The following is a 144,179-nucleotide window of genomic DNA, read 5'->3' on the forward strand; positions in this document are numbered from 1 at the left end:
AATACATGTCTATATTACATTGATGAATTGGAGCTAGTTATGTGTCGCCCTAGGTTATGACTGTTACATGATGAATGTCATCCAACATAATTATCCATCACTGATCCAATGCGTACACTTTCGCATATTGATCTTTGTTAAGTTACATTCGCTGTTGCTGCTGTTACAATCACTATAAAACGGCTACCGTTATTGCTACCGTTGCTATTGCTACTGTTATCACTGCTATAAAACTATCATATTATTGTGCTACTGATCACTCTGTTGTAGATATTTAGTTTTCCAGGTGTAGTTGAATTGACAACTCAACTGCTACTACTTGCAAATATTATTTGGCTTCCCTTGTGTCGAATCAATAAATTAGGGTTGAATACTCTACCCTCGAAAACTATTGCGATCTCTTATACTTGTGGGCTATCACCACCAGCAGCGTGCTTTGTCGTGGTAGGGGACCGAGATGGCCTTGGTCTTTGGTGGCGTGGAGGAGCAGCGAAGGGGCGGGTATCTTTTTGTGGAGTCTTGCAAAACGACGGATCTTGTTTAACACAGAAATATGTCCACCTAGGTCACCTACGTTTTATGCAGAGCAGAGGATTCTTAGAGACATGCTTTGATGGATTGCTCAATGGCAAGAAGCGTTTGGAATTTATTTGAGAACGGGCTGGTAGAACAAATATGCCAAAACCAGGCTGCTAATATAAAGAGCTTGGTTTTTACTATGCATGAAACATTGTCCCACAACGATTTTATTCGCATGGTGCTTACTCTATGGGCAGTCCGGGGAGCAAGGAGGAAAGCCATCTATAGGGACATTTTTCATAGCCTCCTCTGGACACATTATTTTATAGTAGCTTTTCAAACAAATCTTCAGATTCTCGACACTTCGAGGGTGATCATCACATGTATGCCATCCTCAAGACCGACACAATGGCTCTCTTCGCCTGATGCATATGTAGCGAGAAGTTCGGATTTTGGTGTTGTTGCAGCGGTGTGACGTGACCATAATGGTGGCTACTTTGGGAGCTGTGGTGATTATTTTTATGGGCATTAAGCATCCTGGAACACTAGAAGTGTTGGCCATTCCAGAGGCCTTAGCTCTCGTCAAAGACCTAAATTTACAAAAGATTCATATTGCATCCGGCTACAAGATGGTGGTTGATGATATCAAGCAACAAAGCTCAGCCAATTATGGAGCTATTATACATGAGCACTCTAGGGTTTTTATCATGTGTAATTTTGTTCACGAGCTTAGGAGCTTGAATTTCGAGGCTCACAATCCAGCGACACATGCTTTACATTTAAGGGTTGACCATTATATTTGGTTAGGTCAACCCGGTGATTTTCTCTTCATCTTTGTAAACATTGTGACGACTTAATAGAAGCAGATTTGTCTAAAAAAGAAAAAAAAAGAAAAGAAAAGACAACACTAGTTATTTGGCTTCCATTTCTAGTTTTCTACCGGTGCTGCTACAGGGGAATTCGCTCGCCTTCCATTTCTAGTTTTCTACCCTCTTGGTCGCACGCGTCGTCCTCCCGGCCTCCACTCCACTCCCTCCTTTCCCGCCCACGCCGTCTTCCTCCTCTCTTCCCCCGTTTCCAGCTCCGGTCTAGCTAAAACCCTACCTACCACCAACCCAGTCGCCATGGCGCCGCAGACGCCTATCATACCCCCTGCCGCCTTGGACGGCGACGGCCTTCCTTCTGGAAACCCAACCCATTCTCCGCCGACCCTACCTTCGACATGGGCTTCCTCAAGGCAGCCTTCGACGGCGACCTCCGCCTCGTCAAGAGTAGGCACCTCCATACGCCGGCGATTCTTTTTCTCCATTTTCCGGTTCTTGTCTGTTTCCGTGCTGATTTTGGCGCCGATCCGTTTTACTACGTAGGCGGCGAGGGTGCTGGGAGGGGGGCGGAAGGCCGTCGCCTCGCCGAGAAGCTGGGGGCAGTGAGGGACGGCATATGCATAGGCTTACTGCACATGGCGGCCCTAGGCGGGAGCCTGCCCGTGTGCCGCTACCTGGTCGAGGACATCCGGCTGGATGTCGATGATGTAGGCCCGATGGGTGCGTCGCCTTCCTTCAAGCCCTTTCCTTTCCTTTCCTTTCCTTTCCGTAATAAGTAGGGAGTAGCTTTCGTCGATTAGAGAGTAGCTCTCGTTCATCCAGGTAGGTGTTTCCTTGGATGGGCTGATTTTGTTTCTGCTAAGCTTCTCTGCTCTGTTGTCCCTGACAGGCGAAACACCTTTGACCTGTGCGATTAGCCGTCAGAATGCGTACTTGGTGTGTTACTTTCTCGACCATGGTGCTGATACAGAGAAGCTCAACAGCGAGGGCTATACGCCTCTCCATTTTGCCACCAATCAAGGTAGCATGGATCTCTACGCATAAGTATCTACTACACATACTCATCTTTCCTAACTCTTCTTCATCTCCATGTGTACTGCGTTTGTGTGAGGAGCCATATATCAGTGAGACATCCAGTAATTTTTTCTGATTGGGTATTCTTTATAGTTGAAGGGCGTATAGGTATACACTATATGTAAAAAGTCCTTCCTTTCCCCCCTATACACATCACATTATGCAGAACAGAACTAGCTGGCCTTTTATGTTTCAATGCTATTGTCAATTTAGTTTAGCCAAGTCTCAAAAGTTTAAACTTGCAGTTGCGTCTGAATTCTGTGCACTCCATCAATTCCAGCTATTGACTATGTATTTCGTGGCCTTGATTTATGCCTTCTAAATTACAACCAAGGAGTTACAACAAAGTATCTATAGTTGAATAGTGATATACAATATCTTGCATTTTTCTACTTTGTATCCAGGATACGTTGACATAGTAGAGCTCTTACTCTCAAAAGGAGCTAACCCTGATGGACTAAGTCATGGTGGGACAGCACTGCATGTTGCTGCTAATAATGGGCATGATGATATTATTGTGAAGGTTTTGTTGGATCACCATGCAGATGTAAGCGCCACTCTCATATTTTCCTTTTTTACAAACTAGTTTCCTTAGAATGGTTAAGTCCACAGTAATAGTTATTTCATTTGTTTCCCTATCCAGCAACTTTTTCCTATCTGTATTTATTTCATGTCACTGGCTCTTGTGTGTTACACCTGTATTTTTCAGTTTTCATTCCTTCTAATTTAATCTCACCTGCTCCAGTTTTCAAACATAGTCTCAATATATAGTATCTTGTCTTGGTAACATGAGTGAAATTGCTGCTCTTTGTCCAATTCAGTTTCTCGAATATACACATCGACCTGTAGTCTCCTTTTCAGTGCTGAATTGTCTTGTTTTATTGCAATGGTCCCACCAGTGTCCAGGTGGAGTCCAGAGACTTGAGTGTAACATGCTCTCTGTTTCTCCAGCATACACATAATCCAACTATAAAATGTACACAGTGCTTTTAGTTTCTACTGTTCTTGCTTGACATAGCCTGGCAAGTTGAAGTTTAACATGCTTGACTTTTAAGTTCGACCTTTGTCGTTTGTCTGGCCATTGACTTTACTGAGCTGGAGACTCATTCTTTTGATCTTCCTTTCTTTCGTTTGAATTTTTGGGGAATGGTCAGAGGTACTTCTCCCAGACGGATTAATAGGATTAATATCACCTTTTCATAAATAACTTAGAATATTGTCTCCTCTGAGGATCATGTGCTTGGAGTAATCAAGCAGGACATGCTGTTGGCTCACTCGCGTATCTCCTGGAGCACATTTGGGGAAAACGAGCCTGATCCAGAGTCTGATTAGCTGTAATTTTAAGTTTGTTTTGAGGGCCACTGGGAGCCATGATCCCTTTCTCTGTAACTCAACTATACTTGCTTCTCTTCTGAAATGCATCGGCAATACAACTTCCATTTTCCTCAAAAAATAGATAACATGAGAGGCTAATTCATTTAATTTGCGATGTTTGTACATGCTAATTATGTTAATTTACTCACAATGACATTTTTTTAATATATATACAGATTCAGCTGCAGTTCTTCAGCCCTTATTTAAATTTTATGCTGACTGTAGTTATATGGAATTTCTAATTTCTGCATCTCCCAACAGCATAAGATAGCTTTGAGTGGTACTGATTCTACAGCTCTTGTTATTGCTACTGCCGCGTGCTCACTAAAATGTGTGAAGCTCCTGCTTGAGGTATGTCATCTTCTCACATCAACTTACAGGTTACTGTGCTAATGTGAAAAGAAAGGGTTATATTACTTAGTTTCTGTAATTTTCCTAAAATGGTTATGACAATGATGAATTGCAATTTGTATGTTTGTTCTTGTGAAGTATATAACCTGTCATCTTTTGTTAGGCTGGTGCTGATGTGGATGGTATTGGTAAAGATACACCCTTAATAATTGCTGCCCTTGCTGGCTCGACTGACATCATTAAGTGCTTAGTTCTGGCTGGTGCAGATGCTAATGATATTGACAGTGTAAGCTCTTTTTTTTACCTTACTGCTACATGGATGCTCTCGTCCAAACTTAGCAGGACATATTCTAATACACGGTTCGTTTAGCAGGTCATTGCTAAACATATTACTGGTTTTTCATCTTCAGTTTGTAAACTTTAAAACAAATGTCTTGATGAATTCTATTTTGTGCATTTTTGGTCCATTTAGATTTACCATAACAGCGAAGCTACATTTTAAATTCAAGACTTTATTCTGTTTGATTATTTGGAGAAGCATGTAATGGCTCTAGGCTATCTACTACTCCCTCCGTCCCATAATGTAAGATGTTTTTCAACACTACACTAGCGTCAAAAAGCGTCTTACATTATGGGACGGAGGGAGTAAGTAGGAAGAACTTACCTTGGAGTTCCAACTTTGACCAATTTCGAACTTACAAAGAACATTGGATTGTTGGATGAAATATATAAGTTACCGTCATCAGTTTGAGAAAAAAATGAAGGTGCGATTGCAAAATCAGCAGGAGTTACTTCTTATCTTATTCATCCTGGAAATTGTTGGGAACTTGGGATAGTATATAATGTAACAATTCGGTATTAGTATAAATGTTGTTCTTGACAGATCATGTTAACTAAGCGCCAGATTTATCCTAATCTCTAGAATGTATTTAAGTTTATACCATGTCTGCTCAATGGTTGTCTACATACCTTGCATGCTCTCGGCCGCTTCGGCAGTTTATTTTGTCAAATATCAAGTGAAGTTAATCTTGCTTGTTGTCTTGGCAGTATGGGCACACTCCTATAGAAATTGCTGCACGTTCTGGTATGCGTGAACATGTCAAAATTCTATTTCCCGTCACTTCTCGTATTCCTAAAGTACGTGACTGGAGTGTTGATGGAATCATTGGTAATGTAAAATCAGTGCCCTCATCAAAGGTATAATTATAAAACATCACTACCATATTTATATTAATGGTTTGAGTGTGCATGCTTGATTGCTGGCTGTGAGATTTCCTGAATTTGGGGTTTCTTCAATTCATTGTCTTAACTTGAAAAAACAGCTTGAAACCGTGCACTTGACTGGCCCTTCTGTATGTAATGAATTATGATTAGTGGCTGAGAATTAGATTGATCGTGAATTTCAAGTATGCCAGTTGTCTTGCTGCAATGGGTTAGCTATGAGCCGGTAAGCAAAAATGTGTCACATGTATTGCATGCCAACTCATTTCGGAGCAATAAGATTTAGTTGAAATGATTCTAAATGTATTTAACTTACCTGTTCTGTTAAACTGGTCAACTCGATATTCCTTATCATGTGACTTTTTGATGGCACATCACACTTTAATCTTTTACGTGTTAATTCTGTGGCATGCAACATGGATTGTGGTTTATTATCATGCCTAGGTGTTTTGAACTCTTGTGAAGTTTAAATTTTTGTAAGTATGAACCTAGCCAGGATTAACCCCAGTGTTGATTTTGGCCCAATTTGGGTCGAGATGTGCATTTAAGATTCTAAATTATAATAAAGTACAGGGAATTGGCCAAGTGAAAATATTAGTTTTTAATGATGAGATTGTGGTCTTGTGGGATTTCTGTAGCGGTAGCCTTAGCATATCCCAACTTGCTTTGGAGTAAAGGCTTCATTGTTTTTGTTGTGGATTCTGTAGTGGATGGAAGATGCGGTAATCAGTAATGTTGTTTAATACCTCACTCCAAAGACCACAATCAGTATATGTATATCTGAAACAAAAGAGACTACCGAGTTCTATCAGTGATATTGATAGTTAGGCCAGTAGAAACATGTGGAAATGAAATGAATCAAACAATTCTTCAACTGCTGACACTGACTTTTAATATTATTTTATCTGGGAGACAGGAGGTTCAACATTTGAGTAAAAATATTCATGGCCATTTCGCAAGAGATAGAACTATTGAGTATGAGGAGATTATTATTTTTTCTACTGAGCATGTGGGAAGGGATTACATGTGATACTGCATTCGAGTAAAAATATTCATGGCCATTTCGCAAGTGATAGAACTATTGAGTATATTCAGGAGATTTTTTTTTCTACTGAGCATGTGGGAAGGGATTACATGTGATACTGAATCTTTATTTCATTTGACTGCTCTCAATGTTTCAGAAAACTATGCTTGCTAGTGCAAAATCTAAAGCACATGAGGCATTCAAGAATGGGAAACATCTTATTGCAGCAAGAATTTATGGAGAGGTACATTCTTGCATCTTGCTTGTTCTAGTTTATGGACTCATTGACTGCTTAGGACAAGTTGAAAGACTATAGTGCATTTTAGTTTTGTTTTTCTGTTCCTTCCATGGAATGGCATGTGTGATGGAAACTATGCTCTCTGTGCGCTTTGCAGATGTGCTAATGCTGTGAACTAGTTAGAGATTGCTCCTCTAAGCCCTTCCTGTCACGTTGTTATTTTTGTAATCTCTTAGGATGCATTTTTTTTATTGATGACGCAGTTGGATCAGTGGTAGAACAGATCATACATTGCATGTAAATTCAATTCATCATTGTGGACATAGGCCACACAGCAGCACATACGTGTAGGGGAAATAGAATTTGACACTGGACACATGAGACCAATACTAGCGGCTGGGCATGAAGGAAGAAGTTGATACCACAATGAAGTCCAGGAAGAATAATAGAATTGTTTCGGAGTTGGTTTATGTTAAGATATATACCTATCAACCAACTATCCCAAAAGACCGATCTGATAGGGAGAGGAGATATATAATACTCCCTCCGTTCCCAAATATAAGTCTTTCTAGAGATTCCAACAAGTGACTACATACGGAGCAAAATGAATGAATCTACACTCTAAAATATGTCTACATACATCCGTATGTTGTTGTCCATTTGAAATGTTTAAAAAGACTTATATTTACGAACGGAGGGAGTATACCTAACGTATGCATGGCATGGGTGAGCGGATATCCTTTTTGACGGAAAACAGCTAGATGCTGATTCTCATTGATGAAGAAAGAGGTTTTTTTTTGCAAGGAAAAAGAGAATTCATTCATCAAACGACGGCCAAGTCTGCATTACATAGGTTAGGTACCTCGTCCGGTCCTGACCGAAGCCACACTGCAGTGCGCTTCTGTATTCTACCATAGTTTGCTAAAAAGTGGCTAACAACATTTTGTTCCCGCCTAACATGCTTGAATATGAACTCCCTATTATCCTGACGAAGTAACGATTTAATCTCCTGGACCATCATCATATATGTTGATCTGTTGTCTCTCTGATCAGTGGTCATCTTAATAAGCTCTGAGCAATCTGATTGGATAACGATTGGCAAAGATGACCACTGGATGGCTAAGGAGACGCCTTCCACACAAGCTGCTAATTCAGATTGCAACGGCATTGCACAGTGTTGTAACTCATGGCAGGAGGAGTATATAATTGCACCACGTTCATCTCTAAGCACCATGCCAGCTCCTGTTGTGTTGTCCACTTCCGAAAAAGAACCATCAATGCTCAACGCCACCCAGCCCGCTGGCGGAGGCTCCCACGCAAGCTTCTTCCGCTCCCAGCGCACATGTAATAACGGGCTGTTCTTACTTAGTTGACCGGCTCCCATTTTACCTTTGACATGATCAGCATAAGGGCTGGCTTGTACGACTAGCAGTGAGGTAATATAACTGGAGAGAAACCGGATCGACACCTTGATGGGTGGCGGACGTTTGTTGTGGACGATCTCGTTGTGCACATGCCAGCATCTCCATAGTGTCATCAGCGTACACAAGCGCCCTTCCTCTGACAGCTCCGCCAACACCTGGAGGAGCCAATCCGTCCCTGTGTTCACTAGCCTCCGGACGTCTGGAATATCCCATTGTTTTGCCATTGCTCGCCACAGCTCGACTGCTAGTGGGCACCTACATAGGCATGAAATATGTCCTCCGGTTCGGTAGCACACAATGGGCACAGATTAGAGACTTCAAGTTTACGACGGTGCTTATTAGTCCAAGTGGGTAAACAATCAGTAGCCACATGCCAAGCAAACACACGCACCTTCGGAGAAGCAGGGCACCTCCATAATAAAGCCCAGACGGCTCGTCGCCCGTCCGGTGCCCTGCTCGCCGCAACTGAAGATTGACGAAGACGATCATCGAGAGCCAACCGATACGCGCTCCGGACAGAGAAAATACCATTCCGTTCGGGTTCCCATGCCAGGACATCCGCACCAAGCCGAGGCGAAGTGTGAATTTTGATTATCTGATTAATATCCGCAGGTAAAAAATATTGATGGAGGAGGTCAAGGTGCCAACCACCCCTCTCATCCAGAAGCTCAGAAACTCGCCTCAACCTGCAGCGTCCCTGTTTCGTGATTGGTTTACCATAAATTGGTATCCATCGATCTCTCCATATACGTATGGACTGTCCGTTGCCAACTCTCCAGATGACACCACACTTTATAAGTTCCAGTCCATGCACTATCGATTGCCACGTTGGTGAAGTACTACTAGGGAACACCGTGTCCTCAAGATTACCTGATGGAAAGTACTTGGCCTTCAATACTTGAGAGCATAGACTGTCCGGGAAATTCAGAATACGCCATGCCTGACGTGCTAGCAAAGCTTGATTGAACAGACGGAACTCCCTGAATCCCATTCCACCGTGTGACTTGGGTTGAATCAATTTCTCCCATGCTCGCCAGTGCGTTTTCCGTCTTCCCTTTTCTGCTCCCCACCAAAAATTCCGAACCATCCGCATGAGGTCATCGCATGTTGATACTGGAAGCCTGAATACACTCATCAAATAAGTTGGCAGGGCTTGAGCAATGGATTTGATAAGAACTTCTTTTCCACTCTGCGCCATTGACTCGCACCATGTAACAAATCTCTTAGTAAACTTCTGTTGGATGTTCTGGAACCGTCCCTTGGACATGCGCCCCATAAGTGTGGGGAGGCCTAAATATTTCTCCTCGAAGCTAACATTCTGAACATCAAGGACACGGATCACATCTTCTTTATCTCCATGTCGGCAGTGTTCCCCAAACAAAATTGAGCACTTCTGTGGATTAATAAGTTGCCCTGTTGCACTAGCAAACATATCCAGAACCCCTTTAACCTGCAATGCTTTTCGTTCTGTAGCACGAAAAAATAGGAGAGTATCGTCCGCAAAAAGGAGATGGGAAATCCCTGGTGCCCGCGGGCACACTTTCAGAGGCGTAATATGAGACTCCCTCGCCTTCTCCTTAAGCAGTGCTGCTAGGCCGTCCGCAATAAACAAAAATAAGAATGGTGATAAAGTATCTCCCTGCCGTAGCCCTCGCGACGGTGCAAATGAATCCGAGCAGGCTCCATTAATTTTGATAGTGTATCTCACCGAGGTGACACATGACATTATCCATTTCACCCATCGATGATCGAAACCCAACTGTTGCATCACTCGCTCCAGGAAAATCCAATCCACCCGGTCATACGCCTTGGACAAGTCCAGCTTATAGGCACAAAAAAATTTGTCCGGGTTTTTCTCATGCCGAATAAAATGAGTACACTCGAAAGTAATGAACGCATTATCTATAATGAGTCTACCCGGGACAAACGCACTCTGCTCTGGTGAAATTAGCTCACCAAGCAGGGGCCTCAACCTGTTGACCAGACACTTTGCAATCACCTTATAAATCACGTTGCATAGGCTTATGGGACGGAAATCTGACAACTTACTTGGTTCATCAATCTTTGGAATCAGCACTATGGTTGTCATATTCACCCCCTCTGGCATGTGTCCCGACTCAAAAAATAACCGCACAACTGAGATAACATCCTCCTTCATAATAGCCCAGTGTTTCTGGAAAAATCGAGCTGGAAAACCGTCCGGACCCGGTGCCTTTAGAGGCCCAATCTGAAACATAGCATCACCTATCTCCTTATCAGTGAAGGTAGAGCAAAGTCGTTCATTCATCTCATCAGTGATAGCTCGAGCAAACAAGGGCACCACATTATCTGCATTTAGAGAGGCATCAGCTGTAAAGAGGTTTTGAAAATAGTCCAGGGCCATACCTTCCATAACATTCTGATCTGTATGCACCACCCCGGAGCTATCCACAAGCCTTTTTGTTTTATTTTTTCTAGCTCTCCACACAGCTCGCCTATGAAAAAATTGGGTATTGCTGTCTCCCTCTTTAAGCCAATCAATGCGAGATCTCTGTCTCCATAACATCTCCTCTCTGTACAACAATTCCTCTAGATGATCAGACTCCTTGCGTATCTCGCCGCGGTCTGCATTCATATGCATAAGCTCCTCAAGCCTGGACCTTGATTTTTCAATCTCTTTACTCACATTTCCAAACTTCTTATGACTCCACTTGATGAAGAAAGAGGTTGAAAACCCATACAGATGGTTACAGACGTAAGCTCTACACCTAGTTCACACGTACTGCCAGTGCATGGCGCCGGCCACCATGTCTAGTTACAACCGGCTGGTGAGGCAATTCATGGCGGCTCGAAAAATTTGCTCATCGGCGTCAGTCCAGCGAACAGCCAACACCTCGCCTCGTCAGATATCCTGTTAACCAGTTGGTTCACATCGCAGGCTTTCCCTTCGAAGACTCGTGCGTTGCGCTCTTTCCAGAGGCACCAGGAGACGAGGAGGCAAGTGGCATGCCATGTTGGTCTGTTGCGTCTCGGGAGGGAGCTGATCTGTCTCCTGAACCTGTCTCTGAGGCGTACATTCGTGTTCATGTCAATTGCAGCAAAAGGAGGGCCAAGCAAGGCTGCCGTTGATGCCCAAACCTGCTTCGAGAAGGTGCAGCCCGAGATCAGGTGCCGTGCTGTTTCCGGCTCGTTATGGCAGAGTGGGCATAGCGGGTCGTGTGGAATCTGTCTCTTCGCCAGGTTATCTGCCGTGAGGCACTTCCCTCTCAGGAGGAGCCAAGAAAACGCCTTTGCTCTTGGGCCAGCCTTTGCGCTCCAGATCAGCGACTTGTCATTGGTTGGGATTGATCCCTGGAACTGCATCCTGTACGCAGACGCCGCCGAGTACTCTCCCGAGGTCGTCCACTTCCATCTAATGTTGTCTGGCAGGCCGTCGGTGAAATTTATGTTCCTTGTCACTTCCCACAGCTCACAGAGCTTGTGCAGCACCACCGGAGGTGGGTTGGCCTTGACATAATTTAGCCACTTGCCGTTGCTGATTGCGTCTCTGAGTGAAAGACGGCGGCCATTGCAGTGTCCAAAGAGGTTTGGCCATCTGTCTGCTGGCCGGCAGCCCTGAGCCCAGTGTGATCTCCAGAAATTTGTCTTGCGCCCGTCTCCGATTGTGATCTCCGTGGCAGCCCGGAAGACGCCCTCCGCCGGTGGGTCACTGGCCATGATCAAATCCTGCAAGGGGCGCGTGTCGTCAGTCCATTTGCTCCATTGCCATCTTGCCCTCAGTGCAGCACCTTGCATCTTGAGGTCGTGGACCCCGAGGCCCCAAACTCCCATGGCCGGCAAACCTCCTTCCACCGCACTAAGCACCTGCCTGCCGGTGCCATCTCATCTGCTGCCCAGAGGAATCCGCGCCGCAGCCGGTCTACCAATCTTATGAACCGAGCCGGTGGTGCAATCGCCATCAACCTGTAGATGGCCATGGCGGTGAGTGTAGTTCGGACAAGCTCGATCCGGCCCGGCAACGCGATAAGCTTGGCCTTCCATCCTTTGAGTCGCTTGGCCAGACTGTCCAGGACTGGCTGCAGGTCTTCTCTTCGTAGGCGACCGTCCGAGAGGGGCAGCCCAAGGTAGGTAATTGGGAACACCTTGGAGGAGCAGTTGGTACCTTCGATGGCGGCCTCCACGGCGATCGCCTCGCAGCGAATGGGCGTGGCCGCGCTCTTGTCCCAATTCGCCTTCAGGCCCGAGACCTCTTGAAACGCTTCGAGGAGGCGTACTGTCGCGTGCATCTCAGAGTTAGATGGGTTGATGAAGGCAATGACGTCGTCGGCATAGATCGACACTCGGAAAGGCATGTTTATCCGACCAATGCTGGCAAACACTCTGTATCTGCAAGCGGTCTTAAAGAGGGATTCCAGAGTATCCATTGCGATCACGAAGAGTAGCGGGGAGAGGGGGTCTCCCTGTTGAAGCCCGCAGCGGTGTTTGATCATCTCCGATAGATCGCCATTAATGTTCAGCCTGGTGGATGATGTTGCGAGCAACCCTGAAATCCAGTTCGTCCATCTGATGCCAAAACCCCTAGCAGAAAGTAGCTCGAAGAGAAATTCCCAAGAGAGGCTGTCGAAGGCTTTTGCGATGTCAATCTTCAGAAGCAGTGCAAGAGTTCTTCTAGCCTTCAGGGTTCTAATCATTGCATGGACATACATAAAATTGTCAAGTATCGATCTCTTCCGGATGAAAGCACTTTGGCAAGGCGAGACAAGCTGATTCATCACCGGTTGCAGCCTGCGAGACAGAATTTTTGCAATTAGTTTTGCGATGCTGTGGATCAAGCTTATTGGTCTAAAATCAGTTAGGCTAGTGGCCCCCTCCTTCTTCGGGATCAAGATCATGACCGCCGTGTTTAATGCCTGTAGATTTGACATGTTCTGATTCCAAAATTTGTTAAGTGCCCGCATCAGGTCATCTTTGATTACTTGCCAGCAACTTTGGAAAAAAAGCCCCGTGAAGCCGTCAGGTCCTGGGGCTCTGTCAGTTTTTGTGTCATCGATCGCTGCGAGTACCTCTTCTTCAGAGAACGGATCATCCAGTTGTGCAAGCAGCTGCGTGTCCGGGGTGTATCCTAGTGCCTCAAAGTTCAGTTGCTTCCTAGTAGGAGCCGGCTGTCCGAGCAGTTTCGAGAAGAACTCCCAAGCAATATCCATCTTATCTTCCTGTCCCGAGAAGAACTGGGCGTGATGCTGAATTGAGGGGATGGCATTTTTCCTCCTTCTTGTTGTGGCCTTCATCTGAAAAAAATTTGTGCAGGCGTCTCCTTCTTTCATTCCTCTGACAGTGGATCTCTGTCTCCAAATTGATCGCTGCAGAGCACTGTGTCCCAGCAGTCTCATCTTCAGATTGTTCCGCAACATGTGCTCTAGTGGTGTTAGTTCTCTTGAATCTCTCGCCTTGTCCAATCGAAAAATGATCTCGTTGGCAACATCCATTGCGCGGTTCATCTGGTCTGTAGACCGATCATGCCAGCTCTTTAGGGCTCCGGCCACTCTGCTCAGTTTTGTGTGCAGGACAACAAACGCATCGGGCGATGCAACTGGCTACTGCCAAGCTGTGGCCACCACTTCCTCAAACCCGTCCATCCGCGTCCAGAAGTTTTCAAATCTGAATCGTCTGCAATGCTTGAAATCGGTGGCGCAAGTGAGCAGTAGCGGGCAATGGTCACTGACGGCGGATGACATCCCTTGTAGCAAGCAGGAGGGGAAAAGATCGTGCCACGTGTCATTGAACAGCACCCTATCCAATTTAACTAGCGTTGCCCTTTGCTGCTCATTTGTCCAAGTATAGGTGCGGCGGTGGAGGTACAGGTCTTTGAGTTCCATGTCCGAGATGAAACTCCGGAAGGCGTTCATTAGTCTTTTGTTAATCCTGTTGTTTGATTTGTCTGCCGCCGAGCAGATAAGATTGAAGTCACCTGCACATATCAGCGGACACTGGTTGCTCGAGATGCAAGTGTGCAAGTCTGTGAGGAAATTCATCTTCTCCTCGTCCGCCTGCAGTCCCTAGACCCCAATGATCTGCCAGCTCTTCCCCGTCTTTGTGTGTGTGCATCGGGCGGTCACGAAGTTGGTGCTGCAGGTCGTTGATGTGACCTGAATCTCCCCATCCTTCCAGGCCATTATTATTCCCCCACGTGCCGTCAGCAGGTTGAAAACAGAAATTTGTGAAGGCGTCACCACAACACTCCATGACGATTGCACTAGTGACAACAGAGAGCTTCGATTCTTGCAAGCAAATGAAAGATACATTGAATTGTTGCACTAGTCTCCTAACTACTCCTCTTCTCATAGCCGAATTCAGTCCTCGTACATTCCAAATCAACATTGGGCAGCTATCCATGGGAAACTAATCTGTCGATGCGGCAATACACAATCCAGCGCCTAGGCGGAGCCGCGCGCGGTCCCACTGCCGTGCAGTGCCGTGGTCTTGATCCCGGGAGCAGCTTCAAGTGCTGACAGCGCCTCAACCTGCATCTGAGTGAGAGGCCTCTCGAATGCGATCTCGTAGCGCAGAATGGCCTCCCGGCCATTGTGGTCGATCCCAAGCTTCTGCAGGATCAGCTGTTGGGCCCGAGCTACAGCGTCGAGGGTTGACATCGTCTTGGAGGCGAGCCGGCCGCTACAACGCGGGTTCGCGACAGGGGAGCGACGTCGGCGGGGGGCCCTGGCCGTGCTTGCTAGCGGCCTTGGAAGGATGGCAGGGGTAGCGTCAGCCGTGACGTCCGCGATGAGCTGATCCACCACGGTCAATGGCCCCACTAGCTCAGGTCTTGGAGGCGAGGCGTTGGTCTGTCGTGGCTGGCCCATCGCCAGAGGGGAGGGCAGGCTGGGGGCTTGGAGGGGGATCCTCATTGGCCCACCGATGGGCCTTGGCGAAGCAGCTGAAGGAAATATGCCCTAGAGGCAATAATAAAATTATTATTTATTTCCTTATATCATGATAAATGTTTATTATTCATGCTAGAATTGTATTAACCGGAAACATAATAAATGTGTGAATACATAGACAAATAGAGTGTCACTAGTATGCCTCTACTTGACTAGCTCGTTAATCGAAGATGGTTATGTTTCCTAACCATGAACAAAAGAGTTGTTATTTGATTAACGGGATCACATCATTAGAAGAATGATGTGATTGACATGACCCATTCCATTAGCTTAGCACCCGATCGTTTAGTATGTTGCTATTGCTTTCTTCATGACTTATACATGTTCCTATAACTATGAGATTATGCAACTCCTGTTTGCCGGAGGAACACTTTGTGTGCTACCAAACGTCACAACGTAACTGGGTGATTATAAAGGAGCTCTACAGGTGTCTCCAAAGGTACATGTTGGGTTGGCGTATTTCGAGATTAGGATTTGTCACTCCGTTTGTCGGAGAGGTATCTCTGGGCCCTCTCGGTAATGCACATCACATAAGCCTTGCAAGCATTGCAACTAATGAGTTAGTTGCGAGATGATGTATTACGAAACGAGTAAAGAGACTTGCCGGTAACGAGATTGAACTAGGTATTGAGATACCGACGATCGAATCTCGAGCAAGTAATATACCGATGACAAAGGGAACAGCGTATGTTGTTATGCGGTCTGACCGATAAAGATCTTCGTAGAATATGTAGGAGCCATATATGAGCATCCAGGTTCCGCTATTGGTTATTGACCGGAGACGTGTCTCGGTCATGTCTACATTGTTCTTGAACCCGTAGGGTCCGCACGCTTAAGGTTTCGATGAAAGTTATATTATGAGTTTATGGTTTTTGATGTACCGAAGTTAGTTCGGAGTCCCGGATGCGATCACGGACATGACGAGGAGTCTCGAAATGGTCGAGACATAAAGATTGATATATTAGACGGCTATATTCAGACACCGGAAGTGTTCCAGGTGATTTCGGAGAAAACCGGAGAGCCGGAGGGTTACCGGAACCCCCCCCGGGAGAAGTAATGGGCCATATGGGCCTTAGTGGAGAGAGAGAAGGGCAGCCAGGGTGGGCCGCGTGCCTCCTCCCCCTGGTCCGAATTGGACTAGGAGAGGGGGGCGGCGCCCCCCTTTCCTTCTCCCTCCCCACTTCCTTCCCCCTCCTAGTAGGAGTCCTACTCCTACTAGGAGGAGGACTCCTCCTTGGCGCGCCATAGGGCCGGCCGGCCTCCTCCCCTTGCTCCTTTATATACGGGGGCAGGGGGCACCCCTAGACACACAAGTTGATCCACGTGATCATTTTCTTAGCCGTGTGCGGTGCCCCCTTCCACCATAATCCTTGATAATATTGTAGTGGTGCTTAGGCGAAGCCCTGCGACAGTTAAGCATCAAGATCGTCACCACGCCGTCGTGCTGACGGAACTCTTCCCCGACACTTTGCTGGATCGGAGTTCGGGGACCGTCATCGAGCTGAACGTGTGCTAGAACTCGGAGGTGTCGTAGTTTCGGTGCTTGATCGGTCGGGCCGTGAAGACGTATGACTACATCAACCGCGTTGTCATAACGCTTCCGCTGTCGGTCTACGAGGGTACGTAGATCACACTCTCCCCTCTCGTTGCTATGCATCACCATGATCTTGCGTGTGCGTAGGAATTTTTTTGAAATTACTACGTTCCCCAACAGCAGCTACATGGGTCAACTCACCCAAAGCAATGGGCGGCAGGGTGGTCCTAGTCACCAACACCGGCTCTGGCTCCATCTCTGCGATGGCCATCTCCTCGCTGGCCAGGTCCGTCTATCCTGTGGCAGCCCTGGTTTGCGTCCCCCCAGGCGAAGCACGAGGAGGGGATGTTTCTCCCTGCGCCCCAACGGAAGGCGCTTCTGCATTGCCCCGAACGATTGAGGGAGGGCCCAGTGCCGCGGTTGCGACAGTGCCCGTGAGCGCGTCCACCAGCGACTGGCCCGCTGCCGCATGCACATGCACGTCGGGTTCCGCGGCATGATTGGCATCCGTGGATCTGATGCACACATCAGCGTTAGGGTTCGGTGGCTCGGCTCCGGCCGACGCCGGCAAGGACGGCATGCGCTCCACGCCCTGGAGGAAGCCACAGACCTGGTTGTCGTTGATGAGGGCGACACGTCGCCGTGGTATGGCGCAACTTGGCTGGACATGCGGTGGAACACTGAGGGGCGGCCTGATGGCACCGACGCCTAGCGGGAGCCGTCGATGTAGTTCGTGCCCAGGACAGCGGCCGAATGTCGATGCGGTCCCCCTCCCTTCTCGTGCCAGGTCCCTGCGGCCCTCCGGTGACGGCGAACTCCTCCAGCTCATCGAGGTGCTCGAGGACGAGGCCGGCCTGAACGCGTGGGCATAGCGGGAGCGGCGAGGAGGCGTCGGACGTCTGGACGAAGCCCGATGGGAGGGCGAGGTGGTCCAGCGGGTCGATGTTGTGGCGGGGCTCGTGGGTGCCCAGCTCCACTAGGAGGAGGACTCCTCCTTGGCGCGCCATAGGGCCGGCCGGCCTCCTCCCCTTGCTCCTTTATATACGGGGGCAGGGGGCACCCCTAGACACACAAGTTGATCCACGTGATCGTTTTCTTAGCCGTGTGCGGTGCCCCCTTCCACCATAATCCTCGATAATATTGTAGTGGTGCTTAGGCGAAGCCCTGCGACAGTTAAGCATCAAGATCGTCACCACACCGTCGTGCTGACGGAACTCTTCCCCGACACTTTGCTGGATCGGAGTCCGGGGACCGTCATCGAGCTGAACGTGTGCTAGAACTCGGAGGTGCCGTAGTTTCGGTGCTTGATCGGTCGGGCCGTGAAGACGTACGACTACATCAACCGTGTTGTCATAACGCTTCCGCTGTTGGTCTACGAGGGTACGTAGATCACACTCTCCCCTCTCGTTGCTATGCATCACCATGATCTTGCGTGTGCGTAGGAAATTTTTTTAAATTACTACGTTCCCCAACAGTGGTATCAGAGCCTAGGTTTTATGTGTTGATGTTATATGCACGAGTAGAACACAAGTGAGTTGTGGGCGATATAAGTCATACTGCTTACCAGCATGTCATGCTTTGGTTCGGCGCGGTATTGTTGGACGAAGTGGCCCGGACCGACATTACGCGTACGCTTACGCGAGACCGGTTCTCCCGACGTGCTTTGCACAAAGGTGGCTAGCGGGTGACAGTTTCTTCAACTTTAGTTGAACCGAGTGTGGCTACGCCCGGTCCTTGCGAAGGTTAAAACAGCACCAACTTGACAAACTATCATTGTGGTTTTGATGCGTAGGTAAGATTGGTTCTTACTTAAGCCCGTAGCAGCCACGTAAAACTTGCAACAACAAAGTAGAGGACGTCTAACTTGCTTTTGCAGAGCATGTTGTGATGTGATATGGTCAAGACATGATGCTAAATTTTACTGTATGAGATGATCATGTTTTGTAACCAAGTTATCGGCAACTGGCAGTAGCCATATGGTTGTCGCTTTATTGTATGCAATGCAATCGCGCTGTAATGCTTTACTTTATCACTAAGCGGTAGCGATAGTCGTGGAAGCATAAGATTGGCGAGATGAGAACAATGCTACGATGGTGATCAAGGTGTCGCGCCGGTGACAATGGTGATCACGACGGTGCTTCGAAGATGGAGATCACAAGCACAAGATGATAATGGCCATATCATATCACTTATATTGATTGCATGTGATGTTTATCTTTTATGCATCTTATCTTGCTTTGATTGACGGTAGCATTTTAAGATGATCTCTCACTAATTATCAAGAAGTGTTCTCCCTGAGTATGCACCGTTGCGAAAGTTCTTCGTGCTGAGACACCGTGTGATGATCGGGTGTGATAGGCTCTACGTTCAAATACAACGGGTGCAAAACAGTTGCACATGCGAAATACTCAGGTTATACTTGACGAGCCAAGCATATACAGATATGGCCTCGGAACACGGAGACCGAAAGGTCGAGCGTGAATCATATAGTAGATATGATCAACATAGTGATGTTTACCATTGAAACTACTCCATCTCACGTGATGATCGGACATGGTTTAGTTGATTTGGATCACGTGATCACTTAGAAGATTAGAGGGATGTCTTTCTAAGTGGGAGTTCTTAAGTAATATGATTAATTGAACTTTAAATTTATCATGAACTTAGTCCTGGTAGTATTTTGCAAATTATGTTGTAGATCAATAGCTCGCGTTGTTGCTTCCCTGTGTTTATTTTGATATGTTCTTAGAGAAAATTGTGTTGAAATATGTTAGTAGCAATGATGTGGATTGGATCCGTGATCTGAGGTTTATCCTCATTGCTGCACAGAAGAATTATGTCCTTGATGCACCGCTAGGTGACAGACCTATTGCAGGAGCAGATGCAGACGTTATGAATGTTTGGCTAGCTCAATATGATGACTACTTGATAGTTTAGTGCACCATACTTAACAGCTTAGAATTGGGACTTCAAAGACATTTTGAACGTCATGGAACATATGAGATGTTTCAGGAGTTGAAGTTAATATTTCAAGCAAATACCCGAGTTGAGAGATATGAAGTTTCCAACAAGTTCTATAGCTAAAAGATGGAGGAGAATCACTCAACTAGTGAGCATGTGCTCAGATTGTCTGGATACTACAATTGCTTGAATCAAGTGGGAGTTAATCTTCCAGATAAAATAGTGATTAACAGAATTCCTCTAGTCATCATCACCAAGTTAGTAGAACTTCGTGATGAACTATGATATGCAAGGGATAACGGAAACGATTCCCAAGCTATTCGTAATGCTGAAATTGACGAAGGTAGAAATCGAGAAAAACATCAAGTGTTGATGGTAGACAAGACCACTAGTTTCAAGAAAAGGGCAGAGGGAAGAAGGGGAACTTCAAGAAGACCAGCAAGCAAGTTGCTGCTCAAGTGAAGAAGCCCAAGTCTGGTCCTAAGCCTGAGACTAAGTGCTTCTACTGCAAAGGGACTGGTCACTGGAAGCGGAACTACCCCAAGTGATTGGCGGATAAGAAGGATGGCAAAGTGAACATAAGTATATTTGATATACATGTTATTGATGTGTACTTTACTAGTGTTTATAGCAACCCCTCAGTATTTGATACTAGTTCAGTTGCTAAGATTAGTAACTCGAAACGGGAGTTGCAGAATAAACAGAGACTAGTTAAGGGTGAAGTGACAATGTGTGTTGGAAGTGGCTCCAAGATTGATATGATCATCATCGCACACTCCCTATAATTTCGGGATTAGTGTTGAACCTAAATAAGTGTTATTTGGTGTTTGCGTTGAGCATGAATATGATTTGATCATGTTTATTGTAATACGGTTATTCATTTAAGTAAGAGAATAAATTGTTGTTCTGTTTACATGAATAAAACCTTATATGGTTACACACCCGATGAAAATAGTTCGTTGGATCTCGATCGTAGTGATACACATAATCATAATATTGAAACCAAAAGATGCAAAGTTAATAATGATAGTGCAACTTATTTGTGGCACTGCCGTTTAGGTCATATTGGTGTAAAGCGCATGTAGAAACTCCATGTTGATGGGCTTTTGGAATCACTTGATTATGAATCAGTTGATGCTTGCGAACCATGCCTCATGGGCAAGATGACTAAGGCTCTGTTCTTCGGAACAATGGAGCGAGCAACAGATTTGTTGGAAATCATACATACTGATGTATGTGGTCCGATAAATATTGAGGCTCGCGACAAGTATCATTATTTTCTGATCTTCACAGATGATTTGAGCAGATATGAGTATATCTACTTGATGAGATATAAGTCTGAAACATTTGAAAAGTTCAAAGAATTTCAGAGTGAAGTGAAAAATCATCGTAACAAGAAAATAAAGTTTCTATGATCTGATCGTAGAGAAGAGTATTTGAGTTACGAGTTTGGCCTTCAGTTAAAAACAATGTGAAATAGTTTCACTACTCACGCCACCTGGAACACCACAATGTAATGGTGTGTCTGAATGTCATAACTGTACTTTATTAGATATGGTGCGATCTATGATGTCTCTTACCGATCTACCACTATCGTTTTGGGGTTATGCTCTAGAGACGGCCGCATTCACGTTAAATAGGGCACCATCAAAATCCATTGAGACGACGCCTTATGAACTGTGGTTTGGCAAGAAACCAAAGTTGTTGTTTCTGAAAGTTTGGGGTTGCGATGCTTATGTGAAAAAGCTTCAACCTGATAAGCTCGAACCCAAATTGAAGAAATGTGTCTTCATAGGATATCCAAAGGAAACTATTGGATACACCTTCTATCACAGATCCGAAGGCAAGACTTTTTTTGCTAAATTCGGAAACTTTCTAGAGAAGGAGTTTCTCTCGAAAGAAGTGAGTGGGAGGAAAGTAGAACTTGATGAGATAACTGTACCTGCTCCCTTATTGGAAAGTAGTTCATCACAGAAATCTGTTCCTGTGACTACTAGACCGATTAGTGAGGAAGCTAATGATGATGATCATGTAACTTCAGATCAAGTTACTACCGAACCTCGTAGGTAAAAACAGAGTGAGATCCGCACCAGAGTGGTACGGTAATCCAGTTCTGGAGGTCATGTTACTTGACCATGACGAGCCTACGAACTATGAGGAAGCAATGATGAGCCCAGATTCCGCGAAATGGCTTGAGGCCATGAAATCTGAGATGAGATCCATGTATGAGAACAAAGTATGGACTTTGATTGACTTGCCCAATGATCAGCGAGCCATTGAGATTAAATGGATCTTCAAGAGGAAGACGGACGCTGATAGTAGTGTTACTATCTACAAAGCTAGAATTGTCGCAAAAAGGTTTTCGACAAGTTCAAGGTGTTGACTATGATGAGAGTTTCTCACTCGTATCTATGCTTAAGTCTGTCCGAATCATGTTAGCAATTGCCGCACTTTATGAAATCCGGCAAATGGATAAATAAAACTGCATTCCTTAATGGATTTATTAAAGAAGAGTTGTATATGATACAACCAGAAGGTTTTGTCAATCCTAAAGGTGCTAACAAAATGTGCAAGCTCCAGCGATCCATCTATGGACTGGTGCAAGCATCTCGGAGTTGGAATATACGCTTTGATGAGATGATCAAAGCATATAGCTTTATACAGACTTGCAGTGAAGCCTGTATTTACAAGAAAGTGAGTGGGAGCACTACAACATTTCTGATAAGTATATGTGAATGACATATTGTTGATCGGAAATAATGTAGAATTATTCTGCAAAGCATAAAGGAATGTTTTGAAAGAATTTTTTTTAAAGAAAGACCTCGGTGAAGCTGCTTACATATTAAGCATCAAGATCTATAGAGATAGATCAAGACGCTTGATAAGTTTTTTTCAATGAGCACATACCTTGACAATATTTTGAAGTAGTTCAAAAATTGGAACGGTCAAAGAAAGAGTTCTTGGCTGTGTTACAAGGTGTGAAATTGAGTAAGACTCAAAGCCCGACCACGGCAGAAGATAGAAAGAGAATGAAAGTCATTCCCTATGCCTCAGCCGTAGGTTCTATAAAGTATGCCATGCTGTGTACCAGATCTATTGTATACCCTACACTGTGTTAAGCAAGGGAGTATAATAGTGATCTAAGAGTAGATCACTGGACAGCGGTCAAAATTATCCTTAGTGGAATAAGGAAATATTTCTTAATTATGAAGGTGACAAAAAGGTTCGTCGTAAAAAGTCGTCGATGCAAGTTTTGACACAGATCTGGATGACTCTAAGTCTCGATCTAGATACATATTGAAAGTGGGAGCAATTAGCTAGAGTAGCTCCGTGCAGAGCATTGTAAACATAGAATTCGCAAAATACTTACGGATCTATATGTGACAGACCTGTTGACTAAAATTATCTCACAAGCAAAACATGATCACACCTTAGTACTCTTTGGGTGTTAATCACATAAACGATGTGAACTAGATTACTGACTCTAGTAAACCCTTTGGGTATAGGTCACATGACAATGTGAACTATGGGTGTTAATCACATGGTGATGTGAACTATTAGTGTTGAAACACATGGCGATGTGAACTAGATTATTGACTCTAGTGCAAGTGGGAGACTGAAGGAAATATGCCCTAGAGGCAATAATAAAGTTATTATTTATTTCCTTATATCATGATAAATGTTTATTACTCATGCTAGAATTGTATTAACCGGAAACATAATAAATGTGTGAATACATAGACAAATAGAGTGTCACTAGTATGCCTCTACTTGACTAGCTCGTTAATCGAAGATGGTTATGTTTCCTAACCATGAACAAAAGAGTTGTTATTTGATTAACGGGATCACATCATTAGAAGAATGATGTGATTGACATGACCCATTCCATTAGCTTAGCACCCGATCGTTTAGTATGTTGCTATTGCTTTCTTCATGACTTATACATGTTCCTATAACTATGAGATTATGCAACTCCTGTTTGCCGGAGGAACACTTTGTGTGCTACCAAACGTCACAACGTAACTGGGTGATTATAAAGGAGCTCTACAGGTGTCTCCAAAGGTACATGTTGGGTTGGCGTATTTCGAGATTAGGATTTGTCACTCCGTTTGTCGGAGAGGTATCTCTGGGCCCTCTCGGTAATGCACATCACATAAGCCTTGCAAGCATTGCAACTAATGAGTTAGTTGCGAGATGATGTATTACGAAACGAGTAAAGAGACTTGCCGGTAACGAGATTGAACTAGGTATTGAGATACCGACGATCGAATCTCGAGCAAGTAATATACCGATGACAAAGGGAACAGCGTATGTTGTTATGCGGTCTGACCGATAAAGATCTTCGTAGAATATGTAGGAGCCATATATGAGCATCCAGGTTCCGCTATTGGTTATTGACCGGAGACGTGTCTCGGTCATGTCTACATTGTTCTTGAACCCGTAGGGTCCGCACGCTTAAGGTTTCGATGAAAGTTATATTATGAGTTTATGGTTTTTGATGTACCGAAGTTAGTTCGGAGTCCCGGATGCGATCACGGACATGACGAGGAGTCTCGAAATGGTCGAGACATAAAGATTGATATATTAGACGGCTATATTCAGACACCGGAAGTGTTCCAGGTGATTTCGGAGAAAACCGGAGAGCCGGAGGGTTACCGGAACCCCCCCCGGGAGAAGTAATGGGCCATATGGGCCTTAGTGGAGAGAGAGAAGGGCAGCCAGGGTGGGCCGCGTGCCTCCTCCCCCTGGTCCGAATTGGACTAGGAGAGGGGGGCGGCGCCCCCCTTTCCTTCTCCCTCCCCACTTCCTTCCCCCTCCTAGTAGGAGTCCTACTCCTACTAGGAGGAGGACTCCTCCTTGGCGCGCCATAGGGCCGGCCGGCCTCCTCCCCTTGCTCCTTTATATACGGGGGCAGGGGGCACCCCTAGACACACAAGTTGATCCACGTGATCATTTTCTTAGCCGTGTGCGGTGCCCCCTTCCACCATAATCCTTGATAATATTGTAGTGGTGCTTAGGCGAAGCCCTGCGACAGTTAAGCATCAAGATCGTCACCACGCCGTCGTGCTGACGGAACTCTTCCCCGACACTTTGCTGGATCGGAGTTCGGGGACCGTCATCGAGCTGAACGTGTGCTAGAACTCGGAGGTGTCGTAGTTTCGGTGCTTGATCGGTCGGGCCGTGAAGACGTACGACTACATCAACCGCGTTGTCATAACGCTTCCGCTGTCGGTCTACGAGGGTACGTAGATCACACTCTCCCCTCTCGTTGCTATGCATCACCATGATCTTGCGTGTGCGTAGGAATTTTTTTGAAATTACTACGTTCCCCAACAGCAGCTACATGGGTCAACTCACCCAAAGCAATGGGCGGCAGGGTGGTCCTAGTCACCAACACCGGCTCTGGCTCCATCTCTGCGATGGCCATCTCCTCGCTGGCCAGGTCCGTCTATCCTGTGGCAGCCCTGGTTTGCGTCCCCCCAGGCGAAGCACGAGGAGGGGATGTTTCTCCCTGCGCCCCAACGGAAGGCGCTTCTGCATTGCCCCGAACGATTGAGGGAGGGCCCAGTGCCGCGGTTGCGACAGTGCCCGTGAGCGCGTCCACCAGCGACTGGCCCGCTGCCGCATGCACATGCACGTCGGGTTCCGCGGCATGATTGGCATCCGTGGATCTGATGCACACATCAGCGTTAGGGTTCGGTGGCTCGGCTCCGGCCGACGCCGGCAAGGACGGCATGCGCTCCACGCCCTGGAGGAAGCCACAGACCTGGTTGTCGTTGATGAGGGCGACACGTCGCCATGGTATGGCGCAACTTGGCTGGACATGCGGTGGAACACTGAGGGGCGGCCTGATGGCACCAACGCCGAGCGGGAGCCGTCGATGTAGTTCGTGCCCAGGGCAGCGGCCGAATGTCGATGCGGTCCCCCTCCCTTCTCGTGCCAGGTCCCTGCGGCCCTCCGGTGACGGCGAACTCCTCCAGCTCATCGAGGTGCTCGAGGACGAGGCCGGCCTGAACGCGTGGGCATAGCGGGAGCGGCGAGGAGGCGTCGGACGTCTGGACGAAGCCCGATGGGAGGGCGAGGTGGTCCAGCGGGTCGATGTTGTGGCGGGGCTCGTGGGTGCCCAGCTCCACCCACCGGGGAAGCTTGTCCGGCGTTTCCACCCAGGCATAGAGGACGTAGAATGAGGTCTCGATTTCGTGGAGAGACTCTACCTCGATGGCGTGGCGTCGATCCGCACCATGGGGAGCATCTTGGCGACGTGCTGCAGCGACCAGGACTGCAGCGGCACGCCCTCGAGGAAGAGTCGTGCCCGGTAGCGCAACGTCTTGAGCTCGGAGCGGGTGCGACGGGACCAGTCCTTGACCAGGTACGGCGAACCTTGGTTGTCGTGGAAGACGCCACAGTCAAAGACGATGTCGCGCCACCGCGGGTCGGCGAATCGGGCGATGAAGGAGTCAAAGAAGAAGGAGACGGAGATCCCTGCGGGCGGCATGTCCGGGAACTCTACCAGGACGCCCTCCTTGACCTTGGCCAGGTACATTCCCTCCGCAGCCACAGAGATGATGAGCGCCGTGGCCCGGAGCTGGATCTCTCGGTCTGCCATCTCCTGGGTGAAGTCGAGTAGCACCGTGGCGCTGAGCGGGCGGCGGTCTGCATCGCCAGGCCGCGACGCGGGGTTCACACCGGATGCGGAGGCCATGGAGGGGAGGGCGGCGGTTGGAGTGGGGTTGGGCCCTGGGAAGACTAGGCGGTCGCGGACGGGCGGCCTGAGAAGCGGAGGGGTGGCGGAGCGTGGTGCGTAGGCGTGGCGGCGGTGCGGCGCGCGCCAGGAAGTGGCGGGAGGGGGTTGCGCGGTAGGTGCTTGAAATGGCAGTCCTTGCGGCGGTGACCAGCCCGGGCGCAATGGATGCAACGCAAACGGTTGTGGCAACTACCAGAGTGGTGAACTGCTTCAAGGCACCGGAAGCAACGGCCCCTGAGGTCTCCCTTAAAGGAGTAGTGGAAGTGGTGCGAGGTGGAGGCTCCACCTGAGCCCGTCTCCTGGAGACCAGCTGCCACCCATGCCCAGCCTCGTCGGCATTGAAGGCCGGCCCAGGTTGTCCAGGGGTAATGACCACAGGGGTAGGCGCAACCGGTGGTCCGGAGGTAATAACCTTAGGCGCTGCCGCAGCCGGAGACTCGGAGGCATGGACCGCCGTGGTGCCCGCAGTCGTGGGGCTTCGTGCAGCGACCTCCGCGTATGACCGCTGGACGGAGGGCGAGCCCTCATCCTCAGATCCGCTGTCCGAGAGGCAGATGCGTGCCTCAGAGCTAGGGGATCCGTGGCTGCGCGGGGAACCTGGAGAGGAGGGCGAAGGCGGGGCGGCGAGCGCCATAGTGGCAGCCAGGCCGGCGGCGGACCAGGGGACAGAGCTCAGGTGCCGTGGCCGAGGTGGCCACAGGCGGAGCAGAGCGGAGCTGGTGTCGAAGGCTGGTCGTAATGACAAGTATCATAGACTAGTATCATGCATATGATACTAGTGTATGATATTACATCCGTAATGCATAGTATCATATGTTAGTATCATAGATGATTTTATTTATTGCCATGCATGACACATAGTAGCACAACATTTAATATGATACGGTATCATGATATGATACTCAACCCCCTCTTTCTTCATTTAATTTTATGCCACCTCATCAAATTTGCCTAGTTGGTATGCATGATACTACCTATGATACTCCCATTACGACCAGCTGAAGGGACCGAGCTGGTAAAGTTGTTTTCACTTACTAGGCCATTTCCATCGAGCAGATATCCTGTCACATGCTTATGGAAGCTAATCATGTCATTGATGACTTGTATTTACTGCATGCGTATATATTATTAAAATTCAAATTGTTTTAGTGGTTCATCCAGCACGGCAGATTTCTTGCTGGCAAATCTTAAACATTGTGCAGAACTGTGCTGATGCTTGTTGTGTGCTGTTGCAGGCAATGGAGCTCGACCCTTTTAATGCGACCTTGCGCTCAAACAGTAGCCTATGCTGGATTCGCTTCGGTTATGGGACGCAGGCCCTGAAGGACGCTCAAGCTTGCAGGATGATGCGACCTGGCTGGGCCAAGGGCTGCCACCGCGAAGGAACTGCTCTGATGCTACTGAAGGTGAGATGCGATGTTTTATTAGATGAGTCGTGTGTCTTGTTTGTGTGGGAAAACCGTTTCGATACAAGTACACAAGTTGTGTTATTTTCTGTGGCAACAGAATCGTATTTGATGTAGTATGTACAATTCAAACTCCTTGTCTTCAGGACTATGAAAAGGCATGTGGTGCATTTCTTGATGGTCTTAAGTTGGAGCCTGGGAACGTCGAGATGGAAGACGGGTTACGGTATCCTCTTTGTTCCTGTTGGCTACATTTTATACTTACTGTGATAACCATGGATGGTCAATGATGTTTCTTCCTTGTTGCGGTGATCTTTCAGTTAGAACAGCCTGCCCCGTAGACACCATACTTAACTTACTTAGAGTTGGAACTGAACTGAAATATGCAGGGAGGCCTTGGAGTCCATGAAGATATGTGGCAAAAAGAAAAGGGGTTAGCTGGCCTAGCTGGACCAGCACCCGCGATTACTGCAAGTAGAAGTAGATGCCAGATATATACTCTTACCAGAAACTTGTACGCATGCACTTGATTTGGTCCACTCACTGAAGAAACGGAGGTGCCTTAGTTTGGCTGAATTGTTAGGTTAATTGTTAGATGTCCTCTTGCTAATCATCATGAGCTAGCTGCGAGAAACGACCGGCCGGGACGCGAAACTGTTATAAGGGCGTGAGAGGGCTCAGAAGTGCTTCAGTTTTACTGAACTAAGAGCATCTCCAACAGACGCGTTAAACTAGTGCCGCGCTGCAAAATTCCTCGTTTTAACGCGCGCAATCGAAATAGTTGTTTCAGCGGGCGCGCGAAAACAGCACGCGCGACATACGTAGTCCAGCGCGCGGGCCGAAACTCAATCGTGCGCCGTTTATTTGTTGCGCCCGCTCCCGCGCGCTGGACTCTCGCGCGCTCGCTCGCACCTCCCACCTCGCCATCCAGCCGCGCCGCCGCCGCCGACCACGCCACCCGGCGACCGTTCCGGCGCTTCCCCGGCCTATCCCCGCCCCACGCGCGCTTTCTCCGCCCCCCTCTAGTCCCGCCGCCCCGCCCGCGCGCTCGCTGCCGCTCGGCGCCCGCAAGGTGTTCGAGAAAACGCCTAGAAGGTATGTATTGCTCAAAAGCCATGAATTTCGTGCATGTTGATTGTAGTTTTTTATTTATAGCATAGTATTCAACATTGTAGATGAGTTCGTCGTATGATTCTTCCGAAGAAGAATTTGATATGGAAGAGGAGGAGGATCTTGCAATGATCCTACCTATGCATATTAATAAAAAACCAAAGCATGGTGGTTCGGTTATGGGTCGGCAGAAAATTTGGAGGGATAGGATCGATGCCCACAACAGATTGATCAGGCATTATTTTGCGGAGAATCCCACATACCCCGAGTCATATTTTCGTCGCCGGTTTAGGATAAGCACCGAGTTGTTCAGGCGCATTGCAGAGAAACTAGCGAGCCATGACCGCTTTTTTCAGCAAAAGAGGAATGCCGCCGGAGAGCTCGGGCATAGCATCTTTCAGAAGGTGACAGCCGCTTTGCGTATGTTGGCATACGGTATACCGGCTGATCTAGTTGATGATCACTTGGCTATGGGTGAGAGCCAAGCCATCATGTGTGTCAAGCGCTTCGCAGTCGGAATTGTGCAAGTGTTTGGCGAGGAGTATTTGAGATCTCCCAACGCTGAAGACGTCGCAACATGATCATCGAGAATGAGCGTGGCCAAGATGCTTTGGTACATAATGCATGCTTGTGTGATCATGCACAACATGATCATCGAGAATGAGCGTGGCCAAGATGTAGACTACTCTCAGTATGAACTCTTGGGATATCCCTTGCGAGTGCGACGGAGGGCTGAAAGGGTGGCCCGTTTTGTTCCTATTATGCCATTCGACGTCCCGCAGCGCATAATGATCTTCAGAAGAATCTCAATGAGGAGTGGTGGGCATGGAATGGACGACAAAGAGCATCATGATTTGTGCGTTCGTTATTGTATTGTTGAACTATTTGTTGTGTTTAATTGCACTATTTATTGTATTGAACGATAAACTGTTTGTTTGAGTTGTAATAAACGAAATTGAACTATTTATTTTTGTTTGTTTTGATCTTTTTGCTTCTGTTTTCGAATGCATATGTTGTTTGTGCGAGTGTCGCGCGCGCTGCTGGAACGGCGCGCGTGCTGCATTTTAGCGCGGCTGCTGGAGCCAGCGCTGCGCGCCGCCCAAACCAGGCGATGGGCGCGCGCTATAAGCTGTTTTTTGCGCGCGGCGCGTTCGGCGCCTGTTGGAGATGCTCTAAATGCTGTTAGCTTTTCCGATTGTTCTTGCTGACCATCTATCATCTGAGCCCTCGCCAGATCGCCTTTTGAGGGCCTTTTTTTGTACTGTGTTTGCCTCTCGTTACTTAGAGCATCTCCAACAGACGCCCAATATTAGCGCCCAAAAAATTACAAGTTTAGCGCGCCCGGAGTTGAAAATAGCTCTCCAACGGACGCTGTATAATAGAGCATCCTGTAAAAAGCGTTCAGCGCGCCGGACAAAATTGGATCGCAAGCCGTATATTTAGCGCTTGAGCTCCAGCGCGCTGAACTTCTCACGCACGTGAAAAGTGTCCCGTGCGTCCGGAGCCGCCGTTGGCCTCCTCGTATGCGCGCGCCAGCTCGCCAGCCGGCCACGGGCGGGGCGGACCGCGGCCACGACCACGGCGGCGGCGGGGCAGGGAGGAGCACAGGCGCGGCTAAGGCCACGGTGGCGGCGGGCCGGGAGGGGCGCAGACGCGAGCCCGGCCATGACGGCGGCGGGGCGGGGCGGGGCGTGGGCCACGGCCACGAGCAGCACCGCGCGGGCGCGGCCACGGCGGTGGCGGGACGGGGAGGAGCGCAGGCATGGGCCCGACCACGACGGCGGCAGGGCGCGGGCGCGGCCGCGATGGCGGCGGGGCGGGGCGCGGGCCACGGCCACAGCCACGAGCGGCAGCGCGCGGGCGCGGCGGGCCGCGGCCACGGCCGCCAGCGGCACCACGCGGGTGCGGCGGGTCGCGGCCACGGCCACGAGCGGGAGGGCGCGGGCGCGGTAGGCCGCGGCCACGGCCATGAGCGGGAGGGCGCGGGCGCGACCACGTCCACGGCAGTGGCGGGGCTGGAAGGAGCGCGGCCACGGCCACGACGAGGCGGAGCACGCCCACGGCCACAGGCGGCACGGCCACGACGAGGCGGAGCGCGGCCACGACCACGGCGGGGCGAGCTAGGTATGGACGGGCATGGTTAATTTTAGGCGCATGTTGAAGTTGCTACTGTTGCTAGCTAGACAGTATATTTTTGAGCATTTATGGGAAATACTCGATCATCCGATGCGCTAAAACACTATTTTGACGTTGTAAAAAAAATTTAGCGCGCGACGTCTGTTGGAGATGCTCTTACATGCATACTCCTAGAAGATTACCGGACATGTGAACGGATTTGGTATGGATACCAGTGCTACCAGTGTAATCCGCGAGTCGTAGTCTCGAGTTACACTGTTTTATTGTGAACTGTACTTTTCATCCTTTCGTCTCATCCGTACAAGGGTTTATGCATGAAAAGAAAATCATGTGTGCAGTCTGTTGCCGGCCTCCCACGAAGAGAAGATTAATCCTTACAAGTTGATCATTGCCGTTGTCCAAGTCGGCAAAAACAATAGTAATCAAATCGCTTGAAAATCGCACTATCATACTAGTAGTACAGTACACTCTTCAAATTTCATTAATCTGGCCAAACAAACTACTTTTTTTTTGCGGGCAACCAAACAAACTACCAGTAGTATCAATCATCGAATCATCATAACCAAACCAACACATTTCATGTGAATCATACGCACCAACTCTACTGCGACCGTACGTGCGGAGGAGGATCTTCTTGGCGCGCGCCAATATTAATTAATGGTTATGGTGTACGGCAGTGGCGCGGGCGTGTCGGAGTCGGAGGTGGTGACACTGCGGTTCGCCCGACAGGTGGTGGCAGGGCGGTGGTTCATGGCGCTCGCGTGCCTGCTCATCCTGTCCGCGTCGGGGGCGACCTACGCCTTCGGCATCTACTCCACGGCGCTCAAGTCGTCGCTGGGCTACGACCAGTGCACGCTCAACACGCTCGCCTTCTTCAAGGACCTCGGCAGCAACGTCGGCGTCGTCGCCGGCCTCCTGAACGAGGTCGCGCCACCCTCGGCCGTGCTCGCCGTCGGCGCCGCCATGAACCTCACCGGCTACCTCATGGTCTACCTCGTCGTCGCCGGCCGGACGACGCGCCCGCCGCTCTGGCTCATGTGCGCCTACGTCTGCGCTGGGGCCAACTCGCAGTCCTTGGCCGGCACCGGCGCGCTCATCACCTGCGTCAAGAGCTTTCCAGGGAGCGGCCGCGGGGTCGTGCTGGGCCTGCTCAAGGGCTACGTCGGCCTCAGCGGCGCCATCCTCACGCAGCTCTACCTCGCCATCTACGGCGGGGACGACTCCAAGTCCATCCTGCTGCTCATCGCATGGCTCCCCGCAGCCGTCTCCGTCGTCTTCCTCCCCGTCGTTCGCGTCAAGCCGCCGCCGCCTAGACGAAACGAGGATGGCGCTTTCTTCTGCTTCCTCTACATTTCCGTCGCCCTCGCCTCCTACATACTCGTGATGATCGTCGTCCAGAAGCAGAGCGGCTTCTCGCACGCTGCCTACGCCGCGTCGGCCACCGCGCTGCTCATTCTCCTCACCCTTCCCCTGCTCTCTGTCCTCGTCCGGCAGGAGTACTATGTTAGCGTCCCAGCTACACCTGGACCGAGAGAAGCCACGGTACCAAGCCGGCCCAGAAGGGAAAGGAGGCCTTGCCACAAGTTTACTGGACCCCAATGGATCTCCTACATGTTCAGCTCAGGAGACCAGGTTGCAGAAGGATATAAGGCAGGTAACAGGTAGAGAGCGGGCATCCCGACTAGGATCAGGCGGCGGCGGCGGCGTGTGTGTATCTCTCTGTAATCCTAATCCCCTTCTTATCTCCTTCCCCAGTTGTACTGCTACCTGATTCAGATTACCATAGTTGAGAGGAGAAGAACTAGTGTGTACCTAACACGTGGTATCAGTCGCCATACCGCCCCTCTTCCCACACACTGGAGACGCGCAAGCAAGCCGTCGATCGCCAACGACTCCTCGCCACCATGGATCCGGCGTGTAACGCCCCGAGACCGATGTGCCAGGTGTCCTTCAGTTATTCGCTGTTGTTGCCTTGTCTTTTGCTTGCGTGTTGCATCTTGTCATGTCATCATGTGCATTGCATCTTTATGTTTTCAAAACTTGCATCCGTCCGGATTCCCCCAGTTCCATCCGTTGTCCGTTCTGAGCCCAGACACACTTGCACGCGCCCGCGGCACGTCCGAATTATTATTTTATAAGTGGCCGGAAAATGTTCTCGGATTGGGTTGAAAGTTGGCGTGTGGTCTTATTATAGTGTAGATAGACCGCCTGTCAAGTTTCATCGCATTCGGAGTTCGTTGGATAGCCCAACCGTTAATCTATAGCGGCAATATAGTCGGTCTAACGTCGGACGTTTTCGGTCTTCGGAAACAGTCGTCGGGCCTCTCTTCTCTTCTCTCAGCCTGAGACCTTCTGCACAGTCCACTACTCACCGTCAGACCCTACCTAACCTCTCTCGTCCGCCCGCGGCCAATCCTCGCGCGCGCGTTCGAAAGTTGTCCCGGACCCGACCCGAGCAGTCGTCACCGTTGGATCCGGATCATCCCCAAACATCTACAAAATATCTCCATTTTGTTAATTGGACTCCCTAGCTATTTTATCCGCGATCATCCGATTACGATCGTAGGGTCGAGATAGCCCCTAACCTAACCCGTGGTGTATATATTCGCCCACCCCTAGTCCTTTTTGGTCAAACCCTAGAAATTAGGAGGTTTGTCCCTTCACCCGCCGCCGAACTCTCCACCTAATCCCCTCTCGGGATCCTCCCAGATCTGATCCACCCAACCAGCGCCAGCCTCTGGTTCCCCTTGATCCACCAATCCAGCCTCGTCTCGCCTCCCGCGTCTGCTGCGCGTCGAACCAGAGGAGCCCGAGGCATCCCGCAGCCGCCGCCTCCTGTCCGATGTGTTTTCTTCCTCCCTGCCCCGCTCGAACCCAAAGGAGAGGAGCTCCTCGAGTCCCTCGTCGCCGGCCGGTCTCGTCGGAGACCACCTGCAGTAGGACCTGCGCCCCTGCCTCTTCCTTCCTCGTCCTTCTCTCCTCTCTCTCTCACCGCGTGCTCCCTCTCTCTACCGTGTCGCTGCAGGAACCATACAACGCCGCCAGCCATGGATGCCGCCAAGCTCCCCCGCCGCTGCTGCCGTTTCCCTGCCATGGCGCCTCGGCCCCTCTGCTCCCGCACCTGACGCCCGAGCTCCTCCAGCTCTCCCTCACAGGGACGATGCCAGGATTGCCTGAAGCTTTGCGGCTGCGCCGCTGGAGCTCCACCGCACCGGAGTCGTCTCCCACCGCCGGGAATGGATCGGCCCCGCTCGGATCTGTTCGGATCCGGCCAACCTCGCTGCCTCCCGCCGTCCACCGTCCCAGGTTTCTGCAGCTGCGCCGCCATCAGCCTTCGACGTCCCTGCTTCGCCATATTCATCCCCGCGATCTCTGCTTCCTTCTGCATCGAGCAATGCCAGGCAACTGCGCGCGCGTTGACCGCATCGTCAACCCGCCCGAGCGAGTCGATCTCCTCTCCAGCCACGCGCCTAGGCCCAGTCCCCTCCCCTTCGCCGTTGACAGCGGCCCACAGCCCCAGCCGGTCTGCTGCAGCCCGCTGACTGGGCCGAGGCCCATGGGTGAGCCACCCACATCCCAGCGCCCTCCATTTTCATTACCTGATGGGCCAACCAGATCCGGCCCGTATCCTGTTTTTTTACATAGAACGTTTTTCCTATTTTTCAGAGTCAGTAGTTTTTACAGAAAAACCCTCCTGTTTCAAGCATATAATAACTCATCATCTATGCACCGGATTAAAATGATTTATATATGAAAGTTGCTTAGAATTTTGTGTAGTTTCATAATATGTCATTTCCATCCATGTTCAAAATGTTTATAATGCTGTTTGTTTAACTTTGCTTAAATAACTTGCTAAAATGATTTAATTCATAACTATTTAACCGTAACTCGGTTTGTAACAAACTTTATATGTAAATGGGGTAGAAAAATGCCTAGTTTAACATGGTGGCACCACTTTGCATGTTTAACAACTATAAAATATGGTTTATGGCAGAACAGTACCAAACCTAATATATGCATATGGGGATTTACCGGAATTGTTGTTCGTTGCTTCCGGCCTCATTTAAACTTGACTAGATAGGTAGTTTTACTTTGCTTCACCCTCTTGCCATGTTAATCAACATTTAATATTGTTGGGTACACAAATGGGAGAGAACTAAATAAGTCACATGGTGTTTCGTCAATATGCAACGGAGTTGCATATCGAGCTCCACTTAAGTTGTAGGATTGCTTGTGCACTTTGCCATGCCATGCTTCATTTAACCGGACATGCATCATACTTGGTTGTGCATCATGCCATGTTCAGGTTTTGGTTATTTACTATGTTGTGTGCTTCTTTTCGGTGTTGCTTCTTCGGGTTGGTTCCGATAACGTCGCGTTTGTGAGGATCCGTTCGACTACGTCTGGTTGTCTTCTTCATGGACTCGTTCTTCTTCCTTGCGGGATTTCAGGCAAGATGACCATACCCTCGAAATCACTTCTATCTTTGCTTGCTAGATGCTCGCTCTTTTGCTATGCCTATGCTGCGATACCTACCACTTGCTTATCATGCCTCCTATATTGTTGAACCAAGCCTCTAACCCACCTTGTCCTAGCAAACCGTTGTTTGGCTATGTTACCGCTTTGCTCAGCCCCTCTTATAGCGTTGTTAGTTGCAGGTGAAGATTGAAGTTTGTTCCTTGTTGGAACATGGAGATGTTGTTCCTTGTTGGAACCTGTTTACTTGTTGGGATATCACAATATGTCTTATTTAATTAATGCATCTATACACTTGGTAAAGGGTGGAAGGCTCGGCCTTATGCCTGGTGTTTTGTTCCACTCTTGCCGCCCTAGTTTCCGTCATATCGGTGTTATGTTCCTGGATTTTGCGTTCCATACACGGTTGGGTTATAATGGGAACCCCTTGACAGTTCGCCTTGAATAAAACTCCTCCAGCAATGCCCAACATTGGTTTTACCATTCGCCACCTAGCCTTTTCTTTCCCTTGGGTTCTGCAGACTCAAGGGTCATCATTATTTTAACCCCCCCGGGCCAATGCTCCTCTGAGTGTTGGTCCAAACTAGAGCCCTGTGCAGCGCCCCCTCGGGGAAACTCGAGGTTTGGTTTTAGTTGTATGAAGAGCTCATCTGAGTGTGCCCTGAGAACGAGATATGTGCAGCTCCTATCGGGATTTGTCGGCACATTCGGGCGGTGTTGCTGGTCTTATTTTACCAATGTCGAAATGTCTTGTAACGGGGATTCCGAGCCTGATCGGGTCTTCCCGCTAGAAGGAATATCCTTCGTTGACCGTGAGAGCTTGTGATGGGCTAAGTTGGGACACCCCTACAGGGATTTGAACTTTCGAAAGCCGTGCCCGCAGTTATGGGCAGATGGGAATTTGTTAATGTCCGGTTGTAAAAAACCTGAAGTTTATCTTAATTAAAATACATCAACCGCGTGCGTAACCGTGATGGTCTCTTTCCGGCGGAGTCCGGGAAGTGAACACGATGTTGGAGTTATGTTTGACGTAGGTTGTCCTAGGATCACTTCTTGATCATAGTTTCTCGACCGTGATTTGCCTTCTCTTCTCGCTCTCTTTTGCGTATGTTAGCCACCATATATGCTAGTCGCTTGCTGCAGCTCCACCTCACACCTTTTACCTTACCATGAGCTTAAATAGTCTTGATCGCGAGGGTGTGAGATTGCTGAGTCCCCGTGACTCACAGATACTTCCAAAACCAGTTTGCAGGTGCCGTTGAACCGTGCAGATGACGCAACCAAGCTCAAGGAGGAGCCTCGATGAAGATCGTGTCCTTTGTGTTGTTTCGTTCTTGTTGTTTAGTAGTGGGGCCTGGTTGGGGTCGATCGGGGATCTGTGTAACATTTGGGGTAGTCTTCTTTTATTTTGGTTCCGTGGTCGGACCTTGATTGTATCTGGATGATGTAATGCTTTATTCATGTATTTGTGTGAAGTGGCGATTGTAAGCCAACTATGTATCTTTTCCCTTATTGTATTACATGGGTTGTTTGTGAAGATTACCTCACTCGCGACATTGCTTTGAATGCGGTTATGCCTCTAAGTCGTGCTTCGACACGTGGGAGATATAGCCGCATCGAGGGCATCGCAAGTTGGTAATCAGAGCCTTCCCCGACCTTAGGAGCCCCCTGCTTGATCGAATCGCTGGCGTTATTGAGTCTAGAAATGTTTTGAGTCTTCTAGGAATTATATATATCGGAGAGTTAGGACTTCTTTTTACTCCTCAATCCCTTCGTCGCCCTGGTGAGGCATCCTGACGTAGAGTTTTGACTCTTCTCTTCTCAAATTTCACTAAAAAAAATTTAGGATCACGCGGGTATCTTGGAATCGTTCCGATCGATTTGTGACGAGAACATTGTTCTTGGTGCCTCTTGACATTTAGGGGTTGTGGCAGTGTCCCGGGGAGTTGAGCTCCGAGGTGTTGTCGTCACAATTTTATCGTTGCAGTTCTGGAATACCAGAGTTTAGTTTCGCCGACATTGAAAATCTCTTTTATGCAGTTGTTGGTGAGATAACCTCGACGCCACCCAGTACTGGGGTGGGAGTTTGGGAGTATTGCCATAACTCGTATAACGGATGCTTTTCGAAGGTTGAGGTAAACGATTTCCGACGGTTTCTTGGTTATGTGTTGAAGGATGGATACAGCTGGATGTAGGATTTGCTAGTTTTGGGTGAGATATTATGCTTCCCCTGTATCCCCAACACCTGATTGCATAACTGGGAAAGTTTCGGGAGTTTATAAGTGGGAATTCAAGTAGCTCCTAGGATTTCTTTCCGACAGATGTATGATTTGAAATTAGGGTTCGACGTCTAGTGGTCCGCCTATTCACGGTTGGTTTTACAGTGGTCTCGTTGTGTCTTAAAGAGTCCTTGGCTATGCCAACTTGGGGACGCTTCGTATGTCTTGTGCACTGCCTTGTACATGATGGTGCTGTACGATCGAGCCCGTGTAGGCCCCACCACGAAAACTTCGAACGAAATCTCTATCATATGTTTGTTCCGGCTTATTCTGCAAGCCAACCCTTTGTTTTTGTTTTTGTTTTGAGTTGTGGTATTCGAGTTGCTTCGAAGTCAAATGTTGATTCCATACCTTCTCTAAACGGTGTTCTCATGTTCCTATGTGAATACTAATCCTTATTGATAATCGAGATTGTCATGTCAATCCTTTTCAACTGGTGTGTCTCTCTTCAAGTGGATCCGATCATTTCAATATCAGCAAGATCAATTATCAGTTCTTCTCAACGGTGTTTGTTCCATTCGTCCCAAGCTGCCTTTGTTTTCCCACCCACCCACCCCTTTTTCTTCAAGGACTCAGATTTCTTAATCAAGTATCCTTTTATTCATGTGAAGTCTCTCCATTCTTTTCCGTCAATATTCTTACCCGGTGATTCTCATGATGATCCTAACGGAGCCTCAAGTTCATCATTATTTGCTCTTTTCTTCTCCGGTGGACCAATTCAAGCTTTGTTGATCATATTCTTTCCTCGTTTCAAATACCACCTCTTACCGGTGCACCTCTTAATCATTCACCTCCCACTTTACATTTGTTCCGGAGTGCCGAAGATAGCTCAGAAGATTCGTGTTTCAACTCTGCAGTTGTTCAAGGTCTTTTGAGGATGTTATATCATTCTAGCCATTTAATTCAACCGGCGCAATCTATCTTTTAAATCATTTCAACGGTGTATCTTTTCAGTGGGCCCTAACCCACGGGTCTTTTTCCAGGATCTTACCTGACTCTTCTTATTTTTCCGGAGCTATCCTCAAATTCTTTCAAAGTTTGACGTAAGAATGAATTGTCATCAGTCAAATGCCTTCTCCTAGATCTTTCACAATTCTTTTGATAGTTGGCTCAACCTCTTCGCTTTTTGATTCTTCCGGAGTGTCTAAATAATTCATGGTGGTGTCTCTCATCGTAACTCTGAGATTTTGAAGACAGAAGAAGAGTTTTACCTCCATATCTTATCCGTTCTCTCAGAGATTCGTGATTCTAGCTTGTTGCCATCCGCTCATAATTATTTTCGATTGTGAGAATTCTTTTCACCCATCCGAAGCAATTCAAGAGTCTTCTCAGTTTGTGTAGGATCTAGAAGTAGATGTGTCTAGACGGGGGTGATTAGACACTTAATGCTAAAGTTGCAATTTTTAAGCTTTTTCGGTTTAAGTGGAGTTTAGGCACAATTTCAACATACACAATACATATCAAGCAAGCATGCAAAGAGTATATGAGCAGCGGAATGTAAAGCATGCAACTTGGAAGAATGTAAAGGGAAGGGTTTGGAGAATTCAAACGCAATTGGAGACACGGATGTTTTTCCCATGGTTCGGATAGGTGGTGCTATCCTACATCCACGTTGATGGAGACTTCAACCCACAAAGGGTAACGGTTGCGCGAGTCCAAGGAGGGCTCCACCCACAAAGGGTAACGGTTGCGCGAGTCCACGAAGGGCTCCACCCACGAAGGGTCCACGAAGAAGCAACCACCCACAAAGGGTCCACGAAGAAGCAACCTTGTCTATCCCACCATGGCCATCGCCCACAAAGGACTTGCCTCACTAGCGGTAGATCTTCACGAAGTAGGCGATCTCCTTGCCCTTACAAACTCCTTGGTTCAACTCCACAATCTTGTCGGAGGCTCCCAAGTAACACCTAGCCAATCTAGGAGACACCACTCTCCAAGAAGTAACAAATGGTGTGTAGGTAATGAACTCCTTGCTCTTGTGCTTGATAGTCTCCCCAACACTCAACTCTCTCTCATAGGATTTGGATTTGGTGGAAAGAAGATTTGAGTGGAAAGCAACTTGGGGAAGGCTAGAGATCAAGATTCATATGGTAGGAATGGAATATCTTGGCCTCAACACATGAGTGGGTAGTTCTCTCTCAGAAATAGGATGCTGGAAGTGTAGGCTTAGTCTGATGGCTCTCTCTACGAATAAAGAGGAGGTGGAGGGGTATATATAGCCTCCACACAAAATCCAACCGTTACACACAGTTTTCCAATCTCGGTGGGACTGAATCAACAAACTCGGTCGGACCGAAAAGGTAAACCTAGTGACCGTTAGAGATTTCGGTGGGACCGACTGGATCAACTCGGTGGGACCGATGTGCTAGGGTTAGGGTAAATCCAAAACTCGGTTTGACCGATTACTCAAACTCGGTGGGACCGATTTGGGTAATAAGTGAAACTGAGATTTGGCCAAGCAAACTCGGTGGGACCGATTGCATATCTCGGTGGGACCAAGAATATTGCAATGGGTAACAGAGAGTTTGCAAGCCCATCTCAGTGAGACCGAGATCCCATCGGTGAGACCGAACTGATTAGGGTTTGGCAGTGGCTTATGACAAGTGAAACTCGGTGGCGCCGGATAGGAAGAATCGGCAGGACCGAGTTTGGCTTAGGGTTTAGGTCATATGTGGAAGTGGGAAAGTAGCTGAGGATTTTGGAGCATATCATTAAGCACATGAAGCAAGAGGCTCATTAAGCAACACCTCATCCCTCCTTTATAGTATTGGCTTTTCCTATGGACTCAATGTGATCTTGGATCACTAAAATGTAAAATGAAGAGTCTTGAGCTTTAAGCTTTAGCCAATCCTTTGTCCTTAGCATCTTGAAGGAGTTCCCACAACCTTTAGTCCATGCCACTCCATTGTTGAACTTATCTGAAACATGCTAGATAGAAATGTTAGTCCAACAAGAGATATGTTGTCATCAATTATCAAAACCACCTAGGGAGCACTTGTGCTTTCAATATCCCCCTTTTTGGTAATTGATGGCAACATACATCAAAGCTTTAGATAAAGATATAAAGAACAGCAAGTAAAGCTTTGGAAGGACATGTAACAAGCATAGGCTCCCCCTACATGTATGCACTCATGTAAATATGAAATATAGAGGCATGTGAGAGCATAACCATGACAGAGTAGGCAATGTGTTACATGCATCTTGGCCATATGCATCAGAGCAAAAGATTATCAAGGAAAATACCTTCATGCTCATGAGTCCTTCTTGCAAACAGTATGTACATAAGCAAGAACTCCTCATACTCATGATTTTGATGCATATACTTACCTTGTGGTCTTGAGTTGGCTTAGGATGGAATGAACCTGCACAAACAAGGTTAGATAACATAGGTACATCCACTAGCCAGAGCAAACAAAAGAAACCACAAGAATACCAAGACTGGGATGACATGTAGAGAGTGAGTACAAGGTACCACATTGAATTCAACATGTCCCCAAGAATAAAGATATGCAATGAATTTGACTGATTTCTTTCCCTTAGGTGTCTCTCCCCCTGAATCTTACATGGGATATTGGGAGAAGATAGGGAACAGAAAATCAGAGCTGAAAGATACAAATGGATAGAACTTAATGCAAATACATGTCTTTCCCCCAAAAAGACATGTGACATCTCTCCTCTTGAACATCAAGCATCTGGGATCCTTGAGTATTTTCCCTCCCTGGAAATCTCTCTCTCCCCCTTAATAACATCTGGGAAATCCCTCTCTCCCCCTTAACAACATCTGGTATCCTTGAGACTTTCTCTCCCCCTTGAGCTTTGATGTGATCTCTTTCTCCCCATTTGACATCAATTTTCAAGAAGGTTTTTCCTGGAATCCGTCGAATAGGTTTGGTCCTTGAGATTCAGCACAAAGCAGAGGATAAAATTGTGATGCTTGTAGAGGACAAGATTCATTGAGTGGAGCTGGATCAGAAGAAATGTAGAACAAGTGGCAAACTATTTTTCTGATTGCAAAGTCGGTGGCACCGAGTGGCACATTTCGGTGGTACCGAAAAGATTCGGTTGGACCGAAAATTGCAAGTCGGTGAAACCGAGTTTACACAGAGAAAAACACTTGTCACCTCAGCTCACTAGACATGTAGGATCTCACAAAGATTTGCAATGAATTTCCTGAAGGATTTGCAAGGAATTAAGTGCAGAAAATGCAGAACAAAAACAAAGAGAAAAGAGAAGAAACTGAAAGATCTAGATGAAGTTTTTTTTGTTTTTGAAAAAGGAGAGAGAAAATAAACATGCATGAGACAAATGCAATAACACAAAGAAAGAACACAAGAGAGCTTCATCTAGAGTTGGGCGGTGACATAGTCACCTATGTTAGAGTATATTGACTTAGGAGTCAAGTGAGAACACTTGATCATAGGTCATACTCATCGTTTAAGCTCAAAATGGGGTTACCATTTTTCGTTTAAGCATCTTGATGTATTCACATCTTGTTGAGTTGCTTTGACTCATGTCTTGGAGTAAAGCTTCTCTAAGATGGAATAACATACCTTGGGTGGTGGTGTGGTTCTTGCTCATGTAGTTGAACTTGTGTGGGTGCTCAAGGTTGATGTAGCTCATCAAGAGTTGGGAGCACCACTTGGAGTTTGAGTTCATCTACCTACATGGGTTAGTTCTTGCATGGAAGAGCACTTGTGTATCCAAAAATGACAATCATGAAGCTTAACATAGAATTTGTCAAAGGATATGTTTGAATGGTTTTGTGCTTCCTTGTCTTCAACCACTATTGTGTAGAGTCTTGGTGATGTAGAGATTGCTCAAGATGTGAGTGAGTCGCAATATCATGGAATTAGATTCAACCAAGCACCTACATGGGTTAGACAACATGCAAGGTGCAAATATATCCAAGACATAAGATAGTTATCATAAGAGATATACCATGGATTAGTCATAAGCTCATGTCTTGCATGTATCCAATGGAGTTTCTACTCCAAGTTCGAAGCATCAATGATGTTCAATTCTCCTCTCAACCTGCAAAACACTTTCTCATCAAGTAGTTTAGTGAATATATCCGCTAATTGCTTATCGGTGCGAACATGCTTAAGATTGATGTCACCCTTAGCAACATGATCTTGAATGAAATGATGACGAACTTCAATATGCTTAGTTCGAGAATGTTGTACAGGATTATGACCAATTTTGATAGCACTTTCATTATCACAAAGCAGTGGAACATGTTTCACATAAATCCCATAATCTTTAAGAGTTTGGGTCATCCAAAGTAATTGAGCACAACATGAACCAGCGGCAATGTATTCCGCTTCGGCGGTGGATAAGGATACCGAGTTTTGTTTCTTGGAAGACCAAGACACAAGAGATCTACCAAGAAATTGACAAGTACCCGAAGTGGACTTTCTATCAACCTTGTCTCCGGCATAATCCGAGTCGGAATAGCCAACAAGATCAAAAGAAGACCTCTTAGGATACCAAATGCCAAAATTTGGTGTATGGATTAAATATCTCACTATCCTTTTCACAGCCTTAAGATGACAATCTTTAGGAGCAGCTTGATATCGTGCACACATGCACACACTTAGGATAATATCGGGACGTGAAGCACATAGGTATAACAATGAACCAATCATAGAGCGATAAACCTTTTGATCAACCGGTTCACCATCTTTGGTCAAATCATTATGTCCACTAGTAGGCATGGGTGTAGACATACCTTTGCATTCTTGCATATTGAACTTCTTGAATAAGTCCTTGGTGTACTTTGTTTGAGAGACAAATGTACCTTCCTTAGTTTTCTTGATTTGCAAACCGAGAAAGAATTTGAGTTCACTCATCATAGACATCTCAAACTTCTCTGACATTAGCTTTCCAAACTTTTCACTAAAGAGAGGGTTAGTTGAACCAAATATGATATCATCAACATAAATTTGGCATACAAATAGTTCTCCATTAACCCTTTTAGTAAAAAGAGTAGAATCAATTTTACCAATTTCAAAACCACTTGTAGTAAGGAACTTGGTCAAGCATTTATACCATGCTCTAGGAGCTTGTTTAAGACCATAAAGAGCTTTGTGAAGTTTGTAAACATGATTTGGTTTCTTAGGATTGATAAAGCCGGGAGGTTGTTTGACATAAACTTCCTCCTCTATTTCACCATTTAGAAAAGCACTTTTAATGTCCATTTGGTACAAGGTGATATTATGGTGATTAGCATAGGCAAGTAAGATGCGAATGGACTCAAGTCTAGCAACGGGAGCATACGTCTCACCATAGTCCATACCTTCGACTTGTGTGTACCCTTGGGCGACGAGACGTGCTTTGTTGCGAACCACTTTTCCATATTCATCTTGCTTGTTGCGAAACACCCATTTGGTACCAATGATGTTGTGGTTGTTGTCGGGCTTCTCAACCAATGTCCAAACTTGGTTTCTCTCAAAATTATGTAGCTCTTCATGCATAGCGTTTATCCAATCTGGATCTTCCAATGCTTCTTCAACCTTCATAGGTTCAATGCTAGAGATGAATGAATAGTTTTCACAAAAGTTAGCTAAACGAGTTTTTGAGCGATTGATTCTCCCGGTTTGTATATCATTGAGGATTTTCTCGACGGGATGATCTTTGGCAATTCTTGCTCGAACTCGTGAGAGCTTTTGCTTGGGTCTTCGTTGAACATCTTCTTCATCTTGTTCTTCTTCTTGGACTTCTTCATTGTTGACGTCGTCGTTCTCTTGTCGTGGTGGAGAAGGAGGTTGTTGATGTTCGTCTTGATGTATTTCCTCGTTTTCTTCATCTTGGTGTGTCCCACTTGTGGATGCTTCCGTGTCGATTCTTGGTTCACCTTGTCGTGAAGTAGAAGCTTCCACTTGGACGGATGAAGTACTCTCCTTCACCTCCGTTGGACGAATTTTGCCAATGGACAATCTTGAATTGCTTCTGAAGGGTCTTTGTCTCCTACATCAATTGGCAATTGCTCTACTTGCGAGCCATTAGATTCATCAAACTTCACATCTACCGTCTCTTCAACCTTTCGGGTGAAATTGTTGTAGACACGGTAAGTGTGAGAGTTTGAGCCATAACCAAGTAGAAAACCTTCATGAGATTTAGGAGCAAACTTTGAACGACGATGCTTATCAAGAATGTAGCACTTTGAGCCGAATACTCGAAAGTATCCAACTTGGGGTTTGTTACCGGTGAGAAGCTCGTATGCCGTCTTGCCGAGTAGCTTGTGAAGATATAAGCGATTTGTTGCGTGACAAGCTGTCTCAACCGCTTCTGCCCAAAAGTGCTTTGGCGTCTTGTATTCATCAAGCATCGTTCTTGCCATTTCGATGAGCGTCCGGTTCTTCCTCTCAACAACTCCATTTTGTTGAGGTGTGTACGTAGCCGAGAACTCATGTGAAATCCCTTCTTCGTCAAGAAAGGTGTCCACATTTGCGTTCTTGAACTCCGTTCCGTTGTCACTCTGAACCTTCTTAATCTTCACATCAAACTGATTTTGGGCCTTCCTAGCGAAGTTTCTGAAGATCTTCTGGACCTGCGACTTGTCATTAAGAAAGAACACCCACGTAAATCTTGAAAAATCATCAACTATAACTAGACCAAAAGAATTTCCACCGAGACTCTTGTAGGCGTTGGGACCAAAAAGATCCATGTGAAGTAGCTCGAGTGGCCTCCTTGTGGTCATGATGTTCTTCACGGGATGTCTTCCTCCAACCTGTTTACCTGCTTGACAAGCACTGCAAAGTCTATCCTTATCAAATATGACATCGTTAACTCCAAGGATATGATTTCCTTTAATAAGCTTGTCAAGGTTTCTCATGCCAACGTGACCTAGTCGTCTATGCCACAACCAACCTTTTGAGGATTTAGCAACAAAGCAATTTTTAGGTCGTGCCTTTTTAGAGAAATCGACAATGTAAAGATCACCTCTACGCATACCGGTAAAGACCATTTTATGATTATCTCGACGAAATACTTGGCAATCTACTTCAGTAAATAGGACATTCAAACCGAAATCAGCAAGTCTAGATACTGAAAGTAAGTTGTAGCCGAGAGATTCAACGAACATGACATTTTGAATGGAACTATCATGTGAGATGGCCACCTTACCAAGGCCAACCACTTTACCCTTTGAATTATCACCAAAGGTGACATATTTTCGAGGGCCGTCATTTTCAGCAAGCTCACGAAACATCTCTTCATCTCCGGTCATATGATCAGTACATCCACTATCAAGAACCCATTCCTTTCCTCCTGATTCATATCCCCGAAGATTTGCCATAAGACCAAAATGTCTCATTGCATCATCAAGATCGAAGTCACTATCATCATCATCATCATAGTATCCATGTTCATCATGATCTTGTGACTCATCATTTCCTAGAGAGGGTAATTCATTAGATAAATGATCATCAAAGTGGTCACTTTTATGAATTCTTATAGCTTTGAATATGATATCATTAATGATTCCAACATCTCCTTTAGCATGCTTAAGATTGGTAAGTTCAAATAGACAATTACCAAAACTAGGATCACTAGAGTTCATCTTACTCAAGGCAATAGATTTATGGAGAATTTCATCCAAAGTTTTCAAGGAATGATCGGGAAATCGTTCCTCAAGAAATTTTCATATAGTATAGGCACAATTTAGAGTATGCAAACTAGCAATCAAATTTTTGGGCAATCCTCTAATGATGAGCTCAATAGTTCTAAGATTGCGAATCATGTCAATATCTTCATCTAGGATAGGATGCAAAGGATCAATATGAGGTGCACAAGGGCTAGCAATATACTTGTTCAAATGATATTGATTGAAGATTACAAGCATCTCATTTTTCCACTCATGAAAATACTCTCCATCAAGAATAGGCACTCTATGTCTAAGACTCCCTAATGTAGACACATCCATCTTCCTCCAATGGTGATTAAACAAAGGCAATGGAGACCAAAGCTCTGATACCACTTGTAGGATCTAGAAGTAGATGTGTCTAGAGGGGGGGTGATTAGACACTTAATGCTAAAGTTGCAATTTTTAAGCTTTTTCGGTTTAAGTGGAGTTTAGGCACAATTTCAACATACACAATACATATCAAGCAAGCATGCAAAGAGTATATGAGCAGCGGAATGTAAAGCATGCAACTTGCAAGAATGTAAAGGGAAGGGTTTGGAGAATTCAAACGCAATTGGAGACACGGATGTTTTTCCCATGGTTCGGATAGGTGGTGCTATCCTACATCCACGTTGATGGAGACTTCAACCCACAAAGGGTAACGGTTGCGCGAGTCCAAGGAGGGCTCCACCCACAAAGGGTAACGGTTGCGCGAGTCCACGAAGGGCTCCACCCACGAAGGGTCCACGAAGAAGCAACCACCCACAAAGGGTCCACGAAGAAGCAACCTTGTCTATCCCACCATGGCCATCGCCCACAAAGGACTTGCCTCACTAGCGGTAGATCTTCACGAAGTAGGCGATCTCCTTGCCCTTACAAACTCCTTGGTTCAACTCCACAATCTTGTCGGAGGCTCCCAAGTAACACCTAGCCAATCTAGGAGACACCACTCTCCAAGAAGTAACAAATGGTGTGTAGGTAATGAACTCCTTGCTCTTGTGCTTGATAGTCTCCCCAACACTCAACTCTCTCTCATAGGATTTGGATTTGGTGGAAAGAAGATTTGAGTGGAAAGCAACTTGGGGAAGGCTAGAGATCAAGATTCATATGGTAGGAATGGAATATCTTGGCCTCAACACATGAGTGGGTAGTTCTCTCTCAGAAATAGGATGCTGGAAGTGTAGGCTTAGTCTGATGGCTCTCTCTACGAATGAAGAGGAGGTGGAGGGGTATATATAGCCTCCACACAAAATCCAACCGTTACACACAGTTTTCCAATCTCGGTGGGACCGAATCAACAAACTCGGTCGGACCGAAAAGGTAAACCTAGTGACCGTTAGAGATTTCGGTGGGACCGACTGGATCAACTCGGTGGGACCGATGTGCTAGGGTTAGGGTAAATCCAAAACTCGGTTTGACTGATTACTCAAACTCAGTGGGACCGATTTGGGTAATAAGTGAAACTGAGATTTGGCCAAGCAAATTCGGTGGGACCGATTGCATATCTCGGTGGGGCCGAGAATATTGCAATGGGTAACAGAGAGTTTGCAAGCCCATCTCGGTGAGACCGAGATCCCATCGGTGAGACCGAACTGATTAGGGTTTGGCAGTGGCTTATGACAAGTGAAACTCGGTGGCGCCGGATAGGAAGAATCCGTAGGACCGAGTTTGGCTTAGGGTTTAGGTCATATGTGGAAGTGGGAAAGTAGCTGAGGATTTTGGAGCATATCATTAAGCACATGAAGCAAGAGGCTCATTAAGCAACACCTCATCCCTCCTTTATAGTATTGGCTTTTCCTATGGACTCAATGTGATCTTGGATCACTAAAATGTAAAATGAAGAGTCTTGAGCTTTAAGCTTTAGCCAATCCTTTGTCCTTAGCATCTTGAAGGAGTTCCCACAACCTTTAGTCCATGCCACTCCATTGTTGAACTTATCTGAAACATGCTAGATAGAAATGTTAGTCCAACAAGAGATATGTTGTCATCAATTATCAAAACCACCTAGGGAGCACTTGTGCTTTCAGTTTGATTATCTGGATTCCATCAAATTCAGGTTTATTCATTCTCAGCTTTCAGTTATCATCCTCTAAATCTTACCGGTGCATCGATCAAATATCCTCTAATCAGTTCGTGATCTATTCGTCCTCTTGTATCTAAATTCTCTCAAGTATCTTTGTTCATTTCATAATTCTTCACGGTGTTCCTTTATCTTTTCTTCGGCCATTTTAATTCTTATGGTGGTTCATTCAAGATTTCTTTTCCTTCGTTATCATATCAATTTATTCATTGTTCCAATCCTACCGGTGGTTCGTTGAAGACCTTCCCAAGTTGACGCTATCTTAATTTTTTTCTACGAGAATAAGTAATATGCCAAATCCGTTGATTGTCATCAATTTAAAAATTGGTGATGGATACGCATAACATAATTCTTATTCTTGCTTCATCGAGTGATTAATTCCCTATTCCGGAGGCTCATCAAATTCTTGCTTCCATTTGTTCATCTTTCTTTTCCGGAGTTCCAAATTTCCTCTTTATCTCGTCGCAAAGCTTCATCTAATCATTGCAAGGCTTCAACCTTACTCTTCTCATCTTTCTTTTCGTTTGATCATTCTTTTGTTTACCGGAGTTCTTCATGAAGTTTCTGCATGATGGTCCATAAAGGACTTAATCCGTTCTCGAAACGTTCATCAAGATTATTTTCAGAGGAGTTCAAGCTTTCTTGTTCTTGCAATCCGGAGTGCAATTCTTTCTACCATATTATTGGAGGTGGTATTATGTCATTCTTGATAATTTGAGTTCATGCTTCATGATTCACATGTTGTTAAGAATGATGTATTTTAAATCCATAAATCTCTTCGTTGGAGTTATCTTGTGTCATGTTTCACCTAAAGCCTTACCTAAGGATTGTTAATATCTATGGTGCTTATAAATGATCCAAGTTCTTCATTTATCCTCTCGGTGACATAAGCTTCTCGTCTCCTTGTAGATATCAATCCAATCTATCGTTTCCGTCAGTGGCAGAATTTCAACTCAGTTTTGAGATGTTTTTCCATAAGCCCACAACAAGCTTACTCTTTTCGTTGTTGTTTTTTTCCAACAACTCCGTTCTAGCATATGTTGTAAACGTACTCTCTCAAGATCTTGTTTTTTTCCTCCGTTCATTCCATTCCTTTCTCTCATTTCTTCCGGGGGCATTGTGCTGTTGTTCTTTTCACCCATCATCTCGTTTTGTCAAAGATCATGTTCTTTCCTTTGCTTATCCATTCAACCGGAGTGTCGTGTTTTTATTCCAGTTCAATCATCTTATCAAGTTTTACCTCCATTCTCGACCGGAATGATGTCTGAAATCTTTCTTACCCCTTGTGCCATTTTTTGCAATAGTTCCGGAGGCATTGTGTTATTGTTTTCGTCAAGTATCATCCCATCTCCTCAAATTCATGTTCAATTCCTTCCATTTACAGTCGGAGTGCTGTCCAAATTATATCATTCTTTTCCCTTCTCTATCTTTTTTTAACCGGAGTGTTATCGTAATTGATCCTTATCGTCCCTTGTACATCTCGTTTCAACCGGAGTACTTGCATGTACTTCTTCTTCATTGCAACCTTTTTTCTTATGCTTTCAACCTACAAGGTTCTAGTAATGTTCCTTGTTCCTCTTGTCTAACGGAGAGTTTTCAACTTTGTTCACCTTCGTTGTGTTCTTTCTCGAATTTTGTTCAACCTATCAAGGTTCGTGGTTTCACTCATTTGTCAAAGAAGCAACTTAGCTTTACCTCTCCTCTTTCTCTTCCGTTTTCCCTCCGGTGCCATCCTAGATCTCGGGATGAGATCCTCTCGTAGTGGTGGAGTGTTGTAACGTCCCGAGACCGATGTGCCAGGTGTCCTCCAGTTATTCGCTATTGTTGCCTTGTCTTTTGCTTGCGTGTTGCATCTTGTCATTGTTGGGTTACGTAGTAATTTCAAAAAATTCCTACGCACACGCAAGATCAAGGTGATGCATAGCAACAAGAGGGGAGAGTGTGATCTACGTACCCTTGTAGATCGACAACGGAAGCGTTAGCACAACGTGGTTGATGTAGTCGTACGTCTTCACGGCCCGACCAATCAAGCACCGAAACTACGACACCTCCGAGTTCTAGCACACGTTCAGCTCGATGATGATCCCCGGACTCCGATCCAGCAAAGTGTCGGGGAAGAGTTCCGTCAGCACGACGGCGTGGTGACGATCTTGATGTACTACCGTCGCAGGGCTTCGCCTAAGCACCGCTACAATATTATCGAGGACTATTGTGGAAGGGGGCACCGCACACGGCTAAGAATATGATCACGTGGATCAACTTGTGTTTCTAGGGGTGCTCCCTGCCTCCGTATATATTAATCTTTATGTCTCGGCCATTTCGAGACTCCTCGTCATGTCCGTGATCACATCCGGGACTCCGAACAAACTTCGGTACATCAAAATGCATAAACTCATAATATAACTATCATCAAAACCTTAAGCGTGCGGACCCTACGGGTTCGAGAACAATGTAGACATGACCGAGACACGTCTCCGGTCAATAACCAATAGCGCAACCTGGATGCTCATATTGGCTCCTACATATTCTACGAAGATCTTTTATCGGTCAGACCGCATAACAACATACGTTGTTCCCTTTGTCATCGGTATGTTACTTGCCCGAGATTCAATCGTCGGTATCTCAATACCTAGTTCAATCTCGTTACCGGCAAGTCTCTTTACTCGTTCCGTAATACATCATCTCACAACTAACTCATTAGTTGCAATGCTTGCAAGGCTTATGTGATGTGCATTACCGAGAGGGCCCAGAGATACCTCTCCGACAATCGGAGTGACAAATCCTAATCTCGAAATACGCCAACCCAACATGTACCTTTGGAGACACCTGTAGAGCACCTTTATAATCACCCAGTTACGTTGTGACGTTTGGTAGCACACAAAGTGTTCCTCCGGTAAACGGGAGTTGCATAATCTCATAGTCATAGGAACATGTATAAGTCATGAAGAAAGCAATAGCAACATACTAAACGATCGGGTGCTAAGCTAATGGAATGGGTCATGTCAATCAGATCATTCACCTAATGATGTGATCCCGTTAATCAAATAACAACTCTTTGTCCATGGTTAGGAAACATAACCATCTTTGATTAACGAGCTAGTCTAGTAGAGGCATACTAGTGACACTCTGTTTGTCTATGTATTCACACATGTATTATGTTTCCGGTTAATACAATTCTAGCATGAATAATAAACATTTATCATGATATAAGGAAATAAATAATAACTTTATTATTGCCTCTAGGGCATATTTCCTTCAGTCTCCCACTTGCACTAGAGTCAATAATCTAGATTATACAGTAATGATTCTAACACCCATGGAGCCTTGGTGCTGATCATGTTTTACTCGTGGAAGAGGCTTAGTCAACAGATCTGCTACATTCAGATCCGTACGTATCTTGCAAATCTCTATGTCTCCCACTTGGACTAGATCCCGGATGGAATTGAAGCGTCTCTTGATGTGCTTGGTTCTCTTGTGAAATCTGGATTCCTTTGCCAAGGCAGTTGCACCAGTATTGTCACAAAAGATTTTCATTGGACCCGATGCACTAGGTATGACACCTAGATCAGATATGAACTCCTTCATCCAGACTCCTTCATTTGCTGCTTCCGAAGCAGCTATGTATTCCGCTTCACACGTAGATCCCGCCACGACGCTTTGTTTAGAAATGCACCAACTGACAGCTCCACCGTTTAATGTAAATACGTATCCGGTTTGCGATTTAGAATCATCCGGATCAGTGTCAAAGCTCGCATCGACGTAACCACTTACGATTAGCTCTTTGTCACCGACATAAACGAGAAACATATCCTTAGTCCTTTTCAGGTATTCCAGGATGTTCTTGACCGCTGTCCAGTGATCCACTCCTGGATTACTTTGGTACCTCCCTGCTAGACTTATAGCAAGGCACACATCAGGTCTGGTACACAGCATTGCATACATGATAGAGCCTATGGCTGAAGCATAGGGAACATCTTTCATTTTCTCTCTATCTTCTGCAGTGGTCGGGCATTGAGTCTGACTCAACTTCACACCTTGTAACACAGGCAAGAACCCTTTCTTTGCTTGATCCATTTTGAACTTCTTCAAAACTTTGTCAAGGTATGTGCTTTGTGAAAGTCCAATTAAGCGTCTTGATCTATCTCTATAGATCTTAATGCCTAATATGTAAGCAGCTTCACCGAGGTCTTTCATTGAAAACTCTTATTCAAGTATCCCTTTATGCTATCCAGAAATTCTATATCATTTCCAATTAGTAATATGTCATCCACATATAATATCAGAAATGCTACAGAGCTCCCACTCACTTTCTTGTAAATACAGGCTTCTCCAAAAGTCTGTACAAAACCAAATGATTTGATCACACTATCAAAGCATTTATTCCAACTCCGAGAGGCTTGCACCAGTCCATAAATGGATCTCTGGAGCTTGCACACTTTGTTAGCTCCCTTTGGATCGATAAAACCTTCTGGTTGCATCATATACAACTCTTCTTCCAGAAATCCATTCAGGAATGCAGTTTTGACATCCATCTGCCAAATTTCATAATCATAAAATGCGGCAATTGCTAACATGATTCGGACAGACTTAAGCATCGCTACGGGTGAGAAGGTCTCATCGTAGTCAATCCCTTGAACTTGCCGAAAACCTTTTGCGACAAGTCGAGCTTTGTAGACAGTAACATTACCATCAGCGTCAGTCTTCTTCTTGAAGATCCATTTATTCTCAATTGCTTGCCGATCATTGGGCAAGTCAACCAAAGTCCATACTTTGTTCTCATACATGGATCCCATCTCGGATTTCATGGCTTCAAGCCATTTTGCGGAATCTGGGCTCACCATCGCTTCTTCATAGTTCGTAGGTTCATCATGATCTAGTAGCATGACTTCCAGAACAGGGTTACCATACCACTCTGGTGCGGATCTTACTCTGGTTGATCTACGAGGTTCAGTAGTATCTTGTTCTGAAGTTTCATGGTCATTATCATTAGCTTCCTCACTAATTGGTGTAGGTGTCACAGAAACAGGTTTTTGTGATGTACTACTTTCCAATAAGGGAGTAGGTACAGTTACCTCGTCAAGTTCTACTTTCCTCCCACTCACTTCTTTCGAGAGAAACTCCTTCTCCAGAAAGTTTCCGAATTTAGCAACAAAAGTCTTGCCTTCGGATCTGTGATAGAAGGTGTATCCAATAGTTTCCTTTGGATATCCTCTGAAGACACATTTTTCCGATTTGGGTTCGAGCTTATCAGGTTGAAGCTTTTTCACATAAGCATCGCAGCCCCAAACTTTCAGAAACGACAAGTTTGGTTTCTTGCCAAACCACAGTTCATAAGGTGTCATCTCAACGGATTTTGATGGTGCCCTATTTAACGTGAATGCGGCCGTCTCTAGAGCGTATCCCCAAAACGATAGCGGTAAATCAGTAAGAGACATCATAGATCATACCATATCGAGTAAAGTACGATTACGACGTTCGGACACACCATTACGATGTGGTGTTCCGGGTGGCGTGAGTTGCGAAACTATTCCACATTGTTTCAAATGTACACCAAACTCGTAAATCAAATATTCTCCTCCACGATCAAATCGTAGGAATTTTATTTTCTTGTTACGATGATTTTCAACTTCACTCTGAAATTCTTTGAACTTTTCAAACGTTTCAGACTTGTGTTTCATTAAGTAGATATACCCATATCTGCTTAAGTCATCTGTGAAGGTGAGAAAATAACAATATCCGCCACGAGCCTCAATATTCATCGGACCACATACATCTGTATGTATGATTTCTAACAAATTTTTTGCTCTCTCCATAGTACCGAAGAACGGTGTTTTTGTCATCTTACCCATAAGGCACGGTTCGCAAGTACCGAGTGATTCATAATCAAGTGGTTCCAAAAGCCCATCAGTATGGAGTTTCTTCATGCGCTTTATACCGATATGACCTAAACGGCAGTGCCACAAATAAGTTGCACTATCATTATCAACTCTGCATCTTTTGGTTTCAACACTATGAATATGTGTGTCACTACTATCGAGATTTAATAAGAATAGACCACTCTTTAAGGGTGCATGACCATAAAAGATATTACTCATGTAAATAAAACAACCATTATTCTCTGATTTAAATGAATAACCGTGTCGCATCAAACAAGATCCAGATATAATGTTCATGCTCAACGCTGGCACCAAATAACAATTATTTAGGTCTAATATTAATCCCGAAGGTAGATGTAGAGGTAGCGTGCCGACTTCGATCACATCGACTTTGGAACCATTTCCCACGCGCATCGTCACCTCGTCCTTAGCCAATCTTCGCTTAATCCGTAGTCCCTGTTTCGAGTTGCAAATATTAGCAACAGAACCAGTATCAAATACCCAGGTGCTACTGCGAGCATTAGTAAGGTACACATCAATAACATGTATATCACATATACCTTTGTTCACCTTGCCATCCTTCTTAGCCGCCAAATACTTGAGGCAGTTCCGCTTCCAGTGACCAGTCTGCTTGCAGTAGAAGCACTCAGTTTCAGGCTTAGGTCCAGGTTTGGGTTTCTTCTCTTGAGCAGCAACTTGCTTGCTGTTCCTTTTGAAGTTCCCCTACTTCTTCCCTTTGCCCTTTTTCTTGAAACTAGTGGTCTTGTTGACCATCAACACTTGATGCTCCTTCTTGATTTCTACCTCTGCAGCTTTCAGCATTGCAAAGAGCTCGGGAATAGTCTTATTCATCCCTTGCATATTATAGTTCATCACGAAGCTCTTGTATCTTGGTGGCAGTGATTGGAGAATTCTGTCAATGACGCAATCATCTGGAAGATTAACTCCCAATTGAATCAAGTGATTATTATACCCAGATATTTTGAGTATATGCTCACTGACAGAACTGTTCTCCTCCATCTTGCAGCTATAGAATTTATTGGAGACTTCATATCTCTCAATCCGGGCATTTGCTTGAAATATTAACTTCAACTCCTGGAACATCTCATATGCTCCATGACGTTCAAAACGTCGTTGAAGTCCCGACTCTAAGCCGTAAAGCATGGCACACTGAACTATCGAGTAGTCATCAGGTTTGCTCTGCCAGACGTTCATAACATCTGGTGTTGCTCCAGCAGCAGGCCTGGCACCCAGCGGTGCTTCCAGGACGTAATTCTTCTGTGCAGCAATGAGCATAATCCTCAAGTTACGGACCCAGTCTGTGTAATTGCTACCATCATCTTTCAACTTTGCTTTCTCAAGGAACGCATTAAAATTCAACGGAACAACAGTACGGGCCATCTATCTACAATCAAACATAAATAAGCAAGATATTATCAGGTACTAAGTTCATGATAAATTTAGGTTCAATTAATAATATTACTTAAAGAACTCCCACTTAGATAGACATCCCTCTAATCCTCTAAGTGATTACGTGATCCAAATCAACTAAACCATGTCCGATCATCACGTGAGATGGAGTAGCTTCATTGGTGAACATCACTATGTTGATCATATCTACTATATGATTCACGCTCAACCTTTCGGTCTCCGTGTTCCGAGGCCATATCTGTATATGCTTGGCTCGTCAAGTATAACCTGAGTATTCCGCGTGTGCAACTGTTTTGCACCCGTTGTATTTGAACGTAGAGCCTATCACACCCGATCATCATGTGGTGTCTCAGCATGAAGAACTTTCGCAACGGTGCATACTCAGGGAGAACACTTCTTGATAATTAGTGAGAGATCATCTTATAATGCTACCGTCAATCAAAGCAAGATAAGATGCATAAAAGATAAACATCACATGCAATCAATATAAGTGATATGATATGGCCATCATCATCTTGTGCTTGTGATCTCCATCTTCGAAGCACCGTCATGATCACCATCGTCACCGGCGCGACACCTTGATCTCCATCGTAGCATCGTTGTCGTCTCGCCAATCTTATGCTTCCACGACTATCGCTACCGCTTAGTGATAAAGTAAAGCATTACAGCGCGATTGCATTGCATACAATAAAGCGACAACCATATGGCTCCTGCCAGTTGCCGATAACTCGGTTACAAAACATGATCATCTCATACAATAAAATTTAGCATCATGTCTTGACCATATCACATCACAACATGCCCTGCAAAAACAAGTTAGACGTCCTCTACTTCGTTGTTGCAAGTTTTACGTGGCTGCTACGGGCTTAAGCAAGAACCAATCTTACCTACGCATCAAAACCACAACGATAGTTTGTCAAGTTGGTGCTGTTTTAACCTTCGCAAGGACCAGGCATAGCCACACTCGGTTCAACTAAAGTTGGAGAAAATGTCACCCGCTAGCCACCTTTGTGCAAAGCACGTCGGGAGAACCGGTCTCGCGTAAGCGTACGCGTAATGTCGGTCCGGGCCGCTTCGTCCAACAATACCGCCGAACCAAAGTATGACATGCTGGTAAGCAGTATGACTTATATCGCCCACAACTCACTTGTGTTCTACTCGTGCAAATAACATCAACACATAAAACCTAGGCTCGGATGCCACTGTTGGGTTACGTAGTAATTTCAAGAAAATTCCTACGCACACGCAAGATCATGGTGATGCATAGCAACGAGAGGGGAGAGTGTGATCTACGTACCCTTGTAGATCGACAACGGAAGCGTTAGCACAACGTGGTTGATGTAGTCGTACGTCTTCACGGCCCGACCGATCAAGCACCGAAACTACGGCACCTCCGAGTTCTAGCACACGTTTAGCTCGATGAAGATCCCCGGACTCCGATCCAGCAAAGTGTCGGGGAAGAGTTCCGTCAGCACGACGGCATGGTGACGATCTTGATGTACTACCGTCACAGGGCTTCGCCTAAGCACCGCTACAATATTATCGAGGACTATGGTGGAAGGGGGCACCGCACACGGCTAAGAATATGATCACGTGGATCAACTTGTGTTTCTAGGGGTGCTCCCTGCCTCCGTATATAAAGGATCAAAGGGGGGGTGCGGCCGGCCAGGAGAGGGCGCGCCAGGAGGAGTCCTACTCCCTCCGGGAGTAGGATTCCCCCCTTTCCTAGTTGGAATAGGATTCGGGAGGGGGGAAAGAGGAGAGAGAGAAGGAAGGGGGGCGCCGGCCCCCTCTCCTTGACCTATTCGGACTAGGGGGGGAGGGGCGCGCAGCCCAGCCCTGGCCACCTCTCCTCTCTTCCACTACGGCCCATATACCTCCCGGGGGGTTCCGGTAACCTCCTGGTACTCCGGTAAAATCCCGATTTCACCCGGAACACTTCCGATATCCAAATATAGGCTTCCAATATATTACTCTTTATGTCTCGACCATTTCGGGACTCCTCGTCATGTCCGTGATCACATCCGGGACTCCGAACAAACTTCGGTACATCAAAATGCATAAACTCATAATATAACTATCATCAAAACCTTAAGCGTGCGGACCCTACGGGTTCGAGAACAATGTAGACATGACCGAGACACGTCTCCGGTCAATAACCAATAGCGCAACCTGGATGCTCATATTGGCTCCTACATATTCTACGAAGATCTTTTATCGGTCAGACCGCATAACAACATACGTTGTTCCCTTTGTCATCGGTATGTTACTTGCCCGAGATTCGATCGTCGGTATCTCAATACCTAGTTCAATCTCGTTACCGGCAAGTCTCTTTACTCGTTCCGTAATACATCATCTCACAACTAACTCATTAGTTGCAATGCTTGCAAGGCTTATGTGATGTGCATTACCGAGAGGGCCCAGAGATACCTCTCCGACAATCGGAGTGACAAATCCTAATCTCGAAATACGCCAACCCAACATGTACCTTTGGAGACACCTGTAGAGCACCTTTATAATCACCCAGTTACGTTGTGACGTTTGGTAGCACACAAAGTGTTCCTCCGGTAAACGGGAGTTGCATAATCTCATAGTCATAGGAACATGTATAAGTCATGAAGAAAGCAATAGCAACATACTAAACAATCGGGTGCTAAGCTAATGGAATGGGTCATGTCAATCAGATCATTCACCTAATGATGTGATCCCGTTAATCAAATAACAACTCTTTGTCCATGGTTAGGAAACATAACCATCTTTGATTAACGAGCTAGTCTAGTAGAGGCATACTAGTGACACTCTGTTTGTCTATGTATTCACACATGTATTATGTTTCCGGTTAATACAATTCTAGCATGAATAATAAACATTTATCATGATATAAGGAAATAAATAATAACTTTATTATTGCCTCTAGGGCATATTTCCTTCAGTCATGTCATCATGTGCATTGCATCTTCATGTTTTCAAAACATGCATCCGTCTGGGTTCCCCCAGTTCCATCCGTTCTGAGCCCAGACACACTTGCACGCGCCCGCGACACGTCCGAATTATTATTTTATAAGTGGCCGGAAAATGTTCTCGGATTGGGTTGAAAGTTGGCGCGTGGTATTATTATAGTGTAGATAGACCGCCTGTCAAGTTTCATCGCATTTGGAGTTCGTTGGATAGCCCAACCGTTAATCTAATGCGGTAATATAGTCGGTCTAACGTCGGATGTTTTCGATCTCTGAAAACAGTCGCCGGGCCTCTCTTCTCTTCTCTCAGCCTGAGACCTTCTACACAGTCCACTACTCACCGTCAGACCCTACCTAACCTCTCTCGTCCGCCCGCGGCCAATCCTCGCGCGCGCGTCCGAAAGTTGTCCCGGATCCGACCCGAGCAGTCGTCACCGTTGGATCCGGATCATCCCCAAACATCTACAAAACATCTCCGTTTTGTTAATTGGACTCCCTAGCTATTTTATCCGCGATCGTCCGATTACGATCGTAGGGTCGAGATAGCCCCTAACCTAACCCGTGGTGTATATATTCGCCCACCCCTAGTCCTTTTTGGTCAAACCCTAGAAATTAGGAGGTTTGTCCCTTCACCCGCCGCCGCACTCTCCACCTAATCCCCTCTCAGGGTCCTCCCAGATCTGATCCAGCCAACCAGCGCCAGCCTCTGCTTCCCCTCAATCCACCAATCAGCCTCATCTCGCCTCACGCGTCTGCTGCACGTCGAACCAGAGGAGCCCGAGGCATCCCGCAGCCGCCGCCTCCTGTCCGATGCATTTTCTTCCTCCCTGCCCCGCTCGAACCCAAAGGAGAGGAGCTCCTCGAGTCCCTCGTCGCCGGCCGTTCGCGTCGGAGACCACCTGCAGCAGAACCTGCGCCCCTGCCTCTTCCTTCCTCATCCTTCTCTCCTCTCTCTCTCTCTCACCGCGTGCTCCCTCTCTCTACCGTGTCGCTGCAGGAACCATACAACGCCGCCAGCCATGGATGCCACCAAGCTCCTCCGCCGTGTTGGAAATATGCCCTAGAGGCAATAATAAAATGGTTATTATTATATTTCTTTGTTCATGATAATTGTCTATTGTTCATGCTATAATTGTGTTATCCGGAAATCGTAATAGATGTGTGAATACATAGACCACAACACGTCCCTAGTGAGCCTCTAGTTGACTAGCTCGTTGATCAAAGGATATTCATGGTTTCCTGACTATGGACATTGGATGTCATTGATAACGGGATCACATCATTAGGAGAATGATGTGATGGACAAGACCCAATCCTAAGCTTAGCTCAAAGATCGTGTAGTTCGTTTGCTGTAGCTTTTCTGAATGTCAAGTATCATTTCCTTAAACCATGAGATTGTGCAACTCCCGGATACCGTAGGAGTGCCTTGGGTGTGCCAAACGTCACAACGTAACTGGGTGACTATAAAGGTACATTATAGGTATCTCCGAAAGTGTCTGTTGGGTTGGCACGAATCGAGACTAGGATTTGTCACTCCGTATGACGGAGAGGTATCTCTGGGCCCACTCGGTAATGCATCATCATAATGAGCTCAATGTGACCAAGTGGTTGATCATGGGATCATGCATTACGGTACGAGTAAAGTGACTTGCCAGTAACGGGATTGAACGAGGTATTGGGATACCGACGATCGAGTCTCAGGCAAGTAACGTACCGATTGACAAAGGGAATTGTATACGGATTGATTGAATCCTCGACATCGTGGTTCATTCGATGAGATCATCGAGGAGCATGTGGGAGCCAACATGGGTATCCAGATCCCGTTGTTGGTTATTGACCGGAGAGTCATCTCGGTCATGTCTGCATGTCTCCCGAACCCGTAGGGTCTACACACTTAAGGTTCGGTGACGCTAGGGTTGTTGAGATATTAGTATACGGTAACCCGAAAGTTGTTCGGAGTCCCGGATGAGATCCCGGACGTCACGAGGAGTTCCAGAATGGTCCAGAGGTGAAGATTTATATATAGGAAGTCAAGTTTCGGCCATCGGGAAAGTTTCGGGGGTAATCGGTATTGTACCGGGACCACCGGAAGGGTCCCGGGGGTCCACCGGGTGGGGCCACCTATCTCGGAGGGCCCCATGGGCTGAAGTGGGAGGGGAACCAGCCCCTAGTGGGCTGGTGCGCCCCCCTTGGGCCTCCCCCTGCGCCTAGGGTTGGAAACCCTAGGGGTGGGGGCGCCACCCTTGCCTTGGGGGGCAAGGCACACCCTTTGGCCGCCGCCCCCCTAGGAGATTGGATCTCCTAGGGCCGGCGCCCCCCTTGGCACCCTATATATAGTGGGGGGAGGGAGGGCAGCCGCACCCAAGCCCCTGGCCTCTCCCTCTCCCTCCCGTGACACTCCTCCGTCTCCCTGCGCTTGGCGAAGCCCTGTCGAGATCACCGTTGCTTCCACCACCACGCCGTAGTGCTGCTGGATCTTCATCAACCTCTCCTTCCCCCTTGCTGGATCAAGTTGGAGGAGACGTCTTCCCAACCGTACGTGTGTTGAACGCGGAGGTGCCGTCCGTTCGGCACTAGGTCATCGGTGATTTGGATCACGTCGAGTACGACTCCATCAACCCCGTTCTCTTGAACGCTTCCGCACGCGATCCACAAGGGTATGTAGATGCACTCCTCTCTCCCTCGTTGCTAGTTGACTCCATAGATTGATCTTGGTGATGCGTAGAAAATTTTAAAATTCTGCTACATTCCCCAACAGTGGCATCATGAGCTAGGTCTATGCATAGTTACTATGCACGACTAGAACACAAAGCAGTTGTGGGCGTCGATATTGTCAATTTGCTTGCCGTTACTAGTCTTATCTTGATTCGGCGGCATCGTGGGATGAAGCGGCCCGGACCGACCTTACACGTACGCTTACGTGAGACTGGTTCCACCGACTGACATGCACTAGTTGCATAAGGTGGCTGGCGGGTGTCTGTCTCTCCCACTTTAGTCGGATCGGATCCGATGAACAAGGTCCTTATGAAGGGTAAATAGAAATTGGCAATTCATGTTGTGGTTTTGGCGTAGGTAAGAAACGTTCTTGCTAGAAACCTATAGCAGCCACGTAAAAACTTGCAACAACAATTAGAGGACGTCTAACTTGTTTTTGCAGCATATGCCTTGTGATGTGATATGGCCAAAAGGATGTGATAAATGATATATGTGATGTATGAGATTGATCATGTTCTTGTAATAGGAATCACGACTTGCATGTCGATGAGTATGACAACCGGCAGGAGCCATAGGAGTTGTCTTAATTTATTTATGACCTGCGTGTCAACTTAAACGTCAGGTAATTACTTTACTTTATTGCTAAAGTGTTAGCCATAGTAGTAGAAGTAATAGATGACAAGACAACTTCAAGAAGACACGATGATGGAGATCATGGTGTCATGTCGGTGACAACGATGATCATGGAGCCCCAAAGATGGAGATCAAAAGGAGCAAATGATATTGGCCATATCATGTCACTATTTGATTGCATGTGATGTTTATCATGTTTTACATCTTATTTGCTTAGAACGACGGTAGCTTAAATAAGATGATCCCTCATAATAATTTCAAGTAAGTGTTCCCCCTAACTGTGCACCGTTGCGAAGGTTCGTTGTTTCGAAGCACCACGTGATGATCGGGTGTGATAGATTCTAACGTTCGAATACAACGGGTGTAAGCCATATTTACACAGGCAATACACTTAGGTTGACTTGACGAGCCTAGCATGTACAGACATGGCCTCGGAACACGGAAGACCGAAAGGTCGAGCATGAGTCGTATAGGAGATACGATCAACATGAAGATGTTCACCGATGTTGGCTAGTCCGTCTCACGTGATGATTGGACACAGCCTAGTTAACTCGAATCATGTTTCACTTAGATGACTGGAGGGATGTCTATCTGAGTGGGAGTTCATTGAGTAATTTGATTAGATGAACTTAATTATCATGAACATAGTCTAAATTGTCTTTGCAACTATGTTGTAGATAAATAGCTCACGTTGTAGCTCCCTGTTTCAATATGTTCCTAGAGAAAGATTAAGTTGAAAGATATTGTAAGCAATGATGCGGACTAGGTCCGTAGTCCGTGGAGTGTCCTCACTGCTACACAGAAGGCTTACGTCTTTGATACACCGCTCGATGTGCAAATCCCTACAACGTCGTCTGTGGATGTTGTGAACACCTGACAGACACATCCTGATGACTACTTGATAGTTTAATGCACCATACTTTACGGCTTAGAATCGGGATTCCAATGACGTTTTGAACGCCATAGAACATATGAGATGTTCCAAGAGCTGAAATTGGGATTTCAGGATCATGCCCGTGTTGAGAGGTGTGAGACCTCTAACAAGTTCTTTTGCCAACAAGATGTAGGAGAATAGCTCAGCTAGTGAGCATGTGTTCAGAATGTCTGGGTACTGCAATCACTTAAATCAAGTGGGAGTTAAACTTCCAGATAAGATAGTGCTTGATGGAGTTCTCTAGACACTATCACTAAGCTACTAGATCTTCATGATGAACTATGACATGCAAGGGATGGAGTTGATCCCGGAGCTGTTCGCGGTGCTTAGGACCGCAAAAGGTAGAAATCAAGAAGGAGCATCAAGTGTTGATGGTTTAACAAGACCACTGGTTTCAAGAAGGGCAAGGGCTAGAAGGGAAACTTCATGGATGGCAAACCAGTTGCTGCTGTTGGGGAACGTTGTAGAAAACAAAAATTTTCCTACGGCTTCACCAAGATCCATCTAGGAGTTCATCTAGCAACGAGTGATTAGATGCATCTACGTACCTTGTAGATCGCGAGCAGAAGCGTTCAAAGAATGTGGATGAGGGAGTCGTACTCGACGTGATTCGAATCACCGAAGATCCTAGCACCGAACGGACAGCACCTCCGTGTTCAACACACGTACGGAACAGCCACGTCTCCTTCTTCTTGATCCAGCAAGGGGAAAGGAGAGGTTGAGGGAGATGCCACCAGCAGTAGCACGACGGCGTGGTGATGATGGAGCTGCAGTACTCCGTCAGGGCTTCGCCAAGCGCTATGGGGGAGGAGGAGGTGTTGGAGAGGGAGAAGGAGGCAACCAAAGGCGTGGGAGAAAAGCCCTCCTTCCCTCACTATATATAGGACGGCCAAGGGGGGGCACCGGCCCTAGGAGATCCAATCTCCTAGGGTGGGGCGGCGGCCAAGGGGGGTTTCCCTCCCCCCCAAGGCACCTAGGAGGTGCCTTCCCCTCCTAGGACTCTTTCCCCTTGTAACCCTAGGTGCATGGGCCTCTTGGGGCTGGTTCCCTTGGCCCATGTAGGCCAAGGCGCACCCCCTACAGCCCATGTGGCCCCCCAGGACAGGTGGCCCCACCCGGTGGGTCCCCGGACCCTTCCGGTGGTCCCGGTACAATATCGATAACCCCGAAACTTGTCCCGATGGCCGAAATAGTACTTCCTATATATAATTCTTTACCTCCGGACCATTCCGGAACTCCTCGTGACGTCCGGGATCTCATCCGGGACTCCGAACAACATTCGGGTTACTGCATATACATATCCCTACAACCCTAGCGTCACCGAACCTTAAGTGTGTAGACCCTACGGGTTCGGGAGACATGTAGACATGACCGAGATCGCTCTCCGGTCAATAACCAACAGCGGGATCTGGATACCCATGTTGGCTCCCACATGCTCCACGATGATCTCATCGGATGAACCACGATGTCGAGGATTCAAGCAACCCCGTATGCAATTCCCTTTGTCAATCGGTATGTTACTTGCCCGAGATTCGATCGTCGGTATCCCAATACCTCGTTCAATCTCGTTACCGGCAAGTCACTTTACTCGTACCGTAATGCATGATCCCGTGACCAGACACTTGGTCACTTTGAGCTCATTATGATGATGCATTACCGAGTGGGCCCAGTGATACCTCTCCGTCATACGGAGTGACAAATCCCAGTCTCGATCCGTGTCAACCCAACAGACACTTTCGGAGATACCTGTAGTGCACCTTTATAGTCACCCAGTTACGTTGTGACGTTTGGTACACCCAAAGCACTCCTACGGTATCCGGGAGTTACACGATCTCATGGTCAAAGGAAAAGATACTTGACATTTGGAAAAGCTCTAGCAAACGAACTACACGATCTTGCGCTATGCTTAGGATTGGGTCTTGTCCATCACATCATTCTCCTAATGATGTGATCCCGTTATCAATGACATCCAATGTCCATAGCCAGGAAACCATGACTATCTGTTGATCAACGAGCTAGTCAACTAGAGGCTTACTAGGGACATGTTGGTGTCTGTTATTCACACATGTATTACGATTTCCGGATAATACAATTATAGCATGAATAAAGACAATTATCATGAACAAAGAAATATAATAATAATGCTTTTATTATTTCCTCTAGGGCATATTTCCAACAGTCTCCCACTTGCACTAGAGTCAATAATCTAGTTACATTGTGATGAATCGAACACCCATGGAATTCTGGTGTTGATCATGTTTTGCCCTAGGGAGAGGTTTAGTCAATGGATCTGCTACATTCAGGTCCGTATGTACTTTACAAATCTCTATGTCTCCATCTTGAACATTTTCACGAATGGAGTTGAAGCGACGCTTGATGTGCCTTGTCTTCTTGTGAAACCTGGGCTCCTTGGCAAGTGCAATAGCTCCAGTGTTGTCACAAAAGAGTTTGATTGGCCCCGACGCATTGGGTATGACTCCTAGGTCGGTGATGAACTCCTTCACCCATATTGCTTCATGTGCTGCCTCCGAGGCTGCCATGTACTCTGCTTCACATGTAGATCCCGCCACGACGCTCTGCTTGCAGCTGCACCAGCTCACTGCTCCACCATTCAACATATACACGTATCCGGTTTGTGACTTAGAGTCATCCAGATCTGTGTCGAAGCTAGCGTCGACGTAACCCTTTACGACGAGCTCTTCGTCACCTCCATAAACGAGAAACATGTCCTTTGTCCTTTTCAGGTACTTCAGGATATTCTTGACCGTTGTCCAGTGTTCCTTGCCGGGATTACTTTGGTACCTTCCTACCAAACTTACGGCAAGGTTTACATCAGGTCTGGTACACAGCATGGCATACATAATAGATCCTATGGCTGAAGCATAGGGGATGACACTCATCTCTTCTTTATCTTTTGCCGTGGTCGGGCATTGAGCCGAGCTCAATCTTACACCTTGCAAAATAGGCAAGAACCCTTTCTTTGACTGATCCATTTTGAATTTCTTCAAAATCTTATCAAGGTATGTGCTTTGTGAAAGACCTATGAGGCGTATTGATCTATCTCTATAAATCTTGATGCCTAATATATAAGCAGCTTCTCCAAGGTCCTTCATTGAAAAACTCTTATTCAAGTAGGCCTTGATGCTGTCCAAGAGTTCTATATCATTTCCCATCAAAAGTATGTCATCTACATATAGTATGAGAAATGCTACAGAGCTCCCACTCACTTTCTTGTAAACGCAGGCTTCTCCATAAGTCTGCATAAACCCAAACGCTTTGATCATCTCATCAAAGCGAATGTTCCAACTCCGAGATGCTTGCACCAGCCCATAAATCGAGCGTTGGAGCTTGCACACCTTGTCAGCATTCTTAGGATCGACAAAACCTTCCGGCTGCATCATATACAATTCTTCCTTAAGGAAACCATTAAGGAATGCCGTTTTGACGTCCATTTGCCATATCTCATAATCGTAGAATGCGGCAATTGCTAACATGATTCGGACGGACTTTAGCTTCGCTACCGGTGAGAAAGTCTCATTGTAGTCAACCCCTTGAACTTGTCGATAACCCTTAGCGACAAGCCGAGCTTTATAGATGGTCACATTACCATCCGCGTCTGTCTTCTTCTTAAAGATCCATTTATTTTCTATGGCTCGCCGTTCAATGGGCAAGTCAGTCAAAGTCCATACTTCGTTTTCATACATGGATCCTATCTCGGATTTCATGGCTTCTAGCCATTTGTCGGAATCCGGGCCCGCCATCGCTTCTTCATAGTTCGAAGGTTCACTGTTGTCTAACAACATGATTTCCAAGACAGGGTTGCCGTACCACTCTGGTGCGGAACGTGTCCTTGTGGACCTTCGAATTTCAGCAGGAGCTTGATCAGAAGTATCTTGATCATTATCATTAACTTCCTCTCTAGTCGGTGCTGGCACCTCAGGAACATTTTCTTGAGTTGCGCCATTTTCTGGTTCAAGAGGCAATACTTCATCAAGCTCTACTTTCCTCCCACTTACTTCTTTCGAGAGAAACTCTTCCTCTAGAAAGGACCCATTCTTGGCAACAAAGATCTTGCCTTCGGATCTGAGGTAGAAGATATACCCAATAGTTTCTTTAGGGTATCCTATGAAGATGCATTTTTCCGATTTAGGTTCGAGCTTTTCAGGTTGAAGTTTCCTGACATAAGCATTGCATCCCCAAAATTTTAGAAATGATAGCTTAGGTTTCTTCCCAAACCATAATTCAAACGGTGTCGTCTCAACGGATTTCGACGGTGCCCTATTTAAAGTGAATGCGGCAGTCTCTAAAGCATAGCCCCAAAAGGATAGTGGTAAATCGGCAAGAGACATCATAGATCGCACCATATCTAATAGAGTGCGATTACGACGTTCGGACACACCATTACGCTGAGGTGTTCCAGGCGGCGTGAGTTGTGAAACTATTCCACATTTTCTTAAGTGTGTACCAAACTCGTGACTCAAGTATTCTCCTCCACGATCTGATCGCAGGAACTTGATTTTCCTGTCACGTTGATTTTCAACCTCACTCTGAAATTCCTTGAACTTTTCAAAGGTATCAGACTTGTGTTTCATTAAGTAGACATACCCATATCTACTCAAGTCATCAGTGAGGGTGAGAACATAACGATAGCCACCGCGAGCCTCAACACTCATTGGACCGCACACATCAGTATGTATGATTTCCAATAAGTTGGTTGCTCGCTCCATTGTTCCTGAGAACGGAGTCTTAGTCATTTTACCCATGAGGCATGGTTCGCACGTGTCAAATGATTCATAAAGAGACTCTAAAAGTCCATCAGCATGGAGCTTCTTCATGCGTTTGACACCTATGTGACCAAGGCTGCAGTGCCACAAGTATGTGGGACTATCATTATCAACCTTACATCTTTTGGTACTCACACTATGAATATGTGTAGCATCACGCTCGAGATTCATAAAGAATAAACCATTGACCATCGGAGCATGACCATAAAACATATCTCTCATATAAATAGAACAACCATTATTCTCGGATTTAAATGAGTAGCCATCTCGTATTAAACGAGATCCTGATACAATGTTCATGCTCAAACTTGGCACTAAATAACAATTATTGAGGTTTATAACTAATCCCGTAGGTAAATGTAGAGTTAGCGTGCCGACGGCGATCACATCGACCTTGGAACCATTCCCGACGCGCATCGTCACCTCGTCCTTCGCCAGTCTCCATTTATTCCGCAGCTCCTGCTGTGAGTTACAAATATGAGCAACGACACCGGTATCAAATACCCAGGAGTCACTACGAGTACTGGTAAGGTACACATCAATTACATGTATATCAAATATACCTTTGGTGTTGCCGGCCTTCTTGTCCGCTAAGTATTTGGGGCAGTTCCGTTTCCAGTGACCCTTCCCTTTGCAATAAAAGCACTCCGTCTCAGGCTTGGGTCCATTCTTTGACTTCTTCCCGGCAGCTTGCTTCCCGGGCGCGGCAACTTCCTTGCCGTCCTTATTGAAGTTCTTTTTACCCTTGCCCTTCTTGAACTTAGTGGTTTTATTGACCATCAACACTTGATGTTCCTTCTTGACTTCTACCTCTGCTGATTTCAGCATAGCAAATACTTCAGGAATGGTCTTTTCCATCCCCTGCATATTGAAGTTCATCACAAAGCTCTTGTAGCTCGGTGGGAGCGACTGGAGGATTCTGTCAATGACCGCGTCATCCAGGAGATTAACTCCCAGCTGAGTCAAGCGGTTATGCAACCCAGACATAGTGAGTATGTGCTCACTGACAGAACTGTTTTCCTCCATCTTACAGCTGAAGAATTTGTCGGAGACTTCATATCTCTCGACCCGGGCATGAGCTTGGAAAACCATTTTCAGCACTTCGAACATCTCATATGCTCCGTGTCTCTCAAAACGCTTTTGGAGCCCCGGCTCTAAGCTGTAAAGCATGCCGCACTGAACGAGGGAGTAGTCATCGGTATGTGCCTGCCAAGCGTTCATAACGTCTTGTTCTGCAGGGAGAATAGGTGCGTCACCTAGTGGTGCTTGTAGGACATAATCTTTCTTGGCAGCTATGAGGATGATCCTCAGGTTCCGAACCCAGTCCGTGTAGTTGCTGCCATCGTCTTTCAGCTTGGTTTTCTCTAGGAACGCATTGAAGTTGAGGACTACGTTGGCCATTTGATCTACAAGACATATTGTAAAGATTTTAGACTAAGTTCATGATAATTAAGTTCATCTAATCAAATTATTCAATGAACTCCCACTTAGATAGACATCCCTCCAGTCATCTAAGTATAACATGATCCGAGTTAACTAGGCCGTGTCCGATCATCACGTGAGACGGACTAGTCAACGTCAGTGAACATCTTCATGTTGATCGTATCTTCGATACGACTCATGCTCGACCTTTTGGTCTTCTGTGTTCCGAGGCCATGTCTATGCACATGCTAGGCTCGTCAAGTTAACCCTAAGTGTTTTGCATGTGTAAAACTGTCTTACACCCGTTGTATGTGAACGTAAGGATCTATCACACCCGATCATCACGTGGTGCTTCAAAACGACGAACTTTAGCAACGGTGCACAGTTAGGGGAGAACACTTCTTGAAATTGTTGTAAGGGATCATCTTATTTACTACCGTCGTTCTAAGTAAACAAGATGCAAAACATGATAAACATCAAATGCAATCAAATAATAATAGTGACATGATATGGCCAATATCACATAGCTCCTTTGATCTCCATCTTGGGGCTCCATGATCATCTTGTCACCGGCATGACACCATAATCTCCATCATCATGATCTCTATCATTGTGTCTCCATGAAGTTGCTCGCCAATTATTACTTCTACTACTATGGCTAACGCGTTTAGTAATAAAGTAGAGTAATTTACATGGCGTTTCTCAATGACACGCAGGTCATACAAAAATAAAGACAACTCCTATGGCTCCTGCCGGTTGTCATACTCATCGACATGCAAGTCGTGATTCCTATTACAATAGTATGAACATCTCATACATCACATATAGATCATTCATCATTCATCACAACTTTGGCCATATCATATCACAAAGCATTTGCTGCAAAAACAAGTTAGACGTCCTCTAATTGTTGTTTGCAAGTTTTACGTGGCTGAAGTAGGGTTCTAGCAAGAACGTTTTCTTACCTATGTGAAAGCCACAACGTGATTTGTCAACTTCTATTTACCCTTCATAAGGACCCTTTTCATCGAATCTGCTCCAACTAAAGTAGGAGAGACAGTCACCCGCCAGCCACCTTATGCAACTTGTGCATGTTAGTCGGTGGAACCGGTCTCACGTAAGCGTAAGTTTAAGGTTGGTCCGGGCCGCTTCATCCCACAATACCGTTGAAGCAAGATAAGACTAGTAGCGGCAAGAAAGTTGACAACATCAACGCCCCCAACAAATTGTGTTCTACTCGTGCAAGAGAACTACGCATAGACCTAGCTCATGATGCCATTGTTGGGGAACGTTGCAGAAAACAAAAATTTTCCTACGGTTTCACCAAGATCCATCTAGGAGTTCATCTAGCAACGAGTGATTAGATGCATCTACGTACCTTGTAGATCGCGAGCGGAAGCGTTCAAAGAACGTGGATGAGGGAGTCGTACTCGACGTGATTCGAATCACCGAAGATCCTAGCACCGAACGGACGGCACCTCCGTGTTCAACACACGTACGGAACAGCCACGTCTCCTTCTTCTTGATCCAGCAAGGGGAAAGGAGAGGTTGAGGGAGATGGCACCAGCAGCAGCACGACGGCGTGGTGATGATGGAGCTGCAGTACTCCGTCAGGGCTTCGCCAAGCGCTATGGAGGAGGAGGAGGTGTTGGAGAGGGAGAAGGAGGCAACCAAAGGCGTGGGAGAAAAGCCCTCCTTCCCTCACTATATATAGGAGGGCCAAGGGGGGGCGCCGGCCCTAGGAGATCCAATCTCCTAGGGTGGGGCGGCGGCCAAGGGGGGTTTCCCTCCCCCCCAAGGCACCTAGGTGGCCCCACCCGGTGGGCCCCCGGGACCCTTCCGGTGGTCCCGGTACAATACCGATAACCCCGAAACTTGTCCCGATGGCCGAAATAGTACTTCCTATATATAATTCTTTACCTCCGGACCATTCCGGAACTCCTCATGACGTCCGAGATCTCATCCGGGACTCCGAACAACATTCGGGTTACTGCATATACATATCCCTACAACCCTAGCGTCACCGAACCTTAAGTGTGTAGACCCTACGGGTTCGGGAGACATGTAGACATGACCGAGATCGCTCTCCGGTCAATAACCAACAGCGGGATCTGGATACCCATGTTGGCTCCCACATGCTCCACGATGATCTCATCGGATGAACCACGATGTCGAGGATTCAAGCAACCCCATATGCAATTCCCTTTGTCAATCGGTATGTTACTTGCCCGAGATTCGATCGTCGGTATCCCAATACCTCGTTCAATCTCATTACCGGCAAGTCACTTTACTCGTACCGTAATGCATGATCCCGTGACCAGACACTTGGTCACTTTGAGCTCATTATGATGATGCATTACCGAGTGGGCCCAGTGATACCTCTCCGTCATACGGAGTGACAAATCCCAGTCTCGATCCGTGTCAACCCAACAGACACTTTCGGAGATACCTGTAGTGCACCTTTATAGTCACCCAGTTACGTTGTGACATTTGGTACACCCAAAGCACTCCTACGGTATCCGGGAGTTACACGATCTCATGGTCAAAGGAAAAGATACTTGACATTTGGAAAAGCTCTAGCAAACGAACTACATGATCTTGCGCTATGCTTAGGATTGGGTCTTGTCCATCACATCATTCTCCTAATGATGTGATCCCGTTATCAATGACATCCAATGTCCATAGCCAGGAAACCATGACTATTTGTTGATCAACGAGCTAGTCAACTAGAGGCTTACTAGGGACATGTTGGTGTCTGTTATTCACACATGTATTACGATTTCCGGATAATACAATTATAGCATGAATAAAGACAATTATCATGAACAAAGAAATATAATAATAATGCTTTTATTATTGCCTCTAGGGCATATTTCCAACAGCTGCTCCAGTGAAGGAACCCAAGGTTGAACCCAAACCCGAGACTAAGTGCTTCTATTGTAAGGGGAACGGTCACTGGTAGCGGAATTACCCCAAATGCATGGTAGATAAGAAGGCTGGCAACTTCAAAGTATATACGTGTTATTAATGTGTGCCTCACTAGTACTCCTGGCAGCACCTGGGTATTGGATACCGGTTCAGTTGCTATTATTGGTGACTTGAAGAAAAATCTACGGACTAAACGGAGACTAGCTAAGGGCAAGGTGACGATGTGTGTTGGAAGTGTTTCCAAAGTTGATGAGATCACCATCGCACGCTCCATCTGCCTTCGGGATTAGTATTGAACCTAGATAAATATTATCAGGTGTCTACGTTGAGCATGAATATGATTAGATCATGTTCATTGCAATACGGTCATTCATTTAAGTTAGAGAACAATGGTTATTCTGTTTACATGAATGATACCTTTCATGGTCATGCACCCTATGTGAATGGTTCACTGAATCTCGGTCGTGGTAATACACATGTTCACGCCAAAAGATGTAGAGTTAATAATGATAGTACCACTTTCTCGTGGCACTGCCACTTAGGTCATATTGGCGTAGGATGCATGAAGAAACTCCATGTCGATGGATGTTTGGAGTCACTTGATTTTGAATCACTTGACACACGCGAGCCATGCCTCATGGGCAGGATGACTAAGACCCCGTTTTCAGGTACAATGAAACGGGCAAGTGACTTGTTGTAAATCATGCATGCTGATGCGTGTGATCCAATGAGAATTGAAGCGTGCGGTGGATATCACTATTTTCTGATCTTCACTGACGATTTGGGTAGATATAGGTATATCTACCTAATGAAGCACAAGTCTGAAACATTTGAAAAGTTCAAGCGATTTCAGAGTGAAGTTAAGAATCATCATAACAAAGAAGTGTTGGGTTTCGTAGTAATTTCAAAAAAATTCCTACGCACACGCAAGATCATGTGATGCATAGCAATGAGGGAGAGAGTGTTTTCTACGTACCCAACGCAGACCGACTGCGGAAGCGCTGACACGACGTAGAGGAAGTAGTCGTACGTCTTCACGATCCAACCGATCAAGCACCGAAACTACGGCACCTCCGAGTTCAAGCACACGTTCAGCTCGATGACGATCCCTGAACTCCGATCCAGCAAAGTGTCGGGGAAGAGTTCCGTCAGCACGACGGCATGGTGACGATCTTGATGTACTACAGCAGCAGGGCTTCGCCTAAACTCCGCTACAGTATTATCGAGGAATATGGTGGCAGGGGGCACCGCACACGGCTAAGGAATAGATCCCGTGGATCAACTTGTGTGTTTCTGGGGTGCCTCTACCTCAGTATATAAAGGAGCCAAGGGGGAGGGGGGCGCCGGCCTAGGAGGAGGGCGCAGGAGGAGTCCTACTCCTTCCGGGAGTAGGACTCCCCCCCCCCAATCCTAGTTGGACTAGGATTCCCCGAGGGGGAAAGAGGGAGAGGGGGGCCGGCCACCTTCTCCTAGTCCTAATAGGACTAGGGGAGGGGGGAGGTGCGCAGCCACCTTGGGCTGCCCCTTTCTCCTTTCCACTAAAGCCCATTAAGGCCCATATGGCTCCCGGGGGGTTCCGGTAACCTCCCGATACTCCGGTAAAATCCCGATTTCACCCGGAACACTTCCGATATCCAAACATAGGCTTCCAATATATCAATCTTTATGTCTCGACCATTTCGAGACTCCTCGTCATGTCCATGATCACATCCGGGACTCCGAACAACCTTCGGTACATCAAAATGCATAAACTCATAATATAACTGTCATCGTAACCTTAAGCGTGCGGACCCTACGGGTTCGAGAACAATGTAGACATGACCGAGACACGTCTCCGGTCAATAACCAATAGCGGGACCTGGATGCCCATATTGGCTCCTACATATTCTACGACGATCTTTATCGGTCAGACCGCATAACAACATACGTTGTTCCCTTTGTCATCGGTATGTTACTTGCCCGAGATTCGATCGTCGGTATCCAATACCTAGTTCAATCTCGTTACCGGCAAGTCTCTTTACTCGTTCCGTAATACATCATCTCACAACTAACATCTTAGTTACAATGCTTGCAAGGCTTATGTGATGTGTATTACCGAGAGGGCCCCAGAGATACCTCTCCGACAATCGGAGTGACAAAACCTAATCTCGAAATACGCCAACCCAACATGTACCATTGGAGACACCTGTAGTACTCCTTTATAATCACCCAGTTACGTTGTGACGTTTGGTAGTACCCAAAGTTTTCCTCCGGTAAACGGGAGTTGCATAATCTCATAGTTATAGGAACATGTATAAGTCATGAAGAAAGCAATAGCAACATACTAAATGATCGGGTGCTAAGCTAATGGAATGGGTCATGTCAATCAGATCATTCAACTAATGATGTGACCTCGTTAATGAAATAACAACTCATTGTTCATGGTTAGGAAACATAACCATCTTTGATTAACGAGCTAGTCAAGTAGAGGCATACTAGTGACACTTTGTTTGTCTATGTATTCACACATGTATTTTGTTTCCGGTTAATACAATTCTAGCATGAATAATAAACATTTATCATGATTATAAGGAAATAAATAATAACTTTATTATTGCCTCTAGGGCATATTTCCTTCAGTCTCCCACTTGCACTAGAGTTAATAATCTAGATTACACTGTAATGATTCTAACACCCATGGAGCCTTGGTGCTGATCATGTTTTGCTCGTGGAAGAGGCTTAGTCAACGGGTCTGCAACATTCAGATCCGTATGTATCTTGAAAATCTCTATGTCTCCCACCTGGACTAGATCCCGGATGGAATTGAACCGTCTCTTGATGTGTTTGGTCCTTTTGTGAAATCTGGATTCCTTTGCGAAGGCAATTGCACCAGTATTGTCACAAAAGATTTTCATTGGTCCCGATGTACTAGGTATGACACCTAGATCGGATATGAACTCCTTCATCCAGACTCCTTCATTTGCTGCTTCCGAAGCAGCTATGTATTCCGCTTCACACGTAGATCCCGCCACGACGCTTTGTTTAGAAATGCACCAACTGACAGCTCCACCGTTTAATGTAAATACGTATCCGGTTTGCGATTTAGAATCATCCGGATCAGTGTCAAAGCTCGCATCGACGTAACCACTTACGATTAGCTCTTTGTCACCGACATAAACGAGAAACATATCCTTAGTCCTTTTCAGGTATTCCAGGATGTTCTTGACCGCTGTCCAGTGATCCACTCCTGGATTACTTTGGTACCTCCCTGCTAGACTTATAGCAAGGCACACATCAGGTCTGGTACACAGCATTGCATACATGATAGAGCCTATGGCTGAAGCATAGGGAACATCTTTCATTTTCTCTCTATCTTCTGCAGTGGTCGGGCATTGAGTCTGACTCAACTTCACACCTTGTAACACAGGCAAGAACCCTTTCTTTGCTTGATCCATTTTGAACTTCTTCAAAACTTTGTCAAGGTATGTGCTTTGTGAAAGTCCAATTAAGCGTCTTGATCTATCTCTATAGATCTTAATGCCTAATATGTAAGCAGCTTCACCGAGGTCTTTCATTGAAAACTCTTATTCAAGTATCCCTTTATGCTATCCAGAAATTCTATATCATTTCCAATTAGTAATATGTCATCCACATATAATATCAGAAATGCTACAGAGCTCCCACTCACTTTATTGTAAATACAGGCTTCTCCAAAAGTCTGTACAAAACCAAATGATTTGATCACACTATCAAAGCATTTATTCCAACTCCGAGAGGCTTGCACCAGTCCATAAATGGATCTCTGGAGCTTGCACACTTTGTTAGCTCCCTTTGGATCGACAAAACCTTCTGGTTGCATCATATACAACTCTTCTTCCAGAAATCCATTCAGGAATGCAGTTTTGACATCCATCTGCCAAATTTCATAATCATAAAATGCGGCAATTGCTAACATGATTCGGACAGACTTAAGCATCGCTACGGGTGAGAAGGTCTCATCGTAGTCAATCCCTTGAACTTGCCGAAGACCTTTTGCGACAAGTCGAGCTTTGTAGACAGTAACATTACCATCAGCGTCAGTCTTCTTCTTGAAGATCCATTTATTCTCAATTGCTTGCCTATCATCGGGCAAGTCAACCAAAGTCCATACTTTGTTCTCATACATGGATCCCATCTCAGATTTCATGGCTTCAAGCCACTTTGCGGAATCTGGGCTCACCATCGCCTCTTCATAGTTCGTAGGTTCATCATGATCTAGTAGCATGACTTCCAGAACAGGATTACCGTACCACACTGGTGCGGATCTTACTCTGGTTGATCTATGAGGTTCAGTAGTATCTTGATCTGAAGTTTCATGATCATTATCATTAGCTTCCTCACTAACTGGTGTAGGTGTCACTGAAACAGTTTTCTGTGATGTACTACTTTCCAGTAAGGGAGCAGGTACAGTTACCTCGTCAAGTTCTACTTTCCTCCCACTCACTTCTTTCGAGAGAAACTCCTTCTCTAGAAAGGATCCATTCTTAGCAACGAATGTCTTGCCTTCGGATCTGTGATAGAAGGTGTACCCAACAGTCTCCTTTGGGTATCCTATGAAGACACATTTCTCCGATTTGGGTTCGAGCTTATCAGGTTGAAGCTTTTTCACATAAGCATCGCAGCCCCAAACTTTAAGAAACGACAACTTTGGTTTCTTGCCAAACCACAGTTCATAAGGCGTCGTCTCAACGGATTTTGATGGTGCCCTATTTAACGTGAATGCGGCTGTCTCTAAAGCATAACCCCAAAATGATAGCGGTAAATCTGTAAGAGACATCATAGATCGCACCATATCTAGTAAAGTACGATTACGACGTTCGGACACACCGTTACGCTGTGGTGTTCCGGGTGGCGTGAGTTGCGAAACTATTCCACAATTTTTCAAATGTACACCAAACTCGTAACTCAAATATTCTCCTCCACGATCAGATCGTAGAAACTTTATTTTCTTGTTACGATGATTTTCAACTTCACTCTAAAATTCTTTGAACTTTTCAAATGTTTCAGATTTATGTTTCATTAAGTAGATATACCCATATCTGCTTAAATCATCTGTGAAGGTGAGAAAATAACGATATCCGCCACGAGCCTCAATATTCATCGGACCACATACATCGGTATGTATGATTTCCAACAAATTTGTTGCTCTCTCCATAGTACCGGAGAACGATGTTTTAGTCATCTTGCCCATGAGGCACGGTTCGCAAGTACCAAGTGATTCATAATCAAGTGGTTCCAAAAGTCCATCAGTATGGAGTTTCTTCATGCGCTTTACACCGATATGACCTAAACGACAGTGCCACAAATAAGTTGCACTTTCATTATCAACTCTGCATCTTTTGGCTTCAACATTATGAATATGTGTATTACTACTATCGAGATTCAATAAGAATAGACCACTCTTCAAGGGTGCATGACCATAAAAGATATTACTCATATAAATAGAACAACCATTATTCTCTGATTTAAATGAATAACCGTCTCGCATTAAACAAGATCCAGATATAATGTTCATGCTCAACGCTGGCACCAAATAACAATTATTTAGGTCTAATATTAATCCCGAAGGTAGATGTAGAGGTAGCGTGCCGACCGCGATCACATCGACTTTGGAACCGTTTCCCACGCGCATCGTCACCTCGTCCTTTGCCAGTGCCCGCTTATTCCGTAGTCCCTATTTCGAGTTGCAAATATTAGCAATAGAACCAGTATCAAATACACAGGTGCTACTGCGAGCTCTAGTAAGGTACACATCAATAACATGTATATCACATATACCTTTGTTCACCTTGCCATCCTTCTTATCCGCCAAATACTTGGGGAAGTTCCGCTTCCAGTGACCAATCTGCTTGCAGTAGAAGCACTCAGTTTCAGGCTTAGGTCCAGACTTGGGTTTCTTCTCTTGAGCAGCAACTTGCTTGCCGTTCTTCTTGAAGTTCCCCTTCTTCTTCCCTTTGCCCTTTTTCTTGAAACTAGTGGTATTGTTAACCATCAACACTTGATGCTCCTTCTTGATTTCTACCTCCGCAGCTTTCAGCATTGCGAAGAGCTCGGGAATAGTCTTGTTCATCCCTTGCATATTATAGTTCATCACGAAGCTTTTGTAGCTTGGTGGCAGTGATTGGAGAATTCTGTCAATGACGCAATCATCCGGAAGATTAACTCCCAATTGAATCAAGTGATTATTATACCCAGACATTTTGAGTATATGCTCACTGACAAAACTGTTCTCCTCCATCTTGCAGCTATAGAACTTATTGGAGACTTCATATCTCTCAATCCGGGCATTTGCTTGAAATATTAACTTCAACTCCTGGAACATCTCATATGCTCCATGACGTTCAAAACGTCGTTGAAGTCCCGATTCTAAGCCGTAAAGCATGGCACACTGAACTATCGAGTAGTCATCAGCTTTGCTCTGCCAGACGTTCATAACATCTGTTGTTGCTCCAGCAGCAGGCCTGGCACCCAGCGGTGCTTCCAGGACATAATTCTTCTGAGCAGCAATGAGGATAATCCTCAAGTTACGGACCCAGTCCGTGTAATTGCTACCATCATCTTTCAACTTTGCTTTCTCAAGGAACGCATTAAAATTCAACGGAACAACAGCACGAGCCATCTATCTACAATCAACATAAACAAGCAAGATACTATCAGGTACTAAGTTCATGATAAGTTTAAGTTCAATTAATCAAATTACTTAAGAACTCCCACTTAGATAGACATCCCTCTAATCTTCTAAGTGATTACGTGATCCAAATCAACTAAACCATAACCGATCATCATGTGAGATGGAGTAGTTTTCAATGGTGAACATCGTTATGTTGATCATATCTACTATATGATTCACGCTCGACCTTTCGGTCTCCGTGTTCCGAGGCCATATCTGTATATGCTTGGCTCGTCAAGTATAACCTGAGTATTCCGCATGTGCAACTGTTTTGCACCCGTTGTATTTGAACGTAGAGCCTATCACACCCGATCATCACACGGTGTCTCAGCACGAAGAACTTTCGCAACGGTGCATACTCAGGGAGAACACTTCTTGATAATTAGTGAGAGATCATCTTAAAATGCTACCGTCAATCAAAGCAAGATAAGATGCATAAAAGATAAACATCACATGCAATCAATATAAGTGATATGATATGGCCATTATCATCTTGTGCTTGTGATCTCCATCTTCGAAGCACCGTCGTGATCACCATTGTCACCGGCGCGACACCTTGATCACCATCGTAGCATTGTTCTCGTCTCGCCAATCTTATGCTTCCACGACTATCGCTACCGCTTAGTGATAAAGTAAAGCATTACATCGCGATTGCATTGCATACAATAAAGCAACAACCATATGGCTCCTGCCAGTTGCCGATAACTCGGTTACAAAACATGATCATCTCATACAATAAAATTCAGCATCATGCCTTGACCATATCACATCACAACATGCCCTGCAAAAACAAGTTAGACGTCCTCTACTTTGTTGTTGCAAGTTTTACGTGGCTGCTACGGGCTTAAGCAAGAACCAATCTCACCTACGCATCAAAAACCACAACGATAGTTTGTCAAATAGACTCCGTTTTAACCTTCGCAAGGACCGGGCGTAGCCATACTTGGTTCAACTAAAGTTGGAGAGACAGTCGCCCGCAAGCCACCTGTGTGCAAAGCACGTCGGGGGAACCGGTCTCGCGTAAGCGTACGCGTAAGGTTGGTCCGGGTCGTCTCGTCCAACAATGCCGCCGAACCAAAGTATGACATGCTGGTAGGCAGTATGACTTATATCGCCCACAACTCACTTGTGTTCTACTCGTGCATATAACATCAACATAAATAACCTAGGCTCTGATACCACTGTTGGGTTTCGTAGTAATTTCAAAAAATTTCCTACGCACACGCAAGATCATGTGATGCATAGCAACGAGGGGGAGAGTGTTGTCTACGTACCCAACGCAGACCGACTGTGGAAGCGCTGACACGACGTAGAGGAAGTAGTCGTACGTCTTCACGATCCAACCGATCAAGCACCGAAACTACGGCACCTCCGAGTTCGAGCACACGTTCAGCTCGATGACGATCCCGGACTCCGATCCAGCAAAGTGTCGGGGAAGAGTTCCGTCAGCACGACGGCATGGTGACGATCTTGATGTACTACAGCAGCAGGGCTTCGCCTAAACTCCACTACAGTATTATCGAGGAATATGGTGGCAGGGGGCACCGCACACGGCTAAGGAATAGATCCCGTGGATCAACTTGTGTGTTTCTGGGGTGCCTCTGCCTCAGTATATAAAGGAGCCAAGGGGGAGGGGGGAGCCGGCCTAGGAGGAGGGCGCAGGAGGAGTCCTACTCCTTCCGGGAGTAGGACTCCCCCCCCAATCCTAGTTGGACTAGGATTCCCCGAGGGGGAAAGAGGGAGAGGGGGGCCGGCCACCTTCTCCTAGTCCTAATAGGACTAGGGGAGGGGGGAGGTGCGCAGCCACCTTGGGCTGCCCCTTTCTCCTTTCCACTAAAGCCCATTAAGGCCCATATGGCTCCTGGGGGGTTCCGGTAACCTCCCGGTACTCCGGTAAAATCCCGATTTCACCCGGAACACTTCCGATATCCAAACATAGGCTTCCACTATATCAATCTTTATGTCTCGACCATTTCGAGACTCCTCGTCATGTCCATGATCACATCCGGGACTCCGAACAACCTTCGGTACATCAAAATGCATAAACTCATAATATAATTGTCATCGTAACCTTAAGCGTGCGGACCCTACGGGTTCGAGAACAATGTAGACATGACCGAGACACGTCTCCGGTCAATAACCAATAGCGGGACCTGGATGCCCATATTGGCTCCTACATATTCTACGAAGATCTTTATCGGTCAGACCGCATAACAACATACGTTGTTCCCTTTGTCATCGGTATGTTACTTGCCCGAGATTCGATCGTCGGTATCCAATACCTAGTTCAATCTCGTTACCGGCAAGTCTCTTTACTCGTTTCGTAATACATCATCTCACAACTAACATCTTAGTTACAATGCTTGCAAGGCTTATGTGATGTGTATTACCGAGAGGGCCCCAGAGATACCTCTCCGACAATCGGAGTGACAAAACCTAATCTTGAAATACGCCAACCCAACATGTACCATTGGAGACACCTGTAGTACTCCTTTATAATCACCCAGTTACGTTGTGACGTTTGGTAGTACCCAAAGTGTTCCTCCGGTAAACGGGAGTTGCATAATCTCATAGTTATAGGAACATGTATAAGTCATGAAGAAAGCAATAGCAACATACTAAACGATCGGGTGCTAAGCTAATGGAATGGGTCGTGTCAATCAGATCATTCAACTAATGATGTGACCTCGTTAATCAAATAACAACTCATTGTTCATGGTTAGGAAACATAACCATCTTTGATTAACGAGCTAGTCAAGTAGAGGCATACTAGTGACACTTTTTTTGTCTATGCATTCACACATGTATTTTGTTTCCGGTTAATACAATTCTAGCATAAATAATAAACATTTATCATGATTATAAGGAAATAAATAATAACTTTATTATTGCCTCTAGGGCATATTTCCTTCAAGAAGATCATGTTCCTACGATCTGATCAAAAGGGGATTTTCTGAGTTATGAGTTTGGCAATCACTTAAGACATTGTGGAATTGTTTCATAGTTGAAGCCACCTGGAACACCACAAGGTAATGGTGTATCCAGACATCGTAATCGAACCTTATGAGATATGGTGTGATCTATGATCTACCGCTATTATTTTGAGGTTATGCATTAGCGACAGCTGCATTCACTTTAGATAGGGCACCATCTAAGTCCGTTGAGACGACGTTGAACATTGGTTTGGCAAGAAACCAAAGTTGTCATTTCTTAATGTTTGGGGCTGCGATGCTTAAGGCTTCGGCCGGAGAAGCTCGAACCCAAAGCGGACAAACACATCTTCATAGGATACCCAAAGGTGACAGTTGGGTATACCTTCTATCTCAGATCCGAGGGCAAATTGTTTGTCGCTAAGAACGGGTCCTTTCTCGAGAAGGAGTTTCTCTCGAAAGAATTGAGTGGGAGGAAGATAGAACTTGATGAGGTTGTCGAACCTTTATTTCAACCAGAGAGTGATGCAACACAGAAAGATGTTTTCTGTGGAGCCTACATCTGTTGAATAGGAAGTTAATGATAGTGATCATGAAGCTTCGGATCAAGTTTCTATCGAACCCCGTAGGTCGACAAGGATATGTACTACTCCTGAGTGGTACGGTAATCCTGTCTTGGATATCATGTTGTTAGACAACAATGAACCTACGAGCTATGGAGAAGCGATGGTGGCCCCGTATTCCGACAAATGGTTAGAAGCCATGAAATCCGAGATAGGATCCATGTATCAGAACAAAGTATGGACTTTGGTGGACTTGCCCGATGATCGGCAAGCCATTGAGATAAATGGATCTTTAAGAAGAAGACGGACATGGGCGGTAATGTTACCGTTTATGAAGCTCGACTTGTGGGAAAGAATCTTTTCACAAGTTCAAGGAGTTGACTATGATGAGAATTTCTCACCCGTAGCGATGCTTAAGTCCGTCGGAATCATGTTAGCATTAGCTGTATTTTTCAATTATGAAATCTGACAGATGGATGTCAAAACGAGTTTTCTTACCAGTTTTCGTAAGAAAAAGTTGTATGTGATACAATAAAAGGTTTTGTCGATCCTAAGGATGCTAAAAGGTATGCTGGCTCTAGCAATCCTTCTATGGACTAGAGCAAGCATCTCGGAGTCGGAATATATGCTTTGATGGAGTGATCGAAGCTTTTAGGTTTATACAATGTTTGCTAGAAACTTGTATTTACAAGAAACTGAGTGGGAGCACTACAACATTTCTGATAAGTATATGTGGATGACATATTGTTGATTCGAAATAATGTAGAATTTCTGGAAAGCATAAACGGTTGTTTGAAGAGTGATTTTCAAAGGAAGACCTGGATAAAGCTGCTTACATATTGGGCATCAAGATCTATAGAGATAGATCAAGACGCTTGATGATACTTTCAAAGAACGCACACCTTCACATGTTTTTGAAGGAGTTCAAAATAGATCAGTCAAAGAAGGGGTTCTTACCTGAGTTGTAAGGTGTGAAGTTGAGTAAGACTTGAAGATTGACCACGGCAGAAGAAAGAGGAAGGACGAAGGCGTCCCCTATGCTTTTGTCATAGGCTCTATACGGTATGCCATGCTGAGTACCGCACCAGATGTGTGCCTTGCCACATGTCTGGCAAGAGGGTACAAAGGTGATCTAGGAGTGGATCACCAGATAGCGGTCAAAGTTATCCTTAGAGGAATAAGGAAATGTTTCTCGGTTATGGAGGTGATAAAGAGTTCGACGTAAAGAGTTACGTCGATGCAAGGTTAACACCTATCCAGATAGCTCTGAGTAGAGATACCGGATACGTATAATGGAGCAACAATTTGGAATAGCTCCAAGTGGAACGTGGTAGCAGCATCTACGATATGACATAAAGTTTTGCGAAATACATAGTGATCTGAATATGGCAGACCCGTTGACTACAACCTCTCTCACGAGCATAACATGATCAAACCCAGAACTCATTGAGTGTTAATCACATAGTGATGTGAACTAGATTAGTGACTCTAGTAAACTCTTTGGATGTTGGTCACATGGCGATGTGACCTATGAGTGTTAATCACATGGCGATGTGAACTAGATTATTGACTCTAGTGCAAGTGGGAGACTGTTGGAAATATGCCCTGGAGGCAATAATAAAATGGTTATTATTATATTTCTTTGTTCATGATAATTGTCTATTGTTCATGCTATAATTGTGTTATCCGGAAATCGTAATACATGTGTGAATACATAGACCACAACACGTCCCTAGTGAGCCTCTAGTTGACTAGCTCGTTGATCAAAGGATAGTCATGGTTTCCTGACTATGGACATTGGATGTCATTGATAACGGGATCACATCATTAGGAGAATGATGTGATGGACAAGACCAAATCCTAAGCTTAGCTCAAAGATCGTGTAGTTCGTTTGCTGTAGCTTTTCTGAATGTCAAGTATCATTTCCTTAGACCATGAGATTGTGCAACTCCCGGATACCGTAGGAGTGCCTTGGGTGTGCCAAACGTCACAAGTAACTGGGTGACTATAAAGGTACATTACAGGTATCTCCGAAAGTGTCTGGTGGGTTGGCATGAATCGAGGCTGGGATTTGTCACTCCGTATGACGGAGAGGTATCTCTGGGCCCACTCGGTAATGCATCATCATAATGAGCTCAATGTGACCAAGTGGTTGATCACGGGATCATGCATTACGGTATGAGTAAAGTGACTTGCCAGTAACGAGATTGAACAAGGTATTGGGATACCGACGATCGAGTCTCGGGCAAGTAACGTACCGATGGACAAAGGGGATTGTATACGGATTGATTGAATCCTCGACATCGTGGTTCATCCGATGAGATCATCGAGGAGCATGTGGGAGCCAACATGGGTATCCAGATCCCGCTGTTGGTTATTAACCGGAGAGTCATCTCGGTCATGTCTGCATGTCTCCCGAACCCGTAGGGTCTACACACTTAAGGTTCGGTGACGCTAGGGTTGTTGAGATATTAGTATACGGTAACCCGAAAGTTGTTCGGAGTCCCGGATGAGATCCCGGACGTCACGAGGAGTTCCGGAATGGTCCGGAGGTGAATATTTATATATAGGAAGTCAAGTTTCGGCCATCGGGAAAGTTTTGGGGGTAATCGGTATTGTACCGGGACCACCGGAAGGGTCCCGGGGGTCCACCGGGTGGGGCCACCTATCCCGGAGGGCCCCATGGGCTGAAGTGGGAGGGGAACCAGCCCCTAGTGGGCTGGTGTGCCCCCCTTGGGCCTCCCCCTGTGCCTAGGATTGGAAACCCTAGGGGTGGGGGCGCCACCCTTGCCTTGGGGGGCAAGGCACACCCTTTGGCCGCCGCCCCCCCTAGGAGATTGGATCTCCTAGGGCCGGCGCCCCCCTTGGCACCCTATATATAGTGGGGGGGAGGGCAGCCGCACCCAAGCCCCTGGCCTCTCCCTCTCCCTCCCGTGACACTCCTCCGTCTCCCTGCGCTTGGCGAAGCCCTGCCGAGATCACCGTTGCTTCCACCACCACGCCGTCGTGCTGCTGGATCTTCATCAACCTCTCCTTCCCCCTTGCTGGATCAAGTTGGAGGAGACGTCTTCCCAACCGTACGTGTGTTGAACGCGGAGGTGCCGTCCGTTCGGCACTAGGTCATAGGGGATTTGGATCACGTCGAGTACGACTCCATCAACCCCGTTCTCTTGAACGCTTCCGCACGGGATCTACAAGGGTATGTAGATGCACTCCTCTCTCCCTCGTTGCTAGATGACTCCATAGATTGATCTTGGTGATGCGTAGAAAATTTTAAAATTCTGCTACGTTCCCCAACACGCCGCTGCTGCCGTTTCCCTACCATGGCGCCTCGGCCCCTCTGCTCCCGCACCTGAGGCCCGAGCTCCTCCAGCTCTCCCTCACAGGGACGATGCCAGGATTGCCTGAAGCTTTGCGCCCGCGCCGCTGGAGCTCCACCGCACCGGAGTCGTCTCCCACCGCCGGGAATGGATCGGCCCCGCTCGGATCTGTTCGGATCCGGCCAACCTCGCTGCCTCCCGCCGGCCACCGTCCCAGGTTTCTGCAGCCGTGCCGCCATCAGCCTTCGACGTCCTTGCTTTGCCATGTTCATCCCCGCGATCTCTGCTTCCTTCTGCATCGAGCAATGCCAGGCAACTGCGCGCGTGTTGACCGCATCGTCAACCCGCCCGAGCGGGTCGATCTCCTCTCCAGCCACGTGCCTAGGCCCAGTCCCCTCCCCTTCACCGTTGACCGCGGCCCACAGCTCCAGCCGGTCTGCTGCAGCCCGCTGACTGGGCCGAGGCCCATGGGTGAGCCACCCACATCCCAGCGCCCTCCTTTTTCCTTACCTGATGGGCCAACCAGATCCGGCCTGTATCCTGTTTTTTTTACATAGAACGTTTTTCCTATTTTTCAGAGTCAGCAGTTTTTACAGAAAAACCCTCCTGTTTCAAGCATATAATAACTCATCATCTATGCACCGGATTAAAATGATTTATATATGAAAGTTGCTTAGAATTTTGTGTAGTTCCATAATATGTCATTTCCATCCATGTTCAAAATGTTTATAATGCTGTTGTTTAACTTTGCTTAAATAACTTGCTAAAATGATTTAATTCATAACTATTTAACCGTAACTCGGTTTGTAACAAACTTTATATGTAAATGGGGTAGAAAAATGCCTAGTTTAACATGGTGGCACCACTTTGCATGTTTAACAACTATAAAATATGGTTTAGGGCAGAACAGTACCAAACCTAATATATGCATATGGGGATTTACCGGAATTGTTGTTCGTTGCTTCCGGCCTCATTTAAACTTGACTAGATAGGTAGTTTTACTTTGCTTCACCCTCTTGCCATGTTAATCAACATTTAATATTGTTGGGTACACAAACGGGAGAGAACTAAATAAGTCACGTGCTGTTTCGTCAATATGCAACGGAGTTGCATATCGAGCTCCACTTAAGTTGTAGGATTGCTTGTGCACTTTGCCATGCCATGCTTCATTAAACCGGACATGCATCATACTTGGTTGTGCATCATGCCATGTTCAGGTGTTGGTTGTTTACTATCTTGTGTGCTTCTTTCCGGTGTTGCTTCTTCGGGTTGGTTCCGATAACGTCGCGTTTGTGAGGATCCGTTCGACTACGTTCGGTTGTCTTCTTCATGGACTCGTTCTTTTTCCTTGCGGGATTTCAGGCAAGATGACCATACCCTCGAAATCACTTCTATCTTTGCTTGCTAGATGCTCGCTCTTTTGCTATGCCTATGCTGCGATACCTACCACTTGCTTATCATGCCTCCTATATTGTTGAACCAAGCCTCTAACCCACCTTGTCCTAGCAAACCGTTGTTTGGCTATGTTACCACTTTGCTCAGCCCCTCTTATAGCGTTGTTAGTTGCAGGTGAAGATTGAAGTTTGTTCCTTGTTGGAACATGGAGATGTTGTTCCTTGTTGGAACCTGTTTACTTGTTGGGATATCACAATATGTCTTATTTAATTAATGCATCTATACACTTGGTAAAGGGTGGAAGGCTCGGCCTTATGCCTGGTGTTTTGTTCCACTCTTGCCGCCCTAGTTTCCGTCATATCGGTGTTATGTTCCCGGATTTTGCGTTCCTTACGCGGTTGGGTTATAATGGGAACCCCTTGACAGTTCGCCTTGAATAAAACTCCTCCAGCAATGCCCAACATTGGTTTTACCATTCGCCACCTAGCCTTTTCTTTCCCTTGGGTTCTGCAGACTCAAGGGTCATCATTATTTTAACCCCCCCGGGGCCAGTGCTCCTCTGAGTGTTGGTCCAAACTAGAGCCCTATGTAGCGCCCCCTCGGGGAAACTCGAGGTTTGGTTTTAGTTGTATGGAGAGCTCATCTGAGTGTGCCCTCAGAACGAGATATGTGCAGCTCCTATCGGGATTTGTCGGCACATTCGGGCGGTGTTGCTGGTCTTGTTTTACCATTGTCGAAATGTCTTGTAACCGGGATTCCGAGCCTGATCGGGTCTTCCCGCTAGAAGGAATATCCTTCGTTGACCGTGAGAGCTTGTGATGGGCTAAGTTGGGACACCCCTGCAGGGATTTGAACTTTCGAAAGCCGTGCCCGCGGTTATGGGCAGATGGGAATTTGTTAATGTCCGGTTGTAAAAAACCTGAAGTTTATCTTAATTAAAATACATCAACCGTGTGTGTAACCGTGATGGTCTCTTTCCGGCGGAGTCCGGGAAGTGAACACGGTGTTGGAGTTATGTTTGACGTAGGTTGTCCTAGGATCACTTCTTGATCATAGTTTCTCGACCGTGCTTTGCCTTCTCTTCTCGCTCTCTTTTGCGTATGTTAGCCACCCATATATGCTCGTCGCTTGCTGCAGCTCCACCTCATACCTTTTACCTTACCATGAGCTTAAATAGTCTTGATCGCGAGGGTGTGAGATTGCTGAGTCCCTGTGACTCACAGATACTTCCAAAACCAGTTTGCAGGTGCCGTTGAACCGTGCAGATGACGCAACCAAGCTCAAGGAGGAGCCTCGATGAAGATCTTGTCCTTTGTGTTGTTTCGTTCTTGTTGTTCAGTAGTGGGGCCCAGTTGGGGTCAATCGGGGATCTGTGTAACATTTGGGGTAGTCTTCTTTTATTTTGGTTCCGTAGTCGGACCTTGATTGTATCTGGATGATGTAATGCTTTATTCATGTATTTATGTGAAGTGGCGATTGTAAGCCAACTATGTATCTTTTCCCTTATTGTATTACATGGGTTGTTTGCGAAGATTACCTCACTTGCGACATTGCTTTCAATGCGGTTATGCCTCTAAGTCGTGCTTCGACACGTGGGAGATATAGCCGCATCGAGGGCGTCACACGACGCTCAAGGCCTACCTGGACAAGTTACAGGAGAACATAAACAAGGCCAACGACGACATCCGCACCGATATCAAGCAGCTTGCGGGGCAGATCGACCACCAATCCGCCCAGGTGGATGAACTCACCGCCTGGAAACCCGATTTGGAGATGCGCCTCGCCAAGCTCCAGGCGTCGGTTAGCGTGCTGCAGGGCAAGCAGACAACCAAGGCAAGTCCGCCGGCGAGTGGATCGAAGGTGGTGGATCTCTCCGATCCATCATCTGGCGGTGTGATCCACGGGCCTGATGGCCACGGCGAGTCTCATCTTCTACGGGGCGGGTTGTCGGTGGGTGCCATCCCACCGGCGACCTCTCCGGCCAATGGTATGCCCAACTTCCACCTTCCTATGCAATCACGTCTGCTAGATACTGCCATGGCCTCCAATTCCAATTTGCATCAGATAGTCACTGGGCTAGGAGCACCGCCGCCATCAATTTCGTTTCCCCAATTTTCGGGTGAAAATCCAAAAATCTGGAAGACGATGTGCGAACAATATTTTACCATGTTCCAGACTCATGCATCTTACTATGTTCCCATGTCCACCTTACATTTTACTGGACCAGCAGCGATCTGGCTCCAATCGGTTCAAGGAAAAATAGCCGAGCTTGATTGGGAAGCATTTTGCAATCTCCTCTGTGCTCGTTTTGGACGAGACCATCATCAATTGCTGATCCGTCAGTTTTATTCATTACGACAAACTAGTTCTGTGGCAGATTACATTGAGCAGTTTGAAAATTTGATGAATCATTTAATCTCCTATTCTGATGCTATCCATCCCTTGTATTTCCTAACGAGGTTTGTGGAGGGACTGCGGCAGGACATCCGTGCCGTGGTCATGGTTCAGAGGCCCAAGGATCTTGACACAGCCTGTGCCTTGGCCATTCTGCAAGAAGAAGTAGCCGATGGGCAACGGGGGGGGGGGGGGGCTGGTACAATCATTCCGAAGGAGTACCCCCCTCAACTCGTCTGCGGCAGGCTACACCACTTCCATTACCACCTCCACCTGCACCAGCAAGAGCACCAACTATATCACTAGCAGCAGATGATCATCGCGCAACTGAAGTAGCTCGTGCAGGCAGCGATGCATCCAAAATCACTGCCCTGCATAATTTCCGGCGTGCAAAGGGGTTGTGCTTCAAGTGTGGAGAACGTTGGGGGCATGGTCATGTCTGTCCCCCAACTGTTAAGCTGCACGTGATCGAGGAAATGCTCAGCCTATTCAGTATGGACGCACCACTCGAAGATGCAGGGAACATTTCTCAACCAGGGCAGCATGACGCAACAGAGCAGGTTTGACAACTCTCCATCAATGCAGTTTCAGGCACAGAGGCCCCTAACTGCCTTCAGTTGCACGGATGGTTGCAAGGTCGGGAAGTGTTAATGCTAGTGGACTCCGGCAGCTCGGCATCCTTTGTCTCTCAGAGTTTGCTACCCCATTTGCAAGGGGTACAGGACATGGCCAAGCCTGTGAAAGTGGCAGTAGCCAATGGATCTCAGTTGTGGTGTGATAAAGAAGTTTCGGGTTGTTCCTGGTATACACAGGGTCATGTGTTTACCACCAACTTCAGGGTTCTTCCCTTGGGCTCTTACGATGTAATCTTGGGGATGGATTGGTTGGAATACCACAGCCCCATGCTCATTGATTGGCCAAAGAGACGCATGCAAATTGAACATCAAGGATTCACGATCATCCTGCAAGGTATCACGTCATCAACCACCTCGTGTGAGTCTCTTAACAGAATACAGCTTGCGAGTATGGAGAAGCAGTCGGCGGTGGCCTATGCAGTTCAACTGTGCTTTGCAGAGGATTTAGAGGATGTCACCGACATCCAGTACACAGAACTACCTCCGGAAGTTGCCCAAGTTCTGCTGGACTACCAGGACCTCTTCCGGGAACCCACAGAGCTGCCCCCAAAACGCGAATGTGATCACACCATACCTCTGATGCAAGGAGCACAACCGGTGAACGTACGAGCATATCGCCACAAGCCGGAGCTGAAAACAGAGATCGAACGCCAAGTTGGAGAACTGCTGAGGGCAGGCCTCATTCAGAAAAGTAAAAGCCCTTTTTCCTCCCTGATCATATTAGTCAAGAAAAAGGACGACACATGGCGCATGTGTGTCGATTACCGATGGTTGAATGCTATGATCATCATCAGTAAATACCCAGTTCTAGTACTCGAAGACATCTTGGATGAATTGGCAGGGGGCCGGTGGTTCTCTAAACTGGACCTTCGCGCCGGATATCATCAAATCCGTCTAGCTGAGGGCGAGGAGTTGAAAATAGTGTTTCAAACACATGAGGGACACTTCGAGTACAAAGTGGTTCCTTTTGGCCTGGGAGAGGCCCCAGCAACATTCCTTGGAGGCATCAGTACCACCCTGCAACCTGTCCTGAGGGTATGTGCCATGTATTTCTTCGACGACATTCTGGTTTTCAGCAAATCCCTTGCTCTGCATGTCCAACACCTGCGGCAAGTGCTCTCACTCCTCCGACGTAATCAGTGGGTTTTCAAGAGGTCTAAATGTGTTTTCGCCCAACGGGAACTCAACTACCTTGGCCACACTATTTCAGCCCAAGGGGTTTCCACTGACAGTGCCAAGATCCAACAAGTGATTGATTGACATGTACCAGTCTGCGTCAAGGATGTCCGTGCCTTTTTGGGGCTTGCAGGATACTACAGGCGTTTTGTCCAGCAGTTTGGCATGCTCGCTCGGCCTCTCACTAACCTGTTGCGCAAACAAGTACCATTCCAGTGGACAGAAGCAACCCAATCTGCATTTGAAGCCCTGAAGCAAGCTTTAACATCAACCCCCACCTTGGCACTTCCGGATTTCACAAAACAGTTTGTTATCGAGACAGACGCTTGTGAATATGGAGTGGGCGCTGTCCTCCAGCAAGATGGACACCCCATTGCATATCTCAGCAAGGCATTGGGGCCCCGGACCAAAGGGTTGTCAACATATGAAAAAGAATACCTTGCAATTGTCTTGGTTGTTGAGCAATGGCGTCCATATCTTCAGTTTGGGGAATTCTTAGTCAAGGCTGACCAGCGCAGCCTGGTCCATCTACAAGAGCAACGCCTACACACTCCGTGGCAGCAAAAAGCATTTACCAAGCTCTTGGGCCTACAGTATCGTATTTGTTATCGCAAGGGTACGGAGAATAGTGCCGCAGATGCGCTATCACGGCGCCCCATCCCTGCTCCGGAGCAACTACATGTTATCTCAATTTGCCAACCAGCATGGTTGCAAGAAATTGTCAAGGGTTACGAGTCTGACCAGAAAACACAACAATTGATTACTCAGCTGGCTGTAGCACCCATAGCCGGAGGAAAATTCACCATCAGTAAGGGTATAGTGCATTTCAGAGGCCGTGTCTGGTTAGGTAACAATGCACATCTCCAGCAACAAATCATGCGCGCCTTGCACGACAGTGCTATCGGAGTCCACTCAGGATTTCCAGCTACTTATCGCCGTATCAAGCACCTGTTCGCCTGGCCGGGTATGAAACAATAAATTAAAGGGTATGTGCAATCTTGCCAAGTCTGTCAACAAGCCAAGCCTGACCGTGCGCAATATCCCGGCCTCCTGCACCCCCTGCTCGTTGCCAAGCGCTGCTGGGATCTCGTCTCGATGGATTTCATTGGAGGGTTACCACCATCCAGGCAATACAACTGCATACTTGTCATTGTGGACACCTTTTCCAAGTATGCCCACTTTCTTCCAGTTAAGCATCCTTACACTGCACAGACTATTGCACAGCTATACATTGATCAAGTCTATAAGCTCCATGGGATGCCAGAAGCAATCATTTCAGATCAGGACGCGGTCTTCACCAGCAAAGTATGGCAAGAGATTTTCAAGCTGCAAGGGGTGGAGCTAAAGATGAGCTCCTCACACCACCCACAAACGGATGGGCAAACTGAGCGCGTCAACCAATGCGTTGAGACATACCTGCGTTGCTTCGTACACAGCGCCCCTACAACCTAGAGCAGATGGTTGCCATTAGCAGAATTCTGGTACAATTCAACATACCACTCAACATTGGGTAAGACCCCGTTCTTTGTGGTTTATGGGCAAGAACCACGGCAATTAGGAGTGGTACCAAAACATGCCACTCCTTTACCTGAGCTCAACGAGTGGCTTGAGGAGCGCCAGCAGATGCAAGACGTGCTCCGCCAACAACTGGTTCGGGCCAAGCAACTTATGAAAACCCAAGCTGATCAAAAGCGAACCCCCAGAGAATTCCAAGTGGGTGATCAGGTTTTCCTCAAATTACAGCCATACATTCAAATGTCAGTGGCGCGACGAGCCAACCACAAGCTCAGCTTCAAATTCTTCGGGCCTTTCCTAGTCATCCGACGAATCAATGAGGTCACCTATGAACTTCAATTACCAGAGGGATCATCCATATTTCCTGTCTTCCACGTCTCTCAGCTTCGCAAGGCGCTAACACCAGGTACAAGCGCTTCCTCATCTCTCCCAGCCATGTCAGACACTGCCAATGTGCTTGTCAAGATACTGGACAAACGGTGGTGTCGCGGCTCCCACAAGATGCGCGAGCAGGGCCTCGTGCGCTGGCAAGACAGTCAAGCTACTCCAGATACTTGGGAAGATCTCGAAGACATCCGGCAACGTTTTCCTACTGCACCAACTTGGGATCAAGTCGTATCTGAAGAAGGAGGGGGTGTTAGCGTCCCAGCTACACCTGGACCGAGAGAAGCCACGGTACCGAGCCGGACCAGAAGGGAGAGGAGGCCTTGCCACAAGTTTACTGGACCCCAATGGATCTCCTACATGTTCAACTCAGGAGACTAGGTTGCAGAAGGATATAAGGCAGGTAGCAGGTAGAGAGCGGGCATCCCGACTAGGATCAGGCAGCGGCGGCGTGTGTGTGTATCTCTCTGTAATCCTGATCCCCTTCTCATCTCCTTCCCCAGTTGTACTGCTACCTGATTCAGATCACCATAGTTGAGAGGAGAAGAACTAGTGTGTACCTGACATACTACTACTGGCTCGAGAAAAGAGAGCTCCAGCAAGAGCCTCCGCCGGAGCCCCGGACATCGACATGGGTGACCGTGGAGAAGCTAACCGCTGAAGTCGTGCAAGTGGCAGAGCATCCGCCGCCGTCGTCTTCTTCTTGCCTCGGCTCTGGCTTGAAGCACATGTTCAACCCGCCGGCGCACGGGGAGGACTACTCCATCCCTCAGGCGCTGGTGAGCGTGGACATGCTGGTGCTGTTCCTGGCCACCATCTGCGGCGTGGGCGGGACGCTGACGGCGATCGACAACATAGGGCAGATCGGGCAGTCGCTGGGGTACCCGGCGCAGAGCATCAACACCTTGGTCTCCCTCGTCAGCGTCTGGAACTACGCCGGGCGGGTGACGGCCAGGTTCGCGTCCGAGGCCCTGCTGGCGCGGCACGGCGTCCCGCGGCCGCTGGCGCTCACGCTGGTGCTCCTCCTCTCCTACGCCGGCCACCTACTCATCGCGCTCGCCGTGCCGCGGTCGCTCTACGCCGCCTCCATCATCGTGGGCTTCTGCTTCGGCGCGCAGTGGCCGCTCATCTACGCCATCATCTCCGAGGTGTTCGGGCTGAGGTACTACGCCACGCTCTACAACCTGGGCGCCGCGGCCAGCCCCGTGGGCGCCTACGTGCTCAACGTGTGCGTCACCGGGCGACTCTACGACGCGGAGGCGGCGAGGCAGCGTGGGAACGGCGAGAGCAGGATGTGCATGGGTGTGCGTTGCTTCAGAGAGTCGTTCCTCATCATAACGGCCGTCACCGTGGGCGGCGCGCTCCACTACCGGAACAGGGCTCTAAGCCGACAGCCAAATGTATGCCGACGGCCACCGTCGGCCTAATCCGAGCTATGCCGACAGCTAGATCCTGGCCGTCGGCGTACAATGGCCGTCGGGCTATCCCCGTCTAAGCCGACAGCAGCCGTCGGCACAACACAGCCGTCGGCTTATCCCGGACTACGCCTACAGCTGCCGTCGGCATATACTGGCCGTCGGCATAGATGCGGGCCCGCCGACAACACTCATCACGGCCGGCTAACGACGTCAAATCTATGCCGACGGCCGTGACGGGTGGCCGTCGGCATAGATACGGGTGACACGTCATCGATCCAGAGCGCACCGACCAGGACCTATGCCGACGGCAGCCGTCGGCATAGATGACACGTCATCGATCCGCGGCGCTGTCCATCTGCCCTGGCCGCAGCTTATTATTATTAAGCATACAGTATGTCTTAATAAGCATACATATAGATTGTGCTAATAAGCATACATATAGTATGTGTTAATAAGCATATAGTAAGCATACATATAGTTTTTTTTGTTTTTCTTCACTGTTTTCTTTATTATTATTATTTAACTAACTTACATACAGTATGTGTTAATAAGCATACATACATTATTTTTCGGTTCTGTACAGAGCGGTGTGACCCCCCTCACGAACGGTGCCGCCGCCAGCCGGCAACTGGAATGGGGAACAACCGCATCGGGTCTATACGAAGGGGACTTTGCTCCAAGTGTTCATATATATCGGATGACCTACCACAACCGGATGGTGTTATGCCATGTCCGAAGAGGCGGCACGCATCTCCGGGGTGTGGCCCCGTCACGGACGGCGCCGCCGCCGGCACCTGGAGGAGGGGAACGGACGCGTCGGGTCTACATGGAGTGGATGTATCTGTGGGTCTGGCCCGGATGTTGCTCCCGGGTGTCTCTATGGGCGGACCTGACACAACTGGGTGGAGAGGTCCACTGGTCAAAGCCCGTCCGTGCAAAGTCAAAGGGCTAGATCTCGTGGTCAACCGCTCCAGGGTTAGGCGGGACGGGGGCCCTGGGGGGTAGCAATGCCACCGGAGCATCGTACCGCGCCTTATACATGTGGGGTGGTGTTGTGGCATGTCCGAAGAGGCCGCACGCGTCTCCGGTGCGTGGCCCCCTCACGGACGGCGCCGCCGCCGGCACCTGGAGGGGGGAAACTACCGCATCGGGTCTACACGGAGGGGATCTTGTTGTGGGTCTGGCCCGGATGTTGCTCCCGGGTGTCTCTATGGGCGGACCTGACACAACCGGGTGGAGAGGTCCACTGGTCAAAGCCCGTCCGTGCAAAGTCAAAGGGCTAGATCCCGTGGTCAAACGCTACAGGGTTAGGCGGGACGGGGGCCCTGGGGGGTAGCAATGCCACCGGAGCGTGTCCGGTGTGTGCCCCCCCTCACGAACGGCGCCGCCGCCGGCACCTGGAGGGGGGAAACGGGTGCGTCGGGTCTACATGGAGGGGATCTTGCTGTGGGTCTGGCCCGGTTGTTGCTCCAAAGTGTTCCTATGGGCTGACCTAACACAACCGGGTGGGAAGGTCCGCTGGTCAAAGCCCGTCCGTGCAAAGTCAAAGGGCTAGATCCCGTGGTCAAACGCTACAGGGTTAGGCGGGAGGGGGGCCTGGGGGGTAGCAATGCCACCGAAGCATCGCACCGGGCCCTCATACATGCGGGGTGGTGTGGTGAAATGTCCGAAGAGGCGGCACGCGTCTCCGGGGCGTGGCCCCCCTCACGGACGGCGCCGCCGCCGGCACCTGGAGGGGGGAAACGGACGCGTAGGGTCTACACGGAGGGGATCTTGTTGTGGGTCTGGCCCGGATGTTGCTCCCGGGTGTCTCTATGGGCGGACCTGACACAACTGGCTGGAGAGGTCCACTGGTCAAAGCCCGTCCGTGCAAAGTCAAAGGGCTAGATCCCGTGGTCAAACGCTACAGGGTTAGCCGGGACGGGGGCCCTGGGGGGTAGCAATGCCACCGGAGCGTCGTACCGGGCCCTCATACATGCGGGGTGGTGTTGTGGCATGTCAGAAGAGGCGGCACACGTCTCCGGGGTGTGGCCCCCGTCACGGACGGCGCCGACGCCGGCACCTGGAGGGGGAAACGGACGCGTCGGGTCTACACGGAGAGGATCTTGCTGTGGATCTGGCCCGGATGTTGCTCCCCGGTGTCCCTTTGGGCCAACCTGACACAATCGGGTGGAGAGGTCCACTGATCAAAGCCCGTCCGTGCGAAGTCAAAGGGCTAGATCTCGTGGTCAACCGCTCCAGGGTTAGGCGGGACGGGGGCCCTGGGGGGTAGCAATGCCACCGGAGTATCGTACCGCGCCTCATACATGTGGGGTGGTGTTGTGGCATGTCCGAAGAGGCCGCACGCGTCTCCGGTGCGTGGCCCCCTCACGGACGGCGCCGCCGCCGGCACCTGGAGGGGGGAAACTACCGCATCGGGTCTACACGGAGTGGATTTAGCTGTGGGTTTGGCCCAGATGTTGCTCCCCGGTGTCCCTCTGGGTTGACCCGACACAACCGGGTGGAGAGGTCCACTGGTCAAAGCCCGTCCGTGCAAAGTCAAAGGGCTAGATCCCGTGGTCAAACGCTACAGGGTTAGGCGGGACGGGGGCCCTGGGGGGTAGCAATGCCACCGGAGCGTGTCCGGTGTGTGCCCCCCCTCACGAACGGCGCCGCCGCCGGCACCTGGAGGGGGGAAACGGGTGCGTCGGGTCTACATGGAGGGGATCTTGCTGTGGGTCTAGCCCGGTTGTTGCTCCAAAGTGTTCCTATGGGCTGACCTAACACAACCGGGTGGGAAGGTCCGCTGGTCAAAGCCCGTCCGTGCAAAGTCAAAGGGCTAGATCCCGTGGTCAAACGCTACAGGGTTAGGCGGGAGGGGGGCCTGGGGGGTAGCAATGCCACCGAAGCATCGCACCGGGCCCTCATACATGCGGGGTGGTGTGGTGAAATGTCCGAAGAGGCGGCATGCGTCTCCGGGGCGTGGCCCCCCTCACGGACGGCGCCGCCGCCGGCACCTGGAGGGGGGAAACGGACGCGTAGGGTCTACACGGAGGGGATCTTGTTGTGGGTCTGGCCCGGATGTTGCTCCCGGGTGTCTCTATGGGCGGACCTGACACAACCGGGTGGAGAGGTCCACTGGTCAAAGCCCGTCCGTGCAAAGTCAATGGTCTAGATCCCGTGGTCAAACGCTACAGGGTTAGCCGGGACGGGGGCCCTGGGGGGTAGCAATGCCACTGGAGCGTGTCCGGGGTGTGCCCCCCCTCACGGACGGCGCCGCCGCCGGCACCTGGAGGGGGGAAACGGGCGCGTCGGGTCTACATGGAGGGGATCTTGCTGTGGGTCTGGCCCGGTTGTTGCTCCAAAGTGTTCCTATGGGCTGACCTAACACAACCGGGCGGGGAGGTCCACTGGTCAAAGCCCGTCCGTGCAAAGTCAAAGGGCTAGATCCCGTGGTCAAACGCTACAGGGTTAGGCGGGAGGGGGGCCTGGGGGGTAGCAATGCCACCGTAGCATCGCACCGGTCCCTCATACATGCGGGGTGGTTTGGTGGCATGTCCGAAGAGGCGGCACGCGTCTCCGGGGCGTGCCCCCCCCCCTCACGGACGGCGATGACACGGTAGTAGACGGATCAGGCACTCGCATAGTTACCGGATCAGGTACTCGGTAACGGTACCCCTCAGTCAGTTGCTCTCCTATGTATCACCTTTCACGAGACCATATAAAATATTTATATCATAAAGAAATGTTGTCCCCCTCAATTTATTTCGAAATATATTAACACAATGTACATTTTTTGTTAGTACAATTTAGCAAATAATTATGTCATAAAGAAATGTTGCTGACCATAGAAAAAATCTGGTTCAGAAAAAAATATACGTGATATTTTAGAAAATTGTTGTACAATATAAAAAAAAGGATCATGTAATTAAAAATAATGTTTCAAATCATTAAAGAAAATGTATGGTACATTTTAAATAATGTTCATGCATGTAAAAAATATGTATACCATGTATCATTTTTAATATAATTATATACCATGTATCATTCAAAAAAATTCAAGAACGTATATTTAAAAAAAAGAAATATACCTATGCCTACGGCTTAGCCGTCGGCATACATGCCACGGCTTTCAAAATTTGCATAGGTTGTTCCTCGTTGGTGCTATGGAAGGCATGACGGATGGGCGAGTTTGGTGGATAGGTGGCTCGGCGCCGATGCAGAGTTTGCTGCCAAGAGCATCAAGGCCCGGGCTAACCGTGGAGACGACGGGACACACGGCCAAGGAAACAGGAACCACTGGGGCTTCAAGGCCATGAAGGTATATCTATGTGCATGATGCATTTTTGTTCTTCTTTACGTCATGTTCTTATGTATGGCTGACTTCTATTTGACGTTGTAGGAGGACAAGTTGAAGAGGCCGCTCTCAGACATGGAGTCGTGGAAGCTGGCCCGCGAGCGGAGTCATCGCAAGGAGGGCGAGAGCCAGTACTACGGCAAGACCGAGGAGCACCTGGGGTCTTACATTCATCACTATCAGGAGTTGCATCCGGATGTTCCTGTTGCTGAGGTCGCCCAGTCTCAGATCGACGACACGGCGGTGGTGGCCATCCAGGGGAAGAAGAATGGCCGGTATCCGTGTTTTGATGGCTTGATCACTCCTTCGATCTCGTACACACGGCTTCGGGCTAGCAACCCGAGCCAGTTAGAGAGTACGGGGCGTTCACAGACTCCCTTAGCCCGCCAGCATGCTGTAAGTACTTCCTCCTTATCTTTTTCTATCTTGCATTCTCAGTTTATTTTCAGCATTGCTCACTTAGAAACAACCTAAATTATGTAGGCATATAAGGAGTTTGTTGAGCATAGGAATCTCGAGGTGCGGGAGTACTTGAAACGAGTGAAGGCAAACGATGATTACAACCGTCAGATGATGACGGTTAGTTTTGCCCTCTTAAAACCAACCTAAATTTTTGCACTTTCATTCCTTCTGATCTTCTAGTTTGCTTGTTTAACTAACATTCAGGCTCTGTTGGCGTCTTAGACTAACCGCACGGATCCACCACAAATGGGACCCCCACCACCACCTGCGGGAGAACCCCCACACGTGCCCACGTTCGATGAATGGGTGGCACTAGGCAGTGATGGTTCGGTTAGTACATTTGCCTAACTACTAGCAAACTAGTTCTCGTTCATGAAACACTATCATATCATATTTACCGTTAGAATCTTTTTTGAAACATGTAGGGGACCGGTGGCTCGACTCCTGCTCCGTCGACCCCAGTCACTCCGATCTGGCAGAGTGGTGGTGGTCGCGATGACGGTTTTGGCGGAGGTGGTGCTTTTGACGGAGGTGGTGGTGGTTATGGCGGAGGTGGTGGTTTTGGCGGGGGTGCTCTTGCTTGATGATTCCGTGCATGTGGCCATCGTGCCATGCCTTTCATATTCCTACTTTTATCATGTTTCATGTCTTGCACTACTTTTATGTTCATGAACTTCCATCGGTGATGATCTTTAGATGATGTGATGAACTTGAGTATGTTTAGATGAACTTGAGTATGTTCACATGATGAATTGTCATATTTCATATTGTTCTGTTTTGAAATGCTGTCAAATCAATTGGAAAAGAGAAAACAGGGAAAATAAAAAAAACAAAAAAACTATGCCTACGGCAAAGCCGTCGGCATATATACGCCCAGGAGTTACCAGGGCTTGCCACGTGGCAAACTATGCCAACGGCTTTGCCGTAGGCATAGCCGTGCTGCCAGGAGAAACCAGGAGCTGCCACGTGGCAGGGCTATGCCTACGGCAAAGCCGTCGGCATAGATTTCCATCTATGCCGACGGCTTTGCCGTAGGCATAGCCCTGCTGCCAGGAGAAGCCGGGGGGCGACACGTGGAGCAGGTATGCCGACGGCGTGGCCGTCGGCATAGATGGAAATCTATGCCGACGGCCAAGCCGTCGGCATACCTGCTCCACGTGTCGTCTCCTGTATCGCGCCACGTGTCGTCTCCTGAATAGCGCTGTTGACGGCGCCGTCCGTTGCCGTCAGACGGAAAACAACGCCGACGGCTAAACTATGCCGACGGCTATCCCACGGCCGTCGGCATATGCACCTATGCCGACGGCTATACTACGCCGACGGTCTGACACATCTACGCTGACGTGATCTACGCCGACGGGGCTATGCCGACGGCCTTGGGCCGTAGGCATAGCCCGCGAGTCCGGTAGTGCTCGTGTCGCTGCTGCTGGTGTGGAGGACCTGGAGCTTCTACAAGGGAGACATCTACGCCAAGTTCAGGGATGCCGTGGCCGTCCAGGAGTCATCCCACGGTGCTTGCGCGGTTCAGCAGCGGTAAACACCAAGAAAGCACAAAACCTCTACTTGCTAGACTCACGGACGGTTTTACGTGCCTAGGTCTCAGTTGACGAGACTTCAAATTTAAGTCAATTGATATGGCATGTAAAAAAATGCTAATAAAAAGTTTGCATGAATCTTCACATAAGATCCCACGAATATAACATCAGCTAAGGCTTATTTAAGTTTCAGTCGACTCAGATTTAACAAATCCCGTTTTTGCCACCTGTCCCGCGCCCCCATGCCTCTGACCGCCCTGACCTCGTCCACTCGCGGTCAGTGTCGTCGCCCCGGCCTAGGCGATCTGAAGGGAAGTGACTCGTCCGCAGCGGCCTCATGGGGGGAGGAAGGAGGCACCGATCGTTGCCGCCCCGTTGCACCGGGCAGTCGGGAGTGATGCTCTATGTTTGATCTTCGTGCTTTTTGCTTTATGTTTGATGTTTGTGTTTAGGTGCATATTTAATTTTTATGTTATGTTTATTTCAAATCATTTGAAGTATTTGTTATGTCTACTTTGAATCAAACACTGTATTTTTTACGTTTCAATTTCATTTTGCATTTTAGATTTAATTTCACAAATTGTGGTTTTGAAATGATGCTCTATTATGTGTGTTGCTCTGCCCATGGTGGCGAGTGTCTTCGTCGACTTAAAACCGGCCCAGTCCAAGGAATGTTTGCTCGAAGAAAACAAGGAATAGAAAAGGACATGGATTTCGTTTGAATTTTGATAGATGTTCGATAGTGATGCAAATTACTAAACAAAAGACAGTTATTTGAGATAGTTTCACTATGTAGGAAATCATATACTTCAACGGATTTAATTTTACAAAATTAACAAAATTTCGTAACTCTTATGTCATTTGATTTTGCTCGGAGATTCATGTTGGTTTTTCTAAGTAAAAAAAGCAAAATTTACTGCTGGTTAAAACGGTATATCAAATCAAACTAATCAAAGCAAAGGCAAACACCAAAAATCCATGGTAGAACTTAAAGTCACATTATGGTTTTCGAAGTCGCCGTCTCTAGTTTTACCTTTTACATCTTGACTTCCCACCATGGCTCAGGTGAAAGTCCGGAAAAATACGAAACATGCACAATCTACAGTAACCTCAAAGTTATTGAATAAACACTTGAGCTAGCCATATTAATAGGTGAGAACCTGATATCACTAAACAAACCTCTACTTGGGACAGACCCCTTTGCATGACATTCGTGAAACAACTGATTCATCGCAATATTGTCAATGAAGAAGATCGGGAGCCCAAAAATTGAAACGAGAGAACCACTTGCCAAAACTCATTCGACACCATCATTGCCGCCGAGAAGGGCCTAAGCAGAGGGCGAAAATCCAAAGGATTTGAGATCATCAATTAGTGGGACCAAACACCACATGCTTTCTAGTGTTTGCAATGTTGTTCGTAAAACTAATAGCCGTGTGACTTTGATGTGAGACACCGCTTTTATCGTTGTGACACCATAGTCAAAGACACACAAATCTAGCATCGTAGAAACTGTAATTGCATTTCAACGTGTATCCTTGGGTTCTCTTCACCTCCTGTGGTGGCTTAGAGGCCATAAGACAAAGGAAACTAACAAACACAAGCGAAAAAGAACGAAGAATAACTCTTTGACAGCTAGGTTCAGCACAAGAGGCCGGGGGCTAGGTTCAACACAAGCGAAAAAGAACGTTTTTATTTAATAATATGGCCACATGCATCGATTGATGCAGAGGCCGAGGGTTATCCTTCTTTTTAGAAAAAAAAGAGGTTCAACACAAGAGACAATCCAATCATCGTACGAACGAGAAAATCTCCTAACATTCTAATATAGAACTAGCATGATGCTTCGAGGTTTGGACGATGTAGGGTAATTTCATTTTGTTTGTCTGTATATACAATGAGAGGCCGGCATGAACTATGCTGACCTGGTCTTTTGCAACCGGAGCTACTCCTTTTTTTCTTTGCGGCAACCGGAGCTACTCCTTAATTTTCTTCCAAACAATAAACTACATTAATTGGACTTCATTTGACCAAAGTCTTACTACAACTGATTGGCAGCTTGGAAAGAAAATTGCCACGTTCCCCTTCTCAATCCAAACGAAGTAAACAAATTAGGCACAACTCGTAGCAAAGATTCATTGGTATTTTTATTTTTGATGGGAAGATCCATTGGTGCTAACAAACCACAGGTGCCCAAATGGCAAATGCTAGACCATGCTTAGCTAAGCGAGGCCTCACTTAATTGTGTTTTTTCTTTCTTCATTGTGCTCTTTCCGTGCATGACTTGTTTATGTCACGTAATCGTTCTCGGGGTACCACATTATTTTCTTCTATTAATACAAAGATACACAACCAACATTGCATATATTCCGAAAAGATCGATGACAAATATCATTTGAGACACGGGACACAGTTGTGCGTCCAAATTAATGAGAATCCAGTCAGTATACACCTAGCCAAATCTCGGTAATATACGGAACACACCCTGAAGTTTCGCTCGAGTTAGTTTGGAGTTCCCGTCTACCAATCTTTGTTCGTTTAAGTCCACACATTTTCCCAAAATCCTTATTCCGGCATTGCGAAATGCACAACACATTTTGATTGATTCATGATTTTTTTCTTTCTACTCTTGTTTTCCCAAACGAGGGAAACGAGCTGCAAAAGCCAGAAATAGTCTTGAAAAGAAAAGGCTCCCATTTTTAGTCGCCCCTAATCCCCTAGCGATATATGGAGTCCACACCCTCAAAGTCTTCCTATTTCCACTCCCCACCCTCGCCACCACCTCAAAAAAAGGAAAACACCAACCCGCTCGTGAGCGCCACCACCACCGTTTGGAGGAGAAGGAAGAGCGCCCCTCTCCTCTTCCACCGATTTCTTCCCCCCCAATCCACCCGCGATCGTGCCTCCCCCCTGTCGCCGCCTCCTCCCGGGCGTTCCAGCCGTGTTCGGGTCGCCTGACCCGGGGCTTCTATGGCGTCGCCGGAGCGGGAGGCGGTGGCGGCGACAGCCATCGTGGAGGACATGCTGAGGATGCACGGGGAAGGATTAGGGGGAGGAGGGGGTGTAGGCGAAGTGCTGGTGATGGGGAGGAACATTGACATGGCCTGGCGCAAGGCCGAGGTGGCCGGTGAGCTGTTCTCTTGGCTCCTTCCCTTCTTCATTAGGGGCTTATAATCTTTTTGATTTCGTGAAATCTTGTACTCCCTCTGTAAACAAATATAAGAGCGTTTAGATCACTAAAGTAGTGATCTAAACGCTCTTATATTTCTTTATGGAGGGAGTACTAGTTGATTGTTGATGCTTGGACCCGGGTACATCTCAACCAAGGATTGAATTACTCTTTTGGTCCATACGTTTAGTGTTTTCTTTCTGGGCTGGAGCTTAGATTGTGCTCAAACAGTGCCAATGCCTATGGGCATGGCAGCAAACCACACCTTTAGCCGACATCTAATGAAGAATTACAGTCTTTTGCATGTTCAGCACAACGAATTCATCTTTACTTGTTACCGGCAAGTGGAGGAAAGAATTAGAAGAAAACCTTGTTCGATAATAAGAAGATCAGATGAAGACGCCCCCCCCCCCAAACGCAATGATGTTAGACCATGCTTCAGTAACTTTTTCCTGCACTCTCAGTGATGATAGCTGAAACTATCTATCCAGTTGAATTTCGCATTCATGATCTAGCTGTACCATCTATCCAGTTGACGACAAAATGTAATCTCATTAAGTCAACAAAGTGTTCAATGTGTTGTGTACCAGTATTTCAGAATTCAAGCATCAGCCTGTCAGTAACTGTTAATCTGAACACCTAAATTCTACAGCTAACGCAGTGTCGTCGCTAACGTATCTGAATTGGTTGAAAATTGTGCTTGTTTCGGGTTGATAAATGCAGCAGTAAGAAGGAATGAAGCAGCCAACTGGTTGAGAAGGACAGTAGGGGTAGTCTGCGCGAAGAACCTTGCCGAAGAACCGTCTGAGGAGGAATTCCGGGTTGGCCTGAGGAATGGCATCATTCTTTGCAATGCAGTCAACAAGATTCAGCCTGGCACCGTGCCGAAGGTTGCATTTGTCCCGTTCAAGTCTTTAAAATTTCAAGTTCCCTTTTGGTGATTTTGCATGCTGAGTGTGATGATTCTAGGTTGTGGAGGTCCAGTCGGTTTCTACTATCCCTTCAGATGGTTCAGCTCTCTGTGCATACCAGTACTTCGAAAATGTGAGGAATTTCCTCACAGGCCTACAAGATTTAGGTCTCCCAACATTTGAGGTGTCCGACCTGGAAAAGGTGACACTATCATTTTCAGTTAAATCTAGACGTCTACGGCTAATCCCCTTGGGAGTACAGTTTTGCAGTGTTAACTCCTGCCTCATACTGCACTTTCAAAGGAATGTTGCTTCAGCTTGTGCAAAAAACATGCATTGTGTTTCTTTCGCCACAGTGAACTTAACGAATTCGTCTTAAACTCAACTATAGGGTGGACAAGGGGTCCGAGTTGTAGACTGTGTTCTTGCCCTCAAGTCATTTGCTGAAACTAAGCAACTCGGCAAACAATCTTTATTTAAACATGGCGGCATTGTAAAGCCTTCAATGTCTGCAAAATGCTCTGTTCGTAAGAACGAACCTTTTATGAAGGCGATGACGAGGAGTCACTCAGCTGAGCTACTCCGGGATGGCGTATCACTGGAGCAAACTTTAGGTCTTGATTGTTCCCTAGAACCCGCTGAAACAGTAAGTGCCTATTCATTCAAAGACAGAATAGTTAGTACTCTATATATTTGCGGCTCTTACATCAAACTAGGTGATTTTCTTTACTCTGAAATTATATTTGTTACATTCGCGGTTGTAGATTACTTCAGACTCCATCAGAATGCTTGTTCAAACAATTCTATCAGATAAGAAACCAGAAGAAGTTCCATTGGTGAGCCTACTGGATAATTTACTTTTTACGCAACGTGATTCACGAGGATCAATTTTTGTATAAGGGGCTCTGCTAATTTGCAGCTTGTAGAATCACTCTTGAGCAAGGTTATTCATGAATTTGAGCGTCGTATGGCAAACCAGAATGATTTGGTATGTTCACATATTTCAGTTTGTTCTGATGACCTTGTAGTTGTGGTTATGCTACCTCATGCGCTGCTGGACTAATAGAGAACTCTTAATAGGTGAAATACACTATAGATCCTAATGACAGTAGCTCAGTATGTAAAACAGAGTCATCAGACACACCACAGGAAATGGAGGCAACTTCCACCAGCGATCATGGGAAGGTATCTATTTTGTTGTCTTGACATATCTAACATACTGTTGAAATGAAATTTATTCCCTTTTCCATGGCTGAAATGGATAAATAACCAAGTATTTTTCATTGACTCGCTAATAATGTAAAGATGGACGAAGAAGATCACGAGTCTGTCACTAATCATGTGAAGACGGACGAAGAAGACAACAGTTGTGTCACTAATAACGTGAAGATGGACGACGAAGATCACAATTCTGTGGGTAGTACGGGAGATGTCAGTGCTGTTGTGCTGGTGAACGGTGATAGCGTGGCAAAAGACATACAGGCAAGGGCAGATATACATTTTGAGCTACAAAAGAAACAGATCCAGGTATTTATAAAGTTCAAGCTTCTTTTCTGATTTCTGTTACTTTGCATTTCCACCATCTTCCTCTGGGTGTTGATGTTTTCTGTAGGATATGAAAAGTAACCTTTGTACTGTTAAGTCTGGGATAGAGCAGTTCAAATTGCAATACTCTGAAGACCTTGCTAAGCTTGGTAAACCAAATCCTCAGTTTTGGGCGTTTATAATATTTTATACATTTTTTTTCGAAATCATTGAAGCCATCTTATGTTCTTTCTTGTTGAAATAGGAAATCATCTGCGCACTATTTCTCATGCGGCTTCTGGGTATCATAAAGTTCTCGAGGAAAACCGTAAGCTGTACAACCAAATACAGGATCTTAGAGGTACTATTGTTTGAGTCATACAAAATGAGGTCTTCATGATTGCAGACTCATCCTTCGTGGTGGAACGCTGCATACTAATACTTCAATTTGTCCTTTGTCACCAGGGAATATTAGAGTGTACTGTCGAGTGAGACCTTTCCTGCCTGGAAAAGTAAGTTCCTCAAGCTGTGTTGCTGGCATAGAAGATAGAACTATCACTCTCATGACTTCATCGAAACAAGGAAAAGATGCGCGGAAATCTTTTACTTTCAATAGGGTCTTTGGGCCCTTAGCCACACAAGGTTGTACCTACAAGTTGCTCTACCGTGTTATTTCTTTTATATAGTAGTAGTATCTTTGGCAATCAAAATGACATGCACACTTTCATTACTGCAGCGGAGATCTTTGTTGACATGCAGCCTTTAGTCCGTTCTGTTCTTGATGGTTACAACGTATGTATATTTGCGTATGGCCAAACTGGGTCAGGGAAGACCTTTACAATGGTACACAATTTTCCCATCTTTGTGGTAATTTTAGTTTCATTGCAAAATCAAAACAATATTTTTGTGATGTTGCAGAGTGGTCCTAAAATACTGACAGAAGAAGGGCTTGGTGTCAATTATAGGGCTTTAAATGATCTGTTCGATATTCAAGCACAGAGGAGGGACACATTTTGTTATGAAATTTCTGTGCAGATGATGGAGATCTACAATGAACAAGTGAGAGATCTTCTTCACAGTGGTCCAAACAAGAAATATCCTTTGCTGCTGGATTAGATACTGATCATGTCAGACTGTCAGTAGTCATCGTTATCCTAATACAAAAAAGAATCTCCTTTTTTTGACGATATACTTGATCTCCTTAACATCAATCAACATTAGAGATTCGAAATAGCTCTCAGAATGGCATTGCAGTTCCAGATGCAAACAGAGTTCCGGTCGCGTCGACCTCCGATGTGGTTGATTTGATGAATCTTGGTCAAAAGAACCGTGCAGTTTGCTCAACGGCTATGAATGAAAGAAGTAGTCGCTCCCATAGGTAGTGCTTGATTTTTGAATGTTGCCTTTCATGCCAACGTGGTGTTTTAGCTGATGGTTGAGAATTGCACTTTACAGTTGTGTAACAGTCCATGTTCAAGGGCGAGATTTAACATCAGGTACCGTGCTAAGAGGCTGCATGCATCTTGTGGATTTAGCTGGCAGCGAAAGAGTCGATAAATCCGAGGTTGTGGGAGACAGACTGAAGGAGGCACAACACATAAACAAGTCACTGGCAGCACTAGGGGATGTCATTGCATCCCTCGCCCAGAAAAATGCGCATGTTCCTTACCGGAATAGCAAACTTACTCAGTTACTGCAGGACTCTCTTGGTATCTCTAAAACTTGACATCCTTAATTTGCACCTTCTTGGAGCCGAAAATATGTATAATACTAATAATATGTGCTTGCTATTCTCAGGAGGACAAGCAAAAACATTGATGTTTGTTCACATAGCCCCCGAACCGGATGCCGTTGGTGAATCAATAAGCACTTTGAAGTTTGCTGAGAGAGTTGCCAGTGTTGAGCTTGGAGCAGCCAAGACAAACAAGGAAGGAGGAGAAGTCAAAGAGCTCAAGGAACAGGTTAATTTAGTTACCAGCCTCCTCTATGTTACTGTCATAAGGACTAGCTTTAGGTGGCTCTAAAGCAACTTCTGCTCATGTTTATCTTACTGCAGATTGCTTGCCTCAAGGCAGCTTTGGCTAGCAAAGATGGGGAAAATGAAAGCATACGAAGTACACATTCGAGCCCAGATATATTAAGAGACATTAGGATCAGTCATGCATCCCCCGCATCCGGGCACCCAAGGGAAGAAGCTGGATGTCTAGAGGTATTCATTTTCCAAGCTGAAATTCATAGCACAACTTTTTCTTGATCAAAATTTTTAATGCAAAGCTGCAAAAATAGTTCTAACTAGCCACAGATACCATTAGACTCATATACTCGGATGATTCTTCTTTGCCTGAAAGTTTGGTGTGTTTACTAGTCTATCTAGTGAACATACATATATATCTTGTAGCATGTATTATATGAGGGTAAAGGCATTCTGTTTTACAAAAATGAAGTTATAGAGATACTTGACTGCATTTGCCGAACAACTTTAAATACAACGTAAGCATCAGCAGAGCTAGCACACAGTATAATCAATCTAATTTTCTACATTGTAATATGGAAGAATCGAAGCAACGGTACTCCTACAAGGCAGACCAAGCCAAACTTCGAATTGTCAGACATGCTTGTCAGCGATCCATCTTCGTGGCTTGATGGTTGTAATGGCAACAATACCTGGTTGAGGAGCAGCAATTCCTTACCAGAATTGGGACCTGATGCTACACATGATCTAGCATTGTATCAACGAAGCAGTCCTGACCAACAATGGAGTCGGGCCGGGTCTGTCGCAACAGAGGATTCAGATGACGGCGAAGTTGAAACTACTTGCTCATCAGAACAAGATTCGGTGCGGCCAGCCAGCGCCCCAAAAGCTTCTGTTACTGCCAATGGGGGCGGCTCAGTTGCAAAGAAGGCCCAAACCAAGAGTGTAAAAAGTACAGACATCAGGTAAGTTCAATTACTAACTATTGAATTTCTCTAGCAATTATCAAGTTTGTGCACTGCTGTTGTGAGTTACACTGGTTTTGAATCTCTTTCAGAGGGATAAATCCTGCGAAAAGGACATCTCCGTTACCCAAAAAGGCTAATGGAACGGCTCATATCCCAATCAAGAATGGTAAACAATCAACTTTGGGTGGGGTGGATGGAAAGAAAACTCCAAATGGTAAAGTGAGCACCAAGAAGTAAGCAATACATATGGGAGGAGCTGGATTTTGTTGCGACCACCTTTACCATGGCCAGAGATAGCTAGACAAATATGCCGGCCCTACTGAAGGATAATCGGGCAGCTAGATATGCTGGCCCTCTGGAAAGGGTTACTGGATTTTGAGTGATGTGTACATTGATTAATCATTTATCCATCCATCCATCCATTCATTCATTCCATTAGTGCAAATAGAGAAGATGCTCAGAGAAACAATGAGGTCGAGAGAAATGATCAGCAAGGAGGACTTGTTTTGGATATGTATACCTATGGAAGCTGGGTAATTTTCTATGTACATTGTAGTCATGTCATGGGCCATAGCAACACCTTTGTGATCAGTTACTTGTAATCATGAGCGATGTTCCCAGTTGTTTGAGTTGCACATCAGTTGGGTATTTCAACCTTTTCCCTGGTGTGTTTGCTTTTTTATCTGCGCTTTATTTAAAAATTGACCAACAGGGGACTACCCCTGAGGCATTTGGAATTAACACAAGAAGAAGCAACCCAGGCACACACCCTTGGGCCCCGCTTGGAATCGGTGTATCTTTTATGCACTCTTATTTATTTTACAGGTGTATATCACCAGCCACACTTGATTTTCACTTGGAAAAAGAACAACGAATGGAGGTGTGTATATTTTACAAGGGTATAGCGCTGCGAAACGACAATCCAATCGTGGCCTTGGTGAGAAAGATGTATGTTGGCGAGAATCTAATTCAAGATAATTGCTCAAGACAAAACAAGGCATACAATGAAGAATACCCACGCTGATGTGCAAAATTTTCATGATTGCATCCCATGCATACAAAACATCTCCAGTGGCTCCCTTTCTCCAATAAAATCCCGGTATTGGAGGAGTTAGGCCATAAAAACTGCTGCCACACGTCCTCTTTCCCTAATAAATTGTTGGTGACGTCTGCAGATGATGGCTGTAGATAGATAATTTGCAATATGATATATTGATTGAGGTGCTGGTGCACGTATATATAATACAAGGGAAGACCTCTATCTCAACTATACAAGACTAGGAGGTGGGCCATAACTCCAATACACGTGCAATACAAAATATATACTCAACACCCCCCCCCCCCCCCCCCCCCCGCAGTCGAAGCGTCGCTGGAGACACACAGACTGGACTGAAACTCCTCGAAGACGGGAGTAGGCAATCCCTTAGTCATCACATCAGCAAACTGTCGCGTCATCGGCACGTGGAGAACCCGAACACGGCCAAGGGCAACCTGCTCGCGCACGAAGTGAATATCAAGCTCAATATGCTTCGTCCGTCGATGGTGCACCGGGTTGGCGGAGAGGTAGACCGCGCTGACGTTGTCGCAGTAGACAAGAGTGGCCTTGTGAACATCACAAAGCAACTCCTGGAGCAGCTGACGTATCCAAGAGCACTCGGCCACGGCATTAGCCACGGCGCGATACTCTGCCTCAGCGCTGGAGCGGGAGACCGTGGGCTGCCGCTTCGATGACCAAGAGATCAACGAGGGCCCAAGGTAGACGCAATAGCCTGACGTAGAGCGTCGCGTGTCGGGGCAGCCAGCCCAGTCAGCATCCGAGTAGGCCACGAGGTCGGTGGAGGCGGAGGCCGTCAGGGTGAGTCCCAAGGACATGGTGCCGCGTATGTAACGGAGAATACGCTTCACCAAAGTCTAGTGAGAGTCACACGGGGCGTGCATATGGAGGCACACCTACTGAACAGCGTATTGCAGGTCGGGGCGAGTCAGCGTCAAGTACTGTAAAGCACCGACGATAGAGCGATAAAACGCTCCATCGGACGCGAGAGACCCCTCCAGAGCAGAGACCTTCGCCTTCGTGTCGACAGGGGTGGGTGCTGGCTTGCAATTAAGCATACCGGCACGCTCAAGGAGCTCGTGGGCGTACTTCTGCTGATGCAGAAAGAAACCGTCAGCCCGGCGGATCACCTCGATGCCGAGAAAGTAGTGCAGGGGCCCCAAGTCCTTGAGGGCGAACTCATCACGAAGATGAGCAGTCAGCCGCTGAAGGAGATCGGGGGCGGACGCCGTGAGGATGATGTCGTTGACGTAGAGTAGCAGATATGCAGTGTTAGCTCCCTGATGATACATAAAGAGTGAGGCATCGGAGCGAGTGGACCGAAAGCCCAGAGACTGCAGGAAGGCTGCGATACGCTGGTACCAAGCCCTAGGCGCCTGCTTCAACCCGTAAAGAGAGCGGGAGAGTAAGCACACGAAGTCGGGGGGCTCAGCGTCGACGAAACCAATAGGCTGCTCACAGAACACCTGCTCGACGAGATGACCGTGCAAGAAGGCGTTGGAAACGTCCAACTGATGCACAGGCCAGGCGCGCGAGACGGCCAGCTGAAGGATGGCGCGGATCGTGCCCAGTTTCACAACCGGGGCGAAGGTGTCGGTGAAGTCCACGCCCGCGCGTTGCCGAAAGCCACGAACCACCCATCGAGCCTTGTAGTGCTCGAGAGAACCGTCCGGGCGAGTCTTGTGGCGAAACACCCACTTGCCAGAGATGATGTTGGCACGAGGGGGTCGCGAAACAAGCGGCCACGTGCGGTTGCGCTGTAGGGCGTCAAACTCCTCCTGCATCGCAGCCAGCCAATGGGGATCCCGAAGGGTGGCACGAGCGGAGGTGGGGATGGGTGATGGCGTCGATGTCGAGGCAGCGCACGCATACTCGTCGGAGGAGTAGCGCGTGCTCGGCCGATGCACTCCTGCACAGGCACGGGTGACCGGGCAGGCGAGGGCGGCGGGTGCCGCGACAGCGGGGGCCACAGCGGCGTCGGGGGCCACGACCACAACAGGGGCGCCCGCGGCGGCGGGGGCCGCGACCACAATAGGGGCGCCTGCGGCGTTAGAGGCGGGGGCCGCGGTGTCAGGAGCCGCGACGGTGCCAGCCGAGCCAGCCGCGGAGGAGGCGACGGGCGATCGAGGTCGAGCCCGTCGCAGGAGTAGCGGCGCTGGCCGGGGTGGCGGGTAGGGTGCCCGCGGGCTCGACCTCGGGCGAGGGAGCCGGGGACCCGGGGGCCCGGTAGGACTCAACCTCGGGTGAGGGAGTCGAGAACCCGGGATGGGGTGGCAGAAGGCGCCGGGCCGGGGGGCGAGGGGTGCCGCCGCGCATCGCGCCAGGTAGGGGGTGCGGGGTCCGGAGCCGAAGGAGCCGCGGCCGGAGGAACCTGAAAAAAAGGGAACACCGTCTCGACGAAGTACACGTGCCTCGAGGTGTACACATGATGAGTGACAGGATCATAGCACCGGTAATCTTTGGTGTTGGGAGGGTAGCCAAGGAAGATGCATGGGACGGAGCGGGGATGCAAGCTTGTGTGGCGTGGTGGATGCGGTGCTGGAATAACAGAGACACCCAAGTATGCAAAGACCATCATAGGACGGTGGTGTACCGAAAAGAAGGTGGTGAGGGGCGTAGTTCCACCGGGGACGACACGGACGAATGTTGACTAAGAGAGAGGCGGTGGCGAGGGCATCGGGCCAGAACCGAGCGGGCACGTTAGCGTGAAAGAGCAACGTGCGAACGCAGTCATTAAGAGTGCGGAGAATGTGCTCGGCGCGGCCGTTCTGCTGTGAAGTGTAGGGGCAAGTTAGACGGAAGGTGGTGCCGTGAGAGGCAAGAAGTGAGCGAAGAGCGATGTTATCAAATTCTTTTCCGTTATCAGTTTGGAGTGCAAGTATGGGGCGACCGAACTGAGTGGTGACGTAGGAATAAAAGATGGTGAGTGTGGCTAAAGCATCGGATTTACGACGAAGAGGAAAAGTCCACACATAATGAGAGTAATCATCTAAAATCATCAAATAGTATAGATAGCCCGTGTTACTCGCAACGGGAGACGTCCAAACATCACTATGAATCAACTGAAACGGAAAAGTGAAAACTGAAGTAGACGCACTAAAGGAAAGACGCACGTGCTTGCCCAAACGACAAGCCTCACAAGTATGCTCGTCGAGCTTATTACATGAGAAAGAAAAATTTCTAAGAATCTGACGCAAAACGGCGGGGTTGGGGTGGCCCAAGCGAGCATGCCAAAGGTCGACGCCGGCGGAGAGAGCGACGGGTGTGGAAGTGGAGGCGCTGACGTGCACGGGATAAAGCTCGTCAGAGCTATCACATCGGTGAAGCACCATCCGGGTACGGGCGTCCTTCACAAAAAAACCAACACCGTCAAATTCAACAGTAAGAGGATTCTCACGAGTAAGACGACCAACAGAGACTAAGCTAGTGACTAAGTCAGGTGAAACAAGAACGTTAGAGATAGTGATAAGTGTGGAACTAGAAGGAAAACTAGTGCTACCGACATGGGTGATGGGTAAAGAGGAATCGTTGCCTACGGTGATGCGAGTGGGAGTGTGAACGAGAGTGGAGGAGGAAAGGTTACCGGGATGAGCTGTCATGTGCGCAGTAGCACCTGAGTCCATGTACCAGTCGCCTCCACTGCCATAGTTGCTCGGCCACGGCGCCGAGTGTAGGGCGGCCAGGAGGGCTGGGTCCCACGGTGCAGGTGCCGGCGGCGGCGGCTGGCCTCCATAGGGCGGCGCCTGGGCAGGCGCGCCGTAGCCACCGAGGGTGGCGGCGCGAGTGGGGCACCGTAGGGCTGGTAGGGGGCGCCGACGAACGCCCGATGGCCCGTTGGACGGGGGCCAAGGAGACCCGGTGCAGGAGCCCGCGGGACGGGCATGTGATAGGCGTGGACGACGCCCGTCCACGGGTTCTGCCCCGCAGCCCATGGTGAAGGCGACTGCTGGAAGTGGGGCGCCCCCCCCTGCGCCTGCTGCTGCTGCGGCTGCTGCTGGCGGCGGCCACCGCCACCCTGCCGGTTGCGTCGGCCCCCGCCACCTTACGACTGCTGGGAAGGCGCTGGGGGCGCGGGCGGCAGCGGGTAGTAGCCGGCGTGTGCCGGCGGAGCGGACTGGCGGGGGGCGGCCGGAGGAGCAGGGCCGCCACGGGTGGTACCGACGGCGAGAGCGGTGTGCTGGACCCGCTGCTTCAGCTTTGTTATCCGACGCTCCTCAAGTTTGAGGTACGCGACGACGCGCTGGAAAGTGGGTTGCGGCAGCAGGGTAAGGTTGGACGCCACGTTGCCGAAGTCCTTATTAAGCCCGGCGATGAGGGTGCTCAACATGAGGTCATCAGAGACCTTAGCGCCGATGTCGCGAAGCTCGTCGACGAGCATCTTGAGCCTCATGCAGTACTCGTCGATGATGGAGTTGTCTTGGTGACAGCCGAAGAACTCCTGCTGCAAGAAAACAAGGCGCTGAAGTTTGTTGTCGTTGAAGAGTGTGTTGATCTTGGCCCACACGATGCAGACATCGTCGTCCTCGGCGACAACCGTGTGGAAGGTGTCTTTCGAGACCGTCTGATAGAACCAACGGATGATCGTGGCCTCGATGGCAGACCACTCCGGGTCGCCGCGCATGTACGCGCTGTCCACGGAACCGTCGATATGCTCGGTGAGATAGTACTCGCGGAAGACAAAATTAAAGTAGGTCTTTCACGCATAGTACGATGTGCTGGAGCTGTCGAGACGGATAAGAATCCGGGCTTCAATATTAAAATTACGGATGGTGGCGGCGGAGGATTCAGGACCAACAAACCGGTTAGACGAGTGGGTGGTGGAGGAGCCAGAGGAGGAGGGCCACGACATGACGGCGGTGTGCAGATGGGATGACGCAGCGGCTGGCTAGGTAGGCGCGCGTGGGACAGAAGAAGGCGACGGCACGGCACGAGATACGCAAAACAGCAGCTAAGCTAGCTAAGCAGCTGGATGGATTCTTAGTCTAGCTAGCTTGTGCACGCGTTGGACAAGACGACGGAACACACACGCGAGACGAACGCGGCTGCGGCGACACGGGACGTAGCGGCTCAGCGGCGTGGGCAGCGGCGCGTGGAGGCGTGGCTGTGGCGGTTACCCTAGGGTTAGACCGAAAAAGATGATACTATGTAGATAGATAATTTACAATACGATATATTGATTGAGGTGCTGGTGTACGTATATATAATACTTTCTTCGTTCGGAATTACTTGTTGCAGAAATAGATGTATCTAGACGTATTTTAGTTCTAGATGCATCCATTTTTTAGACAAGTAATTCCGAATGAAGGGAGTACAAGGGAAGGCCTCTACCTCAACTATACAAGACTAGGAGGTGGGCCACAACTCTAATACACGTGCAATACAAAATATATACTTAACAATGGCGGCGTCTCTAACATCGTTTTCTTCTCAAGACATCATTGTTTTGTAGGTTGCGTCAGCACGCTTGGAATGTTATTGGAGAAACCCTATATCTTCGGGTCTCCTGAATCGGATGATAACAGTGCTTTGGGTGTTGTTCTCTTTTCTGGAGGCATCGTTTTGGAGCAGGAGCTGGCTGGAGTAGACAAGAGGAAGAGCGGTGTTACATCTATCGCAAGGCGGACAACGGATCTTGGCGGCGTGGCGCAACGGAGTTTCAGCGACGGACGCGTGTGAATGGACACGCGAAGGATGATGGCGTTGTCTGACGTTGCAGTGACGTCGACGGCAGAATGGCCTGATAAGGTGAATGTGTTGATCCTTTTTGAAGGTGGGACGGCGGAAGATGACGGCGGCTGATTCTAGAATGTGGGCAGAGGTGTACGCAGAGGGTCTAGCTAGACCGGGTGTAGAGGTGGGCACGGTTAAATCGAAAACCCAAAAACCAAACCGAACCGAATCGTATTAACCGATATGTCTGTTAATTCGGTGGTTTGGTTTTTGGTTCGGTGGGATTTTGAGGTTGTTCGGTGTTTGGTTTGCGTTCGGTTTTCAGTGCCAAGAAACCGAACAAACCGAACAAAACTGATATGTAGGATGCCCCATGTACATATCATGTTCACTCCATCAGGCGGAGGTCTCTTCAAAAAGTAAATTAGGCGGCAGCCTCTTCAGCAATTGGCAAACAACTAAACATCCGCCCTGGCTACGGCGAGCTAGCAATCACCGGCAAATCCTTATTGGTTGTGGCGGACACCCGGCTAGCCGCTAGATCACATGTACTTTTACAACTGCTCCGAGTTTCTAATCTCCCAATCTAAATAATAATGTCCATGTATATCAGGTATGTATGCATGCCTCTTGGTTGTGCAAGTAACTACTAGTGTATTATTTAGTGCATGAGCTGCTCAGTTTGGAGGCAGCACTAGTTTGCTTGGCCGAATAAAGCATTGCCTGATGTTTGCTAGCTCTTGTGACTATTTTATGCATTCTATACAATGCAAATCAGTGCTCATGAATTATTACACTTACATTGACGAGTGCATGTATTTTGGTTTTTCGGTTAACCGAAAAAACTGAACCAATATATTATTGTTAATATGGTTCGTTTCTTAACTTCGTGTGCTTGTTTCAGTTTCCATTTTTTCAAAACCGAAATTATAAAGACCGAATAAACCGAACCGGGTGATGCTTTTAGCTTGTCGGCAGGCGGCTTGGTGAGGCCATCGAAATAGATGGCGTGTGTTGATGCGAGGTCAGGGCACATCATCAAGCTTATAGGTGTAGCAATAATAGTTGCTAGAAAGGTGACTTTAGATTGATCAATGTATTTGTTTTGTTGGGTTCTGTTGAATAATACTTCATCCGTCTCAAAATAAGTGTTGCAACTTTATACTAACTCTAATACAAAGTTATACTAAGTTTGAGACACTTATTTTGGGATGGAAAAAGTATAATATAATGGCCGTGTATATCGCTCAATGCAGAGGTCAGGTAAACCTTCTTTTCGGAAGAAGTAAATTTATGGGTGATCTTCAAGAAAATAAGAGTGGGAAAACTGATACTCCCTCTGCAAAGAAATATAAGAGTGTTTAGAACACTTTTTTAGTGATCTAAATGCTCATATTTTTTTTAAAGGGGGAGTACATTGTTAAAAGTTACTCCCTCCATTCTTTTATATAAGGTGTATAATTTTTCGGCACGGTGAGCAAGACACATAATTATAGACAATTTAGTACAAAACTACCTTGTCTAATTCATTGATTATCAGCAAGTGAATCATTTAGACTAGGAAAAAAAGAGATACATGCAATCGGGAAAGATATAGTTTCCTTGTTTTTCTTTACAGGAAGAGATACATGCAATCATGTGAAAGATACTTTCCTTTTTCATAGAAGGTTATAAATGAAATTACGAGAAATTAGAATAAATGCATCTTACATTATGAAAATTTATAAAAAAAACAAATACGGAGAGGGATTTTCTATAATAGCTTGCCCTAGAAATAGCCATTAGTATCATTGGTGTGCTTTGTGATTCGCACTGGCTGCTTGGTGTGGTACCGCCTGCAGCCTATGTGATGGATTAATATAGGTGTGGTGGCAGGCCATTTCTCGCCGCTTTATGCCTAATGGGCTGGCAAAAGCCTGCCATCCGTGCACTGGCGAAGGAGTGGCGGCCACAAGCGTGCATATTTCTCAGGCTCCACGATCGATCCATATCTTTGCAGGTTCCGACACGTACGGCACGCCGTTACGTCCTCACCCGTTTTTGCAGATGACGCCCATCGCGCCAGTTGAATGCAGGTTCGGACGGCCAGCCACGACAGATCCATGTGTATGCCAAGCGTTGAACCTACTAGTTGTATACGTACATATTCGTGTATCGCTCGTATCCTTCTGATGTGCAACACGTCATTCCGGCATCTCGTGAAACGCATGTTATCCTCCACGTACGACTCTCATATCTGTCTTGTGTTTGAAATACGTACGGATCGTACGTATTAGATGCATAGTCTGACGAACGACCTTAGTAATACATGCCAGCTTCGGCTCTTTAGCGAGCAGCAGTTGAGCACGTGTGTGTACCGGCCTGCTCGAGAATCAGGGGTCTCGTCCGACGATGCAAATTCAAAGCCATTTGTACATTTTTTTCCATCTGTCTCCCCAGAAAATGTCCCGGTTTTCCATGCAGGTACACACAAAGTTCTTCGGATTTGCTAGGCTACGCTTTGCACTGCGTGGGATACTGGAAGTTAGGGATGGAAACGGATCGGATGCGGATCGGATAGTGCTCTTGCCACTTTCATTTTCATATTTTCAAAACGAATACGAACCCGAATACAGATGTTATCGGATACGGATGCGGTTCGGATATTGTTCAAATACGGACACGTATCGGATATTTTCTTGATTCGGAACGGATACGAATAATATCAACATATTGCTTAAGTAAATTAGTCGATAGCTATGTGACCTCAAATAATCAACTTGTGACATACAATAAGTCAATGATAAATAGGTTTATGAATAAATACTATTGTAATGCATAATAATTTATAAGTTTAATCATATAAAGAGTAAAATTTGACCACTTATTTGGCTTTTATGTTTGATAATTGGAATATTGGGTCTAGAATTTTGAAAATTACCTCCCATAATCTTATTCGGATACGGATATATCCACTTCCATATCCATATTTGTCTCAAAATCTTGTATCATATTTTATTTTTTATTTGTTTAATAAATTCGGATACGGATAATTTCCATTTCCATTTTGGTTCGGATGCAGATGTTTCGGATATGAATAGGCATTTTCTCAAATACGAATATCGGATATTTTGAATTATCCGCTACCAATTTCCACCCCTAACTGGAAGGGCGAAGCAGGCTGCAGGCCCAGCCCTGTTTGCCGAAGCAAAAGCGTCAGGCACCATTGTCCTTTTCATGGGTTGATCATATACGAGAGAAAAGCATGTACGCACGTCACGCATACAAACACGCCCTTCTGCCACCCTGTAGAAAAGAAAATGAATAGACTATTGAACGCTTGGGGTCAAATATTTGGATTGGTTAGGACATCTTCAACGCCAACTCTCAAATCGTCAAAGTCCGGACTCTCGGTAACCGATATTGGTTCCACGAACAAAAGGGTAACCGTGCTTCAGGGTTAACTTGAATGGGCCCATCGTTGATTTTAGGCGGTTCCCGATATCGCTCCCTAAGATCATTAGTTTCGTCGGTTCGGAGTGTGTGATAAAACGGTTCGCACTCGCGATAACCGATATCGATTCCACGAACAAAAGGGTACATGTGCTTCGGAGTTAACTTCAACGGACCCATCATTGATTTTTGGCGGTTCCGAGTCCCCCCTTCCCTAAATCCATCGGCTCCATCTTTGGTCTCGTCGGTTCCACGTTGGTCTCATCGGTTCCTCCTAAGATCGTTAGTTTCGTCGGTTCGGAGTGTGTGATAAGCGGTTCGCACTCGCGATAACCGATATCGATTCCACGAACAAAAGGGTACATGTGCTTCGGAGTTAACTTCAACGGACCCATCATTGATTTTCGGCGGTTCCGAGTCCCCCCTTCCCTAAATCCATCAGCTCCATCTTTGGTCTCGTCGGTTCCACGTTGGTCTCATCGGTTCCACCTAAGATCGTTAGTTTCGTCGGTTCGGAGTGTGTGATAAAGCGGTTCGCACTCGCGATAACCGATATCGATTCCACGAACAGAAGGGTACATGTGCTTCGGAGTTAACTTCAACGGACCCATCATTGATTTTCGGCGGTTCCGAGTCCCCCCTTCCCTAAATCCATCGGCTCCATCTTTGGTCTCGTCGGTTCCACGTTGGTCTCATCGGTTCCGCCTAAGATCGTTAGTGAGTGTGTGATAAAGCGGTTCGCACTCGCGATAACCGATATCGATTCCACGAACAAAAGGGTACATGTGCTTCGGAGTTAACTTCAACGGACCCATCATTGATTTTTGGCGGTTCCGAGTCCCCCCTTCCCTAAATCCATCGGCTCCATCTTTGGTCTCGTCGGTTCCATGTTGGTCTCATCGGTTTCAAGTGTGCGATAAAGCGGTTCGCGTTCTCGGTAACCGATATCGATTCCACCAACAAATGGGTACGCGTGCTTTGGGGTTAACTTCAATGGGCCCATCATTGATTTTCGGCGGTTCCCGAACCGCGGCTACTAGTCCCCCCTTCCCCAAAATCCATCGGCTTCATCGTTGGTCTCGTCGGTTCCACCTAAGATTGTTGGCGCTAATTTGACCCGAAGGCTAGCCCCTACCTTAGGCAACTCCTTCTCGATATGCGAAGCGAGATCGTTCGCATGGTGGGCGAGAACGCACTGCTGCACATGTCTGTGGTGCAAGCCCTCTGCCAAGCAAGACGCTGACAAAGCTTCAGCTCGCGGCTCGTTGCGATTCTACTATGGTAATTTTGTTCTTCATCTGTGTCTCAGTTTGGTCCAGTGTACCGTCAGCTTGATCTTTGCATCTGTCATGTCGATGGTCATAAGTTATATATGCCCTCTGTCCCGTAATATAAGTGCAAGGGAAGAAATAAAATTCATCCGAGGCATACCTTTCCACCTCATCTATGCACTTGTGTCCAGCTTGGTTAACTTTTATGGTTCAAAACAAACTTTGGAAATTGTAACTTTGGAGATGCAATAAAGAGCAGAACTTTGAAAATAGATAGGTTGGTATTTTGAGACTGACTACCTTCAGATTCCATGGTTTAGAAAAAACAGCTCGCCCAGTAGCTTTGAACAAGGCATGATCATCCCCGTGTGCGAATACAGGAAGTTTGATTTGCTAACTATGGTACAGGTACTTAACTAGTAGCTGATACAGTAACTTATAACTAGCTAATGCTCCAAGAAAAATAGGCTTATGCACTGCAGAAACTGCAGAAAACTGGCACCTTGATAAGCGCCACTCCCAATTCTTGTCACGTGACTCACCTACACGCTCACACGCCACGAAACGTTCGTGTGCATTCTCCGTTTTGGCTTCAGGTTCCAAAGATGCTACTAGCATCATTGCACATGGAGCCTTGCGGCAGAAATCACATATTTGACCTGAGGGCGAAATCAAATCACAAACTTACCTGCTCTCGAATTTTTTTCACAATGGTGACCCTTTCGTGTGGCGCCCGACAGCTAGGCGCCGCACACTACTGTGCAGCGCCTCGGGTTGAGGCATCGCACCTCCTGCCGGCGTGGCATCCCTGGTCCAGTTGCGGCCCCATAGATAGCACTGCAGCGCCTAAGGCCTAGGCGCCACACTTGTAATGTGCAGCGTTCGTCTCTTAGGCGCTGCACAGTCTGTGTGCCACTTAGGCTGGCCCCACCCTCTCTCCCCTCCCACCCCACCCCACACACCCCCACCCACCCAAACCCTTAGCCTTGCGCCTCTCCTCTCTTCCCCTCTTCCTCCCTCTCAAATCCTTCTCAAATCTTGCAAATCCGGAGTATTTGACCGTGGATTTCAAAGCCAACCCCTCCCTTAAGGTAATCTCCTCCGATCCCCTCGTTTTCATCCATAGGAATTGTCACATTTGCTCAAATGTAGCTAGTTTGGGGAAACCCTAGTTTTGGCTTGGTTTTCGAAATTTGTGTTGAATCATGTTATGTTTCTTTGCTAATTTGGTATGGTTAGGCTTTCATAGTATGCTAGGGTTAGGGTTATGTGTGTTTGATGTTGGTGTTAGGATTATGCTATGTTTAGGGTTGTGGTAAATGTTATGTGGGGGTTATGGTTATTAATTCATATATATGTTAGGGCATATGCATTTTGTGCAAATATTTTGTTAAGCACTTACTTGATATATGTGTGTTTTTGATTATTATAGGGATGGGGAGAACATGTGTTTATGTTCATCATGTGGATAAAGAGGCCTTTTTGAAAGGCAATGTTGAGACGGACCCGGATGAGCTTGACATGGTGTTTGAGAGTAGTCCTAGCTATGCGGAGCTCTTGGAACAAGTGAGGAAGGATTTGAATTGGATGGACCCAAGTGACGTTGTTGAGTTCGAGGGAAGGCATAATGTTGGTTTTGGAATGCACATCCGTTGGAAGACAATGCGTGTGAACTCCGAGCAACGTTGGGTTGCATACAAGGAGACGGTTGCCGAATCTCTAGACAAGGCTCTTGAGTTATTTGCCTCCAAGAAGGTTGAGTCTACTTTGAATTTGGACTTGATCCGGAACCCCTCCCCATTGGTTGCTAGCACTCCCCCACCCATTAACCAAGATCAAATGAGTGAACCTCATTTCACGCAACAAGATTGGCCAACATTGAGCCCGACTCCAAACAACCAAAATGAAGATTTTGAAGAGGAGAATGATGAATACGAGGAGGATGACAACGAAGTTGATCTCCATGAAAACAATGTGGGTGATCTCGACCAATATCATGTGCAAGAGACAATGGACCGATCCATCCCTTTTTCCCGTGCATATGCATCGGACTCAGATGACGATGGTCCCGATGAAGAAGTTGATGAGGAGGGGTTCACGCCGAAGGAGGCCCAAGCATTCAAGAAGGTATTCGGGCGGGATCACAAGACACCATTGTTCAAGGATCTTAGTCTCGCGGATGAAGCCGTTGTGGATGGTGGCAAATGCATATCTCTTGGAGCTAGGCCAAGTTCTCACCGTGATTTGGAAGACGGCAAGAACAGGATATATCCCGGTTGTGAGTTTCAATCCTTCTTGGAATTGAAGATGTGGCTCGACAACTACTCGGCTACACATTATCGTCCACATAAAGTGGCCAACTCGGACATCAATGTGCGTTACATGGTCAAACGTGAAGTGCCAAGATGTCCATGGATTGTGCGTGCAAGGCCATGGAAAGGAGGTCCCACTTGGCGATAGTGAGTTTTCTACCAACTCACATGTGCCGGCACAAGAATGCGGATGGCGAGCTTGTGTACCAGCAACACTGACTACTCATGTCCGAGTTCATTGCTTACAGGTTATCCAACCAAATATCCACACTTCCAATAATGAGCATCAAGAGTGTCATTGACCTTGTGAAAGCCATCTTTCATTACAAGGTAAAGTACGACAAGGCATGGAAGGCGAAGCAAGCCACATTCAAGATGTTGTATGGCAATTGGGAGGAAGCATACAACCGACTCCCTAGGTTGTTGTTAGCTATGGCCGCCACAAACCCAGGCATGGTTCACGTGGTTGAGCCTCATGGGCACCAAACATTGATTCATAACGGGAGGACCGTCCGAGTATTTGGCCGTGCATTTTGGGCCTTTGAGCAATGCGTGAGGGCTTTTGAGCATTATCGGCCCGTCATTGCCATTGATGGCACATTCTTGACCGGACAATACAAGGGCACTTTATTGGTTGCAATAGCATGTGATGCCAATAACCGGGTGTTGCCTTTGGCTTTCTCTTTGGTTGAGGTGGAGAACAATGATAACTGGGAGTGGTTCTTATGTCAATTGAGAACAAGGGTATTACCGGCTGAAAGGGAAATTTGTGTCATATCGGATCGCCATCCAGGAATTCTAAACGCGGTGGTGGTTGAAATTCCCGGACATACAAAGTTGCACCATCGATGGTGCATGAGGCACTTTTATGCAAACTTCTATAGGGCATGTGGTATGAAGGAGTTGGCCGATGATCTTCAAGACTGTTGTCTCGCTTTCACCAACAAGCGGTTTGCCACATTGTTCAATGCATTGCTCAGACACAAGAAACTTGACCCCTGTGGTCTTGAATTTCTCAATAAGAACATTGTCGAAAGGAATATGTGGGCACGTGCTTTCGATGAAGATGGCCGGAGGTACGGTCAAATGACAAGCAATATGGCAGAATGCTTCAGCAAGGTGCTCAAGGGTGTAAGTGCATTACCCGTGACGGCAATAGTTCAATACACATTTGACAAGATGAATGGATACTTTTTAAAGTACTCAATGGAGAAGGATAAGCAGATTGCTGGTGAGAACAAGGATAAGCACAAGTACTATTTCCCACCAAAGGTTGAAGAATGGTTGGACTTTCAATCACGAAAGGCAGACTCCCAAGCTGTACTATATGACGACAACGAGTGGAAGTATGAGGTGAAAGAGCCTGGAGGAACCACAAACGATGGCCACCAACACGGAGGCCGCGCTTTCAAGGTCTCCCTAACACGGTGTGATTACAGCTGCATGAGGCCATCGTTGCTTATCTCCCATGCTCGCACTTGTTAAACGCATCTTGTGTTAGGAATGTGGACGTCAATCACCCTCTTACCATTAGGGAGTCCGAGTTCTCAATCATGACGGTAAAGAATACATGGGCTCCCCGGTTTCAGCCATACTTGGACCAATCACAATGGCCGGAGTATCATGGAGTTCAACTATGGCCGGACCCGGAATTGAAGGTCGTTAGACGGGGAAGACGTAAGACAAAGCGTCTTAGAGGTGACATGGATGGATGGGGCCGTGGTGGCGGTGGAGAATACGACACCGGTCAATTCCAAGAGCCTCGTGAGCAATCCCGTTGTGGGGACTGCAGTCATCGGGGACACAACACAAGAACTTGTCCCAAACCAAGAAAAAGATCAAAGAAAAATGATGCAAGCACAAGCCAAGCAAATGATAGCCAACCAAGTCAACCAAGGAGTAGCCAACCAAGCCAAACAAGCCAACGAGGAACTAGGCAACAAAGAGGGAGTCAACTAGGTCTTAGAAGAGGCCGTGGTGATGGTCTTGGCCGTGGTGATGGCCTAGGCCGTGGGGATGGTCTTGGCTGTGGTGAAGGACTAGGCCGTGGTGATGGTCTTGGTCGTGGTGAAGGCCTAGGTCGTGGTGACGGTCTTGGCCGTGGTGAAGGCCTAGGCCATGGTGACGGTCTTGGCCATGGTGATGGTCTTGGCCGTGGTGATGGTCTTAGCCGTGGTGGTGGTAGAGCCCGTGGTGGTGGTCTAGGCCGTGGTGGCGGTAGAGCCCATGGTGGTGGTCTAGGCCGTGGTGGCGGTAGAGGCCGTGGTGGTGGTCTTGGCCTTGGCGGCGGCCATAGTGGAGGAATGTTCTCTTGGCTCAATGGACCATTGCCGTATGTGACTTACTATGATCTTGTTCGTTTGGCTCAATGCTTGTGTTGTCATTTTGCATTGTGTGACTAACTATTATATTGCCATTATCATAGGTATGGAAACAATGAAGGGGGTGGAGGACACGGAGGGGGAAGGTGAGATACCTTGGTGCTGGGAGGAGGGAGGAGGGAGAAGAAGAAGAAGAAAAGAGAGGAAGAAGGGACAAGGATCGTGACCTTCTTATGAACCAAATTGTGTGCTACTATGTGCTATGAGACGTAAATGACTATGTGTTTTGGCTCAATGTTTGTGTATGACTATGTGATTGGACTACTCTATTGCTATGTGTGTATGACTATGTGAATTGGAGTACTATATGTGCTATGTCTTCTTTCTATGTTTTGGACTACTACATGTGATTTGGATATGATATATGTGCCATCTATGTGAATCACAAAACATAAAAAGCACTTGGAATTTGAAAACAGCAGATAGTGCAGCGCCTAAGGCCACGGCGCCACACTACACAGTGCAACGCCTTGCCCTTAGGCGCTACACAGCTAGACATGCCAGTCCAGAGAGCAACAGAACCGTTCCAGTAGCTTTTGCACCCGAAAAATTTGCTAAGTCCGCGTGCAGCGCCTAACTGCAAGGCACTGCACTGTACTGTGCAGCGCCTCTCCCTTAGGCGTTGCACTGTACTATGCAGCGCCTGCACGCCTAAGGGAGAGGCGCTGCATAGTACAGTGCAACGCCTAAGGGAGAGGCGCTGCACAGTACAGTGCAGCGCCTTGCAGTTAGGCGCTGCACGCGGACTTAGCAATTTTTTGGGTGCAAAAGCTACTGGAACGGTTCTGTTGCTCTCTGGACTGGCATGTCCAGCTGTGCAGCGCCTAAGGGCAAGGCGCCACACTACACAGTGCAGCGCCTTGCCCTTGGGTGCTACACACCTGGACATGCCAGTCCAGAGAGCAACAGAACCGTTCCAGTAGCTTTTGCACCCGAAAAATTGCTAAGTCAGTGTGCAGCGCCTAAGGGATAGGCGCTGCACTATATTGTGCAGCGCCCTGCAGTTAGGCGCTGCACAGTACAGTGTAGCACCTTGGCCTTAGGCGCTGCACGCTGACTTAGCAAATTTTTAGGTGCAAAAGCTACTGGAACGGTTCTGTTGCTCTCTGGACTGGCATGTCCAGGTGTGCAGCACCTAAGGTCAAGGCGCTGCACTGTGTCGTGTGGCGCCGTGCCCTTAGGCGCTGCACATCTGAACATCTATTAGGCTTCACTCACCCCCTCCCACCCATCCCCACCCCCCACACCCCCACCCCCACACAAACCCGAAGCTCAGTGCCTCCCCTCTGCCCTCCTCTCTCCCCCTCTCAAATCCTTCTCAGACCCGGAGTCCTTAACCGTTGATTTCGAAGCCAACCCCTCCCTTAAGGTATTCTCCTCCGATCCCCTCGTTTTCATCCATAGGAATTGTCACATTTGATCAAATCTTGCTACTTTGGGGAAACCCTAGTTTTGGCTTGGATTTGGAAATTTGTGTTGAATCATGTTATGTTTCTTTGCTAATTTGGTATGGTTAGGCTTTCATAGTATGCTAGGGTTAGGGTTATGTTTGTTTGATGTTGGTGTTAGGGTTATGCTATGATTAGGGTTGTGGTTATTGTTAAGTGGGGGTTAGGGTTAACCAAGAATTCTCGGTTTTGTAGGCATGGCTTCATCCGGTTCCATGATGAGGCCACCGTGTGCTAACCAAGAAGACATGCCGAACAAGTGGGAGGACGCATCTTTGGACAAGGCGAAGGAGAAAGATGTCAATATCCCGCCATGTTGGTGTGGAGATGTTTGCAAGGTGAAGGTGTCCACCGACCGAAAGAAATCATGGACGGAAGGGCGGAGATATTTTGTATGCCCGAACTATGCTTATGATCGTGCACTTCCAACTAATGCCTATGACCAACCACCGGTAAGCTCGAGAAGTAAAATGTTACTCTCAAATGTGTGTCAACACTAACAAAAATGTTGTATGCAGTCACCGCCTCCTCTATGCAAGTACTTCACGTGGATAGATCTTGAAGTGCCAGAAGATGTCAAAAAGGACCAATACCAAGATTGTCTTAGGCGGCAACGGTGGTTCAAAGAATCGTTTCGAAGAGGCTTGGAGGAAGAGCGTCGTCAGAAGGAGAGGATGGAGCGAAAGAAACGAGAGGAGGAGAGGGCACGCCAAGCGAAACTTGCTTGTGAGGAGGAGAGGGAAAGAAAGCTTGCAAAAGCTCGCGAGGCGCAAGAGGAGGACTTGGCACGTGACAAGAAGGGGAAATGGCCTCGCTCTACTCAGTAGGGATTTCGCTTCGGTGCACTCGTCATCAACTATCTTCTACTCGGCACGTGACAAGATGGGGAAATGGTCTGGCTCTCATCAGCTGTTTTCTTGATCTCGGTGCACTGCGGATGAGAAAGAATGAACACGTTAGCCATTCAAACATGTGTAATACGGCCAACGGGAAAGTAAAGAAGGAACACTTTACCACATAGTTAATCACCGGAACAGCAGGGACTCCGTGCCCTACCCTGACATCTCTATTGTACTTCCCCTTTGATAGATCCTCAAAGTTTACGGGTTCTTCAAGAATATCCTCATTATATGCCAGCGGTCATATCTCAACTCGAGTATTTTCAAGAAGCCATCGTATGTAGTTATTAAAAGCAAGTGGACTATGCTCACGAAGCTTGGCGCGTGCACTGCTACGAGCTTGCTCCACACAAAGCTGGAAGCGGGTAACATACGAAGCATGATGCTTGTCCCAGTTCTTTATCTTCCGCTGCCTTCTCCTGTCCAACATGCATGGTACAAAACCAAACATTAGCAAAATCAAGAAGGAGTGACGATGCTTAGTCAATACGGTTCATGCTCTCTTACCTATGAAGTGCTTTGTCCATATCCACCCATTCCGGCAGGTGAGGCTGGAACAGACCAAACTGACGAAACACGCGATGTGGCAAATGAAACTCAACCGCCCAGTTGCATATCAGTGGACACCGCATAAGCCAGAGATCCCTATCCCACAAGCACATCGGGTTGATGGAAAACTCCTCGGTGTACCCAAGTCTGTCATCGGCGCCATATGGCTGCCATACCACCTATGAAATAGGGCAACAATGCAAAATTGGTGACTTTTTTTAGGCAAGCATGAGAAATGACTGAAGTAATGACCTCGTTACCTGCTCAGGCGTAATCGTGTCCAACTCGGCAATGTACTTTTGGTACATGAGATTGACATCGTTCGTCATCTCGGAAACCACATCCCACTTGTAAGCCCAAGTGGGGCGCTGTAATTCGTCATCTTCATCTTTATACTAAGGATTAAACTTGACGCTCTTTGGGCGTTGTAACATCCCAAAATTCTATATTTTGGAATGTTATATTAAATAAATAAATAGTATTGTTTGTTTGATTGTTGTGTGATGGATTGTGTGAAATTATTTTATTTTCACGAGAATTAAAACATTTTCTAATCATGTTATAAAAGTTGGGTAACATTTTGTCCAATAAAGAAAACTATGGTTGGGGAAGTTTATTCAAGAAAATCAAAGGGCTTTAATTTTTTTTGACTTTTTTTTTGAAATATTGGAAACCACAATCACAATTTTGGAGTGAGAATAAGATGACTTTCTCAAATGTGGTGGATGAATATTTCATATGGAGTTTGTTTGGATTTTGGAGTTCCAATTGAAACATTATATTATTTGGAGTTTCACTGTCGTTTAAATATTTCCAAATTAATCAAATAATTTAATGAGAGGAGATAATGTGACTTCTCCAAAAATATATTTGGAAATATTTAATACGGTACAATTGTCCTTTTGTTAATTTACAATTGTCCTTATGTCATAAAAAATGTATTCTAGCTTGTGCACACAAATAATATTTTGTTGGCGCCAAATTATAATTACGTGTATGTGAACATTTATTTTATTTGCTGTTTTAAAACTTTTGCAAAAAAATATATTATTTTGTAATTATGTTCTAAGCCTATTTGGACCAGGCCCACTTCTATTTTTTTCTTTCTTTCCATTTTTCCCCTGGGCCTGATTCCCCACTAAGGCCCATCTTATTTTTTTCTTAGCCCAAGTCCAGGAACCCCTTCTTCCTTCTCTTTACGTTTCAATTTGGAGGAGAACAGAAACAGCCATGGCACATGTACATCTTCCTCTCCCTCTAGCACTTGAAACGTTCGCTCTTTCCACTTCTTATCAACACGAAAGATCTTTTGTATTGCATGGAGAACCCATTCAGAGGATTAAAATTCCACTTTGATGTCTTAATTGTTCCTGAATCAATCCGTCATTAGAGGCCACAATGAGCTCGTTTGATCTCCCTGTACCGGCTGCCTCGGCCACTATAAATAGGACCCCTAGGTGCGCCTCTAAGCCCTCATCCCTCTCCCGGAAAACCCCTCTTTATATCGCTCTATTCTGAGAGGAATTGCTCGTCGGTTTTTACCTGTTTTCGCAACTTCGGCGGCTTCTCCACCACCCCCGAGGACGAGGACGGTCTCACCTCTGCATCTCCCAAGTTTGCCTCGGCCTCCTCTCCGCCGTTCGGACACTCGTTGACGTCGGGATCTTTTCTTCTCCAACTCCGACGAAACTCCGGCGAAACTCCGGTGAGCAATGTGTAAATCCCGTAATTGTTTTTGAGAAAAATACTCAAACTTCGGAAATTCATATCTCCTAGACCATAAGTCCGAATTCGACAAATTTTATATCCACATATTCGTTGAAACACGAAGTTTATCATGAGACAAAGGTATTTCACTTTTGGTAAATTAATTTTGACACAAATTTAAAATTTGTATTTAAGTATTTTTGCTATATCTATTAATCTGTAATTCTTTTGAAAATGTTTCCTTTAGCAATATTTGATCTTTCGGTCCATATCTTGCTGTTAGAATTTTTTTCCTAATTGTTCACCTATGTCTAGCCACCGTTTCAACCTTAACACTTCATATAGTCTTTCTTCTATCGTAATTCAATTTCATCATTAGTTTAATTTGATTCATGATTCAGCTTTCTTGAGAAGATCATTAGGAACCTCTCTGGTCATATGCTATCATTATATAAATTTAGACTTCACGAGATGTTACATACATTTTGTAACATAACCCTTTATGCCACAAACTCCATGTACCATTTTCATTAGATTTTGACGTAGAACCTTGCCTCACAACTCTTCAGCCCGTGATCTTCACTTTGACCCAACCTTAGTACAAAACCTATATCATATTTTCATTCTTGATCTTATCTCAACCCGTAACCAAGTCCTAGCAACTTATGTAGGAATGTTTTTTTATTTTGTATTGTAATTTTAATATTTTATTTGGATGTTGTTGTGTGTTAAAGTACTTTCTTATATCGTTAGATATATCGTAACGAGAAGGAGAGACGACTCAATAGAATATTTCATCTTCATCAACAGTACAAGGCAAGTTACATCTTGATCATGCTCTTTTATACCTATGTTTTATATATGCATTTAGTCCTTTGATGTAGGGTTTGCATGAATATGTTAGTTGGCTATATTATAAACCCAGTAGTGCAATGAGGTAGGTCTGAGCCTGTACTTCTTTGTCGCCAACGTTGTAGGGATTTTGCTATGCCATTGTAGACGAGGATTGGTATGTGAGATCATGAAAGTTGCGAGTGATATAATAATTAAGGGTAACCTTAAGGTGGCAACATTAACACACATCTGGGTGGATTGGTAAGGGGCACCCTGGAGAAACCAGTGGACTTGCCTGGGCACCCTGGAGAAACCAGTGGACTTGCCCAGGGGACCCCGGAGTACCCGTGCGATCACCCTATGGACTGACACCCAGGCTCAAAGGGATTCATCAATTTTTCATGACTAGAAGCTTACCTTCACAGCCACAAGCTATTATGGGCTCTGGCTTAGTTGAGTACGTCGTGTGACCTCTTACAGTGGTAGACTAGCAGATGTAGTTATATATGTAGGTGTACCGGTCTACCCAGGGTTAAGAGAGAACACTTCAGAAAGACTATGTCTCGATCTTCCGGCTCTGAAACACCAGGCAGTGTGAGGACTACAAAGGTGGTGATCGAGTTTTGTGGGGAAAAGTGTGCAAAACTCTGCAGAGTGTAAAACTAATCGATTAGCCGTGTCCCTGGTTATGGACAATTTGAGCATCTGGAAAGTGGGAATTGAGCAGTCTCATCACTCTAAATAATCTAATGGGTTTTAATGAATTTGGGTATAGATTGAATGGAGCAACCATCTCAATCATATTATGATGAATTATGTAGTAACAATATGATATTCTTTTGATGATAGGGAAAAATCAGCTTTATGCAAATTACATTTAGAACCATCCACCAGCCATAATGCATGTATAAATAGGACATTTACTCATCTCTTGTGGTGTTACTTGCCAGTACATTCAACGTACTGACCTACACGGCTGCAACATATTATGTTGCAGGTATTATCTGATGAGTAAGTTATACGATAGGGTTACGGTCCGCACTCAACTTGCCAATGGCGTTGATGGGACTCCACACCCGTTTGCCTGTTTCCGCTGAGATTCTTAAGGTATATATATCAGTTTTTTATTACTTATACATGTGATTGCACTTTGATATATACATTGATGTACTGTGTGTGCTAGCATACCGATCCAGGGATAGCACAGATACACAGAGACTTGACCGTCTGAGGTCGGGTCGCTACAGAAATGGTATCAGAGCACATGTTGACTGTAGGACGTGACCCTAGGAAATGGCTTAGTATCACAAGAGCCCGAGAGAACAATTTTTGCCTTGGAATTTTCCCTCATCTTTTAAACCCTTGACCAAAACTCTTCTTATTTCTAAATTTTAGATGGAGAATTTCACCCTGAACAACAGAGAGCACTATAAGGACGTTCTTTGTGGTCCAACCCTCATGGTACTGGTCAAACTGCTGAAGTTGCCGATACCGGAGATCAAGGTGAACAAGAGAAGAAGCAGAACATGGGGCATTAAGACTCGAATTTTTGGACGTCAAGGAGACCCCAAGAAAGGAGACATCACATATGAGATGATAGCCCGCAACAAGGATATGGGCATCAACACTGCCATTCATGATGCAATTGCACGCCTGTGCTATCGTCATCGTAATGAACAGTTTTGGAATGTTTCGATGGCAGAAAGCTGGTGGAGCACATATCTTACTGACCAAGGAGCAAAAGCTGAAGTTTTCACCTCTGACGGTGTATAACCAAGACTTGAAGCATTACATCAAGAACCTCTAGATGGACCTTCTTGAAGTCTTATTCGATAAGGAAGCACTACATGAAGAACTCAAGGCCCAAAAGCTGGAGGTAACCAAGCATGCAGAGGAAGACCTTGAAGTTTGTAAACTTCATCAGGAACTGGAGAACAGCAGGACCATAGCTCATGCCAAAGATGTTGAGATTCAGAAGCTCAAGAATCAACTCCAAGACATACTGGGACACCATAGGAAACTCCGTCTCGACAGAGATTGTCTGGCTGAAGAACTGGAGAATATCCAACACAAGCAGAAGAAGCCCCGTGGAGACCAGAACCAAGATCTGGAGAAGTTAGTTTAGTAGTAGATCACCATGAGAAAATAAGTTTGAATGTTTACGATTTGAGTATCTGACCATACCAACTTATGTGGGCGGCAGTACTATATTAATGTTTGATTGAATGAATGTGTGAATCATGATTGACTTGTGTGATGTGTGTATCTCTCTATTCCTCCAACTCTATCTCATCTCAAAACCCTTGGACCCAATAGATTATGAATGAAGATGTACTCAAATTCTCGGGACCCAAGACTCAGTTGGAGACCGAGCAATGGATTCGTAACATGGAGAATCACCTGAGGATCAACCTTGTTGAAAGAAAGGATGAAGTACCATACGCTCTTCAGTACTTTGAAGGAAGTGCCGCAACATGGTGGAAAATGCATCAAACCATACAAGGATGGAATGGAGCAAAGACTTGGGAAGAATTCAAGACAACTCTGCTAAGGTCTCGTCTTACTCGGAAGCCCTACGATAGTAAGATGATGAAGAAACCTTGTGCATGTAAGATTTGCAGAGAAATTGGACACACCCATAAAGAACACAAGGACGGATGCCCACATTGTGAAGAAAATCACCCAGCCGAAGAATGCCCAACCTGGCAGGTTAAATGTTTCTTATGTGAAGGAACGGATCACTACCCTGCTCGGTGTCACATTTATCCCGTGGTACAACAAACTACCCGGAAGCAGACGGAAGGCATGAAGGAAGCCCTCTGAGAAGGTATGAAAGAACCTGTGATGAAGGACGATGTTGAAGACCCTGATGGAGAAGGCCTAACCAGATTTTATTCCAAAGCCTGCTATTCATGTGGAGAAAAGGACTTTTTTCACAGTATTGCACCGAGGAAAGAAAAGAGAATCCAGAATACTTCCCGATAGAAGAAGTGGAATTTGATCCACATGAAATAGAAGCCCTGATTGGTACGAAGAAGTCCCCGAAGAGGAAACAAATACCTGCCCAAAGTAACCCAATTTCTGCAGAGAAGGACCTGAGTCATATCAGGTGCAAGAACTCATGGCACTAGTACAATGAATGTTCGGACAAGAACCCAAGAACCCAAGGAGTCCATAAAATCACAAGGAAGCCTCGAGACAAGTCGGAAGCCATTTGTTTTCGCTGTAAGGAAGTGGGACATTATGCTAGGGAATGTTCAGATCAAAAGAAAGCTAAAACTGAGTAGTCGAGATTATGATATCAGTAATAAGTAGCAGGAAGAAATTTTATTTTCATGAGTAGGTTGAGTTGACCTATGTAATGGAAGTCCTGGAGAATGTAATATTTCATGGATCAATAAAGTTGAATCATCAGTGCCATGTTGAATTGTAAGAGTTGCCACTCTCTTAGATTTTGACCATTTTTGAGGATATGAGAAATATGGTCTATGGATGAATTAGTATAATTCATTTTAAGTGTGGTAGTATTTCATAAAACCACAGGGTCAAAGGAGAAAGAAATGTGTTGTTCATGCCGATCCGTAGAAAGGAGCTGGACAAGTATAAGTTGCAGTTTGACTTTGTTATGTTGGTTACCACAAGGAGATGAAGGAAATGAAGTAGTATGAGAATTACCGAAGAATATGGATCGGTTGTAACTCCAAGGATGAGTAAAATCTATACAAGTGTGGAAGTGGGCCATAACCCAAAAGCCCAGGATTTACCGAGGAACAAGCATAGTCTTGTTGAAGGAAGAATTATGAAGGATCCATGAAACGTCTACCGATCAAGCAATAGCTATTCCATAGGAGGATACGTAAAACCAGAGGGTTTTGGTGAAACGATAGTTGTTTCTGTTTGGCTTGGAGAATGATGGATTTATCCTAACCCAGTTTGTGGACAAGAAAAATCTGCAATGCCTGTGAGGATGCCCGAGTGTTAGGATGCGAGATTCACTAAACCTTATATAGAGTAATGATTTGGGTGTGACATGGCTTGGCCACCATGACGACTTACTCTTATCATTCGCTCTTGTTATTTGGAATGGTAAATCTGAGTGACTTACCCATAGTGAAGTGTCGACGCCCATTGAAGCCTTGATTAAGCCTTAGAATGGTATGATGATAAACCCATGTACATGGTAGCTGTTGCCAATCGTAGGTTACACAGTGAGAATGAAGCCAATACCCATTTCTTGCAGGGAACCAGTAGTGGCAGACCTCCATGAGATTTTTCGCTAGTTGTTTAGCATTGGCGCTAGACCTGTCAGATGAGAAGATCCCGTCTCGGCAGAATTTCATTTTGATGCAAAGACCTAGGATATTGAAGGAAATGTTATGCCTCTAACATGAGAGCATCAATGAAGGAGTTATTACAAGAAATTTGAGGAGAAATGTGTTGTCAACACTATAGAGGTGGTGCATGAGTTTATTTTAAATGTGGTAGCACCCGAGACCTTCATGATGATCAATGGAATTGCAAGGAGACACCAACCCTAACCTTTTCTTTCTAGCCTTTCCGAATCTCGAGGACGAGATTCATTTTAAGTGTGGTAGGTTTGTAACATCCCAAAATTCTATATTTTGGAATGTTATATTAAATAAATAAATAGTATTGTTTGTTTGATTGTTGTGTGATGGATTGTGTGAAATTATTTTATTTTCACGAGAATTAAAACATTTTGAGTTCTTGTTTAAAACTTTTTCTAATCATGTTATAAAAGTTGGGTAACATTTTTTCCAATAAATAAAACTATGGTTGGGGAAGTTTATTCAAGAAAATCAAAGGGCTTTAATTCTTGTTTGACTTTTTTTTTGAAATATTGGAAACCACAATCACAATTTTGGAGTGAGAATAAGATGACTTTCTCAAATGTGGTGGATGAATATTTCATATGGAGTTTGTTTGGATTTTGGAGTTCCAATTGAAATATTTATATTATTTGGAGTTTTACTATCGTTTAAATATTTCCAAATTAATCAAATAATTTAATGAGAGGAGATAATGTGACTTCTCCAAAAATATATTTGGAAATATTTAATATGGTACAATTGTCCTTTTGTTAATTTACAATTGTCCTTATGTCATAAAAAATGTATTCTAGCTTATGCACACAAATAATATTTTGTAGGCACCAAATTATAGTTACATGTATGTAAACATTTATTTTATTTGCTGTTTTAAAACTTTTGCACAAAAATATATATTATTTTGTAATTATGTTCCAAGCCTATTTGGACCAGGCCCAGTTCTATTTTTTTGTCTCTCTTTCCATTTTCCCCCTGGGCCTGGTTCCCCACTAAGGCCCATCTTATTGTTTTCTTAGCCCAAGTCCAGGAACCCCTTCTTCCTCGTCTGTACGTTTCAATCTGGAGGAGAACAGAAACAGCCATGGCACCTGTACATCTTCCTCTCCCTCTAGCACTTGAAACGTTCGCTCTTTCCACTTCTTATCAACACGAAAGATCTTTTGTATTGCATGGAGAACCCATTCAGAGGATTAAAATCCACTTTGATGTCTTAATTGTTCCAGAATCAATCCGTCATTAGAGGCCACAATGAGCTCGTTTGATCTCCCTGTACCGGCTGCCTCGGCCACTATAAATAGGACGCCTAGGTGCGCCTTGAAGCCCTCACCCGTCTCCCTGAAAACCCCTCTTTATATCACTCTATTCCGAGAGGTATTGCTCGTCGGGATTTACCCGTTTTCGCAACTCTGATGGCTTCTCCACCGCCCCCGAGGACGAGGACGGTCTCACCTCTGCATCTCCCAAGTTCGCCTCGGCCTCCTCTCCGCCGTTCGGACACTCGTTGACGTCGGAACCTTTTCTTCTCCAACTTCGACGAAACTCCGGCAAAACTCCGGTGAGCAATGTGTAAATCCCGTAATTGTTTTTCAGAAAAATACTCAAACTTCGGAAATTCATATCTCCTAGACCGTAAGTCCGAATTAGACAAATTTTATATCCATAGATTCGTTGAAACACGAAGTTTATCATGAGTCACTCTGTGCATTTAAAAACCGAACCGAATAACCATACCGAAAATAAACCGAACCAAACCAATTTTATGGTTTTTATGGTTTCTGGTTTCGGTATGGTATGAACTTTTCATACCGATTTGAACTTGGTTTTTATGGTATATACTGGAAAACCGAACGGTTAACCGAATAAACTGAAGTAAAAATAAATTTATATTTCTTGAGATGAACAACCATACAAGTTGTCATTTTTCTTGTACATGAGTCAAATGCACTACTAAGCACGTAATTTTTTCTTGTAACATAGTCATTTTTCTATTTTTAAAATGCTAAGCACGTCCATAACCATCAACAGATGAATCAATGCATGCATATATATATTAATATATATGGTCATATACTATTTGTGTAGAATAGTATGTGTTTTGAGTCATAAATTTGCTAATTATTATTACGTCATTTCCAAATTCGCGTCAACTTTGGTTTTTATGGTATATACCGAAACCATACCGAAATAATTTCGTATATACCGAAACCGAACCATATTTACCGAAGTATTAATACTGTACAAACTGAAAAACCGTATAAATCGAACCATGTAAACCGAATAAACCGAACGCACAGGGTGAATCATGAGACAAAAATATTTCACTTTTGGTAAATTAATTTTGATACAAATTTAAAATTTGTATTTAAGTATTTTTGCTATATCTATTAATCTGTAATTCTTTTGAAAATGTTTCCTTTAGCAAAAATTGATCTTTCGGTCCATATCTCGCTGTTAGAATTTTTTCCCAATCGTTCACCTCTGTCTAGCCACCGTTTCAACCTTAACACTTCATATAGTTTTTCTTTTATCGTAATTCAATTTCATCATTAGTTTAATTTGATTCATGATTCAGCTTTCTTGAGAAGATCATTAGGAACCTCTTTGGTCATATGCTATCATTAATAAATTTAGACTTCACGAGATGTTACATACATTTTGTAACATAAACCTTTATGCCACAAACTCCATCTACCATTTTCATTAGATTTTGTTGTAGAACCTTGCCTCACAACTCTTCAGCCCGTGATCTTCACTTTGACCCAACCCTAGTACAAAACCTATATCATATTTTCATTCTCGATCTTATCTCAACCCGTAACCAAGTCCTAGCAACTTATGTAGGAATGTTTTTTTTATTTTTTATTGTAATTTGAATATTTTATTTGGATCTTTATTTGGATGTTGTTGTGTGTTAAAGTACTTTCTTATATCGTTAGATATATCATAACGAGAAGGAGAGACGACTCAATAGAATATTTCATCTTCATCAACAATACAAGGCAAGTTACATCTTGATCATGCTCTTTTATACCTATGTTTTATATATGCATTTAGTCCTTTGATGTAGGGTTTGCATGAATATGTTAGTTGGCTATATTATAAACCCAGTAGTGCAATGAGGTAGGTCTGAGCCTGTACTTCTTTGTCGCCAACGTTGTAGGGATTTTTCTATGCCATTGTAGATGGGGATTGGTATGTGAGATCATGAAAGTTGCGAGTGATATAATAATTAAGGGTAACCTTAAGGTGGCAACGTTAACACACATCTGGGTGGATTGGTAAGGGGCACCCTGGAGAAACCAGTGGACTTGCCCGGGCACCCTAGAGAAACCAGTGGACTTGCCCAGGGGACCCCGGAGTACCCGTGTGATCACCCTATGGACTGACACCCAGGCTCAAAGGGATTCATCAATTTTTCATGACTAGAAGCTTACCTGCACAGCCACAAGCTATTATGGGCTCTGGCTTAGTTGAGTACGTCGTGTGACCTCTTACAGTGGTAGACTAGCAGATGTAGTTATATATGTAGGTGTACCGGTCTACCCAGAGTTAAGAGAGAACACTTCAGAAAGACTATGTCTCGATCTTCCGGCTCTGAAACACCAGGCAGTGTGAGGACTACAAAGGTGGTGATCGAGTTTTGTGGGGAAAAGTGTGCAAAACTCTACAGAGTGTAAAACTAATCGATTAGCCGTGTCCCTGGTTATGGACAATTTGAGCATCTGGAAAGTGGGAATTGAGCAGTCTCATCACTCTAAATAATCTAATGGGTTTTAATGAATTTGGGTATAGATTGAATGGAGCAACCATCTCAATCATATTATGATGAATTATGTAGTAACAATATGATATTCTTTTGATGATAGGGAAAAATCAGCTTTATGCAAATTAAATTTAGAACCATCCACCAGCCATAATGCATGTATAAATAGGACATTTATTCATGTCTTGTGGTGTTACTTGCCAGTACATTCAACGTACTGACCTACACAGCTGCAACATATTATGTTGCAGGTATTATCTGACGAGTAAGTTGTACGATAGGGTTACGGTCCGCACTCAACTTGCCAATGGCGTTGATGGGACTTCACACCCGTTTGCCTATTTCCGCTGAGATTCTTAAGGTATATATATATATATATATCAGTTTTTCGTTACTTATACATGTGATTGCACTTTGATATATACATTGAGTACTGTGTGTGCTAGCATACCGATCCAGGGATAGCGTAGATACACAGAGAATTGACCGTCTGAGGTCGGGTCGCTACAGGCGTCCAACATGCAGACGCTCCCAGCTCCATACAGAAAGTAGAAGCATATTACCACCAATGCCTGCACTATCTGTGATCCTGCGACACGCATCGTCTAGCTGTATATGAAAGAAAAACAATGTTAAGTTAACAGCAAGGATGCATTGGTAATGAAGAAATGAGTTGATAACAAAACAAACCAACTACCTGTCGGTACAAGTACGCAAGAGTCGCTGTACCCCAGCTCCATTTGCTATCGAAGATGGTCAACGCCTTCAGCCACATCCATGGAGCGTTCTTGCCCGTGGAGTCAGGAAACAAAGTCCTCAAGACAACGTACCACATATAGACATGAGCATGTGTCTGGATCACATCATCAGTGGCATCCGCAGGGCACTTCGCAAAGTTATTTTGAATCCACGTGAAAGCAGCTCCGACTGCTTTCCTTTCCCTCTTGTTCTTCTCTTCTCCCTCCTCTACATCAGCCTCAGCCTCAGCCTCGGTAGGAGCCATACCGATAAGGGCAATCATCTGCTCGCGCCACCCATCAGAATCGGTGCTCATACAGAGAGGTCTCTCGTCGATAGCAAGACCGGTGATCAACTAGACATCCTCGAGCGTCACGGTCATCTCCCTAGTCCGAAGATGGAAACTGTGCGTCTCCGGCCTCCACCAATCAGCAAGAGTGGACACCAGTGGAGCGTTCAGATTCGGCGCAGACCGGCTGACCAACTGAATCCATGGGAGTAGTCCTGCCTGCTTGATGTACGGTGTGTACTGCTCATCGTAAGGCATGGCAGGACCAGAGACCCCGTGATACCGAATCTTCAGAGGTTCAAGCTTCTGCAAAAAACAAGTAATGACAAATCTTAGGGCATGTAAATTTCAACTTAAGGCAAATTTGCAAAATATTTAGATTACTCGTTATTACCATATCCTTCTCGTGGATCATGTAGGCCCGGTGTTTCGTGTCGTAGACATTGTCGAGAAGCCAAACCATCCTTACAAATTTCAAACAATAAACATATATGAGTTCATCTCAAATATCGGTAAACACTCAACATTTCATATGTGTTCATCTAAACATCTCATATGTATTCATCTACAAGAATCTCAACATCTCCTTCTCACACAATGAGTAAATGATAGTAAATTCTCATATATATCTAGTATGTCATATGTGTTCAAGTAAATCAACATCTCATATTTCAAATAAACTCAACATTTAATATATATCTAAAAAACTCAACATCTCACATATAGCTACAAAACTCAACATCTCATAATTATCTACAAAACTAGGCATCTCATATATATCTAAAAAAATATACAATCTAGGTTTCACTAACAAGAATCATATAGTGTGTGTGTGGGGGGGGGGATCAAAGGCTCCACCTAATCTTTGGCAAACAAAGATCCAAACCTAGCAAATCAAAGGTTCCACCTAATCTTGGGCAAATCCCTAAAATTGCAACGAATTTATGGAGGAAAAGAAAGGGAACGGAGGAGGTTACCTAGTAGGAGGGATTGGAGATCAAATCCGGGCCTCAAAACTTCAGATCTGAGAGGTGTGTGTAGGGGGATCCGAAGGGGGCGCCGCCACCGCTCTCTGTACAGAGAGCAACTTCCTCAGATGGGGAAGAACTGTCTGGGAGGGGCTGGCACGATGGGGCTTAAGTCAATGTGCAGCGCCTAAGCAATAGGTGCTGCACTTTACACAGTGTGGCGCCCAAGCCTTAGGCGCTGCAGTGTTGTCTGTGGGGCCGCAACTGGACCAGGGATGCCACGCTGGCAGGAGGTGCGACGCCTCAGTCCGAGGCGCTGCATAGTAGTGTGTGGCGCCTAGCTGTCGGGCGCCACATAAAAGGGTCACCATTGTGAAATTTTTTCGAGAGCAGGTCATTTTGTGATTTGATTTCGCCATCAGGTCAAATATGTGATTTCTGCCGAGCCTTGCCCCCCTCCTTCTACTCACGTACAATAGCATGGACCGCTACATCCTGACAGTGGCATAGCTTTTATCTGGCACATGGGCTGCAAAGCACACCACAAACACCTCTTTGATTTCACCCTCACAAGTTCAGCACAGATCACGGCGCATGAATTATGTGGTCATGATAGCTATGTCCCTAGCAAGCTATGATATACACAATTTTGCCAAATAAATACACCTAATATAAATAAATAGATGGAGTACTATATAAGAGTGGCGAAAGTAAAATAGAGTGACCTCGCCGAGCGGCCGACGCTACGATTAGGACGGGGCGGGTTGGCAGGCCCTTGACTGAGCTCTGGGCTTGGCTGGACAATCTAGCCGACGCAGAGTGACTCGATGGATGGGCCGAATCGTGACAGATGGCTCTTGGCGATGCGATGAATTCTCACCTGCCATGTTTTGCGCGATTGGAATTCATCCATCCTTCAGGCGAGGAGTAGACCAGCAGTTCCTGCAGGAAATTAATGGAGTGGAGATGCGATGGTGACCGATGGTGGAGGTCAAGAGGTCAGATCAGTTACAAGTTGACTGCTCTTCCTACATATGCTCTGTCCCATTCCCTGGTTATTTTACCCCTTCCACTTCTTCCTACGGCCATAGCATCCCAGGAGCTATGCTTCCCCACTAGATTGCCCCTTCATCTTCAAATTTGTTGTAAAATTTCCTTATCCACTGAATGTTTGCATTCAGTTCAGGCTCCTGCTAATGCTGTTTTCCGCTCTTAGTTTGTTGCAGGTACTGTCGTCCAAGTGATTGGGACTGGTTCTGGGTTTTTTGGTTCCAAAAGTCTTCAGCTTAGGATACCAATGGTTTGTTCACGTTAAATGACACATCCTACCCAATATCCAAGTATGAGTTCATATGATTGCTTTGTTTCCATGTTTGTAATGATCCATGCCATGCTACTGCCCAGCTATTACTGAAAAAGGCTTTCACCCCGTTTTATAAATAAAGCAAGATAATTGTTAATTAGATGTATTTGGAGGCCTGGATGGGCGACCCAACAGCTCTAGTACGGGTAGGCGACTCGGGGGCCGACTCCAGCGGTGATGCCTCGCGCTTGCCCCGCGGGGCCGCGACGGCGGACGGCGGTGTAGCCAGCAGAGGGGCGCACGTAGCGAAGTCCGGTACCAGGCGGGCAGCTCCCAGGACCGGTGTCCCCCTTGGGCAGCAGGTTCTGGGCTCTGGTGGGCGCCGACTCCGACACAGAAGAAGAGGACGAAAATCAGGTAAGCAACCAGGTGCGCGGTGGGGGTTCGCCGAGCCCTCGAGAAGGTTGCTCGGTGCGTGACTTTGTTGCCCTTGCGGAGGAGCTAGGGGGCTCCTTCAAGGCTGGCCGTTGGCGTGCTTTTGCACCTGGTGGGCATTGTAACACCCACGATGCGGCTATATCTCCCATGTGTCGGAGCACGACTTAGAGGCATAACCGCATTGTAGACAATGTCACAAGAGGGGTAATCTTTACACATCCCATGTACTGAATAAGAAAGAGGTACATAGTTGGCTTACAATCGCCACTTCACACAATAACATAAATATAGCATTACAATCATCCAGATACAATCAAGGTCCGACTACGGAACCAAAATAAAGACAACCCCAAATGCATAAGATCCCCGATCACCCCAACTGGGCTCCACTACTGATCGTCTGGAAAGGAAACGTAGTATCGTCCTGAGTCCTCATCGAACTCCCACTTGAGTTCAGTTGCATCTCCTGGAATGGTATCATCGGCACCTGCATCTGGTTTTGGAAGTAATATGTGAGTCACGGGGACTCAGCAATCTCACACCCTCGCGATCAAGACTATTTAAGCTTATAGGTAGGGAAAACGTATGAGGTGGAGCTGCAGCAAGCACTAGCAATATGGTGGCTAACTTACGCAAATGAGAGCGAGAAGAGAAGGCAAAGCACGTTCGAGAATCTATGATCAAGAAGTGATCCTAGACTACTTACGTTCAAGCATAACCCGAGACCGTGTTCTCTTCCGGACTCCGTCGAAAAGAGACCATCATGGCTACACACGCTGTTGATCCATTTTAATTAAGTTAAGTTCCAGGTTTTTCTACAACCAGACATTAACAAATTCCCATCTGCCCATAACCGTGGGCACGGCTTTCGGAAGTTCAAAACCCTACAGGGGTGTCCCAACTTAGCCCATCACAAGCTCTCACGGTCAACGAAGGATATTCCTTCTCCCAGGACAACCCGATCAGACTCGGAATCCCGGTTACAAGACATCTCGACAATGGTAAAACTAAACCAGCAAAGCCGCCTGAATGTGCTGACAAATCCCGATAGGAGCTGCACATATCTCGTTCTCAGGGCACACCGGATGGGCAAGACGTCGGGTTGGCATTGACCCTGGTTGCCCAGGGGGCGCCGGACATCGCCCAGTTCGGACCAACACTTAGAGAAGCACTGGCCCGGGGGGGGGGGGGTTAAAAAATAAAGATGACCCTTGAGTCCATGAAACCCAACGGAAAAAGGCTAGGTGGAAAATGGTAAAACCAATGTTGGACCTTGCTGGAGGAGTTTTATTCAAGGCGAACTGTCAAGGGGTTCCCATTATAACCCAACCGCGTAAGGAGCGCAAAATCAAGGAACATAACACCGGTATGACGGAAACTAGGGCGGCCAGAGTGGAACAAAACACCAGGCATAAGGCCGAGCCTTCCACCCTTTACCAAGTATATAGATGCATTAAAGTAAACAAGATATAATAATGAT

At 46.7% G+C, this 144,179-nt stretch overlaps 5 protein-coding genes across 5 annotated transcripts; 4 read left to right on the plus strand and 1 right to left on the minus strand.

Moving 5' to 3' along the window:
• The first annotated feature begins 1,527 nt into the window (after positions 1-1,527).
• Positions 1,528-7,346, plus strand: LOC125551332 (uncharacterized). The gene is made up of 8 exons (XM_048714523.2): positions 1,528-1,790; positions 1,887-2,063; positions 2,233-2,364; positions 2,822-2,964; positions 4,053-4,142; positions 4,306-4,428; positions 5,190-5,339; positions 6,545-7,346. The coding sequence occupies exons 1-8, from the start codon at positions 1,742-1,744 to the stop codon at positions 6,701-6,703; spliced, it is 1,023 nt and encodes a 340-aa protein (XP_048570480.2). The 5' UTR covers positions 1,528-1,741; the 3' UTR covers positions 6,704-7,346.
• Positions 7,347-30,703: 23,357 nt separating this feature from the next.
• Positions 30,704-100,752, plus strand: LOC125554694 (protein NUCLEAR FUSION DEFECTIVE 4-like; the record flags this gene model as incomplete). Its single annotated transcript, XM_087520345.1, has 9 exons — positions 30,704-30,849; positions 31,539-32,340; positions 35,520-35,531; positions 83,101-83,141; positions 85,886-85,934; positions 87,555-87,564; positions 89,572-89,621; positions 93,725-94,355; positions 100,625-100,752. Coding segments are annotated over 9 exons (1,869 nt in total), but the record flags the coding sequence as incomplete, so codon positions are not given.
• Positions 100,753-103,512: 2,760 nt separating this feature from the next.
• LOC125530055 (kinesin-like protein KIN-14P) lies at positions 103,513-109,974 on the plus strand. The gene is made up of 19 exons (XM_087518087.1): positions 103,513-103,877; positions 104,643-104,809; positions 104,889-105,032; positions 105,222-105,476; positions 105,595-105,666; positions 105,750-105,818; positions 105,911-106,015; positions 106,136-106,357; positions 106,443-106,524; positions 106,620-106,715; positions 106,820-106,996; positions 107,091-107,197; positions 107,273-107,448; positions 107,571-107,732; positions 107,810-108,063; positions 108,152-108,315; positions 108,411-108,563; positions 108,909-109,291; positions 109,384-109,974. The coding sequence occupies exons 1-19, from the start codon at positions 103,721-103,723 to the stop codon at positions 109,529-109,531; spliced, it is 3,093 nt and encodes a 1,030-aa protein (XP_087374213.1). The 5' UTR covers positions 103,513-103,720; the 3' UTR covers positions 109,532-109,974.
• A 4,416-nt stretch (positions 109,975-114,390) lies between these two features.
• Positions 114,391-114,969, minus strand: LOC147975288 (uncharacterized). Its single transcript, XM_087520346.1, has one exon. The coding sequence runs from the start codon at positions 114,967-114,969 to the stop codon at positions 114,391-114,393; it is 579 nt and encodes a 192-aa protein (XP_087376472.1).
• A 12,090-nt stretch (positions 114,970-127,059) lies between these two features.
• Positions 127,060-127,689, plus strand: LOC147975289 (uncharacterized). The gene is made up of 2 exons (XM_087520347.1): positions 127,060-127,314; positions 127,381-127,689. Exons 1-2 carry the CDS (start codon positions 127,060-127,062, stop codon positions 127,687-127,689), a joined length of 564 nt encoding a protein of 187 aa, XP_087376473.1.
• Positions 127,690-144,179: the final 16,490 nt, after the last annotated feature.

Source organism: Triticum urartu, chromosome 4A, assembly GCF_056163025.1.
Source record: "Triticum urartu cultivar PI428250 chromosome 4A, HENAU_Tu73, whole genome shotgun sequence".
NCBI lineage: Eukaryota > Viridiplantae > Streptophyta > Magnoliopsida > Poales > Poaceae > Triticum > Triticum urartu.

Bases quoted from the DNA above. Each gene is read 5' to 3' on its own strand.
- LOC147975289 (XM_087520347.1), top strand. From the start codon at position 127,060: ATGGCTTCATCCGGTTCCATGATGAGGCCACCGTGTGCTAACCAAGAA. The intron at 127,315-127,380 runs GTAAGCTCGAGA...TGTTGTATGCAG, and splicing joins ATGCCTATGACCAACCACCG to TCACCGCCTCCTCTATGCAA.
- LOC147975288 (XM_087520346.1), bottom strand. From the start codon at position 114,969: ATGCGCGGCGACCCGGAGTGGTCTGCCATCGAGGCCACGATCATCCGT.
- LOC125551332 (XM_048714523.2), top strand. From the start codon at position 1,742: ATGGGCTTCCTCAAGGCAGCCTTCGACGGCGACCTCCGCCTCGTCAAG. The intron at 4,143-4,305 runs GTATGTCATCTT...ATCTTTTGTTAG, and splicing joins GTGTGAAGCTCCTGCTTGAG to GCTGGTGCTGATGTGGATGG. The intron at 4,429-5,189 runs GTAAGCTCTTTT...TTGTCTTGGCAG, and splicing joins ATGCTAATGATATTGACAGT to TATGGGCACACTCCTATAGA.
- LOC125530055 (XM_087518087.1), top strand. From the start codon at position 103,721: ATGGCGTCGCCGGAGCGGGAGGCGGTGGCGGCGACAGCCATCGTGGAG. The intron at 105,033-105,221 runs GTGACACTATCA...ACTCAACTATAG, and splicing joins AGGTGTCCGACCTGGAAAAG to GGTGGACAAGGGGTCCGAGT. The intron at 105,667-105,749 runs GTGAGCCTACTG...GCTAATTTGCAG, and splicing joins AACCAGAAGAAGTTCCATTG to CTTGTAGAATCACTCTTGAG.